Genomic DNA, 121,896 nt, shown 5'->3' on the forward strand with positions numbered 1-121,896 from the left:
ATCGAAGTTGCCTGGTAGCAGAACAATCTGTGTTCCTCAGATATGCAAGTGACTAATTTTCCATCAATCAGAGATGAGACTTAAATAAATAAAGGTACTTCATGGGGCTGCTGTGCCTAATGATAAGCAATTATATAAAGTCAAATTAAGGCAGTTCTTTGTGAAGGTCCTGTGAAATTGGTTAAGCAAAAAGAATAACTGCACCATTTCAGTGATTCATCCTATTGCTCATTTCAGTGGGAGCATTATCTCAGTTAACTGATGCAATTAATATGAAAATGAGGAAATCATTGTTTAAGGAGATGAGGAGAAAGAGGGGGTCTTAATGCAGCAGCAGTGGGAAAAAAGAGTCACAGCGATAGAAATTTGCATAGGTCAATGGTAATGTAATGCATTTAGCACATATTCAAAGCTTAACTTGCATAGTAATACAGATCCATTAAATTCTCATTATGATGACCTGTGTCCAACACAATTCAATTTTTCTGAATCCTAATGATAAAAAGTTAATTATGTAAGGTGAAAACCTTTTGTACTTGGTCTTAAAATAAAGCATCGAAAGGGCATTGAGACTATCTTTTAGACATGGCAGGTAGTTTCACTTCTGCTTAATTCAATATTTTATTAACCATGACAAAATCTGAAGTTTGGCTTCTGTGTGCACCACAATTTTTTTTTATGTAGTCAGTGACAATAAATAAGCTTTCGTCTGTAAAACCACAATTTAGTTCTAGTCAACTTCTACTTACAAGCTCCAGTTACAGATTGCACTTCCAGTTTATCCTAGTTTCCCTATTTTTAGTAACCAAAAAGCCTATCCAAATTTGGGAAAAGAAGGGAGAAAAGACCTTTTCCTCTCAGTCCTGTATACACATTCCACCTTTTGTTTGCTAGACGTGTTTTTGAGCCAGTGACGTGGCAGAGTGTGAGGTCTCCAGCAGCTGTTTCTTCTCATCACCTGATTTTGCTCCCCACCACAGCTACAGGTGGAAGATAAGAGCCTGAGTGCTGCTCAGCCTCACGCCATTTCCTGCCATTTATGCCACATTTGCAGATAATGGTCATCCTTGGACTTACTCATCCAAGGCAGGGAACAAATGTGCCGGTTTCCTGGTGCACTGAATCACACTTTGCATTAAGCGGAAGGTGCGGAGATCTGCTAAAATCAGATCCAGCAAAGCAGGCTGCCTTGTGAACAGGCTGTTCTTCTGCAAAGACAACATGCCAGAGTGGCACCTTCCTTACTCCTTTACATTAAAGCCACCATATATCACTCAGGCTGTGTCAGGTTGTTTTAAATTGTGATTAATTTGTATTTAATAGATGTGTAAGGCACCTTTATTAACATCTGCGCAATGTAAGTCAGGCTAAGTGCAAATGAAAGCCAAGTCCTGTGCATATTATTCTCCCTGTCAGGTTTTTTTGTCCTGAAATTTGCAGTATACTTATAGTACATGACTGGTGTTTGTGGAGGTGATCCAAGTCATGACTTTAGCTGCCTAACACCAAGCCAGAACTCAGGATTCATTTGACAAAATGCAGACACCTGCAGAGCAGATGCCGGTACCTGAGCTGGTCACGCAGAGCTCTCCATGCAGGCAGTGAAGACACCCAGCCTCAACACTTCACAGAGCAGATGGTTGCATGTGGTCCTGGGCATGAGCCTGGCCCCAGAGATGCAAAGCTACATGAAAAAAAAACAATAACTCTAATTCTCTAAAGCCAAGCCAAGATCCAACCTTCATAATTTAAATTCACAGTAGTTTAAATTGTCACAGTCCCCTGAACATGCCTAAGCTCTATTTTTTATCTCCTTTAGTGCTTGTCTGAGTCCTTGTGGAGGTAGTGGACCTTCCAGGGAGCCAGTTAAGCTCCCCCAGATGGTACAAGACTAATTCAGCCCCTGCTCCTGCATATACACATATATGAAAAGGGATTTTCCTTACACACAGAATGGGCATCTGTCAGAGTAGGAGCAGTGCTGGAGCAAGGCAGGGCTCAGGCTCAGCTCTTCCAATATTTGGCCATCATATACCATGAATCAGTTTCTTAGCACCACTCAGGAGCTGCACTTCTAAAGCTGATTCACAGCCTTTAAATACAGATAACAAAGGAAAGTTCTAGATTCTGCACCTGGAACAGAGCAAACCTGGATGTACAGACAGACTGGGCAACGGGATGCTGGAGAACAGCACTGCAGAAAGGGACCTGGGGGTCCTGGTTGATGACAAGCTGAACATCAGTCAGCAGTGCCCTGGCAGCCAGGAGGGCCAGCCCTGTCCTGGGGGGCAGCAGGCACAGCATGGCCAGACAGGCCAGGGAGGGGATTGTCCCACTCTGCTCTGGTCTGGGGCAGCCTCACCTCGAGTGCTGGGGGCAGTGTTGGGTGCCACAATGTAAGAATATGGTGAAGGACCTCGAGGGGAAGCCATAGCAGGAGCAGCTGAGGTCACTTGGTCTGTTCAGCCGGGAGCAGAGACTGAGGGGAGATCTCAACCCAGTCTACAACTTCCTTGTGAGAGGAAAAGGAAGAACAGGCTCTGCTCTCTTCTTCAGTGTCAGGATTCAAGGGAATGGCTTGAAATTGTGTCAGGGGAGGTTTAGGTTGAATACCAGGAAAAGGTTCTTCACCCAGAGGGTGGTTGGGCACTGGCACAGGCTCCCCAGGGCAGTGGTCAGAGCACCAACCTGACAGAGTTCAAGGAGTGTTTGGACAATAATCTCAGGCACATGTGTAACTCTTGGGGATGCTGCTGTGCAGTTCTGGAAGATACACCTGATGATCCTTGTGGGTCTGTTCCAACTCAGGATATTCTGTGATCTAAAAGTAAGCAAGAATTACGTGGCTAAATGTTTTGTTGGGCCAGAATCCTATTGCACAATAATTGATCCCAGGAAAAATTAAATATCTATTGCAGTCCAGTGTTAGGCACTGAAATAGTTTTACATACTTTAAGCATATGTGTTTCAAAGGTCTTTATGGGCATTTTTCAGACTACAGTTTTATATTTTACAAAAGGTAGAAGGTAGGCATGGTACAAAAGCTGAAAGGTTATACAGCCATTCTTCTGGCTGCTCTGACTGTCTTCATAGGCCTCCTTTCTGCCAAGGCAGTCATTTGCTGACCCCCCTTGCTGGTGAACAAACAAAATCTAGTTGAAAAATAACTCAGAAAAAAAAATCACTCATTAATACCTTGGTTGTAATCCTTTCTGGTTTGTCATTTCCCAACATGAGAAAATTAAGAAGTGCTGGGTGAAACCATGTGATCAGCCTAGAAATGTGTGGAGAATAATAAGAAATGGTTATATGTAATTAATTGTGATTAAACCTAGTAGAAAAATAACTTGTAGATCACACTAATCTTGCTTAAGGGCAGCTACTTCACAAGTACCACTCTAATTAATAAGCTTCAGTTAAAGAAGAATCAATAAATACTGCTATTCATAGAAAATGGATATTATGTGAGGAGAAAGATTGGGTTTTAGAATAATTTGTTTTCCTCCAAGCACAAATTAAGATTCTTTTAGGGAAAAGAGAAATACCAGGTAGTGACAAATTGAGGAATAATCCAATTAAAATGTTATTGGTTTCATTGTTTATGAAGGTCTGACAAAAACGTTTTATCTCAAGCACTGATATTTACCAAAAGAGGAGTTCTACTTCTAAAAATAGAGGAAATCTACTTTTCAACACAAACACTAATGTATACTGCTAAAAGAACCTCTAATGGGCTATATGAACAAAGCAACAAGCAAAAACAATGCTAGGAAACCCTGGTGACTACATCTGGATAGCAAGAAATTCACAGAGTAGGAATGTTTAAGACAAAACCTCTCTGATTAAATTAATTCTCTTTATTGTCACTACCTAGCATTAAAAATCCTAGATATTTCCGAATCAAAACAGGCTATAGTAGAGATTACCTTTTTTGCTTGTTTGGTTGGGTTTTTTTGGGTTGGGTTTTTTTTTTGGGGGGGGGGGTTGGGTTTTTTTGTTTGTTTGTTTGTTTTGTTTTGTTTTTGGTTTTGGTTTTTTTTTTTTTTTTTTGCAATAAACACAGCCATATTTTGCCAATGAAAGAAGATACCTGAAACCTGTTCTGGGATTCCCTGCAAAAAGCTGTCCAAAGGAGATTTTTCAAAACCAACAAAATCTTTTTCTTTGTATCATGCTTCTGTGAGCTGCTAGTGTTGTGTGACAACATTGTTACACATTGATGTCCAATTCCACTTACAAACTTGTTGAAGAGGGAGGGTCTGAAGCCAAATGCTTCCTTGGCATAGGTGATCCACTAGACATAAGAAGCTATAAGAACATGGGAAGAGTCTTATAGCCAGAAAGGGAAAGCTCAGCTGTTTCATTATCCTGATTGCAGTCACAGACTCTGGTCAGGGCAGGTAGTTTGAAAAGAAAAATAATTCAATTCGCTTTTTACAGATTTAGAGGTTTCAGGGCCTTTGTGAGCTGGATCTGGGCACTGGCCCTCCAGTACAATTACTGCTGTGCACAGATTGCTTGAATCTCCAGGAATTTGTCTGATCTCTCTCTGAAACACTTTTAGCCCTTGCAACACCTGGTAGCAAGGAGTTCCTCTGCATATGTATTTTAGGGTCTCCGAGGGTTTCTCTTTCCACCACTGTTTTGGAGTTCTTTCCACTTTCTTCTGCATCAAAAAGGCAGCCAGGTTTCTTTTCTCTAACCACCTTATGGTATACAGGTCAGCCAAGGACAATAGACTATTCCAACATGCCAAAGCAGCGAGGAAGCTTTTCACAGCACATTGGTTCTTTAGTACTCCCCAGCTTGCACTGCAATCTCCAGTTGTTCTTTCACAGAATAGCATCCAAGTCCATCTTTATTTTCCACATCTGTTAAATCTCTGTGATCATCAATGACCCCAAATGGATTTGTCTCCCCTAACTTCATGGGTCTGAAATTAATTTGTCTATACTCTTTATCTGTGCTCTGTCTTTTGTCAGATGGATTCCTCTGGAGTGGTACTGAGATCACTTATCTCAGGCTCCCAGTTTAAGATTAGATTAATTGCTGCCTGTGAATGTCTTTTCCTCTTCATTGATGAGGTGACTGGCTTGGACTAGATACACAGGTTTTGATGGTTAAACTCAGGTGACATGATTCACATGCTGAGTGCCTTACAAAAGGCAATAACAACAGCAAAATCCAAACCAACCTTACCTTGTATTTCCACATCACTACAAATATTAGAAAATTAGCATGAGCCCACCTTCCTGTGTTTCCTTAGTTCCTGATTCTGCTGTAATGAAATCTGTAGAGGCTGCATGCAGAATTTTCAAGTGCAAATGAGGTAGCATTATAATTTATATTTCAGGACCAATAGGACAGCCACACTCTTACTGTCTAAGCAAATCCTGTGGAACTGCCCTTCTGCCATTTCCTTCACCAGCTGCTGTCTGTAGCCCTAACCCCAGACAGTTTGCCCTGCCTGTAGACACAAAGAGTTTGATTAAGCTATTAGAACTGGATTTCAGTTCCTCAGAGGTGAGGTGACAGGTCCACAGGCTTAGATGAGACCCATTTCTGTTTCTAATGCCGTCAGTAAAACAGAGCTGAAAGATGTTGTCTCCTATTTCCACCTAACAAAGCCAGTCAGTGCCCCTTGAGCAGCTCAGCGACCTCTCCCTTGCTACCCGCCAATACTCACCCTAGGAAACCAAAGCCCTTGCAAGGCAGCATCTTGTGTGTCATACATAGGGTATCAAGGTTCCTAAAAAAAAAGCCCAGCTTGCCCCACTAGTGAAGTCCTAGAAAATCAGGGAAGACAAAAATGGCATCTTGCCAGGTTGTCAGTTCCGTTCTCTGTTTGTTCCCAAGCTTTTGCTGTTGGCAAGAACACATCCCTCTGCTGCAGTGATCCCTGCATAAAACTTTAGAAATCATCCTGATAGTTTGCTAGACTAAATTTTTGCTGGATATTCATACAAGAATGTGAAAAGCTATTTTTGTGCAATGAACTTGCTCTGTTCTAACCCAACAGAGATGAGGATAAAGAAATGGGGAAAAAGTTGCTGCTGTGGGAGAGGAAGGGGGTCTTAATATTTCCCTTGCACCAGTACAATGCAGCTGCTTCTTTTGATAGCTTTAATGCAGCACCTTCTAATTTACATTGGTGTAAGTGAAATCAAATAAAACCCATTATGCCTCTGAACCCAGTAGACGATCAATGTAATGCAGACTTTTACAACCCCGATTTCTTTCTGTAATAGCAAAGAAACAATATGGGTTTACAGAAGGGCCAGGCTAAAGATAAACCTCCCCTGCCTTCTGTTTCTCAGGCTGCAATCATAAGAATCTAAATAGCCATTTGATTATGAAGACTGAGGTCAAGAAGGACCACAAAAAATCAAGTGAGAGCCTGGGAGCTCAACCTGGAGATCATCTTGAAACTGAAAAATGCTCAGTGCACAGAAGATCATCTACCAATTATGCAAAGATATAGAAAATCTGAACATTAATTAAGATTTTTTATTACTTTATTAATAATGAAGTCAAATTGAGTTATAATAAGTTAGACTGTGAAGATGGTTTCTTTGTATTGTTAAATGGTTTCAATTTTGCTGCGTCAGAATTGTAGTAAAAATGTATTTCAAAAAGAATAGATATATTTATATTAATTATATGATAGGGGCACACTCAAACTGTTAAAATAACGCACCCTAGACTTGCTTCAGACTCTTCTCTCTTGTTTCAGACTCTTCTCCCTGCCTTTTTTTCTCTATTTCTCCTTTCCTAGCACTGTCATCTTCCTTGTGAGTTGGCAAAAACTCCACCATTTCTAGTGCCAAAACATCATCTGCAGCTCTGCAAGTTGAAACAGTCTGTCTATTTCAGCGCTTTTCTGATCTTCTCTGGAAAAAAGTTAAGATGTATTCTTGTCTGGAGAATCTGCAGCAGAACTCAGGATACCCCCACTGGATTCAGTGCAGCTGTCAGTTTACCCCAGATGAAAATTGCCGTTCCCCATTTTCTTTTCTTCTTTACATTCTTTGGTAATTTTTCACTCTGCTGCTCTATTTAACGCAAGAAGCGTTGTAGGGACACTGTATAAAATGTGATGTGAAACGATATGCTAAACAGTCAAGATAGTGATGATCCTTCCTTTGACACATATACCCCTGAGTCAGTGGAAGTGGCTGTGGTAGAGACAGAGAGAAGTCAGCTCTCTGATAAAATAGCTGTTCACTTGTGTTTACAAAGTATGTATACAAGTATGTATACTTGTGTATACAAAAATGTATAGTTTTCTGGGGCTGCCAGTGACTTGTCTTACAGTATGAACTGGCATGAAAGGAAGGCATCTTAAAAGCTGTGACTTTCACAGATGGCTTGGAGTGTCCTTTTTGACTAGGCAGCACAGGAGCATCCTGGATGAAGTGGTTTTCCCTAGCACTACAGCCTGGAAGACAAGTAAGGGAAGAAGGTACCTCAGAGAGAGAGGTAGCATTGTGTATGGTCCCCTCAGTCAACAATTTTATCTGTGAATGTGGAGAGAGAAAAATCCAGCTCCCCAGTGATGAGACCCAAGCACTCTGAGGAAAGAGACTTCCTGATTCCCAGACTTGAATTTCTTCTGAAATGAAATGCTGTCTACACTCACAGACTCCTGCTTCTACCTCTGCATTTCACTGTAGTTGTTGAAATCGCCATTCTGTTTTCACACTCAAAGATGCTCTAATCAATGTCACTGGAAATGTCATTCAGCCTTTCACTTGGGTGAAAGGTGATGCTGACATTCTACTTTTCCTGGGTTTCCCTAGAGAACATTTAATTTCTGTGACCTTGCAGACATTTAAGGAACCCTTCACAAGATAACACTGTATTGTGACAGACAGCAGGGACTTTCTCACAAACAGCATTTTGCCAACAGGGACCACAGAAAACATCTGGATTCAGAGAGGAAATAGTAATTCAAAAGGAACACATTGTTGTTCATCAGTATCACCCAGTGATATACTATTACTTCTGCCCATTGGAAACAATATTATTGTACTTCTCAAGCGAAAAGACCATGACCTATGAATCTGACAGTGGGAAACTGAGGTGGTAAAAGTATCTAAAATTTACATATTGCTGAGTGAAGACCAGACCCTGCCATCCATCATTACTAGGTTCCTCTTCATAGTTCTTGTCCTTCAGGAAGGAATGTGAGTGTACTCTGTGGATGTGCATCAACAGGGATGGCAATCACCGAAGCTGTGTCTAAAGATCTGTGGCACAAATCTCCAAGGAAAACTGCTTTGCAAAGCAATAGGAAGAGATACAGGGGTTAAATAGTAGAGATCATTGAGGCCCTCGTGAAGCTTCTTTGGTCGGTCAGGTGTGGGCACAGCAGAAAGCAAAATAAATTAAACTCCTCCAGCTGGAAAATAAATATGAAACAGCAAGTGAATTTGTGCACTTCATGACTGAGTGAGCAAAGCTTAATTCTCTAATTATTACCTCTATTCTACCCACTGAGATAAAGAGCAAGTTAGGAGAGATAATCAGGTTCTAAAACACTGTGCCCTCTTGAATTCAGCCCAAATGTAACAGTTAGCAATCATTCCAATACTGATGCAGTCTCTTGAAAGATCTATAATAATGCAATATTTGCTACTTTGCAATTTTATATGTCAGTATCAGGTGAAGAGATGCTTCATTCTTACTTATTTTTTAACCCACTTTTCTTTGCTTATTCAAATGGTGCAACTGCAGAACCTTGCATGTATTGCACAAAAGTTTGGTTAAGTATTCTATATTACATTATTTTAAATATTCATATTGTTTTAATTTAATATAAATTCTGCTAATACCACCCAGATGTCATCTTGCATTCACAGTCTTAGTTACGTCAATGGCAGATCACATTAGGATTGATCATAAAATTCTCTAATTTCACAAAAGCACTCTGTACTTGTAGCTACTCTACAACACAAAATAAGGGGGGCAGGGGGGTCCTTTTTGGTTTTTTCAATATGAAAAGAATGAAAAATATCAATACAATAGCTCTAAATGCTACTTGCAGTCAGATTATGTGTTAATTATCCCATGACCCCTAAGAGTGCCTGATAACTAAGTAACATTCTAATCGTTTGTTTCAGCATTTCAAGATTAAATTTTATTCATTCAATACCTGCACTCGATAAAAGCAAAAAAAAAAAAAAAAAAGGAAGATATTTGATTTGGGTTCATACAATTAAGAAGGATATCAAGGAAGCTGATCTATTCCTTCTTCTTATCTTGTGCCTTTCTTCATGAAAAAGAAAAGAACAGCTAAGAAATTAAAGTCTGACTGAATAGCATCTAAACTTAACACAAAGAGGAGGATTGTCAGGTTCACACAGGAGGTTGTCAGCCAGCAGAGTGAGGTACCACAGCAGCCGGGCAGCAAGTCGGCTGGCACAGCTGAATTTTGGAGACGTGAAGCAATTCTGAGCATGAACAAACTTGTTGCCACAGCAGGCACATTTCCAAAACTGGCTGTTACTGTGTGTTGTGTGCAAGGAGAGGGACAAGGGAGGAAAATATCTCACCTCACCTTGGCATAGGTGACTGGAAGAATGATCATCACTTCCAGGAAATGGTCTTATAAAGGGTCAGGGTCCCCAGCTGCCAATTAATGGTGCTCAGAGCAGCTTCTTGGTGAGCAGGCTGTAGGAGGAATGAAGTCTGAAACGGTTTTAGGAGCACACCAGAAGTGGATCTGCAAATAAGTGCAGCACAATGCATGTCCTGACATTTGACTTCAACTCTACTCAACTCTAGGCTGACCCTATAGGTTCAGCCCTAGCATGAGAATGGGCAAGGTGTGTTTTGGGACAGCTCTTTCCAGTTTAGTTTCACTTCAAAGGAACCCATTTTTATATGCCTTGAGTTCACTCTGTGATATTAATCAAAGTGTGTGGAATAAGAACAACTGGGGAAAACAAGGTAAAAGGACTTATACATTTCAGGAGAGACACCTTTTAAATTATTTTAAATATTAATTAATCCAAACCGCCAAATAAATGATTATGAGTTACTTAGTGCAGTGTTTGGTTGGAAATATTTCCCATATGTTGTCCTCAGTATGGTAAGAAAGCTTCTTTTAATTTCTCCTTCTTGTTGATAGACCCTGGTTTTCAGAGTCAGAAAACTCTGAAGTCTCTACTTGTTCTTTTGCTCAGTATGTCCTTTCACAGATTTCTCAGGATTTTCCTGACCAGAGACTGAAGCAGAGTTCCCCAAGCTTTCCCCACTTGTTGCCCAGGGCCTCCAGCTGTGGCAATACAGACTCTTTTTAGAGCAATCCACAACACAGGGAGTCAGGAGTAAAATAGAGCTAAAACCAACACAGTGCTGACCATCAGCTCACCCAGTCATAGGGATTGTGAAGGTTTCTCCTGTTGCCTGGGATTACAACCCACAAGCCTGGAGCTAAATGTTTCTACCCCATTTGCAAAAAGAAAAAAGCAAGGGAGGTTCCACCCCACTGAATCTGATAATCCAATTAGAGTATCCCTGCAATATCAAAGAACCAAGTTCAAACCACTCTTCTGGATGATTTCATTTTTGCTTCTTCTGTGCTGGGGATTCCTCCTGTGGGAGCTATTATTTGTGCACACAGCATTAAACATTTAGCAGGGACTGAGACCTCAGCTTCCTAGATCTGAGCTGAGTACACTTACCAGGGGGGTATAGACTCAGTTGGACCAATTGTTATTTAACTTAGAATTAACCTGAATCAAAGCTAGATGAGCAACTCCAACAGGAGGGATACCCCTGGAGAATGGCTGACAGCCATTTTCCTGGCACGTGAGACATCAAAGCCTGCTTAGAAAATAGAAATTTGAGTTGGGACTTCCTCTTTCCCAGAAAGCATTATGTCATTTTGGGAGGAAAGGACTGCAAGCCACAGGTCACGGGTGATTTTGTATCCCTAATGCCCCAGGAAACATTGTTAAAAAGTGTGTGAGAATGGCTATTCTGAGAAAAGAGCTGTGAGCCTCCATGGACAGAGATGTGTTCCAGGTGAGGAGATGGAGTGTCTGTGCCCAAGTGCACTCTCCCACATTTCGGGTGAATCTAGTCCTGCTGTGCAAACCAGACTAGTCTGCTTCTCAGCAAATCAACAGAGCAAACGAATTGGACAGAAATCAAATTCTTGCCTCAGTAATGATACAATTCCCCGAGGTTTCTGGTGCTGTCAGTCTTTTCAAGATTACAGGTGTTCAGGACAAAGCAGGTGCACAAATATGACATCAGTGTAAAATGTCAGTACCTGCTCCCTGCTGTATTATTGCAGTGACAGATATGCACTTCTGTCATAAGAAGAGCTGCAGAAACAGACAGGTCATGCTGACAGGACAATATGTATATTTTGTGGGAGAAGATAACAGTGCCAAAAACGTGGTTCTGCTATTTCTTTACATTTGAGTGATTACACAGATAATCTCACATATTTTTCAATCACAGTTTACAGGTCCTCACATCATTTGATGATAGCAAGCACTGTGTAGTTCTGGCATCCTGGTGAGCATTTTCTCCCTGGCATATGTTGAAATTCAAAATCAGTCCCTGCACTATGCAAAAAAAAAAAAAAAAAAAAAAAAAAAAAAAACAGAGCTGTTTATTTGTCATTATCAGCTAACATTGGAGGCAAGTTAAGAATTTTAAATGTATGGAATATAACCAATGCACTCACATGTCAGCTCTGCAGTGGAGACAAAACCATTCTGAAAAAATACAAATTCTCCAATGGTTTTCTGTTTAATTCATATTTTTTTAATTTAAATTTTTTATGTATTTCCATTTCTCTTCTAATTTTCAAGAGAAAATTATGAGATCACAGAAGGCTGCCACTTCAGAAATCAGGAAATCTCAGCAGCTGAAAGAAAGAGCTTTGCTGTGTGATGTATTCAGGTTCACTTTCAGACCCCGAAGTCTGAAACAGGATGGCATGTCTTTGGACTTCTTAGTGCTGCTCATTAAAACTCAATAAAGACTTCATCCCATTTTGAGATTCTTCTGTATTAGGGCTGACTGAGCTATTAGGCAGCTATAAAATCTGCCATATAAATTTTTGAGTAATATAAACTACTAGCATATAAAAACTTGCATTCATGTAACCATGGTTACAGCCGATAATACTTAAAAATGAGGAAATAGCAAATTTATAGCAAACTCAGACATTAATTCTCTTCAACTTGCTCATTATATGGATTACAGCCCAGGATTTTTCTGCCTGTTATTTTATTCCATCTTTATTCCCAATGATTGCTATAAATTAAGAGCATTACAGCAAATTATCTGTAATCATAAGACTACCTACTTTTCCCTTGAATAAAATAATATAATCCCATAAATACAGCTGGGCATGCAGACATGCACTTGATTTCTCTTTTACAGAAAACTCTTTTAATTAAAAAAATCCTAATCCAAGATAGAATGAAAACCAAAGTGATAAAAGAAATTAAATTCTGAAAGAAAATCAAATGGCATGAGTCTTTTAGCATTAAAATTAAACCATTTTATCTGGAATTTGACTTCCTGCAGGATGTTGCAGTTGCAAGTTAGTGAAAAACACACTTCAATACACTTAAGAAAGAATCTGTTGAAGTCCAGTCAATATAGAGATACCTGCTCCGTCTGACAAAGTTTCTGAGTGGAAAGCTGTGAGAGGCTGCTAAAATTTTCTGTGAAAGCGTACCAAAGTGTTTCCTAAGTAAAGAGTTAATTTTTCCCCCAGGTTTGTGATGTCACCGTTGCCAGTGGCAAGACACAAAGCTCTAGTGTCCCTGGGTGTCATTGGTGTGCTGTTCTCATGGGACCAGGAATGCTGGTCTACCATAACTTTCTGATACTTGACATTTCATTAAATTAAAGCAATTAGTGGCAAAAAGCAATCAAAACACCGGAGTTGTTCTGTGCTGAGAAGACTGGAACACTCCCTTCTCAATTAGCTTTCCACAGCAGAATGGCAAAGCACTTTCCAAAGTTAAAGTGTTACACCAGGAAGCATCTTCTACCCAATGCTCTCAATCAATCAGCTTTGGTTCATAAACCCAGCAATTAGCAATACAAAAACTCTTGGAGTGAGACAAAAATTAACAACATTTTTGTTTGTATAGGACTGGATTTCCTTTGATCAATGTTTGTAAATGACTGGAAATGACATAAAAAGGTGAACAAGCTGTAATGCTTCACAAATAAATTTTACATGCTGAGGCCAAAATTAAAACTAATCATATGTGTTTTAAAACAAGAATACCCATATTTAAAAATGTGCTTTCATATTCTTTCAAAGACAAGGGCTGGTTTTGCTAAGGGGCTGTAGCTGCCTTTCATCTGCACATCCATTCTGAAAGATGAAACTACAGACTATGGATAGATGGCAATGTACATGCACAAAATTGTGCAGATTTTGCATTTCAACTACACTTACAATGTATTAGGACAAAAATGTGCTTAACACATTTAAAATGTGCTTAACACAAAAAAAATGGAAACAAGACTTAACTTAAACTTCTCAGAGTCTCAAAACTACGATGACCTAAGCATTCTAAATGGAGAAGCAGTTTGGACTGGTTTAATTTAAAAGAGTCCAAAATGTTTAATTCTTATTACTTTTAGTCTTGTGGGCTCTGTGGAAGATGTGAATGTTTAGGGATCTCTAGTATTGTGCTTTGGTTATTATTGATGAGTGTTTACAATTCTCCAGGTGGAAATAAAATGGTAGACAACAGCCAGTGCCACTGTCACATCACTGGATAAGGTACTTTCCATCTCCAGAATTCAAAAGCATACAAATGGATAACAGCCCAACTTTCCACAGGCAAGGATTTAAGAATTTGCAAAACATGTAGGATTCCCTTACTGAAGAACAATAGCATCACAGCTAATAGAGAATCAGAATGTTCTGTTAGAGCCATTGGGAAAATGATTTCAGCTATAAATGTTGAAGGAAAAGAACATAAACTAATGAATATAAAACTCTCTATGCAACTATAGAGTTGTGCCTCATAGCGCTATTGCCCCAGCAAATGCCATCTTCAAGAGAAATTCATACCCAATTGCCCAACTATTTTTCTCCAGCAGATGATGACAATGAAAGAATTAAAATTTATCAAGCTGCACTCCAAACATTACTCAGATGCCCACCTTAAAGGGCTCCTACTGCACAATAAAGAACAAAAGCAAGAAGCAAAATGAAGTGGTTTTTCACTTCAGCCCTAGCTGCCAGACTGATTCTGAGCTTATTCTACCCACTTCTTCAGGTGAAATGTATTTTTAAAAGCCTTTGAAAGAGGAACATGTATACAGGCTTCCTTTAACTTGGAGACCAGTGGCATTCCTCAGGGTTGGTATGGGGACTGGCACAGTTTAACATATTTGATGGTGACATGGACAGTGGGACTGAGTGAACCCTCAGCAAGTTTGCCAATGATAGTTGTGAAGACAATGCTTTTTTAGGCTTAAAATAAAAAAAGTGATACTCTAAAGTGGGGGGGGGGGGGGGGAGGAATCCTTCATTAATGCAGCCAAACCTTACACATCAAGAATAAAATAAATAAGCAGTTGACATTTTACACTTTTGTGGGTGAATCTCCATGTCTAAAGCACCCACAAATAAAATTTTCATATCCATTTTTAACTTCACTTTTTTAGGTGCTGAAACTTACTGAAGCAAAAATAAAGCTATGAACTAAAGTAGAAGGAAGCAGACTGAAGTTGTTAACAGCTAACAGCATGGGCGTTGCCTAAGGCCAGAAATAGCTGATGGATGATAAAACAACAGTCAGCAGACAAATCCTCATTACAATTGTAAATTTTGTGTCCCTAACAATTTACTCTCTTCACTATCATCCCTACACTCACTTTTTGCAGCAGCTGCACTATCACTTTCCAGTGCTGGCATGGCTCTCTTATTCTTATCCCTGGCACAGAGCATAAGCTCAGAGATTGCCACTGTCAAAGTAAAATTATGGGTTTGGATTTGGAGGAGCATTGTGGCAGAGGGACCAAAGGTAATGTACAGGTGTGTACGGGCCAACCTACAACATGCAGACAAGGAAGGCTGCCCAGTGCAGGATTTTCTGGGGAAAATAAATAGGGGAAGGGAGCACCTGCCCATGAGCAGATGCAGCACACATTTCATATCACATGGAAGAGAGAGGGTGCACAGCCATAGAGTATCTGGCTGAACTGTACTCTCTTGTCCTCAGTTCACAGAAAAAAAAGTCTCTAAAAGAATACAATAGTACTTGAGCAGAAAACTGATGGAAATATTAGGTGGTCAGAAAAAATCACTAATAAGTTTGACCCAAAAAACCATCCTCTTGGCTCTCGATGCATATAAATATGTGGTCACATGCTCTTCTACACCCAGCACATTTTTACATTTAGTCACATAATTATAGACTATCTCATAAAGCACACACAAAGGGATAGAAGAAAAGATGCCTGAGCAACCTTTACTTCTCTTTCCCTAAGAATCTGGTGGGTTTATTTGCAACTTAAAAAAAATGGTTTTTATATGTAGATTTGGTGTTGCTCACATTACAAAAAGGTGAAAGAGAACGCAACATGCAGAGCCAACTCCCAGCCTGCTGCAAACTCATTGGAGCCACTAGACTAACAAAAGTTGCAAACGTGGTCTGCATATAAACAAAGAAAGTTTTTTTCTTGACTCATGTATATTCTGGCCAGGCACTGAGACAGAAGCAGCTCTACAGGAGAAACTTAACTCCCCTTCCTTTAAAAGTAAAGTGGTGAGAGTAACTATCTAGCTGCTTGATTAATGAAAATAGTCTTCAGTGTGAAACCTATAACTAACGTGTTCAATAGGTCTCTATTGATAAATTACCATATATCTCCAAGCATGCTATAATTAGGTAATAGGGCAGAGTTGTAAATCTAATTCAATTTTTATTGATGTACCTCAGCTTTGTATCCCATTCTGTGGGACCAAACCAATGGGTTGGTTTTATTCCTTTCTCATTTTAGAGAAATACATCCACTGCACTCAGAAATCTTCTGTCTGCAAGCTATTGCTGAGTGCATTAAATAGGGAACTCATTACTCTTCCACCATCTTTGTTACTTCTTCACCTCTTTCTGTTTGTTCCTGTCTTCTAAACTTACATGAAACAGAAAAAAAATAGGAAGGTTTCTCACTGCTTAGATGTTGCTGTCTGAACTTCTATTTCTCATTTTATTTTAGCTTGGATTCAGCTCAGCTATTCATTCACGGATATGTTGAATCTGTCTGACACACTGAGAACTGCCTCTGAAAGAACGGACCTTCTCAGCTTATTAAAGTTCTAAACAAAAAGGTATCAACCTCACTGCTTATCTGGGAGGATTAAGTCTCCTTTTTTGTTTTGTGTTATTAGCCTTTGATTTAGAAGATGCGCTACCATTTGCTCATGTGCTCAGCAAGGTAATTCAAAAAAAATTAAAATTCACTGGTGGGATCCAATTATCTCATCCTGCATGTTATTTTGCACAGTTCAGGAGGAGCAAAAAATAAAATAAAATAGAATAAAATAGAACTAAATTAAATTAAATTAAATTAAATTAATCAAAATTCACACATCTTTATAGAAAGGTTACTGATCCAGATACCCCACAATTTACTTCATATGGAAGAAGTTGTAACCTGAATAATTTTAAAGGTAAAATTCAATGCTGAAGCAAACTTTTGTCTAATCCTTGTTTTACATATTTCCCCAACCCATAAACCAAAGTGTATTTCTCACTCAGGTTCCCTCTCCCAGTGGTTCAACTAACAAATATTTTCTTTATTACTACCCATGGTTCTTTTGTCTTTTTCTGTGCTTGTCTCTGCCCACAGCGTAATTATCTCCCCAGGTTGCTCTGTGGTTAATTAGGGTCATACACTTTGGCAGTGTAAAGTGATTTATTCAGTGGACTTGAAAGAAGCCAAGGCAATGTCACGCACACCTACCAGCTGAGAACCAGGAACTCCAACTGCCTCTTTTTCTCAAGCACTGGGCTCCCATAGAACACCAGGATTCTTGTGCCTTTCAAGAGAAACATCAAAAAGATAGCTTGACTGAATTAGCCTCTCAAATGCTACAATATATTGATATTTCCTGACAAAGGCAGATTCCAAAATTTAATTTCTGAATGTCTAAATTCCCTCTGAAAATTGGATGGAAATAGTTTTCATCTCTTGCATGAGTACAAAGAGATCATTTTAGCAAAGTTTGCAATACCAAATATTTAATTATTCTATCATACAACAGTGAGCAAGCTGGAGACTACTCAATAAAACTGGATTTCTTCAGAAATCTAGAGACATTCTGATACTATTAAACTTCAAATATTGATTTATCTATTTCTCTGAGTTGCTTGTTGCTTTTCCATTATTCCTTGCTACTAGTCTTTGGGAGTCTTGCACATTTTTTCACAATCAGTTAAGTTTAAGGGTTAATTCACAAACAAGTCAGACTTTTCAAAAGCTGGGGCTATTGGCCATCAAATCGTCTTTGTCAGAGCCACCAAAACTGTTTTCCCTTCTGTTGCTATGTCTAAGTGCTTGTGCACAGAAATGTACACTACTTAAGTTATGAGATGTCGGAAGGCATCAAAGAAAAGGATTATAGGAATTAATAAGAAGCTGCTGACAAGATGGCCATTGGCAGAAAAAAATCACGCTTTCACGTATAAGACATAGGGAGCTGGGATTTTACTTGCCAGATAGAAAGACATATTAAAGATAAGAAATTATTTTTATATGCTATTTTATAATCCAGATTCTATTATTTCAAGACTTGCATACTGATAAACAATAGCAATACGAGAGGACTGAGAATTTTGAATATTACTGCAGGGCTTCTGTGATGACTTTCTTAGTTTTCAGGAATATATGTTATACTTTCATTGTGAGGAATTTATGGAAAGATAAAAAAATCACTGGTTAGAACTAGCAGGCTTTTTCAGAGGGCAACACTATAAATCCACAAAACTGCATACTTTTCAACCGACAATAATAGATCATTTGAAAAAAAATGGCTGTTTCCATCTGGTCAGCATCTGTTAAACCCCATGGTTTACAGGGTGCATAAGATTTTTTTTGTTTTAGCTTTTGCTAAGTTTGACCCAATTTAATTTCAAAACAGGTAGATGTACAAATTAGAGAGATGAGAGCGAAAGAGGACAATCTTCTTTATACTTAACCTCAGAGATACCTGAATATCTCTGGTAGGAAACACAGATTAATTACTTGGCTCTTCTGCATGCTGATCCCAACTCTCTTTATTTCAGTTCTCAAGAATCCTGTCCTTTGATGAAAACCACTATGGAACAGAAGGCATTTTGTAGCCTTTACTTATTATTAGCTGATTTCATTGGCCAATGACTATGAAAAATACTTTATAATTCTTTTAGTCAAGGACAGCTTTCTCAACTTGTGAGACAAACAAGAACTGACATGGGAAAACTGGCACGCCCAGGATCCCATACTAGGTGAGAAGCAGTCCGTATGTCCCAGCTCTGCCCTCTGTCCCCTCACACAGGATTTCTGTTCATGGTGGGGTACAACCAAGTGGCCAGTTTGGAAGCCACTGTTACTAATCTTATAGCTGTCTTAACAACCACAAATTAATCACAGCAATGCCAGTTCTACTTGTTAGCATCATCTGATTTCCATCATTGTTAAACATCCAACTTAAGTTTTGTCACTTCATGTAAAATTTATTCTTTAATAAAATACACGTGTGCCGCGTCTCGTCCCAACTTCGCAAGAGCAGATCTCTTGCCAGCCCTGGCTAGCTCTTTTCGGGGCGAGAAGAGCAGCGAGGGGCACTCCCTGCTGAACCCAGCTGGGCTTTAGAGAGTGCCTTCGTGGGTCCGAGGACACCGCTGATCCCACCGGCCAGGAAGGAGGCAACACTCTTCTGGGGATAGGTCCAAGATTTATTGTGACTCTGAGGAGAGCCCCAGAGCTCAAAGAGGTCCCAGAAGAGAGTGAGCTGTGAGCCTTGAGCAGGCCCTGATATAAGGTGGGCGGGAAACCCGATCAGCCAAAGGGAGAAGAGATGGGCGTGGCCCTCCGGGGGAAGGACAGCCGGGGTATCCACTGAGCAGGGAGGAGGGGAGGGAGCCCAGGCCATTGTCCATCACCCAGCGACCCTGGCAGGAGCCTCCGGATAGAGGGGAAGGATGGACAAGTCACCTGGGAGGGGTCAGGGGCATGAGTCAGGGTTTTTGGGATTGATGGACACACAGGTGCTGATGGGAAAACCTGGGATGAACCAAAAAGTCACAAGGGGGGGGGGGGGGGGGGAACAGAGGGATAAACCATTTTGAACATACATACAGTGGAACCTAAACACGTGACAGAAATACATGTGAAATATGTCTGCTGTATCAGCAAAGGTATCTCTGGGTTCTCATCATGGCAAAGTATTAAATCCTTTGTTCATATGAAATGCATTTTTATACAAAATGCCTCATTATCCTGTTTATTGGGTCACTTTCACCTGTTTCATGCCATTGTTACTCTGTTTTCCCTGGGGAATTACTACTGATTTGAAGCAATATTAGATAAAGATGAGGTCATACCATACCTCAGAATGACTTGAAGTTTCGTTTATTTTGTGAAAGGATGATTTAACATTAGATGAAGCATTTCTTGAAATCTTTTAATAAAATTGAAGTTCTACTGAAATATCATGTTTAGAGATAATCGCATGCCTTAGAAGTCACGGATTATGCGTATCATGTAAGACATTAAACCTGCCAAGATGTTGTTTTTAATACGTCTTTTAGTTAAGACCATGTCTTGTCATGAATTATTCCTAGCATGGTTTCTCATACACTGGTTCAGCAAGCAATCACCCACTACATCCATCATTTCTGTTGCTGTCTCACCATATGTCTCAGAGGGGTGTGGGGGGAAGGGGGAAGTTTCCAGTTAATCTTTTTTTTTTTGCATTTGGTATGCAAATCACTTAAAATTGAATGATGTGACAATTTCAAGAAGTATTGTCTTAAGAAACACTGGTGTTTCAGTACTGAGCTGTTTGATAGGGTAGTGGATGGTTTGTTTTCTTTTTTGCTTGCATCTTAAGAAAATTTTACAGCTAGAAAAAAAATTTATTATAATCTTCAGCCTATTTCCTCCTCAGCGATATGCTTGCAAAAATTGGCTTTATATTATCTTAGCAAAAGGCTTCTGCTTGTAATATTTCAAACCTTCATCTGTCCTTGGCTGCCATGACATTCATCCATTTGACAAAATGGGGGGGGGGGGGGGGGTGGGAAATGCCAGCCTCTGAGTGAGTGCTTCTTTAAGTGAATTTGTTAGCCAGGCATGAAGGCATGAAGGATGCCATGCTCACTGAGACTGGGAGCCACAGCCACACAGGTCCTGCGGGCACGGGGCAGAGCAGGGCAGGGAGGCTCAGGCTGCAATCCATCCACAGGGCTTCTGCTCCAAACAGCAATCTGCTTCCATCAGCTGGGAATTAAAACTCACAACAGTGGCACTGTGTAGGTTGCTCTTGGCTCTCCGAAGATGCATATAATGAGATAAACAATGGTTTGCTAAGTTTCAGATTCACTTCCTAACCTCCCAAAAAGCTCTGTGTACTGCTGCTCGATATTGGGAATTGTCCGGCCGTAAATGCACGTCAGTAAAGCACAGAAGGCTCAAATCTAGGAAATCAAGCAGAGCTTGAATAAAATCTTTGCACAAAATCAGAAAGGTACTGAGACCTGAATTTCTCTGTATAAGCAGTCAGGCCTCAGCTGGACACAGAACAAGATAGAGATGGGGAGAAGGAACATTATTAATTTCTATCTGAGTTTTTTCTGTGCTGTGCTGTGACTTGTGACTTATGCATAGAATACCAGGGAGTCTCTCAGGCTGCCTGCACTTTCTTTCTCTGTAGGTAATAGCAGGGATGCACAGAAGTTATTGCCACCAACAACTGGTTTTGATTTCGTACTTTGCAATTAAGACACATTTTAAAAGCCGCTCTTTGTTTTGTGGGATCAAAGATCAACTTGGAGCTTAGCTTATGAGACACATACAGCAGCTTATTGAGCATGGTTTCATCTTCCCATTCAGCAGGAAAAGCTTCACACTTCTGACAAGGGTTCCTCTTATGCAAAGCACTTATGTACAATCCAATTAAATAAAAAGTGAAAAGAAAAATCATAGGATCAGAATTTTTTTATACACTTTCCAGTAATTTTCTCACATAGGGTCATGCAGAAAGAGCCTGGTGGAGGGGTGGTATGTAGATTTCCTTCTGCCAGGTTGCTGTACAAACTGCTAGATGATACAGTCATATATCTCTCTTGGTGCCTGATTGATCTTTTTACTTGTGAAGGTTTTTCTGCATGGAAAGTGGAACGGCTTCAGTTAGAAAAACAACAGATACTTTCTTCCCCCTCAAACCCAACTCCAGTTCCTGTACCAGCATCATAGCTGTTGGGCCTCTCCTATGGAGGATAGGTGAGAAATTTGGGGTTGAACCTTTCTGGGCAGGAAGCTGAGAGAGAGTCTCTAAGAGTCTTCACAAGTGATCCAACTTTCACTGTAAATTAATTAATTAATTTTTAAAAACCAACCAAACAAACAAATACAATATCAGGCAGCTGTGGAGTTTAGATTCCTCCATATATAAGTGAGAGACAAGGAAACTATTTCAAAATTAATGTTCCCAGCATATGCACTTTAATTTTGCTGATTTTTGGTACCTACTTTTTTTTTTTTTTTTTTTTTTTTTACAGAAGATCCTTACACTGTGTCCTGGAAAGCAGTCCCATTCATTCATTAACAGAAGAGCTACAAATGCTACATTCCCCACTATTCACAGAGAAGTGGCTGTTTCTCAAGCTGCCAGGATACTATCAGTGACCAAATTTCTCAACTGAGAATATTTCTCTTATTCAGAAATAGGAAGTCTTGTGACTGAGTGCCTGTGAGAGCCATTTTGTCCAGCACAAAGTAGCTCTTTGGAGCTAAGCTATGCCACTGCATCCAGCAATTATTAAGGTATTTCCCTTGCACACTGATATTTTGAAGCTAAGCCTGAGTGCTCCTGAGTCACAGCATGGAGCTCCAAACCTCTGCATCTTCACTAAAATACTATCTTCTCTTTCACACAAAAAATATTTGGTTCTTGAACAGCCACTCTTCACAGGTACCTGCTTGGGCCCTTCCTCCCACTGTGGTCACTGAGTCACTTACAGTCCTGTTAGGGAATTGTCACCCAAAAACTGTTGACCCAAACCCCTGTGGGCCATGCTGGTGTTTAGGTCTCTAAGTATTTGCCTTTCAGATGTAAGACAGGTTGGGACAGAGCAGCTTGAGGCAGTGGTGTTCTCTCCCATGGCAACCCATGCCAGATGCAGGAGAAGGTTGTATCACAGAGCCAGAGAATCACAGATTTGTTTAGGCTGGAAAAGGCCTTTAAGACCATCAGGTCCAACCACTAACCTATTACTGCCATGTTCAGCACTAAACCACAGTACCACAGAATCACAGAATTGCTGGGGTTGGAAAAGAGATCATCAAGTCCAACAATTAACCCACCACTGCCAAGTCCATCACTTACCCATGTCCCCGAACACCACAAACATATGTTTTTAGAACACCTTTAGGGATAGTGATTCCATCACTGCCCCTGGCAGCCTGTTTCAGTGCTTGACCACCCTTTAAGTGAAGAAATGTCGGAACCTGACACAGCTCGAGGCCATTTCCTCTTGTCCTATTGCTTGTTATATGGGTGAAAGGACCAACCCCCACCTGTCTGTAAGATTATTTCAGGTATTGTTGAAGAGCAATAAGGTCCCTCCTGAGTCTCCATTGCTCCAGGCTAAACAATCCCCATCTTTGTCTTAGATCAGTTGGAAAATTACTTTCTTCCATAAAAAAATATGGTTCTTTTTATTTTACTGTTAGAATAGGGCCTGCAGATGTGACCCAAACCTTGATTCACCTCTTTCAAAAGGAACAAAGAACCAGATGTGCATGGAAAGGTAGAATAGTCTTTGGCCAGGAATCTAGCTGAGGAAGACCTACAGAGGGCTCCATTTCACACTGCTCCCAAGGGGAAAGGACATTTCTTATTTAGCTGAAAAATAATGACCACTCTCTGAAAACCATATATTTTATTTTCTCTGGGTAACTCATAGACAATTTACAATGGCAATAAAGTTTTAATTTAAAGCATCAATGATGCAATCTTTCAAGGGGTAATGGTTGGTTTAGTCTCTGGCAGCTCTTTGGTCCAAATATCTTGGTCTTCACTTTTCATGGGCCATTAATGAAGAGATGAACTGCAGTAGAGAAACTTGATCCATTAAATCCATGCCATTAATTCTTTTGTCCTCTTTGCCAATTGTATCCAGATCCAGGTAGTGACTGGAATTTTCCACAAACAGAGATTGCTTGTTCCATTTTTCTCTACCCTTTGGATAGTTTTTATTTTGGTCTAAGCATAACTTTTGCCTACAACATCTCTTGCATAGAAAGAAAACTTGCTATGAATACCGATATTTTATTGAATCATTTTATTCCTCAAAAAAAAGCTATGTCTTTGCATAACTCTTGATCTGGAATGTATTGTTTTGCTGCCTAAAGAGACATTAATCATAAATTCAAGAAAGACAAGGGAACAGAAATAACAAAGATAAAACTGAAACAATATATGAATAAAACATTGAGAAGATGTAAATAAATTCACCAAATATGCAAGTTAAATCCTAAGAATATGAATGATTTTATAGAAATAATGGCTTTCATACTGAAGCAAAATGCTTCTGATCATGACTGTTGTAGTCTGTTTTGATAGTTCAAGATATTCCACTGTCTGACACATCTGAAACAATGAAGTAATTTTCCTTTCAAAGTAAAAAGTATCAGATACCTAAATAGAACAAAAAAAAATTTCAACCACAAATTTTGAGTAATTTTTCTTAAATAAAGATAATTAAACCAGATTTTCTTTCATTTAAAAAAATGTGATGAACATATTTAGCATAAATAGATATAATTTTTTTATCGCTTTGCTTGACAAGTTCTTTTCTTTGAAATATGAATGCAGAAAGTTCTTAATCATGTAAGTATCTGAGATCCTAAAAGGCAACAACTTTTGCTTAGTGCCGATTATTCTGTGATAGATATTGTGCCATGTATAATATTGTGTGTGTTTCTTATGCTTACATATCACCTTAGAATTTTGAACTTAATTAAAAAATATTAAGGAAAGATAAACATTGTATTCCAAATACAATAGGAAATACTAAAAGAGACAGACATGATCAAACCAAAGATTCAAAAACATCTACTGTAAGGCAGGGAAGGAAGAACAGCACTCATTTTCTCTTCTGGTGCCTCTTCTTTATTTACACATGGGTGAGAGTTTTGGCATCAGGTCCTTAATCTGTCAGGTTTGTCACTTAAATCTAAGGGACCTAGCACTGTTACCCAGCATGGAGGAGTTCAGAAAATGTCCACCAGAAAAAATATGCTTCCAAAGTTAAGAAAAAGAAAGAGAAGGGAATTACAAAAGCAGTGAAAATGCTATACAAAGGATTTACCTACTCATTACCTGTGTCACTTGTAGAGGATTTGGATGGTTTTTTGCTACAGGCAGTCAACTCTTCTGACCGTGTATACAGTAAGGACTGCACAAACAGGCACAATCTCCATTCAGATAATACACTTATTTTCTTACATTACATGGCAGCACCAGAGGCACAGGATGTCTCAGTTTGCTGCACAGCCTGCTTCCATGCTTCATCCAGCACTCTTCCTCTGCAGGAAGCTGAGCCCACAGTCTTCTTCAGCATATGGCTGTTAACATATCCTCAGTTAAGTCAGGATGACAACCAAAGAAAAACAATACATTTTTTTTAAACTAAAAGGAAAAAAAATCCAGCTTAAATAAATCTTAAACTATGCATTTGTCCTGTCTCTTAAGTGCTAAATTTCATGTAAAGAGCTTCTAGTGTTCATCGCTTTGTGTCTTTTCTTTCTTCTGTACAAAGACATGAGTAACTCACATTCTTTATAAGGTGGCACTGACCTGTAAAAAACACAAAAAGAATGTGTTAAACAGAAAGGAGAGAAACGCTAAATAAATGTATAATTATTTTGTTTGTCTCTCAGAATATGCACATACACAAATAAACACCCACGCAGCTTTCCATTCTGTTTTACTAAAACAAATCTTCAGACCTCCAGCAACAAACAGCCAGTCACTTATTAGTAAGAATCCAAATAGATATTACGGAGTCTGACTACTTGTGCTTTTGAGATGTAAATATCAAAATTGCTTTTTGAAGAAGTAAAATGCAAAAGTTCAGGATTCAATTTTTTCCTCTTCTTTTGATAAATGCATTTACATTTTAATTTTCAGTGTTTTCAATTTTCATCAGTGAAAAGCTGTATCCCTGGATGAAAAGCACAATAATAAAATGTTCTCCACTCCATAATTTTCTTGTAATTCACTGAAATGATCTGAGGGCATATAGCTCACGACAATATATATTATAGCATTCAGTGCAGAGAACTCAATTGTTAGGGCTGCAATTTCAAACATATGTATATTAATGAACTGGCTGTGGCTTAATTTTAAATTCCTAAAGACTTTTTTGCTGACACAGAATCATCACAACTGTAATCTTAGAAACCTGAAAAGATTGTCAGAACTGTGCATGTTATTTCATTTATTCAATCAATACAAGTGTCAATGCCAATTATGCTGCAGAAATCCATACAACAGTCCTATTTTTTTAAGTCCATATGGCACCATAGATCATGAGAGGAACAGAACAATGTGACATGCCACATCTTACATAATTTGGCAGAGCAGTGTGCCTTTATTTGTAAGAAGATGCTATAAATCTTGTTCTGGTTTTATTGCAATCAGTTCCCTTTCTACCCTCAAAATGATTAAGCAGATTTTGCTAATCTAAAACAAAACAAATCAAAAGTCAAAAAAAACCACTGAAAACATTATTGCTCTTCATCTATAGCTTGGGAAAGTTTTTAGTCATGCATCTTAACCACTCTGGCCACTAGAAACTGCAGAAAAAACTGTTGTAACTTGCTGAACAGACAACAGCATCTACAGTTAACAACTGCTCACTGCGGTACCCATTATAAAATGCAAGATTGGTGTGCAGAGCTATAAAAAACATACAGACTCTATTGTCAAAACAACCCTTGGTACATCAATAATAATATTGATAACATCAGTGGAGAAACCCGAGGACAACGCAAAATACGTCGGAGGTCAGCAAAAGCCTGGAAGATAAAGCTCAGAAGCGAGGCTGAAAAGCAGCACAGAACAGAGACTCCATTCAGCACAGTGCCAGAGATTAGAGACAGGCTGGAAGCAATAACTGGGGAGCCTGCCATTCCATCTCTGCATGGAGAGCATGCTGCCACAGGGAAGTGTCCCTCTGCCCAAGCGAAGGGAGCCCAGGGAGCCATCTGAAGGCTTGCTCTTTAGGGAAACTGCACTCTTCTTTACTGCAGATGCTGAAACAGGTTCTCTTCTGCTTGCAGCAGACACCTTGCCCTGCTCTCATTAAATTATTTTTCCCTTCTAAAGCTTTATTTCTCTCTGCCTAGGTTTGTGGAAGCTCCCAGTAGGTCTCCTTGCACCTATTATATTTATGTTTTCTGATGAAGTTTGAATTCTCAGGTTTGGTCAGCATTCTCTCCACATGGCTGTCAGGTTTGTAATCCTCCTTCAGTGCAGAAGGACATGGACCTATAGCACTCCCTCCTTCAGCTCTGGAGCTGCTGAAGGCACTTCCCATAGGCATCCTCCACAGCTCCACGTCATCCCATCTGGGGAGCAGAGTTTCCTTTAGAGTAGGAGGTGAACAAGCCTAGCCTTAGCAAGCCAGTGACTGGGAGCTAGCTGCTCTCTGGAAACACTTCTAAAAATAAGTATCAGTAAGATCTATTTAATCTAAAAGTTAGAATTGGCATAAATTTCATAGTGGTAAGGGAGGCACAAACCACATCATACTGGAAACAAACATGCAATAAAAAGCTGGTTTAGGAGTCTAACTTCTTTTAAAAGAAGTGTCAAGAAACATGAAAATAATATTATGTTGCATAATGCTTGCTTGCTTAAATCTGGAGTATCTCCTGATACAACTGATATAATTTCAAACATGAAAAATATGTAAACAGTAAAGTACTTTAAAAATAGGAGGGGGCAAATTCATTTCCACCATAATTATTCATCATTATATTGACATAAAAGTACATGCATTATTCTAAATATATGTGAGTTTATTGGCACAGTGATGTTGTCAATAATTTTTTCTTGTGAAAGGGTCTATGAACCAGTTGAAATCTGAGTATTTTAGTGCAATTGAATACTTGCACTTGTTCACTCACAAGATCATGTCCTTCACATTTTTAGAAACTTAGTCAAGACTGTTGTGTTCACTCATCCTAAATTTATTTGACCTTAATCCATGCTTGATGATGCAGTGAGAAAGCCGAAAGGGATATAGCAGACATAATAAGAGATGTGCCTCACGGCAGGGAGCAGTTTATTCTAATGATTATTTATAAACCCCTTTAGTTCCCCAAGACATGCTTTAGCAGTTGATTAGTTTTCTTCAGCATTTTAGAAGCTGTTCTTAATAATATGGCAGATTTTTCTAGCTTTCAGAATTGTGTTTCTGATTAATTTTGCGTCACTTGTGATACTAAGAGGGGATATTTGCCCCTAGTCACAGCCTGTATAGCCAAAGAAAGGGAACTTTGCTTCTGAACACCTACCCCTAGAACAAGCAAGCAGTAGAGTGGCTTTCTAAGTTAAAACTCCCTTTGATTTCTCCAGATAACTTTTTTCCAAAGTTAAGGCTGCAGGGCTTGGCTTGAGTTTGCAAGTGCCAAGGAGCTGAACTGAGTTTTACTATTCCATTACTCATGTGTCTCTATTTTTCCCCAAACTCTTTATATAGCTGCCACAGCTCTTCTGCACCTTGCAAGAGATGGATGAGCCAAGAAACACCTTTTTAGCAATGTCTGTAGCACTTGCCAAGTGCCAAGTAATCTATTTTACCTAGGATATAAGCAGTAGCTCTGTGTGCTAGACTGCAGGCCAACTGTCCTGTAAATAAATCCTGGTCTTTCCAAGTTGACCCTCTGCGCACATTTAAACACTTCATCCTTCAAAACTCGAGGCTGCTCTGGGATGCACAGCAGCTACTGAAGGAGTCTGCAGCCACGGAGAGCCCTGCAGTAAGCTACTGAGGATATCAGCAGAGATAGCTTCCCAAAAGAGTTTCTTACCAAAGCCAAGGTCATTTCAGCCTGTGACCTGCTGCTCTCTCCTCCTGCCCAGGTTTGACTCTGGGATTACAGAATTTGAAGTTTCCCTTAGCATCCTTCTCAGCTGGTATCCACAATGGACACGGAGTTCACAGTAAAGAGAATAAGGGAAATAAACAGTGTGATAAACCAAGGCTTGCTGTTACCTGTACATTGCATTCCCCACTACAAGTGTTTGGCAGAAGTGTTTGTTTCTTAGGAACCACTAAAGTTATTTGCAAGCTGCTTCTACCACAAAATGGCTGATTGTTCCTATTCACAGGCAGGGCAAATGTATCTTTCTGCCAAAGCAACTTTCATGGGAAACAGAGTTTTAGACAACGACTGCAAAAAATACCTTCTTTACAGAAAGACACAACTAACTGACTGTAGCTTCTCTAACTCTAGCACAGAATTGTAGATTTTAGGCAGAAGCCTGAAAAAATCTGTGGGTGAGGAGAGGGAAATCACTGCATCCTTTCAGGATTCCTTTTTGCTCTTGCAGCACCTACTTCTCCAATGGGCTGGATCCTGCAGGATGGCAGCAGTAGCTGTGGATTCTGTCCATCCAACAAGGTGACATAAACTGTGTCATGCTGACAGGTGATCCCACACAACTGCTGTAACCATTACACACACAAAGACACTTCAGCTTGAAAAATCCTAAAAAAACAATGAGGCATTTTATAGTATTGTTTCATTGGTGGCCATGCAGTGTTGGGGGCATTAAGCCCACTCCCTCTCCTGCAGCTACCCCTGTATTCCCTCTTTCCATTTCAGCACAGGCAGAGAAGTTCCTCTCTCAGCTGAAGGTGGTCTCCTCAACCCACAGCCTGCACAGGACACCTCAGCACACCCAAGCTGTGAATGCCTGCCCTCCCCATGATTTTCTGCAGCTTGCAGTACCATGCCCTGGCTTATCCCAGGTACAAAGCACAAAAAAAAAAAACTTAGAGTGTGCTTTAGTTTTCTTAGTCTGTAGCTTCTGGCTTTGGTAGGCTTTTCTGCTTGCAGCTGATCTGACTTTCACAGCAAATAGCATAGATTAAGTTCTGTGCTCTGAGCAGGGATTTCTCATTTCATACATCATTTATAACTTTCTGCAGTGATTCCAAAAAGTCAGTATTTCTCCATAACACAAAGATGAGAAGGATGGAAAATATAGCTGAAAAAGTGACAAACCTGCAAATTGCATTTATGTAGAATTCTGTTGCCACAAAGTTTCTACAGCAATTTTATGGAAACCTAGCAAATTCAGTATAACTAAATTTGCAGTTCAAGAAAGTTATGCATTTATAGATTTCAGCACAGTGTCGTAGCAGAGATGCTAAATATCTCTCAGACAAAATGGAAATTAAATCTGCTGTTCTATTTTGTCAGTCAGGTCTTTGCCTATGGTACGTTGCACATAGAATTCACTGCTCCCTCATCACAGAAGTGAAAAATCACACAAACAAAACCCACTTTTGCAAAGATTGCAAATTCTAATTACATCAGGTTGCCCTATAACTGGCAAGTAATGTCTTTTTTCATTTTTTGTTTCCCTGGGATGTCTCATCCATCATTCACTACCAGAATATTAACGGAGGTGACTACAGAACACCATATTTTGGTGACATCCAGATTCCAGTGAAGTAAACAGCAAAAATCCCACAGGTTTTATTAGAGCCACAAACTCTAAGAGTTCTTTTTATAGTCAGAGCTGGTTGCCAAAATGCTGGTCCTGATCCCATTTTCATAGCTGGATAATCAGGATTTACTACGACCTAAATCAGTGAAGCCAGAATGGTGCAAATGAGAGAACTGAGGCCATCTGCTGTGAATTTCCAGACACCAAAAAGTAACTGAAGAAGGGAGAGATTTTCTTACCAGCCTTCAATTCCTAATTGGCAAAGGTTTACAAAGAAAGTCCTATCATGCCTGTCACCCATATTCAACTGTATCTTAAGTCAATAGTAAATAACGTCAGTAGGATACACACACTCACAAACACGTACATATGAAAACATAAAATTGAATTCAGGTTGAAATGCTTTTCATTTCAGTACAGCATATTGCCATCAGATAAAGAAAAAATACATATTATTCTCTGTCTAGTTCTTCCAAAGGAAATAATACCAAAGGTTTAAGAACATGCATTGGCTTTTTTCCTGATAGGATTTAAAATGTTCTTTTCCAATGTAAGTGCAAAACCAAACATTAAGGCTGAAAATCAAGCACACTAGACACGCACATTCAAAAATGAATGAATGAATGTGCTGTGAAAAAACTGGATTTGTTGCAGCCAGTGGCACAACTCCCACTGACTTCCATAGGGCCAAAATTCCACCCAGTTCCTAGGAGAACATTAAATTGGCCACATTATGCATCTCATTTAATGGACTACATTGGCAGGCATGATTTATTAAGATTTGCATTCAAGAAAGAAATCAACTGCATTGTGGAAAGTATTTAAATTAATGTATCTGTTACAGCCTAACTCTAAATTAAGATAGAATTCAAAATCCTACTTTTGGTACTTCTTGCCTGACTTCTTGCTTTCCAAAGAAGTATTGCAGTAAGGGATTTTTGAACTTGATTTCCCACTATTCCCACTGCAGAACAAGGTGTCACCTACCATATGAGTTTTATCAAAACCTCTTAAAAAAAAAAAAAAAAACCTTGAAATCAGACTATATTATGGCACAAAATGTACATGAGTAAATGATTTAGTGGGGTTTTTTTTCAAACTAATTCTCTGCTTATTTTTAACCCAATTACAAGTATGTTGGCTGCCAGTAAAATTTGGATCCAAATATTTCTGCTAACCAAGTGGAATTGTTTGGATAGTAGAGTCAAAAATTCTAACATCTTAATCATGTTGCTTTCTGACTTTTTTAATAACCAAAGTAATTGGGTACATTAAAACTGCAATTCTTGAAAGTCCAAGACAAACATCATAATAAAATACCAATTTCTTTAGGGAAAATTCTACTATAACAAAGAAACCAAGTGATTTTATTGAAATTACTTCCAAAACCTATAAAAGTTAACAGATTAATCTACTTTCCATAAGTTTTGCTGCATCTTGAGTAGCTTTATAGGAGGACTGGAATTACGTATTCTGTAATGCGCCCACTGCACCTTTTAAAATGTTATGAATATCTTGTCACTTCATTGTGGCCAGAACAGCCAAACCTCAGTACCTCAGAAAGGGAGTGGCTGAGTGGCCATGCCCAGCAGGTCAGTGCTCCCCCGTGACGCTTTAAGAGCAGTGCCTGGACTGGCCCATACCAGCACCCTTTGTGCTACAAACAGTAGGAGAACACAGGTGAAGCAGAGCACCAGAGCAACACTTCAGGGGCATTCAGGGGTTCTCACAGGAGGAGATGCACAACACAGGGCTTGGGGCACAAGGGCGCTCTCTCTGTCCCCAGAATGGCAGACCTTGAGCATGTGGAAAGCGTGCACAGACCAACCATAAAGAATGATATTAACTTTCAAGAGCAAACAATTGCCACCCCCAATCAGTCCCAGACTAAATATTTTCAGGCAAATTTGTACTGAAAGTGAATAAAGTCTGACCACTGCAGGCAACTGTCAGAAACTCTAAATAATGAGATTTTGTTATAGGCATTTCTTAATGCAGAACAGCAGTAGCAATGAATATGCTGGGACAATGCAGGGATTTTTATTCTCTTTCTGTGAAAGAAAATAAATGGGGAACTTCATATAGTCTATAGTCATTGGCTCCAAAATGAAAGAAAAATAATCACAACCACACAGCAAAACCCATTGCACAAGGAAGTTGTATAACTTCTTTTGAGTGCTTGATTAAATATTCTCCTAAAAGATGTACTTTACTTTTGCCATAAACACATGAAGGCATGCCAAATTTATCACATTCCTTAATAAATTATTTGTTTTCTCCCTTCTAAAAGACACATCTTTTTTCAGGATTCATTTTATCTAACTTCAGTTAGCAGCCATCTTTTAATGCCTTTCTCAGCTAGACTGGAAAATCTTCAGCAAGAGCCTCGGTGAAGAACCGTGTGGCATCTTTGTTATGCCTTCAGCACCCTTCCTTCAAGCCCATCTCTCAACTTCCCTTTGATAAGAACAGAACATATTTGCAGCCCTTCTTTGCTTCCTAGCCCTTGTGGGCCCCTTTACATCATATCCCGCTCTTGTATATGCTCTCATATTTGTGCTGCAAACTTCATTAACCAGGAGCCTCCCAAACACACCATCAGTATCCTTAGTCCATTAAAACTCTCACAGAAAATCAGCTGTTAACCACTGAAATACGATCTTCTGCTGTGTCTCCCCTGCCCTCCAAAATGGCACGAGAACAAGAAACTTTCACAGCAATTTCAATACTGGGTGTTGTATTGTTTTAAACCTCATTCTGTGAGCTCTTGGTGCCCTGGAACTCCCCTTGAAGTATCTTGGGAGATACAAACCATCACTGTAACTAGCTGGATTCCCTCCTTTCCTTTTCCCAGCCATGCTTCCCACTAGCATGGTGCTGGTGAGCTTTGTCCATGAGGCTGGAGAGGTACTGCCCTTCCCATACCCACCTCCCTCCAATTCCCAATGGCTTCATCTGCCCACAGACATTGTGCCTCACACTGTAACTTCTTTTAAAATCTATGTTGTTTCTTTCTTTTTTCACAGTGAAAGAGAATACGGTTTATTAGTTGGATCCTGTGGGGTTTTCTCAATATTACTGGAAGAAGCCAATATTTTGCTGACTAAAGGAAATTTATAAACAGCCAATTTCTAAATGAAACAGATGGCTTATTAAAAATGAGCAGTCACTTCTCTGGCACACAAAAACGGTTTTAATTATTTTTGTATTATAATATTACTGGTTTTGTTTATGTTAGAAGTAAGAAAAGTGACAGTTATCATAGTCCCACCACGTTAAGCAACAAATAAAAAAATAAATTATGTGGTTTTGTTACAAATTGCAAATATCCTGTTACCTTACCATACATACTTATATGTATGTATGCATTGGGTTTGTGGGGCAAGTTTCTGGTAATGGAAGGGGGGGCATCTCTGTGAAGCTGCTGTAAGATTTCCCCATGTCCAACAGAGCCGATGCCAGCTGGCTCTAAGATGGACCCACCACTGGCCAAGGCCAAACCAGTCTGAGATGGGGATAGCACCTCTGGGATAACATTTCTAAGAAGAAAATTAAGTTATTCTGCAGAAGTAATGGCAGCCAGAGAAGAAAGGAGTGAGAACATGTGAGAGCAACAGCAGACACCAAGGTCAGTGCAACAGGAGAGGCAGGAGGTGCTCCAGGTGCCAGAGCAGAGGTTCCCCTGCAGCCCCTGCTGCAGCCCATGGTGAGGCAGCTGTGCCCCATGGAGGTGATGGTAATTGCTGAATGATCTCTCCCTGTCCTAATCTCTAACTTCTGAACGTTTCACAGTATTTTCTCTCCCCTGTCCACCTGAGGAGGGCAGTGATAGAGTGGCTTTGGTGGCCATCCAGCATCCAGCCTAGGTCAAATCACCACAACGTAACATAAATTAAGTAAAAAAATTTAAGCTGGTATTGAATTTAAGATCAACTGGTTTTATTTATTGTCAAACATCCCCAAACTTGATTCAGGCCTGCTAGACAGAAAATTCACTGTAGCGGACTTTTGAAGTGTCTGTTCATGCAATGGCGCTGCTTCTTCATCTAGTTCAGGGTTAAATCTCTCACACACACTGTGGATAACCTAAGTTAGCTTTTTTTCTTCCTAAAAAGGAAAAAAAACACCAATCAAATATGAGACAGTCCTAACTTTGCAAGTGCAAAACTGAATAAAGACACATTTTCTTGCAGTGCTGGACAAAAATCTGGAGGAATTTCTTGCAGTCTTGCATCAAAACTCTCCAAAAAAAGCTTCACACAAACTTCAGACATATCTGCATGGACATATGTTATCTTATTAGAAGACTGAAAACATCACACTAGTCTGAGTCATATGCCCAAAATTCCCTAAGAGATGAAAACAAATTAAAAGACAAGCTGGCCTATTCTTCATTCAAAGACTGTGGCTGTTCATGTGAACCAAACTTCTCAGCTAAATCCTGAAACCAGTGATATTTCCTTTTCCAATCAGTGTGCTGTGTGAAACAAGCAGCTTTGAATATATTTGTTTGAACCTGAAAAATACTACTCTCTGAGAATACCAATAAACCTAAATATTAACACATTTATATCTCGATGAAATGTATAATAATTCATCATTTGAAATCATTATTTGGATTTTCTTCACAGATACAAAGTAATTTAGCTCTAGAATTACATTCAGCAGAAAAAGAGGGTCACTGCAAAACCTGTGTACACACCAGCAAGCTAGCATTTTTTTATGGCCAAGGATTTGCATGTTTGTTGATTATCTAGTCTGTGCAGCTTCCAAAAACTTTAATCAAGAACTAACCACAGCAAAGGAATGTTATCAGCTTAGTCACAAACACACACCCACAATAGTTAGCCTCTCAACCTTCCCAAGTCAGCCCACAGTGTACTCTGCTAGAACAAAGTTGCTGACGCTATCACGAAATATTGTTATATGTAAGTTAAGTCTGAGGATTTAAAAAGATTTTCAAAGAAAGTAACCTCCTGACTTTCTACAACTGGGTCTTTGTGCCTTGATTCTATGAATAATGAATTTGCAGTAATTTCATTTAGAAAGAATCAGAGGAAAAGGTCACTTCAAACACGGGAAATTAGGCAATGTGATTCTATCAGAAATCATACTGAAAGGATTCGTTTCTTAAAAAAGAGAAAAACTGAAGAGCAGCTAAATATATTAATCTTGTTCCACAGATGTTTGATAGAAAAGGATGCATGAAAGAAGTCCCCAGGCCTTACCAGAAACACTGCCACATCCAGGCTGTGACTCAACTGGACAAAGGAAACACACAAACATAGGCTGCACTCTTCCTGAGTCGTTGACTCCCTTCAGTAGGATATTACATGTTGGAAACACTGCAGCTGCTCAGTGCCACACTGAGGGAAGCAGCACCAGCTCTCACTGCTGCAGGATTTGGTCCAGAATAGCTGAAGACACCATGGCTTTTTCTTGCCACCTTTCCCAAGCACTAGCAGAATAGTACAGCAAAACAGAGTACCAGAAGTCCTGACACACCACAAGTACAGTGACTAGATTTTTGAAATGCCTTTACCCAGCACGACAGCAACTGAAGGCATTTTTAATATCCATGGTTTATCAGATCATCCTCTGTAACCAACAGTAGTTTTAGACACTGACGTGTGTCTGCACAGCCTTTAGTAGCTGGCCTCTCCTGTGATAAAACATACTATTTTCTATCTTGTAGCTTCTCTCCACCCTAAAACATTGTCATTTGTGCATTGGTCATACTGGGTAACATTTATCTGCAATAACAGTGATGATATTTTTAAGTCTTAAATTATTAGCAGTGTGGCAAGCATCTAATTGCTGTACTTGGTCTAAAACCAGAAATAATATCCAGTCTGAGTTGAATTAAAAGCCAGACAGTGACAAAACCAAGAGGATTTGTGTGTGTGACAGTGCACTTGATTTATTGCTTCAGATTGCAAGCAGTGAAAGGCAGTGTCAGTACTCATTTTCAGGTGACAAAAAGATATAAAGAGGTTATTATAAGGACTCCGACAAGTTTCTGCAGGTCTGATCTGGGAGAAGATAATAATGCCAGGTACTACACAGGGATGGAGCAGAAACACAAGAGACTGGGAATATCTGCACTTGTAAGAGCTTCCCAGAAAGCACCTGAGGGTTTCAGCCCCTGAGAACTGTACACATCCAAAATACAGATTTTCAAAGCTTTTATCTAGTCCTGAGGCATTTCAGCTGCAAACAAATAGTAAAGTCCCTAGGGCATGCTATATTTTGCTTCTAGGTGAAAAGCTATGCTCAGAAATGAAGGGCTCAGCACTGAGCTCATGCCTAATTCCCAGCAGGACTGGCACAGTAAGGTCCCTTGTCTGTCTCCATGGTTCAGCTCCACAAGGCCACACATCCTGGCAATATGTATCCCAAACACAGCAGACAGCACACCCTCTGGCTCATTCACAGGGGCTGTCAAGAGAAATGCACTCAAATCCCTGACGCTTACACAGCCCATTTCTCAGAGCAGGACCATCCAGCCCCTGGATACCCAGAGGTGAGTCACTGGCAGTAAAAATGAAACCTTAGCAGAGTCACATATTTCACACTTGTTTCTTTCATGCTTTCAGTGGGCCACTGAACAAACACAGTCAGTCAGGGTGGGCTTCACCTCCTCTAATTTCAACTGCCTGAAAGTTAAATGCCTATTCAAGGAGATGTTGCTAACACAAGGAAAGACACTTGCAAGGAACAATTTATCCCATGCTTCTTGGACACACACCGTAGATCAGACAGTTCACTGTCTGGAGGAGTCTCTCCTAGGGATTTGGGATATGTCTGTTCAGCAGCACAGTGCAATCCATGGTGTCATGTAGTTCAGGTCACTCTGCTGTCAGCCCAGAGAAATCCTGGGGCTCTCCCTTCCTGAACACGGGCTGAGGTTTTCCTGCAGAAACAGTCAGGACATGCAGAGGGGCAGGAAGAACTCTGGGTTTACCCTCAGATGTAGATGGACTGCAGCTGGAGTAGACATCTGAGGATGAGCAACATGGAGTATATTGCAGTACTATATATATACTAATATAAACACAGCCTGTATTCATATCTTAGGTGAGGACCCTTTTAGCCAGACAATTAGGAGGCAAAAATCCAGAATTTAATGATACGTACCTTAATGATACTTTTAATGGCCCTTATGAAACAAACAACACCAGAGTGAAACGTGAAGATGTTCTTTCTCACTATCTTTCAGACTGGATACCGATGTCAAATACATTTTAATGCTGATTACATTTTTTTCTTTACTTTAATCTAGTACAGTAGATTTTGTACACATCTGGGGCTGGATTTGAAATAACTGTGTCAAAAATAAATATTCATTGAAATTTCAATTAAATGAGAGAAATAAGCTTTAAAAATCTGGTCACATGTGGTCAAACTTTTCTCTTCAACTAGAATTGGCCAGGTCAACAATTAAAATAAGCTTTTTTCCCATTCTGTTTTACTCTCTTCTAAAGATAAGGTCTTAACTGGGGTTACTTTTCAGAACAATGAGATTAAATTATGCTCAAACTAGAAGTAATCACAAGTTGCCTTCATATCAAGGTATGCAGTCTGTTTGCCATGATTAAGTCTTCAACACTGGGCTACCCTGATGCTTTGGGGACCCTGCACAAAAGGAATAGTATTTAGCAAATTATATTTTTACTGAGCATATAGGTGGACTAGAGGAAGACTAGGTTATTAACCAAGTGTACTTATTCCCTGGTTGTCACAGGTCTCTTTTGAATAGTCTCAAGTTTCTGCAGGATTTATGAGTTTAGGCATAGAGCTACCTGCATAACACAGAGTAGAGGAGAGAGGAGATGTGCACCATCAAAAAGCATTATTTTCACTAATAAATACTTGCTAAAGAAAATGCTACTGGAATAGCTATATTGTTGCAAAACAGGTATTTAAATAACCTGCTTTGCTTTATAAGCATGTATGATAAAACTAATGGATGTCTGACACAAAAGGAACATTAAAATATAGGCTGAAAAACAGTCTATTGCAAGCAAATTAAAAAAAACTTCTCCTGGAACTGTCTTCTGTGATCCAAATTTGTTGTCCTGATATTTAAAAGTGTTAAGTTTTTTTTATAGTTCTTTTGAAAGTCTTAAAGTTCTTATAAAACTGCTTCAGCTTTCTGATGTGTTTACATATTTCTACTGGAGTTCTCACACACTGTTCATGTAAATAATAATTGTTTTGCATTCTTCTTTGTGGGAGGAGAGAATTGATGGACTGTTGGTTTGACCAGTGTGCCTGGAGAGGTGGTAATTCCATCCTCCAATCTACGGTCACCTCTGGAATTCTATAAATATCAGATGCTCAAATAAAACGCTCCTTTTTTTGGCCTTTGAACTTACCAAGCATTTGTGTACTTACTTCGTGTCCAATAGCCACACAAATTTACCTTAGTAAAACAAGTTAGGACTTTCATGGCATCTTAGAGAGCTGAAGTATTTGTGGAACTCTGTAATCCAACCAGTTTCATAGGTACAGTGAGTTCTTGATCTCACATAACCTCCACGTCAGTGTCAACCAAAATACTTTCCTAACAGAATCTATAGGAATTTCATACCAGGTTAGTCAACAGAATGAGTTTTTCATTTACTACCAATGTTTCCCTTTTGAGGAAAATTGGGCAGCAGTGGGAGATTTTCTCCCTTATTTCTGCCCTTTTCTTGATTATTTGGGGTGGCTGGTGACACCCTGGGAGAGCTATATAGAGATGCCTAGCCATTAATGAATAGAAGTGCCACTTGCCTTGGGGAAAAAAAAAGAAAGGGAATAATAATTTTGACAAAGTACCTAGGAAATTCAGTCAGAAGTGGTATTTGTAGCTAAGTGGAAATCTTGGATAAATGCAAATTTCTGCTGCATGGATTTTTGCTACAGTGTCTGCACATCTGCACACAGAGCTCAACACTTTTTGGCTTTGTTGCTTATACCCACTGTCTTTGCTGAACATTCTGCACACATAGCTGGATCACAGTGTTACTGCACTCGACACATAGGTGTAAAATATCTCCTATTAGCAATAATCATCATGTGCATGCTACATGGCACATACATCCTTGCCCAGGAGAAAATAGAGAAGCCCAGCTGCTATGGAAGTCAGCCCCTTAGAAAATACTGACTTTGAAACAATCAGATAGGAATATAATTGGTTCTAGAGCTTAAGAAAATAAACAAAATAGTTTTACCTGCTGCCATTGCAGTTTTAAGATAACATTTTCTCTTCTAGGGATGCAACCAGGAAACAATGCTGTAGGCCAGCACCTGGACTGGCCCCAATATCAGTTCATCTCTTGGAACTTTTATCTGGCAGATGCTGCATGAAAAAAATATAGTTTTGTACCATCTACCTGCAGCACATGCTGCTGTGGGTTCAGTGGAGTGGTTCTGATTTACTGCGTGTGACCAGTGAACAGTACACTGAGCCGGGCAAGTCTCTGCAGCCAGGCGAGGAGCAGGACAGACAGGAACCTGGTGAGGCAGATCATTCTCAACAATAGTCTCTAATGCAGAATGAAGTGGCAGAAACAGTACATTATGGACATTATCATCATTATCTCTTGCTACCTCTAATAGGTTCTTATATCATTTTGCTCATTTTTATAGCTTGCTGGCTCAGAACCGACATTCTTCGTAATTCACGGGAAGAAATGCTGGATTTCAGCTCCTCTTGTTCTAACCATACACAGAATGGATGAAATAGGGATGTGTCTGCTGAAGTAGATCAACCCTTTCTTGCATAATTCTAACTAAGAAATTTCTAAAGCGTGGTATTGTTTACACAAAGGGGGATAAAGGAATATTCCTTTTACATTTCTTTTGGGCTAGCCTTTTTTTTTAAATTTCTTTCTGTTGATTAAAAAACAACAGAAAGGAGAAAACTAGGCAAAGCATGGTCCTCATGAAGCTGCAAAGAGGGATTCAGCAGAAAAAATCTCAGAAGACTATGTAAAATGGTTACACAAATTCCTGAACTACTATCTGTAGGATTTTCCCAGAAGATAACTGATAGTCTGCCTCTTTCAAACAGCCTTAGGACATGAAAGAGAATGATACCTCATTACAGAAATGTCATAAATTGTCCCAGTATTTTTATTACCTGAAGATGAAAGCTCTTCTCTGAGATGGCTAACAACAGGTTAGTCATCTGTGTTATGACAGAAACTCCTCTGGAAATACAAAATAATTTAAAATCACCACTATCCTGCGGTGGTGCCAAGAGCCTGCATGGGGGCAGCTCTAGAAAACAGGTAATAAGTGCTACTTTCTACCTCCTTCTTCAGCAGTTTATTGTTTTTCCCATGTATCTGCTGACACAAGCAGTGTCCTGGGTTTCTGCACAATCTGCAGGGGTTCACACCCCAAGGAGGAGGCTCAGGGAAAGCAGGAAGATCCCAGCTTGGGGATAGAGGGAATGGGAGGTGGGGAAAGGGGTATTGTAGAGCATGGGTGAGGGAAAGCAGAAGCACTGGGGTTGCAGAGTGGGAGCCAGGCTGGAAGAAACATAAGAGCCAAAAGGCATGGGTGTGCAGTCTTGAGGGAGGAAAGCAAAGTCTGGACACCTGGAGCAAACATGGGAACTCAGTGGGAAAACAAGACTCTGCATGAAGTATCTGAGAGGTAGGAGGTTTGAGAAGAAAGAAAAGGAACCTGCTATTCATACAGGAGAAAGCAGGGATACTGCCACCAGCAATTCTGCTATGCAAAATAAACAAAATTTACTTAGTGAGTGTCTTTACTGAAAGAGGCAATTTTGGGTGTCACATCCACTGATGTCTCACACTGTTCAGTCTTTATTAACCTACCCACACTTATTTCTTTTTATACCCCAGTCATACTGGTATTTCTGAGTGTTCTGTTGGGCCTGTCCTTATTATACTCAATAAGTATTCTTTAAAAGTATTGTCTGCTCTGTTGTGGGAAAAGAAACAACTCACTGAGGAGTGGAGCTGAATTTTCTGCCTTGTTTGCTCTATATTCTTCTCCAGACTGCATCACTCTCTTATTTTCCTTTTTTTTTTTAAGTACAGCCAATTCTTTACAGTCTCTCTTCCTTAGCAATTTTTCTTATGCTGTTTATCACTGACAATGTTCTTTGCTACGTCCCTCTAGTCTTATTTACAGCTGGGCTGGGCCAGTGTTGTTCCAACTGTTCTAGATGAGGTCCTGGGTGACATGACAGACAGTAGTCACACACCCCCTGAAATACCACACACACATACATGTATATGTGTTCTGTGTTCGGTTTTGGTAGGAGTTTGTACATCATCTGTACATGTGATTATGCCTCTTAGACAAGTACAAAGACTTGCACTTGAGGAGGAAGAGAGTAGGTTTGAGATTATCCTCATCTGCTGTGGGTGCTTGGTCTGATCTTAGACAGGCTGCCAAGAAACTTTTATTCTCAACACAGACAACATAACTTTTATTTGTAGGAAGTTCTGTTTTGCTGGCGACATAGAAACCTTGCCTGTAGTCCTTATCACAAGGCACTTGTAGCTGTGGGTAAACTGAATCCCAGCCATCAGAGATCAGAAGCATGAGGTCCAAAGCCTTGAATTTTATTTGGACTTCTGCAGGTTGGTTTGGGGAAGAGTAAAGATATTATGTTGTGTGGGTTCATGTTGTTTTCTGCAATGTGCTGGAATGGTCAGAGTGCCAACCCTCTCCACGCTTCCTATATATTTATCAGAGATAACATCCTGCTACACAGTGCTTCTTTTATTCTGGGGTTCCTGTATGCAATGAAACAAACAGCAGCAAGGAAGCACAGGTATATCTGCCAAATACTGTTTTCTTCTTCAAGTTCTGGAAAAGACGTATTTGATGAACAAATATTGATGTGATTATTACTTTAAGAACTTTTATTTCATTTTAGAGCTGGAAGTTTATGTAAGAATGCATTTAAGATCTGTAGTGGACTCTTTTTTTCCTGCATGTTTTGTGAAAAGAGGCAGTCAAAACTTCATTTTTTCCCTTTCAATTCTCCCTATTAAAGTGGATGTTGAAAATTTGGTTTTATGTCTTGTAATTGACAATACATTAAGCCACACACCATTGGTAGTTTGCTCATGAATACCACATAACCAGTAGAAGCACATTTTTAAACTGGTGGCTTCTCACACCACTGGAATTATCTTCCAACACTGGAACAAACTTCTGATGAAAGGGAGGCACTTATGCAGTTGCTAGACAAGAGCTCATACCTGTACAAAGCAATGGACCTGTGTCCATAGATTTCTTCCAGATGCCAGTAAATGCACCAGTCCATGTGTATTTTTCTTGGAGTTACTGATATACTATTTTTCACAAATGAAAATATCTATGAATCCTGTCTGTAAATCAATCAGCTATAATTTTCAGCCTCAACAGCGGTACAATGTGATAGATAAAATACCTTGCCAATCCAATTTCTCGATCACAGCTGACTGTCTTGGACAATGCTGTGAGGAGTAAGAAAACAAAGCATTCCTATTTCATAGTAATGCCATGGCTTTTTAATGATAGTGAAGATTGTTGCTGAGAATTGTCTCTATAACACTGACTTCATACACCTCTATCTTAGGATATGTTTTTCAAGTCATGATTATCTAATCATGCATTCATTCAACAAGAACTTTGTCTTCACATCAAAAGATATAATATTATACAGTTTTAAATAAAAAGTGGAACTGCAACCATGTATTTTACTTTTGCTTGCAATGCCAAAATACACAGTCATGCTAGCTTTTCAGAGGAAGCACAAATGTCAAAATGGCACACAGTTTCACCACTTGACTAAGCTAAAGAATTAATTTAATATATTAAAATGAAACTACATAAATTACAACAGAGAAAATATTGGCAGAGTAGCAAATTCAGATTATTATTACCTGCTGTTCTACAGAGATTGCCTAAAAATGAAGGATTATATATTCTTGTTTTTCCTACTTCAACTAACCATCCCCCCCACTGATGGTTAGAACTCATGTTTAGTTTAAGAAAGATATAGTGGGGTGGCAGATATAGTTCACACAAGCCTATGGGTGAGCTGTAATGCAGAGTTGTTAAATCTTAGGAGCAACACTGCGCATTACAACCTCTGCATCACACAGCCCAGTGCCGAGACTGCGGGGATGCTGCAGGGTGAGAGTGCACCAAAAGCACAGCCCTCTTTAAAAGCCCTTCACTGTACCTCACTAATACAAATTACAGTGAGACACAAAGGAAGATAGCATAGATTACCCTGTGCCACATTAACAAAATTTCCTACAGCCGTGGTTTTTTTAAACGGTAAGCAGAATCTGAAATCTGTCATGCTTTTAAAAGATGAGAAAGGGCTAAAGCATCTGCACACATACAGCAGGTAGCTAATTTCAGTCCTTTTCCCTACATATATTTGGGAGAAACTAACATAATTATTAAAAGCGGAATCCCCATTTTGGGAGCTTTTTCCACCACGACAAAGTGTGTAATAACACTATCTCATGGACACTAAATGCACATAGGACATGTGAAGAAGCTAGAGAAAACAGTTCAAGTAGGAAAGCACACTGAGTTTAGCAGCTGTTTTCCTCAGCCTGGATCCCATTCAATCCATTAAATAAGGGCATAAATAGTTAACTAATAGCACCTTCTGAAGGTGCTCAGCTTGCTCCGGGGTGACCCAGAACAGGCTATCTAGCCAATGGCCATTTACACCTCCCTCCTGATCCACTTACTGAAATATTTTTCCCCACTGATAAAGGCAGTTAAGCACGATTTTCCTTGCACCTGCTTTGGGGACTTGCACAGCTCTGTAACCAGTTCAGCTGCACAGGAGAAAGGCTATAAGAAACTTGGGTTTCATAGTTTAAATTTTTTAAGCATTCATTGGGGTCAGGTGAGATCAGACCTTATCCTAAGAACAAGAGTGTAAGAGAGAACAAGATATGAGTATTTAGGAAGAACAGATTTCATCCTTACAAAGAGGAAATTATAGAGACAGAAACTGCTTTCTGCTTGAAAAAAAAATGCACTGCATATGCAAAGCTGGAAGATGCCTAGGGGAAAAGACAAAGTTGATATCAGTGTGAGTGGCATCTTGGGGAAAACCCCAGCTGACAGAAGGAGGCTGCATAGAGGGAAGAGTGCTGGGAACTACTAGACGACTGACTGGCACATATGTGCTTTCTGGTGATTAAAATAAGCCATTTAAAAACAGACCTGCCTGAAAAGCAAAAAAGTAAATTACATTATACTGGATGGAACAGCTACCAGATGGTCCAGTTACCAGCAGCTACTAGATTTTGGTTTTGTATTTTTAAATGCACACATGCACTCACACAAGCAAACGCTCATGGGCCAAACTGGACTGTAAAAGCCATCTGGCACTGCCTGTGTAACTTTACTACACTGTGAAACCTCATTCTCTCTGACATTATTTGTGGTTAGAAGACTAATTCCAGTTTCAGCCAGGCAACTAGACTGCAATCTGGAGCATAAGAATCAGAGGGCAACAGAAACAAAGAGGGAACCATAGGGTGGATTTTCAGCTGTGAAGAAGCAACTTCCAAAAAGAAAATGAACTTTATTCTCTCAGTTCCTAAAATGAGTAATGGATGGTAAAAAGAAAATTTCTTTGCTAAATCAAATACTATAAAGCACACATATACCCCTTTACATATGGCAGAGTTCCACAATCCTTTTCTAAATAGGATTTGTATTTTTTACAGTCACCTACTGCTTTCTTCTGTCTTCTCCAACTCCTGTCCATTAGGTCATCACAGTATCAGATGAGTTTCTATTCTCTATTCACTCATCTATGTTTCCAGTTCAATTCCATTTCCCTGCTCTGGTATATTAAGGGGTCTGTGATCAAATCCAAGTATATCCTAAAAAAACAGAAGTATCTGCCACCATGTCCAAATGACATTTTATATGTCATCACAAAACATTTATAAAATATGCTTATAGCACTCATCATATTAACATCTCCTATGCACCTTTTCCCTAACTTTTAAGGAAGGTGTTTAACAATGAGTATTCCTAAAGAATTTCATTCTGGTATTAACTAGGAATTATTTTATTAAACGATCAAGGCAATAAGGAAAAGTTGAACACATACCTATCATTGCACTAGAGACAATATCCTTGCCCTGAGATCTAATCTGGCAAATAACTCAGTACAGTCAGAATTCAGCTTAGTTTCATTAAATACTCTCCTTGGCTATAATTGTTTTTTGTCGTAAAGAAGGAAAAAGGAACAAAATGCAAACAAAAATTTCAGATCTACAAATATGCACCAACAATCAGTACAGATCTATTTTTCTACCATATTAAAATCTACATCTGCATCATATGGGTTATGGGTACCTGTTCCTTTCCACCTGAGGATGTAATACCAGTGCTTCAATACTGGTGCTAGACCAATGCCCAGAGCCCAAGCTGAGGTTCAACACACAGTACAAACAAAGCCCAAAGGAAATGCCTGGCCCATGTTTACCTTCCAGTCCCCAAAATTCACTCACAAAGCTGTGAATTGTGTGAACAGGAACTATCTCTGATCTTCAGAGCATCCTGACAAAGCTTAAAGCACTGCAACCAATGGACAAGCGACTAACATTGCACCGTGGCCCATCTGTGAGGGCAGAGAGGCTCAGGCTTGCTGAATTCATCTATGTAGACTTGCCCTTGCTGTACTTCACAAAGAAAATTCTAATAACCTAAATTGTGGCTGAGCACATTTACACAGGCACTGGAGATAGTTCAGTTTGTTTCCAATATTCTGAGATGGCAGTTTAGAATTCTGAATTAGGAGATTATAAAATTTATGAGTCTTCAAATATAAGAAGAAAAATGCTTGTGAAGGAGATAATGGAAACTTCAAGCTCCCCCCTGTAAGTCTACTAACTCTTTGCAACCAATTCAACCCAAAATGTTCCTAGGAGAGCAGCAAGTCATATAAAATGTTATAAAAGGCGAATTATCACTCATTCTTAAATTAGTTCAAATTACAGATAATGTTCTGGTCATAAAAGATGACACCTGCTTCTTAGCTATTTTCTCCTCAGAAACACTCTAGAAAAGTAAAGCAAATAACTAATGTGAAAGCTAGGATAGCTCACTGGGATTTCCATAATCCCCTTTCCTCGCCTTCCCATCTTAAAAGCATTGTTTTCATGCTTGAAAACATCTGCTGAGGAGGCTGATCCACAGAGCTTCAATCCAATTCTCTCCAGTGGTCAGGGTGGGCTCAGTCCCACATATGATTATTGTCTATATTTTAGAACTGATATATCAGCTATAACTAACTTTAAAAAGCAGAAATATCAATATTTTGATTACAGCAATTTGATTATAATTAGGCTGTAGGTATTTCATTTTCCAACAGTGGAAATATTAAGCTTTCATTATTATAATTCTGTGGAATTTAGACAGAAAGATCCATTCCCCAAGGACCTGTGAATTTCTTCACCAAATGTTAGAGCAGGCCTTTGAACTCTAAAACCTGAAACCCACTAAGTCTTCACATGTACTTATGATGTCTTTAATGGAATTTCACTAATGGAGGATAGCTCTTCAAAACTTCTTGTTGTAGGACCAGAAGATGACAAAGGTATTTCTTTGTTTGAACTCCTGAGAAGCTGTATACAAAAATGTTCATGAGTCAGACCAGAATTTCTCAGCCCTCTCCCAGTCCCACCACAAACAAAAAGTGGGCTGGAGGTCTCACTTCTTCAACTTGTAATAACCCCTCTCATGTAGAAAAAATACAGTTTGCAGCAGATTTGGTGTATTTTAATGATTTCTGGTTCACTTGTGCTCATTTTCTGATCACACAAACTAAGAGACATTCCTTTGGATTTTTAAGTTTTTGACAAAACTAATCCTTGGGGTGCACTGATAATCTTTTAGATAAGTCCCAAAAGATGAAACCTGAGCACATTTTCCCAAGGAGGACACAATCAGATGTGCCATAGCACCAAATGCTCTGTTCTGGTGGTCCTGGAATCCCGGTTACTCAATACACAGCCTTCTGTTCAAATGCTCCCACTAAAAGAAAATACATATATCCACAGTTAACCTACCCTTCTGCAGGCACCTGCCTCATCTTTTCTACTTGCAACTACATGCATTTTCTGGAGGGAAAAGAAAGAGTTAAAAGAAAAGCAGACTAATCTCCACTCACACATTTGTCAACTTCCTCAAAATAGCTGTAGAATTTAAGCATAGTATGCCATTTTCCTCCCTGACAGGTTAATCCGTTTATTATTCATCCATTTAATGAAAATACCATGTCTCCATGCTAAGAACAAAACAAAACCTCCAACACTGGTTTTCTTTAAATCATATTAATAATCTTGCACAATTTGATTTGTGTTTGAATTCAGCTTCATTTTTAACTCCAGTTTAGAAGCAGGAAACCTATTTCTTCAGATTTCATATTGCTGCCTCTAGCCACATTTATGGAATATTTTCTGCAAAATTATCAGCATTTCATTACCTGCTTCTGCAACAGCCATGTATCTGCTGTGAAAAGGTCACCCAAAAGTTAATGAACCTCATGCTTATCCAAGCTGCTCTTCTCCGGTGGGACAGAAATTTTCATGAAACTCTGCAAGGCTCATCTTGCAAAGTTTCCTGAATATGCTCTAAAAAAAAGAATAGTTAGTAAGTCATGGAGCAAATCTGTCTCCTTTTCACAGGCAACTGGCTCCATTAAGCTTTCTGCAAAAACATGGGGCTTGAGTTCTCAATGGCATTACTTCTAAAGGGAAGCTACAGCAGTGTTTTGAACCAGTCACAAAACTATTATGACCCTGTAGCTACACAGAACAATCATACTCCTTTTCAGGATTTAATTCTTCTGCAGGATTCCCTGTCTTAACTGGAAACACCACCTCTAATAGAAAAATGTGAGAGTTTTTACAGATTAAACATATGAGAAAACTGGATTAATGATCCATTCAGGTAGTATGCCTAGATCTTTCTAGCCGAGCTCCAGCCAACCAGCATGGTTCCCTATGTTTCAAAGAAAGCATTAATGAAGGGAAGAAACAGGAATGGCCCCATGAAAAATATTTTATTATCTCTCTGGTACTTCTTTCTCCAGTACTGATGACTGCTGCCGTGGTCTCTACCTTCCAGTTCCTTCAGGTAGCCTCTACTCCAGCAGCTTTCACTTCAAGAGCATACCAAAAGTTTGCTTTTATCAAGGGGTGACATAAGAGAAGTCCAGCGCAATCTCGTCTTTGTGAGCCTCTTTTTTTATACCTCACTTGTCTTTCTGAAGTCCCAATACCAGAGAAAAACCTGTGGCCATTTATTGCATGTTTAGTTGGGGCTTACAACGCTCTGAAACAACTTTGTGGAGCCTGACACTGTCTCAAAAGTGAAACACTGCTGTGACTTAGATTTTGAATCTCATCTACTGCTTAGACAGAATATGTGTCTGCACAAATTGCTGGGGAAAAAAGACAATGACATGATGATAGGGATGATGATTATTCAATTTTTGAAGACAATTTCTTGTACCGAGGATGACATTTAAAAGGAAAATACAAAATTAAGAAGAAAAAAAAAACATAAAAGTCAAAGGCAGTTGTTTTGGGATAGTTCTGCTTTGCATTATAGGCAAATTTCTCCAATAAGAAGAGGGACATTTTGTCTTTTACTCTCAGAGGAAATGACTACAGCACTAAATGTCTGTAAGCAACTACAAATAGAACAGGACTTGAGTTTTAGGATTGTTAACGCAACTGAATGCAAATTCTGCTAGACTCTGTGGAGTCTGGATTTCATTCACTGATAACCAGAGTTCCTAGTTCAAGTGAACTGTGATTTCTACCTGCATCAGCCACTCAGTTGAAACAATGTCCTTTGCCAAAGAGACTATGTTGTCTAATGCTTTCAGCTCGCAATTAGGAGCTGGTGTTTCCCTGCTAGATGAGGTTATGGAATTGAACAAAAGGTATGTTCTGATAAAAAGCCAGATTAGCAGCAAGGGGAAAATGTAATAGGACTAGATAAATAGATAGATAATTTTTTTAAGGGGGGAGGATGGAGAAAGCCGAGTAAGTTTGTAGAAGCTATAAAAGCTTCTGCGTAGCCACTAGAAAAAGACTAGGCAAATCCAGAATATCTATAGGTCAAAAAATCCATGGTGTTTCTCATCAGCCCAGAGATGGTAACCTTGTCTATCATATGTCCTGTTAGTGCACCTCTCAGTTACTGGTTATTCTTGGATCTGAATAAAAAAAAAAAAAAAAAAAAAAAAAAAAAAGCCTTTCTCTAACTTGTCTTTGAAATTTCAGCCTAATACAAAACAAAAAATTAATTTGGAGTGAAAAGATGGTTCCTTCTCCAGCTGCATTACCGAATCCCAATCTCAGCCCTCGTGGAGGTCTCCCTGGGGCTTCAGCCAGGGTCACCCTCTTTCATGGTTTTCCCAACAGTAATATGGCAAAACAGCTCACAGAACAACTGAAGTTTAAATGTTGACTGAAGCACAACTTGGAAATGACTGGCACTTGCAGACATCTTAGGGCCAGGACTCAGAGGCACAGCAGGGCTTGGCCAGGTTTAAGGCTTGAGGCATTGCAGTGGTCTATGTGCATGACCATAACAACTCAGGCTGGAAGGGAACTCCAGCAGGCTCCAGACCAACCTCCTTATCAAAGCTGGGTCAGCTCTGAGATCAGACCAGGGATTTAGCTACTTGGGCCTTGGAAACCTCTGAGGACAGAGACTGTAGAACCACTCTAGCCAAAATGTGTATTTAAAATATCTGTTGCTCAAGTGCTGCCTCAGAACAGCAGTTATGGCAGGGCTGAATATCCCACTGGTTTTAAGTCAGCAACCCTTCCTACTTATCTGTCTTGACAGGAGTTGTCACCATGGCATCCTAGCACCTGAAACAACTACCTAAGGAACAATACCGAAATTGCAAGGCAGCTCCCAGCACAGCTATGAGAACTCAAGGACAACACAATACCCAGTGCATTTGCAGGCTGCCAAGGGCTAACAGGATGTTCTTATTTCTCCCTAAATATGGGTGACCCCGCTCCTGCAGGAAACCTCCAGCTGCCTGCCTGTGGTGAAAGCCAGCAGTACTTCCCAGGCTGCCAGCAGATGCTCATTGCTCATCACAAGCAGCACAACTGTAGGTGGAGCAGTGAGACAGGTCATAAACAAAGCAAGTGAGGCTCTTAAAAAAAGCAACTCTCTGAGAAGTTACAGAAACTGTTAAAAGTCAGAAAATGTAATGAACTGTACCTTTTCCTTATCTGCTGCTGTAAGTACAAACTGCATAAAGCTCTCACCTCAGTCATTAACTGAACAAAAATAATGTTTCATACTTTGCTTTTGACCACTAGACAGAACGAATCTGTACAGGTTCATTTGTTCAGGTGGACTGCATGCCTTCAGCATAATTATTTAACTTAACTGTAATATAATTTCCTAATAATCCTCATCAAATTTCCTCAAGCTGCCAAAATACAGACTATATTTAAATAGTAAATTCTAGATATTAATAGTCCAGAGCAAATGACAGTTAAACAACAAAAAACCTATTTTCCTGACACTACCAACAGACAAGCAATCACAGTATTTTAGCTTGCTTATGTATCTCAGACAGAAAGGCTAAGATCAAAATACCTGTTGAAAAGATATATACATATGTCTCTCCCAATTTCAAAGAGAAATTCAAATATTCCACAAAGCTGAGGCAAAAAAAAATCAGTATTCACTCATTTCCATATGAAACTATGACTGCCGTAATATTTTGGTATGCAAAAGAGGTCTCAGAATGGAGCAGGGAGAGGGAATGTCAATACTGAAAGAACCTTAGAGCTGCTTTGCAACACTGCACTTACACAGCAGAGAGCTCAAGGACTTGCTGACCTTGGGTACAGTTACTGGCCCATTGTTCCTCAAGGAAAGGTCATTACATTGCTTGCACCTAATAAGTGAGGCAAACACTTAACAACAGGCATGGAAAATACCTGCTTCTTTTTTTCTCATTCCATTACCTGTTTACAAGATTAATTTAAAATATTAATAAGTAACATTAAGTGTGGATGTTTGAACATGAAGTTGATGAAGTCTGAGTACTGGCATATTAATTAATGTCTGTGGTTCACAGTAAAAGATATGATACACAGAATTCGATTTATATGGCTGAGTTTTGAATTGTGGGAGTTTCTGTCTGTAACTGAGAGCTAGGAATGGGAAAGGAACAACTATGACTTATAAAGCAACAGCCTTTCTAAGTTCTGCTTTTAGAAATACTTTGATGACTAAGTAAGCGTTCAAATGTTAAGAGAGATTTGGAATGAGATCTGGCCCCGCTGCCAGTCAGAACACGCGACGCAGAGCAGAGGCAGCTCTTTGAACAGAGCTGGAGTGGGGGCACAACTTTCCCAAAGTTCGCACTGAAAGTAGAGATTGCCACCTCCTGGCCGAACCCAGGGCAGCGCCGGTGACTCGCAGAGACATCCAGGCTCGGTCGAAATTATGTATGGGGACGTTATAAATGCCTCAACCACAGAGAAAAGCTTCAAACCAGAGCTCTTAAATACCAAAGCTAATCACTGATGGATAATCCGGAGGAAATCAAGCTACATTACAGCAATGTACTCCTACTTCAACAGGGAGACTAGGCAGCATTATGTTGTGCTAATTCCTTTCCATACTGTCAATAGAGAACAAATAGTCAAGGAAATACTTCCTTGTTTTCTTGCTGAAACAAAACAGTCTATTCCAACAAGACATGCATTGTACACACTACTAGAAACATATAAAAATATAAACCCTCAAATATAAATTTTGGTATTCTCTTTTCTTTTTTATTTTCCCTTCCCCCCTGCCCCAATTTTGGATTCTTTTCATTCAGGGCTGAATTGAAAGCAAAATGTCACATTTTTCCAACCTGAAAATGCAGCCTGATGTGCTCAGGGATTCGGCAAGAGGCCACTGGACCTGGCCTCATTTGGCTCTGAGAACAGAGTCAAACCACACAAAGAAAGTTAAAGCACATCTGGAGAGAGATTACTTTCATATTGCCCCAAAAGACCTTGTGTGGACTAGCACCATGTCATCAGCACCCAAGCTCTGCATTAAACCGCAGTGCAGGAACCATGCTGGACTCCAGCTGTGCTAAGGAGTCTCTCTCTTTCTCCCACAGTTCAGGCGTCGGAGTCCAGAATATCCCTTTGGCTGCTCTGGATGCCTCGAGACCCTGGCAGGGGGCTCAGGGATCTTAGCAACAAGTCAAAAACACCTGTGGCTTCGATTTTAGCCCATGAGAGAGGCTGCCAACCTTATATGAAGAATTACAAGCCAAAAAGGATCGAGTAGTGTAATAAGGGAATTGGCACAAGGTAAAAAAGTAGAATTTTGAAGTTTTTTAAAATGTAATTCAGAAATACAATATGGAGGAACCTGGGCGTGTCCTAGCCTTTTCTTCCTTCTTCTTATCCTCCATGTCTTGGTGTGATAGTGACACTTTTCTATTAGTCTAGGATAGGGACACACTGTCCAACATAGATTTTAAGTATTAGTACAAGAACTATAAACATAGTACACATAATTTTGATTATATAACGTAAAAGATTCCCAAGGCTCAGAGCAGACTACCATAATTTCTGTACTAACCAGATCTCAGCAAGTCAAAAAAAAAAAAAAAAATTAAGATAAAAAGAAATAAACAACCCTGAAAACTCAGCTTCACACCTTCCAAACCTTTTCTTTAGCTACCAGACTAAAGAAAAAGGACTTTTACACTGTTAAAGTCTTACCAACCCGACCCCGACACTCAGGAGCAGCTGGAGAGCAGCCTTGCAGGAAGGGTCTGGGGGTGCTGCTGGCCAACAGCATCTCATTGTAGCCAGCAGTGGCCCTGTCCTAGGGTGCATCAAACACAGCACAGCTGGGCAAAACAGGTCACTGTCCTGCTGTGCTCAGCGCTGGGCTGGCCTCACCTGGAGCGCTGTGTGCTGTGCTGGGCCCCACAATTCAAGAAGGATTCAGGTCTCTGAATGCATCCAGAGGAGGGTAACAAAGCTGGTGAAAGGGCTGGAAGGAATGTCCTGGGAGGAGTGGCTGAGGACTCAGAGCTTGTCTAGTTTGGAGAAAATGAGGGCGACCTCAGCTTCCTGAGGAGGGGAGATGGAGAGGGAGATGCCAATCTCTTCTCCCTGGTATTCAGTGACAGGACATGTGGGAATGGCTCAAAGCTGGGCCAAGGGAGGTTCAGAATGGACATCAGCCAGCATTTCTTTTCCAAGAGGCTTCCCAGAGTGGTGGTCAATGCCAAAAGCTTGTCAGGGTTTAAACGGCCTTTGGACAGTGCCCTAAATAACATGTTTAAAAACTTTTGTTCAACCCTGAACTGGTAAGACAGTTGGAGAACAGGGTTTTTGTTGGTCCCTTCCAACTGTAGCATTCTATTCCAGTCTAGTCTATTCTATTCAAAACTGTATGTTAAGCAAAACCAGGAGATCCCAAATTGTCAGAAAATAATTTATTATTGTGAAAAAAATGTTGCTGCAATAATGCTCAAATTGAAAAGATTTTCTGTGCTGCAGGAACCTGCTGGTCTCTCACTGCTAACTTGCATTCATGACTTCTAAACAAATTATTTACTTTGCAAGTACATTATTTCATACACGTATGTATTGGCCATTCAGTCAAACTCTCTTGCACCCTCCTGCCCTCCATCCTAGCCAACAGATTATCTGTTCAACTCACTAAAGAAGCTGTTGAAGTTTGTCTCAGAGATGCCATTTTGCAGCAAGTGGCACACAAATCCCAAACTGGCTATTATATGTGTTGTTGATGAGGGCATAAGAATTCTGCCTTCTTCAGACTCTTGCCAAAATGGGTAAGTCACACACCAACGCACAAAGTGGTTTGTTGTAACAGTGAATTTAGGGCTGAGGAAAGTTGGAAGAGCTCAGTGGATTACTGCCTATCTCTTCTTACAGAGAATGTGGGAACACTTCCCTCAACAACAAATTTGAGTTTTCTGGATATTGGAGGGAACGTGCCCCTTTGTATAAACATTGGAGAGTTTCTTTCACTAAAGACGAGGTTCAAATATATGTTGCTATTGAGTTACAGTTGTCCTCAATGGAAGACTTTGACACAGCATCTTGGAGAAGACACAAGGAGAAAAACCTAAGAGAACTGTCATCTGCCAAAAAAAAATGTGGAGACCATTGCTACAGACTGGAAGAAATGGAATTATATGGTGCTTGTTTGGGAAATAAAGACACTAGATTGAAAAAAAAATCAACAGTACTAAGCCTGTACATCAGCAGAAGAAATCAATATTGGCAATAAATAGACCTGCAAATACTTTTGGAAGAGACAGTAGTATGCCTGAACTGTTTAAAGTTTGTTATTCTAAGTCAAACTGCAGGCACTGTGAAAAGAGAGTCAAATGAGAAAGCACAAGGAAATAAACAATTGGAAAGTTTTAATGAGTTTTGCAGTCCTTTAAAAAACATGAAAGACCACTGGAGATTTACAAATGAACAAAGGCAAGATAGAAAAGGAAATCAGGTGCATGTTAGTGGAGATAAGAACAGCATGCAGCCAAATAGCAAATACTAAAGGAAAATTTTCACCTCATTATGTTTAAACCTCCAAGAGAAACTTTGCTCTTTTACACTGTCATAATATGAAGGCTAAAAGTAAAATTGTGCTTTGAGACTTTAAATAGATCATGACTCCCTAGCAATTTTAATTAGGGTGCTTCTGTTTATACAAGTGTGTCTTTGAGGAGCTCATATGAAGAATAGAATAAGCCTAGATGAATACATGGAGTAATTTTGGTACCGTAACTTAAGTTTCCTCTGTCTGCCCAGGAGCAAAAGGACCTAAAAATGCATTAAATTAATATTTTTAAATTAGCAAAATCCCTGTTCATTTAATACACTATTTGCATTTTCCTGTCTTGCTCATATGCTAGTGCAAATAGACATCTTAAATAGCATTGCAAGTAGACAGAGTAGTACCTCAACAGAATGTAATTGTGACAAGCAAATTCTAGCTGCAGTTAAACAGGAGTTTAAAAAGAGGGTGTGGGGGCACAAGGGAAGGGAAGGGAAGGGAAGGGAAGGGAAGGGAAGGGAAGGGAAGGGAAGGGAAGGGAAGGGAAGGGAAGGGAAGGGAAGGGAAGGGAAGGGAAGGGAAGGGAAGGGAAGGGAAGGGAAGGGAAGGGAAGGGAAGGGAAGGGAAGGGAAGGGAAGGGAAGGGAAGGGAAGGGAAGGGAAGGGAAGGGAAGGGAAGGGAAGGGAAGGGAAGGGAAGGGAAGGGAAGGGAAGGGAAGGGAAGGGAAGGGAAGGGAAGGGAAGGGAAGGGAAGGGAAGGGAAGGGAAGGGAAGGGAAGGGAAGGGAAGGGAAGGGAAGGGAAGGGAAGGGAAGGGAAGGGAAGGGAAGGGAAGGGAAGGGAAGGGAAGGGAAGGGAAGGGAAGGGAAGGGAAGGGAAGGGAAGGGAAGGGAAGGGAAGGTTGGTTAAATGAAACTCTTAGACAGCAGGCTCTCTTTGCTATTTTGTGACAGGATGAGAATCTTGAGATTAGCGTTATAGAGGAAACAGATACTGGTGGCCCTCCCTTCCCTATTCACTCTGCCTGGTTTAATAGCAGAGGAGTAATCTATAATATACTATCCCAGGAGAATCTAGAAATACTTTCACCTGTCCCAGAGTTTTGGATTACTTGTCTAATAAGTTATTTTAATCCTTCCCTCAGGCAAAGTGAGAAATTTGGCATATGGCAAATCTGTCCTTCCCTCCTCTGCTACATAAAGGTAAAATCCCGCTCTGATTTACATGCAGTACTCTCCACCACAAGTAATGAAATCATGTCAGGAAAAGTCAAGGCATAATCTACTGCTACAGATGTTTTTCAGGAATGGTAGATTTCACAAACTTTCACTATTACCAGCTTTTATTGAGCTCTGAAAGTTCATGTATCTTTCTCCTGACTCCCTTTCTCTTTTGAGATGCTTTATTGCAGGCTTGTAAAGAAAGTTCTGTTATGCTGCATAGGATTTTAGTTTATGGGGAGTGATCGTACTTTTTATAATCTTGTCTCTTCAGACTCTTCAACAAGAGGTAAATCACAATTTTGGCTAAAACAAGCATGTACAGAAGGACATTTTAATTTAAAATAAAATAAAATAAAATAAAATAAAATAAAATAAAATAAAATAATCCAAATTTTGCCAGGGAGATCTTTGTATCAGTTCTTAAATAAAACTGATATTAACAATCACTTAGTAATCAAAGTTGAAAAAAATACCTTCCAAGCTTATACCAGGAGAGGCACAAAACCACGATATAGAGAGCTGTTCTATTTATATGAATAGGCAAATTTTGGGACAATCTAACAGACTAATTTGGAGGCAGCAAAGAAGCACCTTTCCTCTTTAGCTTTCTCAATGGCTACACAGCTTCATGTTCTTGCTCCTTTTTACTTTAGAAATCAAGAAAGGAAGACTAAAGTATTCTTGTCTAATGTGGGCAATTGCTCATTCTGTCTCCGTGAAGGAAGAGTTGGAAGCTACTGCTTTTTTCATTAATGTACAGAAATAAATACAATCAAAACTCTGGAAAATTTCAGACTGTTTTCTCACAAGAGAAATCAAATAGTCCTGGGAAAGGAATTCAGACTTATGGAGAGTCAAAGGAACAAATTTTCATCTATTCTCAACACCCAGAATGAGAAAACTGTTACCCCTTTAGATAGTTTCCTTTGATGCCAGCTGCCCTGGCAGGACTAGAATATATTGTTGTCAGTGATAAACACTGCAAAACATCCCACTACATGTATCACCTGAGGGTAACACAGCAGTCTGAGGTCCAGTGAGAGTTGTCCTCCTTTCTCAGGTTAGACACGTCAGCTACCAGCCTCTGAACCTGACACGCAAGTTTTCAGCAAGCCAAAACCCACCTTGTCCCCCTACAGCATGTAGAAGCATTCCCTTCCCCCTATCAAAGCACCTACATTTCGAAATCCAAAATAAATCCACTCAAGTGCAACGCTGCTCTCTTAAGAATTCCTTTTACTAAACAAGCTCTATGACATTAACAAAGGCAGTCAGGTGATGATCACTAACACATGGCAATAAAGACAACAGGACAAAATATATAAAGGACCTGTACCCAAGGCACAGAAAAGGCTGCACACAGAGCAGTCCTGCCCTCTTCTCTCAGAAGGGGCTACAGCCAAGCTGGCTGGGTCCAGCAGAACTGTGACAGCAGAGCTGTTTCAGCCACCCATCCTCCTTCCAGCCAGCATATCCATAAAACAGGGAAAAAAGGCTCTTGCAAAGTTGTCTTCTTCCTTTACAGCCTCACCAGCTCCTTTTTACTGAGCAAAAATGTATTTTTACTAACCCCATTGCTGAAGCGAACATGACACTTCTCCATTTCAGGAAGGTTTAAAACCTTGCTAAGAGCAAATAAAAGCTAAAATCCCAAGACATTCAGGAGAATAAATTTTAAAAATGCTCTCTTCCTACTGTACAATCAAAATTGGGTTGCGTGAATGTTGGGGCTTAGCATTGGTAATACTGTTAATACTTTTTCTTGACTTTCCATTCTCCTCTGGTTAAACAAATTAAATAGGAAACCTTGCATTTCTCACACTCCCCAGCGTGAGTCTGGGATTGTTTCCCCTTGTCTGACTCCTATATCAGTTCCTATTCAGAAAGCAGCTGGTCTCTGAATAGATTCTGAGCTGGTTATCTCCACACACAATATATCACAGTCGATCCAGGCTTCAATTATTTTTTTTCCCCAGGAAACAATTATTTCACTATTTGTCAGTCTTTCTCCAACCCTGCCCCATAACTTTTGAAACGGTTGGCCAATTTTAATGAAACTTGGCAAAAAAGCACAAATCTTAAAGACATTAAATTCATATCATCTTTGTGCAAATCAATAGGTGAGGGAAGATTTTGAGCAAGCATTATTATTTCTGCTGTTTCACTGAAGATTTTTTTCCTCACGTTTTCCATATTCTTTAAAACAAGTCCCAAGGGCTGTCCTTGCGGTGCAATAGCTTGGGGGTACTCCTCTGGGTAGGCAGTAAATCTCAACTCCCATTCAGACACTCCACCTGGATTTACAGTGGTGTCAGCCTCAGGTGGGCAATGCACTCCTTCCTCTCTGCCCCCATGACAGAGAGACAAGCAAGGATGCCAGGCATGTGCTGGGGTATCCAGCAGGACCAGCAGCAGACTGGCAACGGGTGCGCCTTGACTGCACTTGAGCCGCTGCCTCAATTTGCAGGCAGACCCAGCAGGGTGGGGTTTCACCTATGACACCTTCACACCGGCCCCTTCTACACACCCCACCTTACCAGTGACTTCAGACAGCATCCTCTTAATGCTCAGCAGCACCAGGAACCAAGCATGGGAGGTAGGTCAATGGCAACAAAATGTCCCACCTCCTTCCCTGCCTCCACCCCTCTCTCCTAAAGGAACGCTGTTGATACATGACTCACCATTCCTATTCCTCCAGACCTTTGGCACCCCCAACACAAGAGGACAAGACAAAAGCCCAAATTATTTTTTAAAATTTTTGTTATTTTCCTAAATACTACTTTAGAAATTTTCCACTGAAAATACTATTTTTACACTAGATACAATAACTCTCATTTTTACTTGAGGATTACAACCAAGGCTGCAGAAATGATGGCATGAGCAATTTTGAGCACCCTATTATTTAGTAGCAAAGTCCTGCTTTGATCCATCTCCCTGCTGACTTCAATGGAAATACACCAGGTATAAATTAAAGCAAAATTCAGTCCATCAGCTCTACTTTAAGCTTCATGCATTCCATTTAAGCAATGCCTCCACCTTGATTTCACCTTGCTGTAGTCAGCAAAGAATGCTGATACAAAATGTGTCACGCTTTTGTGTATCCATTCACTCTGCTTTCATGTTTAAGCTGTACCATTTTACCTTACCATTAAAATTACATTTAGGCAAAAGTGAAAGAGTCTAGAAAGAATGTATAAACTCTTGTGCTCTCTCTGGAGAACAAGTTTCCATTAAGTTTTCTCTGTCTCCCTGTACACAAATAGCAAAAACATGTATTTTCCAGTCAAAAACAAACACCAAAGTAAAAACTCTATTAAAAGGAGCACAATAATTCCTTCTAACATTTTTCACCAGAATGGAGAAATAAAGTGGTAATTCTCCAGCATGCAGGAACCTACATTTCAAAAAAGAAAAAAAAAAAAAAAAGGCAAGGAAAAAAAAAAAGGAAAAAAAAAAAGATATGCTGAGATCATCAATCACATTAGCAGGAATTAGATGTCCAACTCCCTAGATGCCAACAACAATCCAAACAATATTACATCCATTAGTCATTGTTTGCTTGTGAAGAGGTAAGAGGTAAGAAAGCTGTAGTGTGCCTGTCCCTTCTCTCATTGCCATGAAAGTGAACAGCACAAACATTGCATCACCAGTCACAGCCACGGCCACACAGATGGGCTTTCCTCTCACAGGCAGGTCAAGGCTCCATCTGCCCTTGAAGATTCCTTTCTTGGTTACTACAACAACAACAACAACAAAAAAAAAAAAAAAAAAAAAAAAAAAAAAAAAAAAATCAAGTAATGCTGTGTATTAAAGTTATTTGTGACAGTAATCTTTTTTTGCTCTCAAATGTCACCCTCTAAACAGGCTCTATTCATCTCACAAAACTTGGGCATCCAGAAACTCAATTTCTTGGCATTGACAGAGACATAAAATAAGAAAAATGGAGAAGAGGCATAGCTGTACCCTCAAAACAATGTACTTTAAAAAGCATTATGTGCAAGTTTGGTGTCACACTGAAGTTCTGAAATTGGAAAAAATAATCCTGACTTTTCAGATAAATTATACTCAGATCTGTAACTTTAAATGATTCTACCATGTTAAGCTACATAAAATAAAATGAGTTAATGTCTCTGCATATCAATAAAAAGTATTAAAAAATTCAGGTTGATGAAATGTGACTTAGAAGACTTCACTTTTTATCAAACTTCAATCAGACAATCTTCCCAGCAAATACAAGAAGTTATATTAGCTACTGAACATGAAAATTTCAGTATTTTTACAAAGCACTTCAGTCTATCTATTTAACTTGCCAATTTGAGGAGCCACCAAATGTCCATCTCTGCTGAACTTAAGCATCAGTAACAATTATCCTGGTCAGTTCCAGTGGGAGAACCAGGGTCACAGGGTAGTTTTAGTTTTGCTCTCTTTAGAAGTGACCAAAGAGTTTTAGATGTGTCAGTGCAAGGTCATGACACCCTACTCCAAATAAAAGCTTTCCTTTCATCACTTAAAAACATGTTGTCTAGTCTAGTCACTGTTTTCATTTCTGCATTTGCCAAAGGCTTGCCTGTAGAAAACACTTAGGACAGGCAGTCTCATATTGAAGCAAAATACATTTGCTGTTCTACAGATAATTCACTTAAGCCACATGCTTCACATTTTACACAGGGCCTACTTGCCATTCAAATAAAAAATGTAAATACATGTATATACATATTCAAACAGATAAAAACATGACTGACACCTGGAAGGAAACATGGTTACAAAGCCAGAAAGAGCACTTCAAGCATACACTACTAAGCAACAGTTTATCCAAATGTTCTTATTTACATACCTAAAAAATGTATGACAGAATCATATCCTCCATTTATGGCAGTCCAATAACATTTTATCTACTGCAACTATTCCCATGTAAGGATATGGACATCATTCCAGTCACATCACAGCTGAAGGTACAGTCCGTGCCTTGGCTACATTTCGGTCTTACAACTACAGCATTTCATGCTGCAGCTTAGCTGAAGCCACATATGCTGTTATTGATGAAGCATAAAACCTCAGCAATGCTGGCACCATTTCTCATTTTTCTTCCAAAAAACAGCAGACTAGATGGTGATTACTAGCGCTGCTCCTAGGCATAATTTTGCCTTTTTTTAGAAAAATCCCGTAACAGTAAGCACCAGAAAATCTGAGGCTTTCTCTAACTATAGACAATCATAAAAGTAAACTGTTTATGCACAGGGAGAAACAAAAATTAAATATGCATCAGGCTATGCACATCCATACAACAAATCAATTCAGCATCCTGTTCTGGGGTTTATTGTGCCATAATAAACAACATACCAATAAGCTACACACTAAAAGATAATAAACCTCAGAGAATGGATGGTAACACAGATGGTGCAAGGCACAAACATGTTACCACATATGTAGAGGAAGAAGTGAGCAATTAATCCAGGACAGATCTCTTGTTGGTGTTGGGCAGCTTTAGAGCTTTTACTATCCAAGAATCTGCTCAGGCATTTCAGTTATTCCTGTTGAAAAGTCTTTATTTTTACTACAAAACTCAAAATGTTACTAAAGATCTCCCCTTTCTGTGTACCTTTGTCTGTAAAAGACTACAGTGGTTAAAAAGGAACAGCACCTTTGCATGCTCAGTACTGACAGCAGTACTTTATCTTTGCACAGCACAGAATTTTGCAACAGAGTTCATCACAAAGGAAGGGCATCTCCTATCACTACCAAATTTGTTCAGATTAATCCTTGACTCCCATGCAAAGTGAAGGACTTTTACCTTCTTTTTTTACTTTCTTAACCCAGCTGGCACCTGGATTTCAGATACTTCATAAATTTAGATTCGTTATCAGCATACACAGCATGAACAAAGTTTTTGAGGAAAAAACTACAAAAAGTGTTTCACTCACAAACAAAAACCTCATCTAACAAAAACATCAACTAACCTGTCAAGTTCAGTTATCACTTTTATCAATTATGGTATGAACTGACCTCAAGAGAGCTTAAGTCTATGAACACTCATAGAATCAGTTGGGCACGTTGGCCACTCTGAATTTGATGCTTGTGGTAGGCATCCATAGAATAAGATTTCTGCAACATTGACTAAAAAAGAGTGAGCTATTGCTAGTGCTTTATTTTTACTTATGCTACTACAAGTAACAGTATTTCCAAATTCATCATAGTATTTTATTCCTATTTCTGCTTCAGGTGAAAATCCTGTCATTTGTGCCCCTAGTCAGACAAAAATGAGACAAAATCTGAGATAAAAATATGTTAATCTGAAATCACAAATTGAGCAGCTTGCTGACGTGACAGCAATGGCCGAAATGGGTCTGCCCAGCCTTAGAGTCGTTCTCATATTCAGGGACAAAAAGCAAGCCTAGAGCTAGAAAGAGAAAAAACCACCTTCCCAGTCCCCAGTAGCCCACAGAGCAGGCATTCTGAGCCACAAGCACCTTCCCTAAATTTTGTAACTTGTACTTTCATGTACTTGTCCAGCCTGCAGCCATATAACAATTTGTTCCCACAATATTATATACATCTCATTTCTGTCTGTCTCATACCTTAGTATTTCCTCAGCAATTTAAATACTGCTTGAAGTTTAGGAACTGCATCTGGAACTACATCTGCTGTCTATTTTATTTAGAAGACATTAGGAAACTTGCTGAGACTTCTTGTATTAAATATATGTCAAAAATATTTAAAAGTTAGACTGCCCTAAAAGAGAATGCAAAAGCAACTTTAGTCATAACCAGTTTGTAAACATATATAGCAAGGGCTACAGGTTAAATTGTATCACACAGTACCAGGTCCAGATGCCTCAAACAATCCCAGGGACAGTGGCTCCATCACTTTGCTGGGCAACCCATTGCAATGCCTGACCATCCAAACACTGGAAAATATGTTTTCTAATATCTAATCTGAATCTTGCTTGCCTCAGCACATTGGACAGTTGTGACCGTAACACTGACATATGAAAAACAATGGCTAAGAAGGTAACCAGGAAACAAGAAATGGGTTGAAGACATTTCTTTTACAAGAGCACATGAGAACGCACTGATATGTAAAGGTCCCAAGCTTAAATTCAAGTATTTTAAGTATCATCTTCCAGCCGCTTCCTCCAGGTGTGCGGCGACAGCGGCCCCTGAGGCCGCACGGGGTGGGAGGGCAGGCATTGCCCGTTGTCAGGCAGGAGCAGCCCCCAGATGTCCCGAGCGGCGCGATCGCGATCCCGATACCAATTCCCATCCCCATTCCCATCCCCATCCCCATCCACTTCCGCCGCCGGTGACCCCGCGCGGCCCCGCCCCGCCCCTGGGGGAGGAAGCGCGCGGCGCCGCCCGCACCGTGATGGCGGCGGGCGCAGGAAGGGGCGGGCCGCGGGGCGGGGCCGCGCGTCGCCGCCGGGAGTGCGGCAGCGGCGCGGGGCGGCCGGGGAGCGGGGCGCGCCCGCGGTGCCCGCAGCGCCCAGCGGCGGCCGCGCCGCGCGGGGGGCCGTGTGCGCGGCGGGCGGAGGCCGAGCGGCGCCACGGCCGCTCCTCTCCCCCCTCAGCCCGGCGGATCGGGGTCGCACCGGCCCGGGGGCCGTGAGCGGCTCCGCCCCCTCCGCCCCTGTGCAGGACCCGCGGCGGCTGCGCGCGGCCCCGCCAGTGCTCGTCCCGCGCCGATGGCGCCGCTCTCGGCGGCGGCGCCTCCGCCTTCCCCCGCGCCGCTTCCTCCCGCCGTCCCCTTCCGCTTCCGGGGTCAGCGCCGCCGCTGCTCGCTGAGCAGCCCCGTCCCGGGGCCCGGCCGGCACCGCCGGCAGCAGCCGCCGCCCCGCCGCCCCCATGGCCACCAACCCCCAGCCCCCGCCGCCCCCGCCGCCGCCCCCTCAGCAGCCGCCGCCGCTGCCGGGGGCCGGGGCCGGCGCGGGGGGCGGCGCGGCCGAGCCCGAGCTGGTCTCCATGATCGTTAACCACCTCAAGAGCCAGGGGCTCTTCGACCAGTTCCGCCGCGACTGCTTGGCCGACGTGGACACCAAGGTGCGGGCGGGCGGGAGCGGAGGCTCGGGGGTTCCCAGCGTCCCGGGCTCTGCCAGATCGGGGACGGGCCCGGCCCGGGGCAGCGCGCTCGGTGCGGAGCGGCCGCTGGGCCCGCGCGGGGCTCCGGCTCCGCTCGCGGCCGGGGGAGTGAAGCCGGAGCCCCGTGTTCGGCGGGGAGCGCGGGCTGGCCGGCCGTGCACGCACGGTCATGCACACCTGGTTCGCGCAGGGTCCGGCGGGGCAGCGTTTAACGCGCTGCCACCGCCGCAGGGCAGCGGCTGCGCCTGCAGAGCACCGGGGGTTCCGACGGGGCTCCTTGCTGTACCAGCCTGGCCTCCGAGAGGATAACCAGCCACTTATATGATCCTTCCAGTCCAACCTCTCTGCTGTTGCCTTCTAGCCTGCCTACCAGAATTTGAGACAGCGCGTTGACAACTTTGTTTCCAACCATTTGGCAACTCATACCTGGAGTCCTCATCTCAACAAGAACCAGCTGAGAAATAACATTAGACAGCAGGTTCTCAAGTAAGTGACAGCTCTGGGGTTTCTCTGAACATGCTCCTGTACTGTGATAGGTGACAAAGGGTCTGGGTCAGTGTAAAATGGGTTGTTTTCTTCAGAGAAACCTCTGAAGAAGTTGGGTTGTTTTCCCCCCTCAGTGTTTAAAATGTAATACTACTGGAGGTAGTAACTCGCCCTCAGTGTTAGTCAGAACTAGACTGCAGATGTTCTTTGATCTGGTCCAAGTTTATGCAGGGGTGGAAACCTCGATTTTGACTTGAGACGTAGCCCCCTAGCTAAAGGCTACCTTTACTTTTTCTTTTAAGAGAGGTGTTAATAAAGTCGCAATTATTATTTTTAGAGCTAAGGAGAAACATTTCACAGACTAAACTCTGCAAAGTATAAAGCTAGTTACAAAATAGAAAAATGGATTTAAATCTATCTGGACAGAGAAGGGATTTTAAATGTTATGTTAAAATTATGTCAGACACTTTAACTTGATGTTACATTATTTCATGAAGGTTCCTTCAGTCTTCCCAAAATCTTAGACTCATAAGAAACATTAGGAAATTTCTTCAAAGTACCATGGCTATTAAATTGGGTCAAACCATGGATTTGGGAACAAACTTAATCATTTGTGCTGTGGTGGTATCATATACTATCATGGTGATAACTTATACTGAGGACTGTTTGGTTTGTAAGGAGTGGGAGCAACTGTTGTTTCTTGTTAAAGAAGCAATAATGACAAGAGGTAGCATATGTCCCACAAAAGACTACAGGGGTCTAAAAAAATAAGCTTTATAGCTGTGTGTTTTCTTTTTTATTTTATTTTACTGAGGGCTAAATGTGTTCTATAAAGCTGCAGAACTTGCCACCTAATGCTGGGCAGAAAGTAACTTAGTGTAGTGATGAGTGGTATAGTAGTTATTTATGCCTCACGCTGTCTGTAATTCATCTCTTTTTTTGCTGTGGTAATTCCTAATACAAAGTTTCTTCTAAATTTTTTTCCAAAATACTGTTTTTGCAGTTTGATGACACTTGTAACCACTAATGATATTACAACAGGCTGCTTGTTGTATTAATTCCATGTGTTGCTTGGATTGTTTTGTTTCTCTAGCACATTTTTTCTTACGGGTAAGGCACAGACTAAGTGCATAGCTGTGGGAATGCGCAGAAAACATTGGAGCACATCTAAATGATCATATTTTATTAATATGTTCTTAAAAACTAATTCTTCATACTAATTTATGTAACTTTGTTCCAGGTCTGGAATGTTGGAATCGGGAATTGACAGAATTATTTCTCAGGTTGTGGACCCAAAGATCAACCACACATTCAGACCTCAGGTGGAAAAAGCTGTCCATGAATTTTTAGCCACGTGGAATCACAAAGAGGAGGGAGGCCCCAGTACGTCTCCAAGTGAGGAGAAAGCAGATGCTTCTGTTACAGTACAAGGTATTCTACCATTTCTCTGAGCAGTCTATTAACAAAAGAATGGGGTTTAAGAGAGCAGAATCATTGACTAGGTTTTCTGCTACCATAACACTGTTAGTGTCAGTATTAGCAAGCTGAACTCCAGGCAGCATGCCAGAACACTTGTCTCTTACTCTATGTTTAAATGTAGAAAGCAAAAAGAAAGCAAAACAGATGTCAAGCTATTATGACCATGTCACTCTCTCACTTCTGCATGAGATTGAGGGATCAGTTCATTGTGGGAAGAAAAGTTGGTCTCAGTATTATAGGATCAGATAAGCCATAGAGGTATAAGAGAAGAATGATGCAACTTTTTTGTCCGTCAGTAGAGACGAAAGAATTATTTAAGAGACAATTACCTGTGCAGTTGCTCTGTGTGATAAAATTTGGATGGCTACGGTCCTAATATTACCTGTATCAACTTCTAAACACTCCTGCAGGTAATTGTCCATTCTTTCCTGTTCTAAGAGACTCCACAGCCATCCATCTATTTGTAACCTTTGTTTAAATCCAAGCCTTTATCCTGTGAAGCTCACTTCCTTTGAAATGGGTTAACAAGCCACCTGCAGTTCTCAGTGCTAGTCTACTTAATGCTTAGTCGTCCATCTTCAGAGCTGGTTCTAAAATGACAGGAAAGTGATAAGGTATTTCTGGTAGTCTTGTTATATAGTCAATATGCTGAGTCAATTTTCCATGACATTTATGAAGATATTAGAGGTGTGAGCTACCATCTTTCTCTTGCAGTGTATATACATATATATACATAGAATATATATTATACACGTAGTATTTTAGCCAGAGTCGTCATCCTACTTAGGATGTTGGTAATGTTGAACAAAGCTGTGTTCAGATGTCCCTCCCATTGACAATCCTCACTTTCTCTAGGCAGAGCTCAGGAACAGTGGTGTGTCACAGAGCAAAATGGATCTAGTAATCGTACGGTGCTTGCTGCAGGAACACAATGACTTGGAGATTTTTGTTCAGTTCTTTTTTTTTTAGCCAAAATCTCTCTAGGCAAAGTTAGTCAAATATTTTAGTTAGGTATATGTATTTTGTAGAGAGTGCTTATTCTCTTCACATGTTTAACCTTCTATCAGAACAGAATTATGGAAACTAGGGTGAAGTAAAACTGTTCTTTCTTACTATTCAAGGTGTCTCTGCTACAACTCCAAGTGCTAATGTAGCTAGTGATGCAATGTCCATTTTGGAAACAATAACTTCTCTTAATCAAGAAGCAAGTGCTGCCAGGGCTTCAACAGAGACCTCAAATCCCAAGAACAATGACAAAGTTGCAAAAAAACTCTCATCTCAGCAGAGTGTGGATGGTAGTAGTGATAAAGAGAGAAATGCAGAGGACTTGCCAGACAAAGAGAAAGCAATTTGTGACCTTTCTGGAGAAGGGGCTGAAACACTTGCAAAGTGTGAAGATTTAAATGAGCTTCCCTGCCAAAGTGAAGAAATAAAAAATTCAGCAAAGGAAACTAATACGTTTACAAGTAAAGATATTCCACAGGAAAGTGAAGATGTAAAGAGTAAATTATTGGATAAATCTGACAAGAAACCAGAGAGCAGTGAAAAAAGTGAAAGAAGAAAAGAAAAGAAGGAAAAGCTTGACAAGAAATCTGATCATTCAAAGAAAAGTGATGATACTACAAAGTCAAAAGAAGAAAAACAAGCAAAAGAGTCGGAACCAGTGAAACACTTAGTTCCAGAAAAAAATAGCAATAAACATAAAACAGCTGAAAGCACTAAAGAAGGTATGGTGTGGGCAATGTTCTTCCTCAAAATATGAATAAGGAGTGAGGTTTTTAAGTTAATTTAGGAGTTGAATCAATATGTTTAGAATGTAAGTTTTCTGCTAGGTCTGGCAAACTGGTCTGCTAATGACAATTGGATTTAGTCCATCTCTCTTAACTGAGGTACCTGAATTAGGAGTCAGATGACCTTTGATTTCTCAGGTGTGTGATTGGTCATCTTAATCTGGCAAGTTCTCTCAACAGTTTCAGTCCTCATTTAAAGTTTATAGTTCTACCTCAGGGTGATTTTTGTTTTGAATAAACCAGAGTTAGCTTGGTTATTTCATTAGTGTTATAATTTTGTTTTCTTATTTCTAATTCTTAACATAGTTTTGTATTCAGTGACAAAATTGATGTTTTGTTAGGAGAAGTTTAACAAACTCAAGTGTGCTGCCTTACAGCTCTTTGTTTTTACTTTTTCCTTTGCAAGAAAATATGTTAATAGATTCAGATATGGATGTACTCAGTGACATCACAGTCAGCTCTGTCCATACCAGTGACCTTTCTTCCTTTGAAGAGGAGAGCGAAGATGAGCCTGTAATTTCTGACAGTACTGAAGAGGGGGAGATCACATCAGGTGGTAAAATAATTACATTGTTAACTGGCAATAAAGAGTATGTAATGCTTTTGTTGAATGTACCATGTCGTATATATGAGAGTTTGCAATATTGTACCTACCTATGAGAGAGGTTTTGGATGTCAACTGAATAATATTTGTGCACTTGCAAAAGATGAGTAGTGGATTTATTTTTGAATATTTTTATTCATATAATATAGTATGCGCTAAACATTGTAAATTTTTTTTATGCTACAGTATTACATAGGTGACAAAAGCACATAAAGTTGAATGTCGCTGTTCTGCAGGGTTTCTTCACCTCCCATCTGCCATGAACTTGGAATAGCACTGGAGTGCTTTGTGATCCCAGGGTAGTGGTTGTAGCTGACTTTGTAGATCAGACTGGGTTTCGAGCCTTAGGATTCAGAAGCGTGGCCACAGTAGAAAGAACAGGAATGGATCTAGCTTTAAAAGTTCAGAAACACCAAGTAATTTCACTGACTGTGTTGCCTATTTGTGTTCTGCCTGTGTAGTACAGACTTCAGACTCTGATTTCTGCAGTAAATGAAACTTTCCACTTTATAATGCAGAATTCCTTAATACCTGAATGAGTTCTTTCTAGTATGCTCACAGCTTACCTTTTCTGCTCTAAAAATGTAATTTAGAAGCACTGAATCACTTGTGTATTCTCTGGCTTTGGTCTGACTTTGAAACATGACAGATTGTGTTCAGTTATGACTAAATATTTATGAAATGAAAGCAAGCCTTAAGTATGTTTCATGAATATAAATAATTTATACAGTGTCGCACTATTTCTAGTAATCCTGATAAAACTGGAATAGATTTATTCATTTTTACTTGATTAATACTTAGATGTGTGTAACCAACAGTGTGTTTTGTGTATGTATTTCATTAATCCAACTAGTTTTTATGTACTCAAATACTGTACTGATACTTTTGGTGTGGGGAGAACTAGAATTTAATACATAGAAAAAATTATATTGGCTTCTCATGCATAGCTAGCTACTAAATACTAAGTGTAAAGGGATAGTGGGATTAGAGGCAAGCAGGGTAAGCACAGTTGTTGTGTCCTGGTTTATTACTGGGCTTCTGTCATGCAATTTTTTGGCTGAATGATGTACACAAACGCATCAATGCACTTTTGATTTTTTCATAATCTAGTGATATTTTGATACTAAAAGGTTTTCGTTTTATTAACTGTTTATGGTTTTAAAGTAAATAATGGTTGATATATTTTGAGTAGCTTTGCCTTCTCAAAAGTTATGTTGAAAGCACTGTCCTAATTTATCAGTATATCTCTACACTCACCAACCTTTCCTTAGATGAAGAGGAGAAAAACAGTCAAAGTAAGACGAAGCCCCATGCGAACGAGCTGAGTGATGGGAAAGCCAAGCCTGTTCGCCACGCTTATGTTCGCAAGCCTTTCCTGTACTCCAAATACTTCAGTGATTCTGATGATGAACGAACCGTAGAACAGCGCCGTCAGTCCATTGTGAGTGCGGGTTTTGCCACTGCTCACATTCTGGCCCCAAAACTTTTTAGAGCAGAAACTCCACTTCTGGTTGGTGATGGTTTGTGCGAGGAGGAGTCTTCAGTTTCTTCTTCCTTCAGGTTTTTTTTTCCTCCTTGTACTACAGCTCTCCTTTCTTCAGGTTTCCATCAGTATGGCATGATCTGCTTTCCAGCACAGCACTTTGCTCTGCTTGTTATAGTAAAACAATGACGGAATTTTCTAACTCCTTCCCCTCCTGCCAAAATACCATGACAATTTGGATGACAAAAGTAGCCCATATCTACCTGCAGCTTGCCTTCAGTGGAGCTTTTTAGTAGATCAGGCTTGTATTGAGTACTGCAGGGTACTGCATTACCTCAGCTCTTTACAAATGTAGTCCTTGCTGACCATGAAATCAGTAGTTTGTAGCAAGTCTACAGCCAATGAGAACGGAAACAGATTTAAGCATGTGCACTCTGTTCTGTGGCAGAAGGGCCAGCACAGAGAAGAGGGAGCAGCAGTTCTTTTAGACTTTCTCTGTTGGCCAGATACATATATTTATACTTATAATAAATATGTATCTATTGTATATACATAGAGATAAAACATACTTTCTTTGAGAGGTTGCATAGCTTCAGTCTGCAGTGTTGAGCAGCAAGGAAATTCTGCAACTCAGCTAATTTAACTTCACAAAAATATTAGAGGATTCCATTAACTTTTATATTATTTCTAAGGTGTATTTATGTTTTAGTTTGCCTTATTCTACAGTTTTCTACAGGGTTTAGACTTATATTTGTAGTCAAAGAATACTCTTTGGTCTAATTCCTTGGTTTTGTGTCTCCAGGCCAAAGAAAAAGAAGAGAGACTCCTTAGAAGACGAATTAACAGAGAGAGACTTGAAGAAAAACGTAAACAGAAGGCTGCAGAAAAGACGAAATCCCTAAAAACTGGAAATCAGAATGCTAAAGGTATGAGAAGAAAGGCTGTGAGTAGCCCACATCACCCTGCTCTTGCTTACCCTCTGTAGAATAAAACATTCAGCTTTGAATAATGGTCATATAGGGCTATAGTAATTTCCTTCCTTTAATAACCCAACATTACAACAGTGGTGTAACAGAAAAAAATATAATGCAAAATATTGATACAGCATTTCTTCTTCACTTTTTCATATATCCATTACACTGCTTAAGCTTAATTAACACCTGTCTAACTGCTATTCTCCGCTACACCTTAATACTCTCTGTACTGCTTTCTGTCATGTTTATAGCTGAAGCATTAATATAATGATATGTATGTATTTCATAATTTGTGTATTATTTTAGGAAAAAGTGGCTTACAATTAGAAGAACCTTCATCAAAAAGTCTAGAGTCAAAAACAACTAGTACCAGCATTAAGGATGTGCTTAAAGAACAGAAATTTTTGGAAAAAAAAGTGGCACTGAGCAGAAAAAGAAAAAGAGATTCAAGGTATTTATGTGTTTGCTCAAAAGCACTTAATGTTTTGAATATGAATTTTTGCAGATTGGAAAGGTTCTTTTCAACTTTGTACTTAGCCTTATCCATTTAAACCGTTTTTTTCTTAAAATATTTGCATAATATTGTTACTAATGAACATGAAATTCTTGCAGAAAAATTACAGCTGATTCAGTATGTTGTAGCTCAGACTGCAACAGCAGTCTTTGTGGTTTTTCACAGAATGGTAATAAAGGCATGAGAATAGAGAGCTTTTACATGTTCGTGCATCTAATAGGCAAGTCAAGTTGGCTGCTTCTTTAGATAGATGTTTCATGTAGCTACATACCTTTGTGAATAACTGTCTATATATAGGTAAATATGGGGCAAGGACAACTTTTACCCATTTTACAGGGACAGCAACAGTACTAATGTCATACTAACACTGCTTAAAAGCACTGGTATTCAGGGTATTTTTGAAGCTGATATATATAATTTTGCAAGAGAAAAAAGCCTGGGTGAATTAGTTAGTCAAAAGTTTGGTCATCATGCTCAGTTTCTGTATTTTTAGTGGGCATTTCTCTCTCGTGTTCAGCTTTGAAAGTAGAAAGTTTGTGAAGTAGTGATAGGCTGGTACCAATTGTTCTTTGTTAAATTGTCCAAATACCTGTTTCAGGCATGCTGAAGATAGCTGCAGAAAGAAAAATGAGCCATCTGAAGAAGATTCTAAAGAAATGCAAAAGACAAATGAGGTAGGTGTCTCTTAAGGATAAATCTTACAATCTTCCTTTTAATTCTGATAGTACTCTTTCATATGTTCACACCAAGCTGCATATAAGTGCATTTGTTCTCACTCCAAAGTTTTTCCCTGCCTGTTCCTTCAGTTGTATTAGTGATCTGACATCACTGTAGTAATGTTTTCTGAATTCCAGTAGCCACTGAAATGTGGTCTGTGTATTCAGTGCTGATGCATGTTGTAGTAGAACCTGAGATGCAGTTTGAGCCCTAATCTGTGAAGCATGCTGAGTTTTTAAAAAGAGCAGTGTCTTTTATATGCAAAGACTTGAGCTTGATCTGTTTTAACTTCTCACTGGAAAGTTAAAGGAAAACTGACTGTGCTCCAAACACAAAAGGAAAGAAAAAATTTATGGTGAGAATTTTATGAATAACATTATTTAAATTAAAAAAGGTGGGAGTAGAAGTTCAAGTAGAAATCTAGATGTATCTTTTTTAGGTTTTGGTGTGTTGTTTAATTTCAGATTTTTAGTTACAGTTTTGTTTTACCAGATGGCATAATAGCTATTTAAAGTAGCTTACAGAGTACTTGAAATTGTGATTGTCTATTCAAAAAACTTTTATAGTAATTTTAGAAAAATTATCATATGAAGAAAAAATAATGAAGTTCAGACAGCTTAAGGCTAACTTCTTCTGCTTTCAATTTTTCCACTATAGCAGATAGCTGAAAGGAAAATGGCAATTTTCATTTTCTGGCTAAAATGAATTTTTATTACATTGTTAAGTGTATTCCCTAGTGTGTTACGGTTTTTTTCAAGATTTTGTGCTTGCCAGTTCTGTTCAGGCACATAAGTATACTGTGGCACATAAATATACATATACAGGCACATAAATATACTGTGTAATGTATATTTATATATATTTTAAAAATCTCTTTTGTAGACCTGTGAAAAAAATTCTTCCAAAGAATTGAAGCACAATCATGGAAAAAATGAAATCTGTAAACAACTTAGAAGACTTTCGGAATGGGGACATTCAGCTGAGGAAAGCAAAAGTGATTCTAAAGCAGAAAAAGAACATAAAAGAAAAACCTCCACTTCTCTTCAGGCTGAAGGAGCTCAGCAGGACAGCGAAACACGGGATGCAAAAAAACAACTGGATAAAGCAGAAGTCAATACTGATGAACCACAGAAGCAGAAATCTATATCTAAGAATGAAAAACACCCCAAAAAAGATAGTGACGCAGAAATTCAACATATGAGAAATTCTGCCAAAAAAGAAGCCAAGTCTTACAGAGATAAAAATGAAAAGGAAAGAACTGCTTTAGAAGATAAACTTCCTTTAAAACACAAATATAAAGGAGATGGTATTCACAAGTCAGGTGAAGATGTTGAACTTCATTCATTTGAGCGAAGTTTGAAAGGAGAGGATGGTGGACAAAAACATAATCAACAAATAAAGGTTTCCTCAGATGACAAATGTGAAAGAAAAAGTAAACACCGAAGTGAACGGAGAGTATCAGTAACAGGAAAAGATGGTAAAAACTCTTCTGATTCAACCTTAAAAGCTGAAGAATTGCTGCGGAAAGAAAACAAAAAGGACAGACGTCTCTCAACAGACAAACCAAGAGTGGAATACAAGACCAAAAGGTCCTTGAGTGATTCTAAGCCACAGAAGGATTCCCTAAGTGCCTCAAAGCAACCTGGTTCAATATCACACAGAAGGAGCGAAAGCTACTCAGAAGATAAACATGAAATAGAATCAACTAACTCTGATAGTAATGTAAAACTTGAAGATGGTGTTCATAAAGATAGGCGAAGATCTAAGAGCCTTGCAGAAGACAAGGTTTTGTTTAAGTCCAAGTCAAAGAGTCATAGTAAACAGTTCAAAGCATCTGAAGCAGAATTACAGGAATTAACAAAACAAGACACTGGACAGAAACTAGACAAAGATAAGAGCATGGAAGACAGTGATTCAGATAAACAGCACAAATCCAGGAACGAAGATAAAGGTTTGGAGGAGAGTGGTGCCGAGTTTCAGCTTGCAAGTGGCCCACAGTCAACTCAGGGATCACAAAAAGACTTTAGTCACAGAGTTAAGTTACATTCTGGAGAAAAGGGGGCTGTAAAAGAGAAATACAGAAGTGATAAAGATTTAAGTAATTCCAAACTAGAAAGAAGGTTCTCTGCTGAAGGTCATAAAAGCAGAAACTTAAAGCACAGCAACAAGGAAATAAAGAAGAAGGAAGAGAACATCAAATTGGAAGATAAAGATACTAAAGAAATAGAGAGTGGGCATGAAAGATTATCTAATGTCACAATGGCAGTGGATAAAAAACAAAGCAAGAAGGTATCCTGTGAAAATAGGAAAGGCAATATATCAAACCAAGATTTACTTAAGGAGGAAAAGCAATCAGCTAGCACAACTGAAAGCAACCAGGTTCCAGCCCTCCAAAAGGCGACAATGAATAATGATGACTTGCATGCTGGTCATGAGGAAGAGCTGATTGAACTTGATTTGAAAAAAACAAAAGCACAGGATGCATCTAACATTGATGGAAAAAACATTCAAAACTCTCTTCAAGCCACAGATGCCAAGTGTGCAGTAAAACAAAAAGGATCTCGTTCTATCTCAAATAAGGAGTTAAAACACAGCTTGTCAGATCCTGAAGCCTGTGAATCACAGTTTCTGCCCGCAGCTGAAAAAACTGGTGAACAAGGAGATACTTCAAATAAACAAGTTGGTGCCTTAGACCCTTTGTCCAAAAAAGCTTCCATGGCTCAAGGTCCCAGTAAACAAGGGGCTTATAAAACAAGTATTGTGTATGAAACAAGTGGTAGAACCTTAAAGAATGCATCTAGTAAGGATCAGGCTTCAAAAGATAGCAGAAGACCAAAGAATTTAAGAACTGTGATAAATTCTAATTCAGATGATATTCCTTTAGCAATTAATTCTTCAAGAGAAGATGCTGCTGATGCAAAGTCCATGGATATGGATTTCTCAGATTCTACAGACTCTTTAGGTACCATGTCTAAAGAATGCCACAATTCAGATGGGACTTCCTTATTGGAAGATGCTTTCCTTTTGAAGAATGATACAGCACAGGTTGTATACATGGAGCAAGATCGTGCAGTGCCAAGTTCTGTCATGAAAGATGATGGTGACAACACCGTCATGGCAAACAGTGTGGAAAAATTTAATGAGGTGTCCCGGCCTGATGAACAGGCAGTGGAAGACAGTACAGCTGGGTTATGTAGGCGGAAAGATTACAATGAAGCAGCAAAGTCAGAAGGCTCTCAATATAGGAAGTTAAAAAGAAAAGAGGAAAACTTGATGTCTGGCATAACTGAATATCGTGGAAATGTAACAACAAAAGAACTTACCCCAAGAAGAAAAGGAAGAGAATGCTTGAATATAGATGCTTCCACAAAGGGAGAAAGAAGCACAGTGATGGATAGTGTGGAAAAGAACAAGGTGCATGACACTGATGATATGATCCAGTCTTCCTCTGTTTTAGTGCCTGAAGGAGTTCCTGATGAAAGCTTCAAAGGCTCTGTTATAGCTAATGGGCAAGAAGGGACTAATGTGGTTAGCATGGAAGACAAAAATGAAAGTAATGCTGTAGGTACCAGTGCAGGAAGTAGTAAACTTAGTTTGTTGTATAGCAGCCCACAAAAAAATCCTGCTAGTGTAATAGGAACTAGCACTGAAAAGATCATTGAGAGCACTGCAATGGCAACTAGTACAGGAGGAGAAGGAGCTGAGGGTACATCACATTCTGGAAAGGACAGTGATGCTACAACCACTTGCTCAGAAGAAAGTGAAGTGACGGTAATCTGCACAAGCATAGAAGCTGATGAAGGTTTCACAACAGGCATGTGGGTAAAACGTAGTGAGGGCTGCAGTTTCGTCACAGGAGCAGATACTGGTGACTGTACTGTTGCAGCAGCTGAAGAAGGTGGTGGCAGTGTTGTCACTGAAGGATTAGCGGAAAGTGAAAGCTTCCTAACAAGTACAGAAGGAGAAGAAAATGGTGACAGTACCATGGTTGATGCAGAAGAAGGTGGTAAGGATTCAGTGAACCCAAGTGGAGTAGAAATTGAAGACAGTGTGAATAGTGCTGGGACAGAAGAAAAAGATGATGCTGTGACTAGTGCAGGCTCCGAAGAAAAGCAAAAGACCTCAACTTGTGTAGATGCAGGCAAATTTGAAAGTTCTGTGTCCTGCTTAGGTGAAATGGAGAGCGATGGAGCTGTAACTAGTGCAGGGACAGAAACAGGTGAAGGGTCAACCAGTGTTATTAACTCAGGTGAATTTAGGGGCAATGTGACAGCTGGCCAAGTAAAAGAACACGAAGGTACTGTGACTTGCACAGGTGCAGAAGAAAGAAGTCATAACTTCATCATCTGCTCTGTGACTGGTACAGATACCCAAGGAGAAAACACTGTAACTGGTGCGTGTGTTGCAGTGGTCACAAACAACAGTGCCACAGCTGGAACTAGTGGTGACAAATCTGAGGATACTGTAAATGGTGAAAGTGCAGTGACCAGCACAGGCATAACCCCAGAAGATGATGCTGAAATTTCAGCAGTCTGCACAGGGCTAGAAGACAGCAACGAGGGATTTGTAGTTTGTTTAGAAACTGAAAAATGTGAAAGTCTAATGAACAGTACAAGGGCAAAGGAAGAAGCCGCTATCACTACAGTCAGTGTAGGTCTGTGTGATGATGAAGGTTTTGTGACTAGTACAGGCTCAAAAGAAGAGGATGAAGAAGGTGAGGACATTGTGTCCAGTACAGGAAGAGGAAATGAAGAAAATGAGCATGCTTCTACTTGTACAGGGGTGGAAAGTGAAAGTGCACTAATTTGTATAGGTGCAGAAGAAGGTGAAAGTTCCATTATCTGCATAGTTGCTGAACAAATGGAAGCTGAGTCAGGAGTGGCTGGCACAGATATAAATAAGCTTACTGTCGACAGCATGACAAGTGCAGAGAAAGAAGCTAATTGTGGCACAGACTGCAGAAATGATAAAGGCATTGTTGAAAGCAGTGTGACCAGTGCAAGTGCTGCAGATGAGGGTGCCTTAGCTGCGCAGACACGAAAGTGTGAAGGTACCTTGCTTCCCTCAGATGCTGAGGAATGTGAGGGTCCCATGACTAGTGCTATGGCAGTGCAAGATAAGACACAGTTTGGTGCTGAAGACAAACATGAGAAAGCCACGACTTTCTTTGACAGCAGAGGACTTGATGCCTCTATAAGTAGTGCAGCTCCAAAGAAGGATGATACTTCTCATATTCCTGCTGACAGAGAAGTAAAGGTAAAAGGTGATGTCATCTCTACCAGCACAGTGGAAGATGCTCCTTTACATTCAGCCACAGATGCTGAAGAAGGTCCACTTGCTGTTGCAAGAGTAAACGAAAGTGAGGAAAACTCTATGACCTTAATAGACACTGAAGACACAATGCCTATGCCCAGCACAGCTACAGAGTTTAAAGAGTGTGTGAATACTTATAGCAGTAAGCAGGAGAAAGATGAGTGCACTATGATTTCCACCAGTATTGTGGAGGAATTTGAGGCTCCTATGTCAAGTGCAGCTATTGAATATGATGGTCAGCTCCCCTCTGGGAAAACGGAAGAAATAAATGAGAATACTATGGTTTCCGTAGATATGGAGGTATATGAGGTTCCTATGCCTAGTGAATCCAGCACAGGAGGAGATGATAATGGTGATGATGGAAGTCACCCAGCTGCTAGTGGGAAGGAAGAAAAGGATGAGTGTGCTATGATTTCCACAAGTGTTGTGGAAGAGCAAGTAATCCTAATGTCAAGTGAAGTCACAGAAGAGGTAATTCAGCATATCTCAGACGCAGAGTCAAAGAATGAAACACTAGTGATCTCTACAAGTACAGCAGAATGTTTTGAAGCTCCTATGTCTAGTGTAGCTGTGCAAGATGAAAACAATCTCACTGCTTCAGAAACAGAAGGAAGATGTGAAGCTGCTATGATCACTACAAGCATGACAGAAGAATGTGAGATAGTCCTGATCAGTGCAGCACCACAAGCTGAAAGTCAGCTCATTGTAGCAGGAGATGAAGGTGCCATTCTCTCTGCAAATGCATCAGAGGAATGTAGGGTGGTGGAGACCACTGAAACTGTAGATGAACAATTTGGACTAACTGCTTTCAATGGAGATGGGAAAAGCAAAGGTTCTGTGATTTTTGTGGGAGAATGTGGAGCTCCTGTGCTAAGAGTTGCAACTGACAGCGAAGATCAACACACTGCTTCAAATATAGAAGATAAGGAGGAGGGGGCAGTGATCACTCTGAGCACAATGGAAGAATGTGATAGTCTCTTCACCTTCACAGTCATAGAAGAAAGTCAACTTGCTACTGAGAGTACAGAAGTAAAAGACAAAAGTGAAGAAATTTTTAATACTGCTAACCAGATTGAATGCATTCTTTCAACTACAGGCCCAGAAAAAAGCGGGAATTCTATGCTTGTTATTGGTAGAGAGAACGAGACACATGAGAGTGGGGTGAGGACAGAATCAGCAGCATCTCAGGCCACAGTACACAGTGAAATCACAGAAACAGATGAAAATGCAGTGAACCTCCTGAGTGTAGATGAGGCCCTTTGCGTGGAGATTAGTACAGAGACTGCTGAGAGTCCTTCCCCAGAGGCAGGTGAGCACAATGAGCAAGCAGAAGATGTTTTGTGTGAGAACATTACATCAGAACTCTCTAGTACGATTTCAGAAGCAGCGAAAGAGAGTGAAGCTGTAAAGAATTTAAACTATAAATTAAATTCAAACGTACTTCTAAAAAATGACTTATCTGAAATTAGGACTCCCCTGCCTAAGACACAGGCTCTCTCCTTAGTTTCTGCAAATGAAGTGACTGTAAACACCAACCATGGTGAAGTAACGATAGAAGCAGAGCTAGGGAAAAAAAGGGACCTCACGTCATTGCATGTAGAAAAGCTATATGACAGTGATGACAAAACCAACTTGGTCAAAACAGGTGATATTGGCATTGAAGTTACTTTTCAGAAAAATAATGCAACTTTTAATTCAGGTGAGGATTTGTTTTTTTTTTTAATTGTTCAGTTCATAGGTTGTCATAAACAGATGCATTTTACCATTATAGTTAGGAATAACTTGTACTGTTCAGATATACCTCACTTCTTCATTAGTTGCAAAGTGGCTATTAATACACTTAAGAATTGGTGACAAATAAATAAGCATGTGATTCTGGGTGAACAAGACCAACTGAGCATAATTACCTGAGTTGTGTTGGAAAACAAATATTAGAGTGCAAGAAATTACTAAAATACATTGACTTAAAGTTGTCAGCCAATATGTAAAGTTATTTGCAAGGGGTAATTATTGTGGAGGTACACATGGCTTTTATTATTAATGTGTTACAAAATTCAAAAAGTTCTTTAGGAAAGAGGATGCATTTCATTTTGACATATGTTCATCATTTTAGAAAGATATGTTCATACTAATTTTTAAGGTTAAGATTGGCCATGCTTAATCATAACTGCAGATTTTCTCTGGGTTACTATTTAGTGGTCATGTTCAGATTCACTATATTACACTTAATTTTGTCTTAAGAATACACTTGAAATGGTTCTGCTTTGTATTACAAAGGAATCAGCCAGTTATCCTAAATAAGTATTTTAAGTGAACAGTAGATGTCTATTTTAAAAAGAAAATGATAGTATATGGCATTAAAGATACCATACTCTATATCCAGATCTATTTTTATACGCTAACATTTGAAATGAATCTGCATGGTTGCTGGTTCCTAAAATGCAGTGTACTGAACATCCTACTATTTTTGACCTTACATTTCTTTGACCCTCTGAAGTAGCTGAAGCACCAGGTTTTTTGAACATTAATGAATTGTGTAGATTCTGTAATGAAGTCAAGGTTGTGACTTCATTATAAATTTTGGGGAAATTAAACTGTAGAAAAATCTATTTATGCCCCACAAAGTGGAATTATGCTGGTCAAGTACTATTTTTTAAAATCTTTTCCTTCTCATGCCTGTCTTTGCTATAATTAAAAAAAAATATAATGTGGATTTAGGTCCAGTTTCTTAAAGGCTGGCTTTATTCTCTAGTTTTATTGACATTTGTGTTGAGAAAGCTGTCTCTGCAGATTTTGGAATTTTAGGAATTTTTCTAGGAGAGGTGCTGGTTTAGTAAGCTTGAAAAATGTTATTTGCTGTTTATACAAGAGGCAAATGAGCCATGAAAGTGTAAAATACTACACAGTAAAGTATTCCTGACTCGTTGCTTGCCTCAATACTTGTTGTCCATTGATGTAGCTTTTATAAATGGTAATGGTACTTATTCTGTGAACTGCAACCATCATGTAATCACTTTGCAAGCATCATTGGTGAATTATCATGTTGTAAGTATTTCTTTTTTTTTAGGAAAAGCTTTCTAAACAGGGTTCTGAAATAGGTTTCTAAAAACACTATAAAACTCATGTGATTATGCTGTTGCCTGGCCTGTTTTTAAGATGTTACAAGCATACAGTTGTTCCCCTGGGGAATGAAATGGGAAGGGGTTTTATGATTTTCTGAAACTGTGTTGATGCTAACAGGAACTACTGAGTTTTCAGTCTCTGTAGAAATTGAACGTTTTCAGTGGTTACGGTTCTAGAGCTGATAAATTTAGACCTAATTGTCACTTAAAGCAAAATATATCCTTAGTATTAACTCTTAGTTCTGCATTTATTAATACAGAGGTAGTTTGCTGTTTGGAATTTGATCTAAAAAAATCTGTTGATGGTTTCTTTTTGAAGGAAAAGCAAGAAGAAAAAAACAAAGTTAGAATTCATAAATAAGCAAGGAAGAAAAGCCAAAGTCAGAATTCATAAGTAAGGTGTGGTAAATCCTGATACCCCATGTTTTCCAAGCCTTTTGTATTTAAGGAAAACATAGCAGTACTTGTGTTCTTGCAGATGCCAGGTTTGGATTTTATTGAGCTGGTTTGCTGTAAACAGATTGGCTTTTGTTTCTGTTGTTCACAGGAAGGATTTGTGTGCCATATTATGAGGTAGTACTCAGAAATAACATTCTACTGTAGCATGAGATAAATGTATAATGTATTCTGATAATTTTAACATATTTTGTATTTCATTAGGCAATAATGCAGCCTTACCAAAGTTGACAGAAGAACTAGAAAGTACCTTGAGAACTGACAAGGTATTTATGTTATTTTGAAAATTTTTACTGCACTGTTTCTTGCTTATTCATACATCTTGCTAGGGTTTCTTCCTGTATGTTTTGATTTTTTTGTGCAGCAAAAATGGAGATTTAAAAAATTAAACTGGAGAACTTCAAAAGAGTAGTTTTTCAGATTATTCAGCTGTAGTTTTTTAAGCAGCTGGCTTTTAAATTGTGGGCTGTCCATGTTATTCTGTGTTAGGAATAATTCCCTCCTTCAGCCATACTCCTTCTGTGACTGAGGCATTGAAGTTTGTTTTTTTTAAAAATATGTCATACTGTGTGCATGTTGCCTGCAAAATAGTCACCCACACTCCAGCTCTTAGAGCTGGCAAACATTGGTTTAGTCCTTTGAACCAGTAAACAAACCTACACTGCTGTTCATTGTGTTGCATCACTTCCTAGCCAGTCTTCAGACTCACACATCCGTGTGTATGTGAGCAACACTTGCTGCTGCTGTGTTCTGGTAACTACAGCCCCTTATCTGCCGTCACAGAAGAATGGGACGCCCTGGGTAATCCAGGGTGTCTGGGCTCATGGTCACCTATAGCTTGTGTAAGACCAAAGCTGAGTGTGTGTGTCTGGGCTGTGTTCCGCAGTAGGCAGGATTGCACATGGTTTAATTCTTCATTCAGATGCAGGAGTGCATTCATGTATCTTGCCAAGCTCTGAGAAAGTTTTTGAGGGATAGCATGGTTCAGAGATTCAAGCATCTATGAAAGGGTGGATTTCAGGAAAGTGGAAGTCAGCTTCAGTCTGGTGGGGATTATTGATACTCCACCTGCAAACAGCTGCACTGTTTACCAGCATAACATGGTTCTGGTGTCAGTATAGCCATCATGTGGAACTGTAGCTGAGTTTATAATGTTCAGATCAGACTTAATACACTTAGCTCCATATAGCATTATTTATGCAATGGTAACTTTGAGTTCATCTGCAACTTCATTTAAAAAAAAAATCAAACAAACCTAAATAATCCACCCAAAACACAAGTTGAAGGGAGATCACTGTACTTTGTTATACATAGCAGATCCTTTTTTCCTTGTATAGGTGAACATTTCTAGGCTATTTGGAACTCAGAGTAGGTGTTGCACCTTGAATTCCTGAAATCTGCTTTTTTAAGCTAATCTCTGGTACTAATGTTAACTCTAAGGTCAAATCTAAATGCTGTACTGTTGAACATAGCTCTGATTGTTCTTCCTAATATATGTACTGATGTCTTAATAAGAAAGCTTTTGAAGACTTTTATAGTTCATGATAAGACAATGTTCATCATGACACGCAGGAATGGAGTGAGACATACTTGTTCTGAATATCTGCAATATTTCTTTCTTTTGATTTTGTGCTTAGTCACAGAAGCCTGAAAGTGCAAGAAGTGAAGAAGGATGTATGGATCTTCAGACTAAAGAATTGCAAAAAGGTGATTTTTATGCTTGATAGCAACTTAGTTTCATGCTGAAGGGACTATTATTTATGATGAGAGGGTTGCAGATCTGTTATATATATCATATAAAGGAGTTGAAGAAAGCCTTCAGAAATCTTTTACTGTATCAAGGAGTTCAGGGAGCCTTGAATTTGGTTTGTGGGAAAGGAGGGTCAGACTTTTCCTCCAACATGATATGATGAAAGTAGGAAAGGATTTTAAAATTTGAGATTAAAAAAAAAAGTCAACAGCTAATATTCTACTTAAAATCAATAAATAAAGAAAAACATTTGTCCAGGAAAGATACAGAAACTTCCCCAAGGAATGGCTTTCTTCCTTATAGATTTAGAACATCCTGGTTTTAGGGTGCTGTGACAGGCCTTTGAGGATATGAAAATAAGTACTATAGGACAAGTCACAGAGACTTTACAGAAAATTTCTGTTGTTTTTTTTTCCTTCTTACTCTCCAAAAGATTAAAATAATTGTGGCCATTCACTCAAATTTGAAGAGCAGTTATAAGTAGGTAATCTTCAGTAGGACCAAAACTGAAAAAGAATCCATTCTTCCCAAACCCAAATTATGCATTGCAATTGTTTGGATTTCCTGTTAAAGCAGAAACAAATGCCTGCTTTGTGCCCATCTTGATGGATTTTGTGCTCCAGATGCATTACAAAGATGTTTACAACACTACCAGATGAGAGCTAATCCTCAGTTATTGGAATAGCAAGCAGAACTAAAATGAATCCCAAGAGGTACCAGTGTTACTGCTGCTTATATTGTCCAGGGAGGTTAAAGATGCATTTCCTCTAACAGAAGGTTGCAGCTGAAGGCCTACATGCTATGAAGGGACACACTGTTAAACTCGCTTCTAAATTTTTAGACATACCAAATAGAAAACAAAAACAGCTGTAAGGTGAGATATAAGCATTGGTATAAAACTTTGGAATTCTTTATTTACTCTCCAGGTAGGTCAGATTCATATACCTGGTTATAGGGTGGTGTATATTCAGCTGAGTGATAAGAGACATGCTCTGCTCACAAGAAAGCAAATGTAAACCCTGAGAATTGGTTAGAAGAATGTAGACTTCAGAACGACAGATCTCAAATTTGAACAGGTTTTTCTGTGAGGTTTCTTTGAAGTGCCTTTAAAACTCTGCCACTTCCCATCACTTAGTCACCCAGACAGACTGTACTTAAAATTTTAAATGTGCATATTGAACATGCTGAGATAATCTTGTTTCTTATAAAATGTTTAACAAAAGTCCATTTGTTGTGTAAATCATGTTGGATATGACGTACTGTAGACTAAAGCTGTGTAGATCTTGGTAGAGAGGTTTTTTCTCCCCCACAATAATCTCTCTTATATGTATATATGCATGCATATATACATACAGCTCAACGTACGTAAAAGGAAGTTGTTTAAAAGACAAATGTGTGTCCTGTCATGAGTATGAACAGCAGACACAGTAGTTTAGTAGTCCAAGATTCTTTGGAATGTAAACAAATCATTGCTGTTTGAGTGGGTAGGAGCTAGCTCTTAATTTGACACTGCTTTAAAAATTGAAAGATGTGCAACTCAGCAATATAGCTGTGAAAGAATTGTTGCTAAAACATGGAGATTTAAGAAACAAGATACAAAAAACTCTATGTAAATAAAAAAGTGGGTTTATTTGATTTTAGGTTTGTTTTTGTGGTAGCTGAAGGGAAAGTTGCTTGGAATGTTTTAGCAGCTTTTTTTAATCAAGGTATTAATTTGGTGCTTTTATGAATCAGATTTTAAGAACACTTGATAGAGCAGCTTCTTTATAATTCTCTTTGTGTATTGAAAGTTATGGAATTCTTTCAAAACTGCAGACCATTCATCAACTCTTACAATTATTTTCCCTGTTTTTGTGATATGGAAGGCTGAGGCTCTACTGCAGCAGAGTATAGTGGAGTTTAGCAACTGGACAATTTCCTTATGTCCATTCTGTCAGCTACATGTTTTAGTAGTACAATTATGCAAACTTTAGTTCTCTGGAATTATAATGTAGCTTAATCATGTTCTACTTCATCTCATGATCCAGAATCTAAGATTGTGATGGATGAAATTCTGATTCAGTTAGTAGAACTATATTTGAAATTGAAAGATGACAGCCCTTTCATTGGCTGTATTTCAGCCATGAAGTGAGTCTCAGTTATCCTGTGCTGAGGAATTCATATCTTGTTTTATTTTGTAGGTAGATTGTTAAAGAGAAGATTGGTTGTCTCTTACTTCTGACATTGAAAGTAACTTTTATATAGTTTCAGGTTGTCTGGAATCCTTTCAGGGAGATGAAGTACAGGATGGTGTTATATTTCACGTTTGCTTAGCATTTCTGATTGTGTTAAAATTATTTTTAATAGATATGCTGCAGAGGAATACTCCTTTAGAAAAAGAAACATCTTATGTAAGTACTTGTTTTTTAAATTTATTCTCTACATCTGTGCTTCTTTTCTCATACTTGAATTTACTTCTATTTACATTAAATATTCTGTAAAGGAAAATACTATTTTTGTGTATATGTATATGTATAAATATTATTTTTGTGTATATTGTGCCTATGTTTATTGAAATTCTGCAGCTGTGTAGGTTGATGTCTAATTATTCTTTCAAATCTGCCAGTAAATAAATCTTGTATTGTTGTCCCGTGGTCTATGATTATTTCAATATTGCTAACTGGCAGAAGAGAGAAGCTTGACTGATGTCCATGAGACTAGAGAAAAAAAACAGGGATTATTTTTGGAGGTTTTGATCACAATTAGAAAGCTGTTTAATGCAGTCTGCTGTCTTTCACAAGAACTTACAAGAGGGATAACTTGGAAACTTGCAAATGTAAAGTATGTCTTATGGAGCAAAAACAAGACATTTAATACGGGTAACAGGCTGAAATTGTGTTTGTGATTAATTAAACTTGGGTAGTAAATATATTTATTACTATATTAAAATGCTGGTTGGCCACATTTCTGATGTTAATGAGATAATTCTATTCCTGTGTGTAGGAGAATGTTAAATCCAGAAATACTCTGTGTGGTTTACTGTGATGAAGTACTTCTAAAACATGTATTAGGGTGCTTAATTCTTAGACTTTTTTCAATAAAAATATCAATCATAAATTCTGAAAATACTGCAAGTTTGAAATTTTTTGATCATGCTGTTTTGTAGTAGGAATGTTACTTGAGTTCTAGGAATAAATTCCTTTGTAACAGCTGCTTTCCATTTTAATGTATGTTGTGCTTGGAAATAGCAAGTAGGGAAAAGTTTCTCCCTTCTGTGTTTATAAATTGCATGGAAAAAAAGAAGTTATCTTTCTTTTTGTTTTGTGTGTAGGTGGACAACTTGGCTACCCAGATAACTGAAGAACATAGATCTAGAGGAATTCAATGTAAATCTTCAGAAACAATGGATAAAGAAAAATGTAAGTGATACAGAAGTACAGGAATTTGTGCAAAGCTTTTCTGTGGCAAAACCATGTTCCACTCTGTCTAGACCATAAAATGGTATTTTTGAGAAAAGTGTAGAATAGGGGAAATTCCAAACTCCAAAGCAATTTGTATTCCCAAAACAATTTCTAATATCTCAGTTAATATATTTGATAAAAATATTAAAACAAATTTAATTACTGCACAGAAGAGCATTATAGTAATTTTTTCAATCATAGGTGAAGAAGCATTTTTTGTTTAGACTGTAAAGTAATTACTAATTTTATCCTTTTAAAATAAAAGATAAGGAAGCTGATCATCAGGAAAATCTAAATTTTGTGGGGATGGATGCTTCCTTTTCTTAGGTGGAAAGAAATAAATTTTAGTGTAGCCTTTTATTTGTCTGGAAGCAAAAAGTGGTAAGGAATTCAATCCATTGAATGGCATAAACATTTCTAAATTAAATTTAGATGCAGTTAGCATCAAAATAAGTTGGCCATTTTGTTGATACAGTAATTACAAGACCAACAATGTAATCTCTCTTCAAGCTCTGGATTCAACTTCTTACGTCTTTTCAGCATCAGAACAATTTAGAAAAAAGTTAATATCATTAATAATAGCATTTTTTCATAAGAGCTTTTATTGTTCTTCTAAGAATTGTGAACTGATGAAGTGAGTGATTAAAAGTCATGTATTCATTAGTGTCCCACATAGCCATAACTGCTTTCCCTGCCTCTGGGTGAGTTGAAGTTGAGGTTAGTGTTCTCTTTCTTGGTGTGTTACCTACCAAATATCAATTTTGAGCTTATCTTTAAAAACAAACAAGCAAACAAAACAAACCACGCCTATAACATACAAGAAACATGTAATTCTCTTCTGTTATTGTATTGTCTTCCCTTTTCAGAGAGTGGTTAGAATAACTTCCTGTTCGTATTTTTGTAAGTAAGCGGCTGCTTTTCAGACTTTTGAATCTCAGTAATAATGAGCTGTATAAAAGTGGCACAAAAATATGACAAACGCAGAAGACACTTTCTTAACACTTCAATTGTCACTTGCTTTTGCAGGCAAACAGCAGATTGCTCAGGATGTGCTAAAAGATGATGAACGAAGTCAGTGTTCCAAAATGAAAGCTGGTAGCGTCAAGGTATTTTCAAGAACTGTTATGTTCTGCAATTGTAAATAAGATGAAAATCTTAATCATTATTTCTTCAGTAGTTTATTTTGGGAGTTGTTTCCATAATTAAGCTACTTTTGCATTGTCTTGAATACGAAAGAACTGACTAGCAGATGATACTTTTTAGTGGGGGAGACAATTTAAAAAAAAAGTCAGGGGTCTGTGTTGAGTCTCTTTGAGGTGTGGAAGACTGAGAGGACTGAGTTGCACAAGAGTTGGGAGCTTGGGATCTCATGGAGCATTGTTGGATGCCAGCTCTCCAGTCAGTTCAGCGTCTACATTGTTGTACTGACCTGAGCTCTTCAAGAGGGTATATTGCACTTTACCTGAGTTCTGCTAAATCAAAACAGGAACTAGAACAAGATAGATGTTCTTTTTAGGCATACAGGCACTATATTTGGGGCTGTCTCACCCATTGATTTGTGATGAAGCTTCTCAGTGTCAAAGTTTTTAAGAGACAGTACAAAATCTTAATGAGTAAAATAACTACTCACGTATTGGGGTGGGGTGTTTTTTTAGTGTAACTGGCAATGATTTTTAATGTGTAGTAAAACATCTTTCCTCTCTTGTTTCAAAACAATGTAGGAAGTTATTTCTGGTGATGCAGCAGAAGTGTCCAAAGAAATTGATGTAACACAAACACCTCCTAGAAGTACTGCAGAAGAAAAAGGTGATTAAACTGCCAATTCGGCAGATTTTCTGAACCCATATTGAATGTTCATTTCATTTTAATGATTTTTGAGAGAAAGTGGGAACTTGATCCCAGCAAATATACTTGCATGTATTCTAGTTGATTTCTGCTCTATTACTGCTGGCAAATAATGCTTTAATCTTAGTTTCTTTAATGGTGAGAAAAGCTTTGATGTTTTTGCTGTTACCACCGGTTGGCTCCATTATTGCTTCAGTATGTATCTTGGGTAGGAAAGCTAATGGTAGGGAAAATAGAACAATCAGCATTATGTGATAAAAACATCTTCTACCTCTGACTACCAGCAAGAGCTGTCCTACATGAAAATCCATGACATAACCATTAAATCAGTTTTGTTTGCATCTGTAAACAACCAGAAAAATGCAAGTTACACTGTTATAATTGACTTAATTGCACTAAATAAATAATAAAAGATGGTGTGTCCACATAATTAATGTGGCTTTGATGTTACTTCAGTCTGTCTTTGTGGGAACAGTCTGAGAATGTTCCCTGATGTTAGTTTGACATATTAATATTTTTGTTTCTCATGCGAGCAAGTTGACAAGTCTGAATCTGTTCTGCAATGTGCTTGTATCCTCAGCTTCCTGTTTCATGGAACATGTGAGAAAATGGAATAGGGGCTTGTATTTGTCCTACCATTTTATAGTATGTCACAATTGTGAGCTTTTGTTCTTACCTTAAAATAGAAGACCTCCCTAACTCATCTGGCATTAGTGGGAAGCATTTTGGAAGACCAATACCTTGTAGCTACAAGGCAAACAGTGTTGATTTCTGCTGGGTGTTTTTAGGGAATTTTGGGCTAAAGAATTAAATAACATTTTCAGTGTGGAGGTTGTGGCTTTTGTTATTTCTTTTGCCTAATAAAACAAAGGTATACAATTTCTTTTTTTTTTTTTTCTTTTGTATGTGTGAAGATGACTTTAACTTTGAACAGGAAATGTCTGAAAAGAAAAAACACAGTCCAGAATCAAATGAAAATTCTCCAGAGGTGAGTTGTCTTACTCATGTTAACTCACTGAGATAGTGAAGGTTCACAGTACTCTCTGTCTTTGCAGTACATAAGTACTTTGTGTTTTGTTGACAGCAATTTTAATATTGTCTTCAAAAAGTACCAGGTACCAAGGATTTACATAGCTCTGTCACAAAGTATAAACTCACAGACTGTAAGACATCAATGTCTCATTATGGAAGCAGGACTAACTCCCTTCCTAGGTTTAATAGTGCTTACAAAATGTCTAGAAAGCAATTATATAGAATTATATTGTATAGAAATCATGTTTTCTGAAAACTTTGTAATTGATGGGGACAGTTATTAACAAATACAACTTGCCTTTAGAAAATACTGTCTGTCAACAGTTTTTATGTTATCTCCTAGGCACGTACTTGAGATATTCTACAGTATGGGTTATAAACAAATGTCTGATCCCTCGAGATTAAAATTGATGCTGGCCTCTAGAAAAAGACACTGATCTCAGAAAGGTGTTCAATTTCCTCATTTGGGGTTTTTTGCCTCAAATCTAGAAGTAGGAGAAAATTTAAAGAATACGTTTTTATATTTGTTCACTCAAGGCTTGAGTCTCTAAGAACCATTCTGGGGGAGATACTGCTAAACTTCAGTAAACGCTGAATGTGGCATTTAAGCTTTCCTTGTATATAAGAGAAAATCTTATTGGGGATTTCACAGTCTGAGCATCTGACTTTGTTACTTAAAAGTTCTCTTTCAAAGCTTAATTCAAAGGAAGGGGCTCTTTTTGCTAAAGATCCTGTTTATATAAAGAATATCAGCAATCTGTGTATTGGGATAATTATAATATTAACTGTTTGAAGCACTTGCTCAACATACAGGATGTAGCCTGTGCTATATGGCACTAGGAAAAGGGGCTCGTGGGATGTAAAGTCTGGAGTTATTGTATAGGGTAAGCCAGCAGCATTTTTAAGCCCAGGTGATTGAGATTCTGGGGCTAGGGAAGCAGAAGGCACTGCATTCTCAGACATGCTTTGTGCCTGAGTCAACCTGCTGATAATTTTGTATAACTGGGAGTTGTCTTGTTTCTTTTCACCTATATTGGTTGATTTCATAACAGGCAGCCTCTCTTGCTATTAAACTTGCCTCACCTATTTTTTAACTGAAAAGTACTACTACTCTTGCCATTGTCACATTATTAATTCAGCTATCAGGCTTTGTATTGTATTGCTCAAATGCCAGATGTCAGTTACAGTAAGTAAAATATTTTTGTCCTTTATTTTTAATAGGAAAATCAGCCTGTAGTGGTGAAACGCAAAAGGGGACGGCCTCGTAAATACCCTCTTGAAGCAGTACAGCCTGGTGGTAAGTAGTTCATAATACCTGTGGTGGAAAAACAACGATAATAGTGACATTCAAGTTCTGAACTCATATTTCTTCCCTCAGGTGGGGAGTCAAAAGCTGATATGAGCACTGGGAATGTAAGTGCCTTTATTTTGTTTGGGTGCATTTAAACACACTATTTCAAGAGCCATTGATCTGCTTAGCAGTTAACAGCATTTCAGAAACCTCTTACAGTAAACTTGATAATTGAGTTCAGTCTAAGCAAACAAAAGTAATAGTATCTCTTAATATAGCTGAACTTTTTAAGCAAACTATAGTGTTAATTCAGAACATAGCAAAGTACCTATCACCTTCACACTTAGTTCACTTAATACAAATCTAATTGTTATTCTAGCTAGCAAGGTATACCTGTGTGCAGGGTGAATTTTTGGTGGTGTGCATATGTGTCTTTTAGTTCATGCTGAGATTAATTTTGGCCTGAAGAGCAAGGGTGACTTTATTTCAAAAACAATTTTTTCCCTCTTCTGAATATATGATAATAATAGCACATAGAATGTTTCCATAGCTGTAAAGTAAAATATAATATAAAGCAGTTGTATTACATATATATTGCAACATCTCATGCAAGAGATAGGGACATACTGGTGAGTAACCTAGAAGCTCATGAAACATGTCTGTCTTCTAAAGCTCAGTGGTAGTTTTACTTCCTAGCCCCTGTGGAGGATATTCACAGCTAAGAAAGTGGTCTGTTGGTATTGTTGCTGCAATCCACTTGGATTACAGCACAGGGCAGTGATGGGTCAGGCATGTTTGTGGAGTACAGCCAGTTGGATTTATTCTGGTTAAAGGCTTCTCTTTAGGGAATTCCTCTATTTCAGAATCAACATTATTGCATAGAAAAGGGTGGATTTTGAAAATGAAGTTGTGTTAAAACACAGGTTTTCTTCCTGCTTGCCTGGTGAGGCACCAGCTGGAATGGTTGTTGGAAGTCTTGGGAATTTACCTAGGTTATGGATAAAAGGAATTACTGTCTCTGTTCTGTCCTCATATTTCAGGCAGCCCTTCGAATCCTGTCCATTCTTACAGGTTGACTGGAATTCCGTTTCAGAATTCCTAGTCTTTCCTGATTTGATTTTCTTTCAATGTTAATTCAGTGAAATGTAATTTGAACTGGTGTGGATTTTGGTATTTGGTTTTTCTGTTTTGCTGTTGTGGGTTGATTTTTGTTTGGTTGTTCTTTGGGGTGTTTTTTTTTGTCCAATTAAGGATTAAAATTAATTTTTTAATCATCCTCAGAAATAGGTGTACCTTGGCACCCTCAGTACTGGAACAGAATCATCTTGTTCTGGTTCAAGTGTTTAAAGGTCTTGTGCTTCCTAGTGATGAGTGAGGGGTTGGTGTGAGCTGCAGGCTGGCTCAGGAGGAGTGGTACTTGCTCTCCATCTGAGACAGGAGGGTATGACATTTCCCCAGGGCTGCTTGGGAACATGTTGCTACTTCAGAGAAACCGTAGGCATCCTGGTGTGGTCATTCAGTGGTGAAAGCACTGAAGTTTTTGGACAGTCATCATAGGACATTGTGTAATTATATATAGCTTTTTCTGCGTTCTGAGTAAATAAACAATTTCTAGTGACTTGTAGTTCTGTAAATCTGTATGTGAGATTACATAACATGACTGTACTAACTTCTTTGTTGATAGTTAAATACTTGGAAATGCGTTTGACTGAAACTGCTTTTGTCTTTTGTGTCTTTTATTGCAATGATTTTAGTGTCAGGTTGCTGAAAGTGCTGTGATTTGTTTATGGGCTGATTTGACTTATTTCAGTTATTTAGCAAAATGGAAAAATGCATCCTACTCTTAAACTACAGTACAAACTTTGTGTGCTCATTAGTGTTCACATCTTCTAGATTTATGGATTCATTCTACATTGAATGTGAGCAAGTTTCTGTGATAATGTAACACAATGCTGAATTTTTCTGAATTTCTTTAAATTAAAAAACCCACTTTTTTTAATTTCAGCTGCAGTCTCCTACCTTTGCAAGTAGAGGGAAAACACCTCAAACAGGTAAGCAAATTATACCTGCCTCAACATATAAAATGAAAGATGGAAGAAATAGAAGAGGGTTTTCACAAAAATCACATGGGTCCTTTGTCCTGACATCATCTCTGGCAGTCAGTGTTATTCATGAATTAAAGCATCTGAAGAAGGAGATGAAGTGAAGACTTGTCTCCAATTTCTACCAAGCTATTCTTTTCAAAAAAGAGCAGCTTGATAAGAACTTAGTTCAAATATGTCACAGCATTGCTCAGTGCTGAATAATGCATTGCAGAATGTACCAAATGACTGAGTAGGCTAAGTACATGGCAGAGCTTCAGAGGAAGGCAGGTGCTCTGTCAGACTGGCTCTTAGGGACTGTTTTCCATTTCTGCGTGTTTTCTTTCATACGGCGACTGTCAATCACACTTACTACTTTACATTTCAAATTTTATTCAGTTAATTGTTTTATCTGTGGATATGTATCTAAAGATCTTAGGGGTATCTTGAGGGGATATTTATTTCCCTTTTCACAACTGCTGTAAGATCTTTGGAACATGGTTGCTTAGCTTGCTTAGCTTTGTATTTCTCTTTCTTAATTTTTCTTGTGTAGAGTCTGAATTGCACTGGTTGTTTAAATGTGTCTTTTTAATTATGGCCATTCATTAAAAAAAAACTTTTTAAAACCATTTTAGGAAGCAGGTGGACTGAAAAGTAGGTTCAAAAAGGTTTGTAAACGAATGCAAACAAACATGCAAAAAATCTGAGAAACCAAATCTTCAAAACAAATCTTCTGGAGTTTCCAAAAGCTTAGGCTTCTACAGATACACTAATCTGGCTGCGCTGAACATATGGGCTGTTTCCTATTTTCCCCACATTTGTTAAAATGTCAGCTTTAATCCATATGCTTCTGAATTGTCTCTGGAGGGTTAGCTCGTTGTGTGATACTTGACTTCTGTGAATGGCAAAGAGAACAGACAAGAATGTGAGAATGAAATAAAAGTGCATTCTGCTTTGCTTTTTATTCAAAAGCACACCTGACTGTGTACTTAAAGTTTGGGTGTGTTATGTAACATTTCTGTTTTCCAGGTAACAGGCTGTTAATATCACAGCAATGTTCAGAGGAGTATATAAAGAGGAATGTACTGTTACATTTTTCATCCTGTATTAGCATTCATGGGCATAAAGGGGTTGAGAGCCCCTGGTAATGAAAAGGAAGCCAAGTTGAATCCCTCTGTGCAGTTCACTTACTCTGGTACTTTCTGGATGTTCTGCATAAGGAGTTGCAATAGGGACAGACCCACACGTGGAGTGGGATGCAGAGTTTTATTTTTGGTCACTACAGCGCATACAGTTAAGACACACATGTTTTCTGAAAGTATCATCCTCTGATAACACTAACACTGAACTTAAAACTAACTACTTAGCACTAATCAACAGTTGCTGCTCTAAATTTAGTACGATTTTTAGATACTATGTCTTACTATTTTTATACTTACCTTTAAGCATAAGTGGTACATTTTCCTATCATACAGAGGATTATGTTAAAGGCATGTCATGGACCTAGGTGGAATTATTCTTCAGTCAAAAACCCCTTTGCTAGAGATTTGCCAACATGAACCAGAATTATGAAGTATCTCTTTTGAACACAATACAGGCTGACTGTATTATGTATGTGCTTATACTGTGTGTAGAGCTTAATACAGTGGATAGTCCTATGTTTTATTTCACTTATTTTTTGAACAATTAAATATATTTGTTTTATTTCATTTGCTTTTGTATAAAAGTTTTTCCCCCACAACCTTACAAAGGAGTGCCAAAAAGATTGTGTGTGAGTTTTAGAATATGTTTCTGCTCTTTGAGATCTGTTTTAGATTCTTTGCATTGTCATTCTTCTGTTTGTTTTCTCAGTCTTAATTGGTGAGGGGTTTAGAGTTTGTGTCCTCTGTTATTTAGCTTTCAGAAATTAGACAGCAATTTTATGGCAGGGGAAAAATATATAAAGATTTGCTTTTATTTAGGTTTCTCTTTTCTGCTGCTAAGGATTTTTATCTTTGCAGTGTTGGAGATAAATCCATTTGACAGAGTTCAAAAGCTTTGTAAAATAATCTCTCATCACAGAGTTAGGGTAGAAGTAACCATGGAGAGAAGCCAAGTTGAGACATGGGCTGTAGAGTTAAAAATCTGTTTTAACATGCATAGGCTAGCCTGTAAAAATTACTGAGTTGGAAGTAAGAAGTATTTCAGCAGAGGAAGTCATGTAATTCTCATACTAGGAAGTTTTTAAATAGTGTCTTTTTGAGCTTCATCTCAGTCGTCTTAGTATGAGCACAGTTAAGCGCTAGAACAGATCACCTGAAGGAACCATGTTCTTGGAGACTTTCAAAATTGGACTGAACAAGATCTTGTGCAAGATTAGGTCAATTAATTTAGCCATGCTTTGAACAGGAGATTGGATTTAGGTGACCTCTAGAGGCCTCTTCTAAGCTAAATTTTTCTGTGATTCTGTAATTGGTTGACAGTAGCTAAAGGGGGTAAGTATCTTCTGCTTTTCCATTAAAACAGAACAGCATATACAAAGCAGTAAATACTGTCAGTCATATAAAGCCTTAGTACGTAAAAAAAATTTTAATCATTGTCCCAGTCTCTGTATACTCTGTATATAATAAAGTACAACAAAGCTATTTTGTAAATTAGAAAGAGACTTGAAATGTTTTTAGAGCTACTGTGATGCTTAGACAAATTTGAGAGAGTATGAAAGGATTCCCTTTTAAATTGATTGGTGAAAGATTTGAAGTTCAGGATCAAGTTTTGTTCTTTCCTTTCTTTTTAGGTACAGAGCTATCTAATAAGAAAGAAACAACAAATGTAAGTGTGAATTGTAACTTTACAAGCAGTATGTAATGAAAAATGTCTGTCTTCTGTGTAAAGTAAATAGTTCTTGACTTACATGATTCCATTTCGTTTTTTTCAGGAAGATGAAGCTGAGAAAGCAGAAATGGTTGTGCGTAAAAGGGGAAGAAAGCCCAGGCGTTCTCTGGTTCAATCAGAGGAAATGGGTAAAAGCATGAGAAGCTGTGCTACTCCTAACAGAATAAGAAAATACTGCTGTGCTTTTCTGTTTACTAATAGCAACAAGATAAGCTTTATTCAATTTTCCTTTCTTGAGGAAAAATCATTGAGTTACAGCTAGTGTAAATATTATGTAAATATGTGTAAATTGCTGTAATCTCATGTCAGAATTGCTACATCCCAGATGCTTCCATAAAGGCTCATGAATTTTCTATGAATTCTGGCTAGGAGCTGTGTAAGTAAACTGTGGTGAATATGTTAGCAAGATTAAGTCAAACAAGTGTGAATTAAAAATGTTGAAATATGAAGGAAATGGAAAATTACTTACTGAAAACGGGACTTGTGACTAGAATACCTGTTCTAAATTAAGTGTTCATGTCCTTCTGGAGGCCTTTTGGAAAATTATAGCATATGTGTAAAATTTTAAATGGACAGAAACACTGGAGCCAGAGAAGAAACGTCGGAAATTAACGTCTTCTGAAGATGAGCTAAAAGAGCAAGAGGAAGGTGAGGAAGAGGATGGTGAGGAAGATGATGACGCACATTCTGGGGCCACAACTAGATCAGCCACAAGATTAGAGGCTCAAAGGTAACTGTGTAGACACTCCAAGAACAAGCTTTTTTCTACCTTGTTCTCGGTTGTTGTGGGGTTTGTTGCAGGGAAGAGCTTCTGTCTTCCTCTTTTTGCTTTTTTCTGTTTGTTTTAAATTGATAAGAGCCTCCCAAATAATTTTGATTCTAATTCTAGTACCACTCCTCTAGGAATGAAGAGGCAAAAGGTGAGGCTGAGGGAAATTGTTAGGGTCAAAAGGCATATTTGAATATTTTGCAATTCTTGCAAGATAAGAATTGATCCTGTTGGCACTCTTCGTCTTAAAATTTAAGTCTAAGGACACTTGGTTCTGATGGGTAAAACAGGAAATCAGAGTTGACTGTACAATTCACCATTTGGTATTTGGTGTTGGAACAAGGTGAAAATATAATTATCCCTGTTTGTTTCTTTAAGTACTGTCCAAGTTAAATACATGAATCTGCAGTACTGGAGGATTTTATTTCTAGTATGGTGTGGCAAGCACATTTCTCTCTCAGGATTTTTCATAAAGGTGCACAGAGAGAAAGAAAGAGAAAACAATTTCTATTTCTGCTCCTTGTTTTTCCTATGTGGAATGTGCTTGGAGAATTGTTTACCTGGGGTGATTGCTTGATTGGATTCTGGTGAGAATTGTTTGAGTCTGGTGGCCAATTGGATCCACCTGTGTCTGGACTCTGGCAAACAGGCTCACAAGTTGTGAGTTAGTTAGATATGATTGTTAGAGAAAGTAGCATGTAGTTTTTAGTATCCTCCTTTAAATAGTATATTAATGTATTATAGCATAGTTATAATAAATAAGTCATTCAGCCTTCTGAACTGGAGTCAGACATCATCATTCTTCCCATTGGGTTCACCTGCATTTTACAACAGTATGGTGATCTGCAAGCCTGGAAAGCAGTCTTGCTGCAAAAGACAAGTGTGGGTAACAAGAGTTCTGTTTTCAGGAACCTGTTCTTCTAGTCTGCCTTTTTGTAGACATCATAAATTCTAGCAGAGCTCATCCTCTTGATGTTGTTGTGGAAACAATGAAACATAGCAGCTTTGGGAAGTTTTTGTGTGTTGCTGTCTTTCAGAAGAGAATTGGAGTCCAGGCTTTTTTTTTTATGTTGGTGATGGGATTACTTTCAAATGACCACATCTACTTCCCTCTTAAGGATATTATGTTGTATTGTATATATGATATGTTAGCCTTTGGGCAGTACTTGAAGCACAGTTACCACAGTGCTCTTGAACTGATAATTTCAGAACTGAATCTGAAAGTAGTTACATGATTGTTCATTTATGTAAAAACTGTGAAGGTTTACCACTACCACGTAGTAAACAAGTTTTGTTTTAGTAAAGGCAAAGGGACTTCCTTTAGTCTCAGATAATTGTTAACTCTACAATTGTAATAAAGGTTTTTGTGGTTTATTCTGCTTGCTTGTGGAAACATCTACTTTATAAATTTGGGTTTTATAAATTTTATGAATTTGGTGTTGTGTCTCAGATTTCCAATGCTACCTTTCTGGCTCTGATTGTAACAAAGCATCTCTACCTTAAGGTGCTGCGTACAGTCTGCATTGTATAACTAGCATTTGGGAATAAGTCTGTGGAAGAGGATGCTTCTTCATATTCAGCATTGCTGGATTTCTCTGACTTAAGTCATCTGTTTTCTAAACTATGAAATTAATCACCAATAACCAGTTTTTCAGGTTTCTGAACTTGTGGGTACCAAAGCTTTATATGAGTGAATTCAGACTACAGGATATTCTTTTAAATGTAGACACTTACGTACAAAAATTATTGCAAGATTTGGAATGGATTGGTTTGATTTTGGTTTTTCTTGCAAATACCAAATATTATCAGTAAAGCAATCTTTTGATTTTACATTTGATACAAAATACCCAGCTTGGCCTCACAGTTTGTCTTGAAGCAGGCAAATACGTTTTTTTCACTGTTTCTTTTGGCAACTTTGATTTACTTGTTGCAAATACTGTGCAGTCTTAGTTATCTACACTTGGAATGCAAGAAGAAATTGACTTGGTAAAAGTATTTTGTTATATATAAATTCATCATTCTTTTGTATTACAGAAAACAGCCTAGCAAGCCAACCACACGTGCAGCTTCTAAAGGCAGCAGTCCAAGTTCAGTTTCTCCTAGGAAACGACAGAAACTAGCAGCTAAAAAAAGATCTCCAAATGATACAAGAATCAATAAATCTCCTCCATTGACACAGTAAGTATTAAAGTTGAATCTACTTTGAGTATTTGTTTTGGAAGCCACTACAGAGATACATATAAGGAAAGTAACACACTGCTTCAAAATCTGAACAGCAGACTAGTTTTGTTCTGTTCTCATGTGAATTATAAAAGCTTTTAAAGGATTTTCTTCTGTTTACATTTTTTTCTTTTTCTTCCTTTATTTGACATTTGAAAGATGAGATTTTTTTCTTATATCCTTGGAAACCTCATGGGAGAATCTGAAAATGCTGTCTATGTAGCATTTTAACTTCAGCAGTGATTCTTTCCTGGGTGGGGGTTAAGAGCATCAGTAGTTCAGGTTAAAGCTAAGCATGATGACATGATTCTAATGCTTCAAAGATCTAAGATTAGCTGATAAAAGGAGAAGAAACTCTGAGAGCCCATATACCAAGTTTTGAATATATTTCCGTTTCCCTCTTTTCCTGATATATTTTTTAATTTGTAAAGCTGAGATCATGGTGCAGAGTCCCAAGGGAATAAGTAACAAGTGTGATGCACAGCTGCTCTGCATCTTGTACTTTACCTGTAAAATGTGTTGTATGCCAAACACGTGTAGCTGTCATCCTTTCTGAAATGTGTCAGTGTCTTCAGGCTGAACCTGGAGAACATGTGCATTGTGCACTGATGGCTGTCACAGTACACCTCAGCTCCATTATTTTGTATGGCTATGAATGGCCAAGAGTTCAAGCCCATTTAGAGTTAGTTGCAGCTGAAATACGGTGAGCACGTAGATGGGTGTGTGAATGCATAGGGTAAGGTATGTGATCTCTGCCCTTTACTCCCTCATGTGTATGCAGGGCTTGAGACACTATTGCTGCTATTCTGTCTTTGTGGTGAAGAGTAATGAAGTCCATTATAAATCTGTTATAAATCCACAAATCTTTCCAGAGAATGAGAAGGAAGAAGGATAATTCTAGCCCCGAATTGTGCATATGGAGCACTCTCCAACATACAGAATTAGTACCCCATATTTTATTAAGAAGTGGGTTTCAGTAATAAGCTTTTATATAATACATCAGAGATGGACAATTTAGTTCAGCCCTCTGAATAGAATTGTGCCTGGCCACTCTTCATTGTGAAAATAATTATTAATATGCTTTTCAGGTTAAAGGTGAAGTCTGCCAAGCGTAAAAGGGAGGACAGCCCAACAGTGGTACGGAGAAAAGGCCAGCAGAAAGCAGAGGAGACACCATTAAAGAAAGCAAAACGATAATCTCTACCAGCCAGTACTGTTCTTGGAAGAGTCAAAAGGAAAACAAACATCTGTGCTTCTATTTTTTTTAAAGCAAAGGGATTTGCACGTGCTTGTTTCAGAGCTCTAAGTTAAACAATGCAGTACTTTTAAGTTACATTTTAAACAGCTTTATAAACTATTGTTTATACAGAATATTATGTACATTTATTTCAGATGAAAAATAAGTTTACTTTGTATCTGAATGAAAAACAAAGTAGTTATATATTTTATCACTGACTTGGAAAGTTGGAGTTTCCCAATGTGACATGCTAATGCAGATGCTTCCAGCCCATAAGGCACCCATGTGCCTACTAATACACTTTGTACATAAACTTGTAAAAATAGGTTGTATTTTACTCTGTGTATGAATCTGATCAATGATGGACATTTTATTTATTATATGGAAAGCATTGGTCTGTAAACTTTAGTATATACCTTAGGGTTTTTTAATTATATATTTTACATTCTATGCAGATGTCAGTAGGAAGCTTCCCCTCTGCTCCCCCAGGGCTGTCTAAAATCTGAAGTTCTCTAAAATATGCTCAGACAGTTGGTAAGATATTTTCCTCGCATGCATTGAAGTAGTTTAGCATAGTGAAAGGGACTTGGCTCCTTTCTGTTCACATTTGTGGCAAAGTACAGCATTTAAAATGTAATCTTCCTAGATTATATTTTCACTTGGAAATTTACTACCAACTTCAAGAAATAAATAGTACTAGGTTAGATTTATTCACAGTGAACCAATACCACCCTAAAATGAAAGTTTTATTTTGCAACTAAACACATGTTCTTTCAGTATTTATCTTTTTCAACAAAGAGGGACCCATTGAAATCAAATGTCACTTCTCCTAACTATAGAGCTTCAGCATTGTATGTTACATTTTATACACAGGTATTAAAAATAGAAGCTGGTATTATTGCCAGAATCTTTTTTTAATGTATATTAACTCTGGTAAGAGCAAATGTTCAAGTGAAGTTGTATATAAAGTTAAACTTTTCTTATGATCAAATGTGTCTCTTGTTATGATGTGATGAATTGCCAAACAATCTGAGATTATTTTAAGTGTTTTGTTGATATTCTGGTTTATAATTAAAAAATATTTTGGGGGTTGGAATTTCACTCTTTTTTTCTTTATTTCTCTTTTTTTTTTTGTGAGTTTGTTTTTGTTTTTTTGGTTTTTTTGTTTTGTTTTGTTTTTTGTTTGTTTTTTTTGAACTTGTTGTAAGGCAGATGTTTCGGTCAGATATTCTGCTAGGTTTCTTACTGAAATTTTTGTATAAAAATATAAAATGTTTGCCAAAAATCTGAGTTGCCATATTTTATTTTTCTTTAATTGTTTTGCTGGGGAACTTGTCTTTACAAATGTGTCTGGTTGGAGTCATGTCTATAAACTTTACCTGGTTAGTGTGTTTAAAAAATGTTCACAGGTGCTTATATTTTAGATATGTAAACAGTAGGGAAAGTTTGCAACTGTTTGCCTGCCTTAGGACACTATAAAAGTGCTCACATAATACTTTTCTAAGTAAATTAGTCTGAAAGAAGAAAATACCTTAGCTCTGAAAATTAATTCCTTTTACTTTCTATCTTAATTCTGCTGCCATATTTATACATGCCTTGCTAGCATACTGATATATTCCTGTATGTTACTAAAACTGATGTTTATGCACAGCTGTAGGATAAGTTGAATCTTTCCTTTTTTCCATTTTTTTTCCCTTTGCCCCCTCCAGTAGGCATGGACCAAAGTTGTATATTTTGTCTCAGCCTTTGTTCTGTAAGGCTAAACAGGCTGAACTCTTTGTTTTTCCATGGGTGCTTTCCAGACTTTAGGTGGGATTTGGAGTCCTTCCCTGCACCTTTTCCATTTGTTTCCTTACACCTGAATTCAGTAGTGAGTTTGGCTCAGGAGGTTCCTAAGGAAGCCTCACCACTGCACTATACAGATAATTAATTAAATTATTCTGTGATATGAAAGCATCAAAGGAATTATCTTTCTGCCGGACAGCCAGTTTTACTTAAAGAGAAGGTAAAACCTGCCAATTTCACAGACTTTCAGCTTATGCAAATGTCACTTACTGCCACCTTTCTTGTCAATAAAATAGACATTTATGCTAGACCACATCACTCTCTATCCATATTGGGAATTCTTTCCCAATATTTTTTTGCTTAGTAGTTTCAAAGTGTTATCTAAATTACTATTGCCCTTTACAGGAACAGTACTAGCCTGCTGTAGTTAGCAAAACATGAGAAGCTCTTCCTTGATAAGGAAGAGTACTTCACTGAAAGGGTAGCATTGGAACAGGCTGCCCAGGGGGCATCCCTGGAATTGTTCAGGAGTGACCAGATATGGCACTGTGCTATGACTGAGTTCACGTGGTGGCATTTGATCAAGGGTTGGACTCGATGATCTTGGAGATCTTTCCGACATTTGTAATTCTATGATTGAATGTTCACATCTTCCAATTCTTTTGTACCTTCTGTCTCCCAGAGCCTTTCTGAGCACGAGACAGGGAGTGGAAGAAGAATCAGTTTTCCCTCAGTGTATGCAGCAGGAGTCACATTTAGGCAGAGCCGTAGAGAGAAGACTCAGGCACACGAGGTCTGACACTGGTTATGTGGATGATTATGACTGGATTTATTGCTGATACAGTACCTAAGTATTGTCAATATAAGACAAGCAGTTCTAAAGGGTTTATATATAAGCAGGAAGAGCTAGAAGTGTTTACACTCTTTGGCTTTGCAGAATCCATAATTATAATACAAGCACTCTGGAACTACTTTAAGATTTTTATCTCACTATGTGACAGTTTCTCCTGCAATTCTCATCTGATTTTCATACTGGGACAAATCCTATTGCCCATCAAAGACAGTTGCAAAGTGGGAGATGGAGGAAGTGAGGAAGACTATCTTTTGCCACAGTCACACACACCCATCTTCATCAGAAGTGAGGTTTGTACTCCAGCTTGAATCTTGACATATGAATAAAGCAATGATACTTTCCTAGCCCATGCAAATTTAGAGAGGTCAGGAGAGAAATACTGTCCTGCACTGTGATGAAACAGAATGTCCTGAAACTGTTTTGTGGAGAGATTTGCTCAGGGCCATTTGGTGCAATAACATGGCTAGGCTTCAATCCCAGTAAATTTCTAAACCACTTGGCTGGTTTTTATGTTTTAGTGGCTGTTTGTTCTTCCAGTTCCTTCTCTTGGGACAACTTCATTTCTCTGAATATTAAAATACTGAGTGTGCAGAGATGTGCTGGTGGAAGACTGAGTTCAACTCCTCCCAGAGTTTTACAGAACAGGAACTTGGGTCCTGCTTGCCCATACCTCATCTGCCTGTGTTACCAGCTGGCTTGTTCTCAGGTTTTCTTCATATTTCTGATGCACTCTACTTAAAGGCTATTTACACCTCTTAACTCTCTTCAACTTGAAATACTACGGTGTTATGTACTATATAGATTTTAAATCACATTAATGGATTTTTTTTGGTGGTTTTTTTTTTTGTTTGATTTTCGTTTTGGTTTTGTTTGGGTTTTTTTGGTTTTGGGTTTTTTGGGGTTTTTTTTTTTGTTTTTTGGGTTTGTTGTGCTTTTTTTTTTGTGGTGGGTTTTTAAACCAGCTAGAGGGTCACCAAGTTACAAGTTTGCAATTTTCATTTTTAGGTGGGATCTGGCAAGCTTTTAAGTCTTGCAACTGGTGAAATTTCCCTCTAGAGCCTGATCCAAAGTCAGTAGATGCATTCAGCAGTTGGGGCAAGGTTTTTGCTGATGTTGGCAGATCTCTGAGTGCCTCAGTTTTCTATTCCAACACCTTCTCTAGTAACACATCTGCTTCTCTCTTGAGGGAGGTGGGGGTTAATCTGTGACATTCATCCCACATACACATCTACTGTTTCTTCTCTCCCAACCAATGTTCCAAAACTATCCCATACAGAACAATCTCTGGCCCCGATCCCTCAGAGGCTGCATAAGGTCCTGAGCTGCTTTAATCTCTCCAGAAACTCAGTAAAAATTTGTCACATAACACTTGGCAACCAAGAGCAGCAGGTGCTCCTGGTCATAGTGACAATCAGCAGATGTCCACTGTGAAGCAAGCCCAACACCAGCTCAGGTGTCTACACCTAAAAGTGGTCTGATACCTATATCAGGTTCTACATTAGGAAAAGATCATTTGCCACCACAGATTTTTCGGTACTCCCTTGCTTTTGGCAGAGGTAATGGCACCTCTGCAATACTGAGCATCACTGGGCTGAAGAGAGAGAGCTGCTGCCCTGAATCTGGGATGCACTGAGTGCCTTTACAGATCCTTCCAAAGCAGCATTTGATTTCCTTGAAGCTGTACCTGTTCATATTGTAAAGAGTGAAAATAACTGGTATACTTTTATTCTCTTCCCAGTAAAATTTGCAGTTTTAAGGTTTAATGGACCATCTTGACAAAGGTGACTGCACATTCATACAGCATAGACCTAGTCCAAACTCTTGATAGCTCAGGTATCCTCATAATTGCCTGCTCATTCATTTTGTATAGAGTTCAGAAGACTCATACCTTCAGTTTCAAGAACCTTCCATCTATTTTATTTGCTTGTAGCTTCAGTTTGGAGGAAATTGTCCATGTCAGCCTTCTGCAGGTCTTGGCAACTTCTTAAAGATACTGTGCTCGCTTCTTCCAGTATATTCCTTGTCCCAGCTATGTACGTCGCACTCCATTACTTCCATCAGCTCTTCAAAAATCTGGGGCCTGTTTCAAACAGGGTGGGTTTTTTTCTACTAAAACATGAAAGTTTAAACACCAAGGAAATTCTATCTCCATTCTAATCTCTGTTTCAAGATGTTTCACCAAAATTCCTTGAAAGGGTATTTCTCATTTAAACCCGCTTCCTCTTTCAAATCTCAGCTTTTTAGTTATCCTTACTGGTTTTGTGAATAAAGTCCAAAAGAAAAACATAATAAAAATAAATGTCTTGCTGGGAGTCCCTGGATAGCTGTATTTAAAGCTAGGAACATAACACTCTTGCCAAACAACCGGGGAATGAAAATATGATTTGAAATGGCCGTAACTTAGTAGGGTACAAATAGATTTTTGGCACTGACTGTCAAAGGGGTAGGGTTGCATGGTCAGGCTGTGACTGCAAGACACTTTTCACCTTCCCTTTTCTGCCCCTTTGCCAGTGCCTTTCTCCATGCCAGTGTTGAGTTGTACAGTCACAGACTGCTGGATCAGGGAGCTTGAAATTACCTCAACAAAACTGCAGATTAGTTTTTAATGGGATCATTTTATTAAACCAGCTGCTGAGGAAACTGGGCAAATACTGCTGTCTGCATAAAGATGTCCATGTGGCAGAGAGGGACTGTGAAATCACCTTCCCATTGTACCATGGGTTTGAGTGCCCTTACGTTGATTATCCATGTGCACCATTAGCTCTCCCATTTATGGTACCCTCTCTATCAATAATTGGTGTATAAGTGAACAGTCAGGTAATTTGTGGGCTTTATCCTTCCTAGTGACAAAACAAAGAGGCTTCTTGAAAGAAGGATAGATTATGCATCACCAAGGATGAGATTTTTTATTTTGTGTATTTGTTTAGGGTTGACAACAAATTATAGTGACAATTGAAAGGCGTGTATCTCTACCCTCACCGTCAACACCTTGTATCAGCAAGCTCAGGTCCCCTGAAATGTAGGAAAGCTGTCTCAGAGCCCTGGTCCCTGGTGCCACCAAATACACTGAAAATATCTATGCTTTCCACTGGGGAAACATAACCCTTTCTGTCAGTTCAGTCTGGAGATCAAGTACCTGCTGCAGTCCTGGTGAGCTCCATTTGGGGTTTTTCCTTGTGGAAGGACAATGCTTACATGTGGCTCCAGCTGAGCCATACACAAAGTGCAGCTCTTATCCAGCTTAACTAGCTGGTGGGAATATAACTAAAGTAGAAAAAGCTCTATAATATATTTCAGAATAATTTGGACCCTCACAAACCACATGAATAGACCAAAACTGAGCCACATTTTTAAGCGCAGCTTCTTTGCTGATCACACAGCTGGACAGCACAGGCACTGGCTATACCTCTGCACATGTACTGAGGATGTAACTGAGAATGAATAACAGAGCAGTATCAAAGCTATCAGTCCTACTGTCAACTGGAGAACTCAGCCCTCCAGTGATGTCTTTTTCTTTTCTAGATTTCATTGTAACATGTCACACATGCTGTGCAATGATTTATATAAGTCAACATACATTAAAATGAATGAATAAAGAGGAATACATGAAAGAAAAATGCTCTGTGGTCACATTCATTATACTCCAGCATCAGTTCCAGTATATAAACTTGAAAATGTTAAAATTAAATAGTCATTCCCGCTTTGGTGCCCAAAGCAAGCAGAGATTTGGAATGTGACTTTCCTTTCAGACAATGATAGGTTCACTCTATTCTTTTTACATAAACAAGAGCTAAGGATTGCTCAGTAATATAGTGCTTATTTAACTCTATTTATTCAGGATTTTTCATGCTAAGTAAATAGGCAATATAAGGCCTCTTTAAAAAGAAAAATAAAATTTATGATAAAACTTCTTTCAACTAATTTTGAACTTAGAACTCTATGTGGCCCTCAATGACAGGAAATATCCTCTTGGGGAAGCCCTAATCAAAGTAAAACGGTAGTTATCCATTCCCAGCAAGATGCCACTTCCTTTTCTGGATCAGAGGAGGGCCTGGGGACAGAGACTGGCATGAAATTGGAGAAGAGGAGCCACCAGATATGAGCATGAAGGGTCACTGAACCCAGGGCCGCCCTGGAGGTTGTGTCCTTTCCACACCCTCCTGCCAACAGCGCTGGGTGGAACTGGACCAACAGAGAAGGGGCTGGAGGCTCTGAGAAGTTGGTCCATTTCTTTATGAAGGTTTGGCACCAACACCTCTGGAAGTCAGCCACAGGACAGCCACTCTCATGGGGGGAGGAAAAGACTGGCTGGTCCACTGGGCAGGTTGCTCCAGGTTGTTCCAAGTATGTGATGTCTAACCAGATCCCACAGATACCCAGTGATGGCAAAACACACACCACCTCCAGGTCACTCAACCCTTGCTGATGATTAGATTTAAAGAATTTTTTTCTAGCCTAAAATTCTCTGTTGCTATTTTTGCCTTTTATTCCCTGTATGACCATATCTCTTTACAGTGGGGTCTCACCCCATTAAGACCTGCATTTTGCTTGATCTAGTTTTGTTACTTTTCTGTTTTCAAAAGTCAAAGCTGTATTTGTTCTCAGCTTTCAGTGGCTCATGTATTTTCCTTCCCACTTTTCCACTGGAAAAAAAAAAAAGGCAGAACAGCATGAAACCCTCAATTTAGGCAGAAGCATAAAGCAAAAGTTTCTTCTGTTTTGAAATAAACATATAAAAAGGACAGAGTTCTGCATTTAAAAATAAATAATTAAAAGTTTGGGAGTTTTATCATTATAAAACATCTGTGGTGGGGAGTTTTTCATACAACAGCTTCAGATTTTTGCCCTGGAGCCATGCTTTGCAGGAATACCTGGGTTTGCCTTAGCCTGGAGCTAGTAGACAGAAGGATCCTCTTCAAGTGCATCCAAGAAAGCAGAAAGGCAACTGTGCCATGTAACACATGCACAAAACTTTGCTGTTACACACATATTGTGAGCTTCATTTTTCCTGCATGAACAAAATACTGTCCAGTTACCGCTATCACCTCGTGATGAATGTTCACACAGTTCTGTTGCATTTCCAGAATTGGGGAAGTTTTTCTTCTGAAAAAGGCAATAGGCTCAGTGTGTAAGTGATAAGTACTTAAAATCATTGGTTATGATTTGCTATGATGATTATACACCACAGTGACAATAACCCAAAACTGAATAATCCATCACAAGTGAACACAAAGCCAAGTAGATGCTACCACAGTAAAGGATGTGGGGATGTTCTGTATTGAGGCACTCTATGAGACAGAGAAGGAAAATTCTTCCATTCCTTCATAGTGGTCTCCCTTTCAAGGAAGTAGTATAATGGGCAAGGGAGGTACTCCACTTTTCCAAGTTCTCCTAATTCTTTTCTTGATTTTTCTACTTGATCTCTTGAGATAATGGGATTGTTCAAAGACACCAGTGAATAGAGGGCATGCTTCACAGATCTCATTCCTTTACTCCTCTCCCTCTTTTGCCACCTTTCTCAAATTTTCTCAGCTTTTATCATCTCTTTCCTTCAGGGAAAAAAAATGGAAAGAGACTGGCAACTTTAAAAGGAAAAATTACTTTTGTTTTCAGCTCAAGGCCATCAGTCTTAAACTGTCTATCTGCACAATGTCTTCAATTCTCAGCGACCAGGGGAGAGGAATGATCTGGAGCCAGTTCAACATACCCATTGGACCAATACTTGCTCTGTGCTGGTCCAACAGCTGTAGTATTTTGTCTTGATCCAGTTGGGATCCAGCAAGGGTGAAAGTACTAAAATATACTGACAAAAAATTTCCAGCCTCAATAATCTGGCCAGAATCATCAAAAGTGAGAGGTGAAGATCCTGGTGCTGCTGAGCTCCCATTTGCCAGTAAGGGAGCCAGCCCAGCAGGGCTAAGGCCTCATTCGGCTGCTTTTGAGATTTTCCCAGCCTTCTCCTTCCATAAAATGCCCACCTAGAAGGCAGGTGAATAACCTAATTGCAAAGCAAGGCCAAACTCTGGGTGCTACAGAAAGGGACACCCACTCTCCACGCCAAGCATCAGAACCTGTTCTTCTGAGCAAGTGACTCTGGACAATTTTGTGGGGACAAATCTTTTCTAGAAAAGCAATTGCTGGGTTGCAATTTGGTTGGGAAAAAAAAATGTTTTCCAGGCACAGAGAATCCTACAATAGCCACTAGATGGCAACAGGTGCCTGCCAGGTAAACGGCGGGCAGGGTGCACACAGGCAGGATCCCTCTCCTGCCTCTGGAGCGCTCAGAGCCCGGGGCACGTTAGACAAGAACCACAAGGGCTCGAGAGAGGAGCAAGGCAGGGCTGGCGTGCTATGGTCCTGGGGCCACCACTCCTGAATATCCTGCCACCCACCCATTAGCTCCTCCTGAGCTGCTGCTCTGCACAGCACAGGCAGGATTGAGCAGAAACACCTTTCTTCAACTCTACATCCATGAGAAGGCTGTGTAGCATACCGTGCATAAATCCAAATCCACCAAGTGTTTTATTTCCAGATGCAATATTAAATTCCATGTAATATCGCTCTATCTTTATAGGCACATCAAACTTCTTTAGGAACAGCGCATTTAACTATTTTTTTCCCTCAGGTGCAATGAGATAGACTTGGTGGCTTAATAGAAGCCATCCATTCCATTCCATTCCATTCCATTCCATTCCATTCCATTCCATTCTTTTTCCTTGTTTAGGTCCTTCTCATTTTTCTCATTTTCCAGCCCCCTCTTCCTAGCACTTTTCCAGTCTAATTCCCACCATCCTCACTTCTCATTTGACCTGTCTTTCACTGAACGACCATTTGTTCCCATCCAAGCACTTCAATTCTCCCACAGGATCCCTCCCAGACCTCAGTTCTCCCTTGCTTTCTGCTTGTTCTTTTCCTTTCCCTTTCCCTTTCCCTCATCAGTTTCTTGCACACCCTTGAATCACATATAATGTAACCTCTCCTTTTGCCCTTGTCCTCCATTTATTTCTTAAAAAATCCTTTCCTCAGCTCCATTCTTCCCTCATCTCAGTCTTCTTGGCATGACCAAGAACTTTTGTGGATGAAAAAAGTACATGGAGGTACTGACATTGAACCAAGTTAGCCTTTACCTAGGGAGCCTTTACCTTATTTGCACTAGCTTCTGTGAGTCAATATGATGAGAGAAGTTGTGTAAATATCAAGTAAAGCAATCATAATCCCCTTTTCCTTAGCCAACCTTATTCCTCATTTCTTTCAGTCTGATGTGACTGGAATCACCTTTTGGGCTTCCAGGATGCAGAAAACAAGAACTGGGACAGATTCAATATCAAAAAGCAGCTGACCCAGAAGTTGAGAAAATAAAACCTGTTCTTCAAGGAAATTATTGAACACTCTCTGGCTCTTGGAGAAAATGCACAGGGTATTCTTCTGCCAGCTGGGGCCCAGATGCCAGGGCACATGACAAGGGATAGGTATCAAAGCAAGCTACAGCCTGTAACAACCCATTATACTCATAAGTTGGTCTTATCATGAGTCTCAGAATCAACACTTTCTGAAAAGCAGTTTATTAAATGCAAGAGCGTACTGCAATGCTCTACCATTAGTACCACTACCACATACCTTGTCCAAAAGGCTGGGGCTATTGGAACAAAACAATGCACAGATCCCTGCCATGACATTGATTTGTCTTTTCAGCTCCACAACTGCTAGATTTGCCTCTTCCTCACTGAAAGGATCTCACTATCTCATTATCCAGGTGTTCTGGCATTTAATATATCCTCTGTAAAAGCAGCTGTTACCTTATACCAAAGTAAGTACCTGAGCTGCCCAGGCCTGCTTCTGAAGTCACTATGAAGAAAGCAGCCCCAGGAGCTGTAGGGGTGCACCTGGTTTTATGCAGGCCAAGGAGCAAGGCATTTGGGGTTGGAAGGTGCAAGTTCTTCCAACTCAGACTGCAGGATGTCCACTCTTCCCTCCAGCACACTCTGGCTCTTCCAGAGCCTGCCAACAGCTCACAGGGATTCAGGGTCAATATTCAGATCTTATGCTTGCATAGGTTAGATGTCAAGGACACACTAAAATAGATAAATTAAACCCTGTGAAAGAAATATGATTGTACGTGAAGGGAGGTTTTGCCTGTGGGAGATTTTTGTTCCCTGCACGATAACTATGGATAAAGTCAGAGGTATGGATATCCATGAGTGATCCTTAGACACATATTCCATCTGTGTTTGGAATGTTCAATCAGCCAGACCAAATAATCACAGCAGTACAAAGATCTTGGACTACAACAGTTTTGATGCTTATATTGTTGCAGAAGACTATACTGCAGACATCTTTTTGGAGCTATAAAGCATAACAACTCATTTTATTGACTTGTATTTTCTGATGAGGGAGCATATCTGATGCAGAGCAGTTTCTGAGAGGTGTTGCACAAAGTGTACAGTGTGTGAAGGAAATACAGACACATCTGAAGTCCTCCAGATATATGAAAGGAGAGTTGATAGCAACATTTTTGACCAAAGCTTGTGTTTTAATGCTTCCTACAGGCAGAAGTTTACTTTGGACCTATACAGGGTTGGAAACCTATAGGTTTTCAACCTATAGTTGAAAAGAGTACATGGATAAAAGCATGGGGTTGTTAATCAGCTCTCGTAAAATACAGATGATACTATAAAGCACCAGAAGGTCACACCACAGACTACCCTCCTTCCAAAGCAGGGAGAACAGAAAGCTCACATTTGTCCTGCCAAAAATAACCTCATTCATAGTGCAGGATATCACAGTTGGCCATCTTGGAAATATTCCTTCCAGACAGCACTCCTCTACTCTGTTTCACTTGCAGGCATATTTCTGCATCCTTTACTTGTGAAAAATCTGGAGAAATAAAAGTATTATCTTGGTTTTCCAAGGAATCCATAACTGATGTTTTGTCCACCTACATTTCTGTCCATCTCCCACCACAAGAGTTTTCCACTAAGTCACAGGAATCTTTTAGTACTGGGTGCTTTTCCAACCATCTCATTTACACTTGGTCATGTATGAGGTAGCGTACAAACTGCTTTTCTCATATTACACTTTTTTATTTGTTATCTGTTCCCTGCCTTAATATGTTTTTATGTTAGGTAAATCCCAAAACATGTCTAGAATAAATTCTAGAAATGGCTACTTCTATGACAAGAATACCCTGAGAAGCTACTCAGGAGACAACTTAAAATTCAGAATATCTAAAATTAGGCAAAAAAAAAAAAAATACTAATGAAGAAGGAAATTGTGAGAGGACAGAATTTAGCATCATAAGGAGAAGACAGGGTGCTTATTTGCAGTCATCCACAATTGATATGCTCAAAGTCTCTTTCCTTTAAGAAATATTTAGAAAATAAAAACAATACCTGTATTGTCTGCAGACAACTTGTGTCATGTTTGATTTTTTTGGTCAGTAATTTTCAGGCAGCCAATTAAATCTGCAGGTGTACTGAACAAAAGAGAGTCACTAATTTATTTGTGAAGTTTATGTAAGTATTTGTATTCTCACTGAGCAAGCCAAAAGAATTAGTGATTTAATGTAAAAGCTGGGTTCAGATGAAATGTACAGTCACTGCACATACAGAATCATTGCCAGTGAAAACAACTCACACAATGAACCTGCTAATTGCCCTAACTTCATAAACTCAACCCTGGATCCGAGCTCTCCATGCTCAAACTGCTTGGCTTGGCTGCTCCACCGCAGGTCATTGGGCAAGGCCAGCACTGTGAGCTTGCGAGGCAGCTGCAGGCATGGACCCCCGTCACACAGCAGGTGGAGTTGGGGTCTTACCTCCCAGAGGGGTCACAGTGCTCTCAAAGAGACAGGGGTGCCTCCCTCACATGGAGTGAGACTCTTGGTCTAAACTGCCTGGCTTCCTTCTCTGCTGGGCAGCACAATGGGCACTCCTGGGACCAGACCCATCACTGGGTGAGCTGCTGGTGCTCTGACACCTCTGATTGCCCTTCCAGCGCAGGAAGGCAGTCACATCGGCCTGGATCCAAAATAGGATGGGTATTCCACAACTCTCATCTCCACAACAGACCATGTTTGAGACACTTGAGTCAGTACAGGAGCTCCTGAGTCAGGTCTGCTCTCAAAGCAGCATCCCAACGGCCAGCATTGATTGCAGGAGACTGCCCAAAACACACACAGAAATGCCACATCCTATCACCACAGTTCAGGCTTCCTATACAGTGTGAGAAGGATGTGAAACAAGCAAGTCCTTGATCTCAAATTCTGAAATTTTTGAGCAATCAATGATCTGTGTAAATTTATAAGTCCCAAACGCTCCCTGATTTTACCTTTGATGGGTGTCTACTCCTGATATGAATAATAAAGAGAAAATTACTATTGACTTGCTATCAATAAAGAGGTGACTCTTAGACAAAGAGGTAAAACCACTTCAGAAATGTAAACAGTGTCAGTATCCTGAGAGGCTCAGTTGATTTACCTAAGCATCAAAAGCAATAAAAATATTTAAATGTTACTGCAATGCAGCCATTGATTTAGTTACCAAGTTGGTCTATCATATGTGAAAAGTGAGCTCAACTCCTTCAAAAACTTCAAAAAGTAGGAAAGGTTATTATTTCTATATAGGTGGAAGAGCAGTGGTAAAGGAAACCTGGACTTCATATGATGTTGTATGAAGTCCAACATCATAGAAGAGCTAAGTAAATTAGCAAATAAACATCAAATGATTAATCTGTGCTAGGAGTGTTCTTAAAAGCCTACAGACTTGCACACAGGAAATGCATCTACTATAATATGGTGGATAGTCATTAAAATGTTCTACTAAATAATAGGGAAAAATTCAGAACAAGTAAATACACTGTATGGGTGACTCACACATACATGACATTTCTACCGCAATTTTTCTATCAGAGACTGCAAATAAAACAGATTAAAAGCTAAATACAGGGTCTGCAAAAGCTTTACTTAATGACTGTGAGAAGCATCTGGCCATTTGCATATGCTGATTTGTTTTTTTTTAGTAAAACAAGCTAATCTTATCCAGGTTGTATTTCCATCCTACAGGTAACTACATCAGAAAATAAGGAATATATAGCCATTTATGTCTTTAGTAGGAAACCTAGCATAGAAATAAGGAGACAGTCAAAGAGAAGATTTATTTCAAAAGCAGGTGGTGCCTGAAGGCAGCTGTGGGACAGGGCTCGTGTGTACAGTGTGTACAGAACTCGTTGCCTCCTGGCACTAAGCATCAGACACAATCATGCAGCTCCACTCCTTCCTGAGAGCATGATGTGGTTAGACAGCCTGCATGTCTTTTCCTTTTCAAGGTCTTGCAAGGAGGAATAATTCAGGAGAAACTGCCATGCAACGAAATGAAATGTTGGTAGGTTTATTTTCGTGCTTGGTACTTGGCATGCCAAGCCTTCACTTGTTAGTGTAAAGATGAAGTAACAAGAGGGCAATTTGGGTTGGTTTTCCCAGAAACAGCATCTCTGAGAAATAAAACTGGGTGAAGTTGTGTCACTGTATGTATGCAACCAGCAAAATTCAAGCATTCTTTTCAGTTTGGTTGTAAACTCCTGTAGAAGTGTTTTTGTTTGAGCCTCCCAGCCCTAAAGGACATGGGCTTTTCCCCATATAAGGAATGAAAGAGATTGTAAAGCAGCTATTAAAACCTAGTGAGTTAATTTGCTAAAAAGTTGTCACATTAGTGAGAATAAAGTTTTCGTTGTCAGCATTAGATTTGCACATATTCAGTTGAATTCTAAAAATCATTCAAATTTTTCTCTTAATTGTGGAAGGTACATCCTTCTCTCACTCAAGTCTGGAAGCATGTTACAGTTCACATCTCAGCAACACAGGATCCTGATGTCAACTGCAAAAAGCAATTTGAAGACTGAGTGTGTTGCAGCAGTTGCTTATATGAGATCCCTCATGAAATACATGGAGAAATCTTGACAGGAAAGTGGTTTAGAGATGTACAGCTGTCACCTACTGTGTAGTTACAGCTACATTTGTTGGAAATAAATTGCTATTATTCAAGAAATAGAGTCAAAACCTGTTCAAAAGCAGATGACATAAGATTTTCCTGCAAAACCAGCAAGTTGTCCAGGATATGTTTGTGTGCCTTTGTTGCACAGTCAGAGAACAGCACAGCTGAGGTAAAAGCTATAAAAGAAATCTTTCCTATTACCAACAAGGGATTCAAATTCCTTATAGAAGGAAGCACTGTTTGTACCACTGCCAACTTCCACCTAAGTCCTTGAAAGACCCAGCAGGAGACTCAGCAAGGATTTGCATTGCTCTAAATATATCGGGAGGCAAACTAGTTTGGGGAGACAGCTTGTGTCTAGAAAAAAAACACCTCTAAAAAGATATGGCAAAAGTAATACCTACCACCATGCAGGCTCTGGGAGGTGCTGCCAAGAGGGCTGCAGTGTGTGGTAGCCCCTAGCCATGAAACTCCTTGGCCTGCCTCAGAGCTGAGAAGATCTTGGAAGGCAGAAGTGGTACTGTACTGGCTTGGCTCTGCCCCAAAATTGGCACATGGAGATTACACCACTAATTATTTTCCCATACTGGGCAAATCCTACCCTGAAGGAAAAGCTATAACATTTTCTTTTCCCAGTGCAGTGTACTCCCACCCAGGAGATCATCTGGGTCTTTTTATACAACATTATATAACATGGAGAAAGTCTGTGCTCTTTACAAAGGCTTTTTTAGGGTTTTACAGACACCTTTCCTTGTGCTTTCACATGTGATAAAAAGGCTTTTATAAGCAGAACATACCTTTCCCCACTTCATCACCCCACATGTCATATGCAGTGCTTCTGTGAGAGGGCTGCCTCTCACCTGGCAAGCAGAACGGCTCAGGTGGCTGAGAGAAGCCACCTCCCACTGCAGCCAGGCAGGCTCCCTTCCCGCTGTCCCGCTCACGCCGTGGTTTGTCACTGGATACCGGGCAGCGGGGCTGCGCCTTGGCACCCGTGTGTCCGCACGGCCTTGCCCTGACCGCCCCAGCCCCGCTGGCACCAGGGCCGCGCGCAGCCCCGAGGGCAGCCCCGGGCCGGGCAGTGCGGCCAGGCCGCCTCTAGGTGGGGCAGCCCGGCCACCGGCGGCACCGGGACGGCTCCGCCGCTGCCAGCGGAGCGAGAGCGGAGCGAGCCGGGCCCGGGACAGCGAGCCGGGGGTCTCCGGTGGACGCGGGAGGAGGCAGCTCTGGGCACGGCGGGTTTGGTCTTTCCCTGCTGAAATGTAATACACGACCGAGAGACGGCGGGCCCGTGTGTTATAGTATATCACGGTGTATTAAGGCTCGTGGCTCCTTCCAGACGGCGAGGAATGGGAGGTGCGGAGCTCTGTCAAGGGTGGAGGCACGGTGGGAATCGTGCCCCCCTCAGACATCCCCGTTTCAGGCGCTGCCCTGCCTCTCCACTGCGTCCATCATGTCCACTCCGAGCCTTTTCCAGCGAGGACAGTTTGCGCCCGGTTTCTCCGTCGCACACCCGGAGGCGGCCCTGTGCGCCCCGCACGCCGTGGCCGGGCAGCCCGTGCCCTCCGGTGCTGCCCCGGCGGAGCGCGGCCGGGAGCGGCTGCCAGCCCTACGCCCGGGTGGCCAGCGCGGTGCACAGCCGGGCCACCGCTCTCCCCCCATCCATCCATCCATCCATCCATCCATCCATCCATCCATCCATCCATCCATCCCTCCGTCTCTCCCTCCCTCCCGCTGCCCGTCTCCTCCGCGGGATTGGGGGCCGCGCGGGCCGGGACCACCCAGCTGGCCCCCGGCCGCCACGGCCCCGGCACGTCGGCCCTGCCCGGCCTCCCTCCGCCGCTCCTCTGCGCCTCAACGCCGCTGCCGCTCGCTCTCCTCCCGGCCTCTTCCCCAGGCATTTCCTCCCCCAAAGAGAGGTTTACTGATCAGAAAGAGGGTGCAGAGATCGCCCGAGTAGGCGAAAGAAGAAAAAAATATTGAGAAAGAAAAAGAGAAAAAGAGATGGGGGGAGTGGGGGGAAGAGCTGAGTAAATTAGCAAAGAATTACAGCCACTGTAAACAATACGCAGGTATTTTCAACAGCTTGGGCACGAAACTCTGTAAATCAGGGTCTTCCTAGGCTGGAACTCCGTGTCCCGGAGCACGGCGTGAGGCTGCACCGGGAAAGGCTCGCCTTTCTCCCCGCCGCTCGCCTGCCCCGGCAGCGCCCGCTTTGCCTCGCTCTGGGTGCTCTGCCGCACCTGAGCGGACCCCGACAAAAGAGACGCCCTGTCCGGGGCTCCACCGGAGCCGGCCGTCAACCCAAACCACGACTCCCACGACCCGCACCTCCAGCCCTTCCCCTTGGAAAAGCGGAGCCCTTCCTCTGTCCCCGCGTCTGAGGCCACTCATCTCTTCTGACATCCCATCCCTCTTGGCTGTTAAGGAGCCTTTAAAACACTCGTGCAGGACACCCTTCCTAGTCCCCTAAGTATATTCTTGTAAGTGGATTTCTCGCAGCTTCCCTAGATGCTTCTTGTTTACCTCCAGCTCTTAAAATTTCCCCTTTTTTAGTGTATCGTGACACCGAAGTCTTTGGTGGCAAAGCGATGGCTTTCCTGGGAAAAAAATTAGGTAAAAGGTGAGTCCAAGCAGGGTTATTAAAATGGTCTGAGTTTGTTCAGAAAGAGAAAGACAGCTCCCGCTTAGTCATGCAGAGGTGCTCTGCAGCTTTGCGCTGTGTATGCAAGTGGGATTATTTATTTTGTTGATTTCTTTTTGATGTAAAAATTATGACTGAAAACATTTAATTCGTACCGGAGTCGTTGATAATCAATTATTGTCACTTCGTAGTCTACTGCAAACCGACGTTCAGCTCTGTGAGATCAAGTAGGGAGGTGTTGGCTGTGGCCACACGCCTGCGGAGAAGCCCGGTGACACCCTGGGAATTTAGCTCATGGAGCAAAGCGGGTTTGCGGGCATCTTTTTTCTGTGCTTTATGTCCTTATGTTGCCGCGTTCACCCAGCACCAAACACCCATGTTCGTGAGGCACGGGCGTTTCATTTCTCGTGTACCCACTTGATACCCTTGCCGGTATTTTTATTAGCTCCAAGAATGCCAAAAAATATTTTAAAAAGAGAAAAGCATGATGCTTGGGGGCATATTGGTTTTTTGGCAACGAGTCGCAGATATACAATTCACGTGCGTGTTATACTTTCCAAAGTCTTCCTGTGTAGGGCCGTTTTCTGTTAGGAAAAGCATGGTTTAAGGAAAAGAGTTTAATCTCCGAGAAATTGCTTTCCTAATACGGGCTTTATAAGCCCCATGGACAGAAGACCGTACTTAATATAAACCCGACCATGTTTTTAAGCAAACGCAATAGTCAAAAGCGCATTTTTCAAAACCAGCCGAGGCTGATTTGCGTTTACCCCGGCAGCGCGGGCGGCCGGGGGCTTGGCCGCTCATGCCGCCGCATTTACAGCCCCGCACGGGCGCGGCGTCTCGGCCCCCGACAGACTCAAAACAGGCGAGTTCCGATGCCCTTCCCCAGCGGCACGCAGCAATGCACGCCAAACCGCGGCGTTGGTCCCGTCCCCGTCGGGACCGAACCTTTCCCCGGCGCCAGGTTGCAGCGCTCTGCAGAGGCGCGGCGAGGGGGGAAGCACCTCTGAACTACGATCCCACACTCTCCATGTGGAAGCCGCCGCTTTCCGCCATGCAGTGGGACCGTCCCTTCGAGCGTCTCGTCGGCCGCGGGCGCCGGGGGAGGCGGGGGCGCCCCGCGGGCCGCAAGGGGTTAAGAGACGGCGCGCCCCGGCGCGCGCCCCGCGGAGCCGCATCGGCCCGCGGCGGGAGCCAATGGGCGGGCGGGCCGCGCGGGGGCTGCCCAATGGGAAGGCGCGGGGCCGGCGCTGTCGGGCGGCCGTGAGGGATGGCAGCGCCGCCGGCAGAAAAAGCGGAGGGCGGGCGGGGGCGGGACAGAGCGGGGCGGAGGCAGCGCCCGTGCCGCCAGGGACCCGCGGCGGCGCCCGGCGCAGCGCGGTGGCCCCGGTGGCCCCGGCCCTATGGGCGGGCGGGCCGGCAGTGGCGCAGAGAGGCTGCTCCCGCTGGCGCCCGCCCTCCCGGCGGCAGAACAGGGCCCGGCACCGGCGCGGCGGCGGTCGGCGATGCGGTCGCCCAGCTGAAGGCGCGGCACGGTCCGCTGCTCCTCCGCGGGACTTGCCCGTCGCCGGGCCATGTCCGTCCGCGGCGGCAACGCCCTGACGCCTTTTTCCATCCAAGCCATCCTCAACAAGAAGGAGGAGCGCGCCCGCTACGCGGCGGGGCGGCCGCCGCTCCCGGGGGCGGCCGGCGGCTGGCGGCTGTGCGGCGCCGCCGAGGACCCGCCGCTCCCCGCGCCCGCCGTCCGCGCCCCGGCCCCGCGGACGCCGGCGGGCTGGGACTCGGACTCCGCGCTCAGCGAGGACCCCGAGGGCGAGCGGCGCTCCGAGGAGGAGGGCGCCGGTGGCAGCGCCCGCCCCGCAGAAGCCACGGGCGGGGGGCGGCCGGCGGAGGAGGAGGCGCAGCCCCCGGAGGCGGCGGAGCGGGACACCACCGGCCTCAGCGACAGCGAGATGTCGGCCGCCGTCTCAGGTAGGGGCGGCCCCGATGGCGGCTCCTCCGCACCCGCGCGAGGAGGGCGGGAGGGTCCCGGAGGGCTGGGAACGGGAGATGACCGTGGCTCTCCGCCGGCTCCCCGGAGTTGTGCGACAGGCTCGGTTGTGCCGGGGGGGGAATGAAAACCCGAAACGCGTCCCGCGGGGCGAGGGAGGGCGGATCGGGGAGGGCCTTTGGCCCGGCTGAGCCCGCAGCTCGCCAGGGCGCCCGGCGCTTAAAGGAGAGCGAGAAGCCGCGGCCGCCGGCGACGGGGCGGGCAGCGGCTTGGCGGGCTCTCCGCTCGCCCCGTCGCTGCGGGCTGGCCGCAGGGAGCGCGCCTGGCCGCCTGTGCGCGAGTGAGGGCCCCGCGAGGAGCGCGGATGCCGCTGTCCCGGTGCCTGCCTGCCCTGACCGCCGTGCTCTCGCCCTGCCCGCAGATCGCAGCCCTCCGGAGGAAGAGGACGGAGCGGGCAAGTGCGGGAATCTGCTGCCGGGGGAGGAGGAGGCGGCGGCGGCTCCGAAACCGCGGAAGAAGCGCTCTCGCGCAGCCTTTTCCCACGCGCAGGTCTTCGAGCTGGAGCGGCGCTTCAACCACCAGCGCTATTTGTCGGGGCCCGAGCGGGCCGACCTGGCCGCCTCGCTGAAGCTCACCGAGACGCAGGTGAAGATCTGGTTTCAGAACCGGCGCTACAAGACCAAGCGACGGCAGATGGCCGCCGACCTCCTGGCCGCCGCCCCCGCCGCCAAGAAGGTGGCCGTCAAGGTGCTGGTGCGCGACGACCAGAGACAGTACCACCCTGGCGAGGTGCTGCGGCCGCCCTCGCTGCTCTCCCTCCAGCCATCCTACTATTACCCCTACTACTGCCTTCCCGGGTGGGCTTTGTCCACCTGTGCCGCAGCTGCCGGCACCCAGTGAGAGGCACACATACACATCCCCCCGGCCCCGACACCCCCACCATACACACTGGCCGCCAGGAAACCCATCTTCCCTCTGCTACCCCCCCGCCCATCAATCCATCCATTCAGCTTCTCAAGTCCAGAACCCCAGCTGCAGCTCTCAGTGCCTCGGACAGTATTTATTATTATTTTATTGTTATTTTTATTATTAATATTTTTGGATGGTTCCTCACCCTCTCCTCTTTCAATGTAGGACTTCTTGGCCATCCCCACCCTGACCCTCACTCTGTCCCCATCCCGCCAGCCAAGGACACTTGCAATTCGGCACAACTTGTTCATGGTATCCATGTTGTCAGTGTATTTGGTGTAGACTTTTTGTTTGTTTGTTTTATTTTGCTTCGGATGGGTAGAGACTCGATCTTGTGTGGAGAAAAAGAGAGAGAAAACAAAGGAGAGGAAAAAAAAAGTACAACCCGCAAAACCAAATGCAACTCAAAAGAGGAGATCAAGGACTCCCTCAGTGGATTGTAAGGAAGATTATTTTTGTCGTCTGAGTCCTTGGTCTTCCAACTTGTTGCAAACTGAGTGTGCCTTGTATGGTGCTGAATGTATGGAAGCCTCTTTCAGGTCTCCCTGCTCTTGTTGCCCATGTTATTCCTGTCCTCCATGATCCCTGGCAAAGGATAAATATGTCACAAAAGGGTGAGACTTATATCGAATCTCTGACTTCTTGTTTTCCTTTTTTTCCTGAGATCTTTCCGTGTTTGGGGAGGGAGGAGTTATGGATTTTTCGCACTTTCCAGATGTATTAAAGTTGTTGTTATTTTTATATTCAATGTGAATATTTCTAGTCAGGCTTTTTAAGAAATCGATGTAACAGGAAACTTTAATACCATCAGTGCCTTTTACAATTCTTCTGCAGAGCTCTCCTCCAGGGATGGGGGTTTCTGATCTGCTAAGCAATGTAATTACAGTCTCTTTCTTCCAAGGTAACTCGTTGCTTTTTTTCCCCTTCTTTCCCCCCCCGCCCCCAATTTCTCTTTTAATGGCACTGTGCACTCAACTAGATTATTTACTTCAAATGAATTGTGAATGTTTGTAAGCTACCCGCTGTACTTGTTTTGTTGGGGTTTTTTGTTGTTGTTTTTTTTTTTTTTTTTAATTTATAAACTTTAGTTTAACACTTACCTCCGCTGCTTGTGTCATTCCTGAGAGCAGACATGGATTTCCCGAGTGATATTTTTTCCCCGCAGCAGACCTCAGGCCGTAGCTCAGACCACATCCCTCCTTTTCCCACTTGCACAGTGAGGATCGTAGGGCCTGGCGGAGATCTGGTCAGCGCCGATGCCCATTCCCTCTATGGGAGGCGGAGGGGACCCAGGAGCTCTGGCCGGGTGCCTTAATCACTTCTTTGGCAATGCCTGTCCCAGTTGGAGCGATCCCACATCTGCCGGAGAGCCGGGATCACTGGCTGAATTTACAGGCGCAGGTAGCGGTGAGGACGCGGTGCAGTCGAAGGAGCCACTGGGACCTCGAACTGCTTTTCCCGGTCGGTGGCAGCCTCACCGTGCAGGTTGTGGCCCCTCTACCGCGGGCCGTGCCCGTTTAAAACCTTTGCGATCCTAGGCAAGTGCGCGGGTCGGTGGATTGTTTTCTCTCTGCTGGAGCCTGGCAGAGAGATCGAGGGCGCGGGCTCAGGATTGGGCAGCAAGAGGGGGCTTCGACGACCTCGACGAAACTGCCCAGACCGTCTGTATCCCGACACTGCCGCGGTAGCCACTTGGGGCAGCCTCCCGCCTTGGACTGAATCTCCTCCAAGCCTCTGTTGAGAGCCCGGGCCCTCGGCGCGGTGCTGGCGGTTCTCCCCCGCCGTCGGCTGCTGTCCTCGGGCGTCTCCGCCAAGGCTAGCGCTGGCCGAAGGGAAGGGCAGGCAGATCTGGGGTAGGCAGCTTCCCCCGGGGGCCGGGGCCGGGCCGGGCAGTGGCGCTCGGAGGGACCGGACCCGGTGATGGCTGCAGTTGTTTCTTAGCGCCGATGGAGCCCTGCCCGGACCACGCTCACAGGCGGCCGTGTTGCCTGGGCGCCGCTGATTCTTCATCACCGCCGGGTTCTTTCCTTTCCCGCTGGTTCGCATGGGCTTTCGCTGCGGCTCCCGGGCACGGAGTGGCTTGCAGGAAGGCCTGGCTGCCCCTTCGCTTCCCGACCGCTGTGCCTGCAAGCCTCCTCCAGATGCAGCCGGGCTCTTTCCCTGTCAGCCCCTCTCTATGGCCCTCCTTTGCTGTCATTTCGCTTTGCCCAGGCTCGGGCACCCCGCAGGTTAGCTATCCCCACGCTGGCACCTCCAGCAGCAGTGGCTGCCCGTGGGCTGCCCCAGCCCCAGCACGGGCTGGGGACGAGCTCTTTGTTCTCAAAGCCGACAGC

The 121,896-nt window shown here is 40.5% G+C and overlaps 2 protein-coding genes across 4 annotated transcripts; both read left to right on the plus strand.

The window, feature by feature from the left end:
- Window positions 1-63,627: 63,627 nt before the first annotated feature.
- BOD1L1 (biorientation of chromosomes in cell division 1 like 1) lies at window positions 63,628-100,621 on the plus strand. 3 transcript variants are annotated; one of them, XM_053939919.1, is made up of 25 exons: window positions 63,628-63,822; window positions 64,223-64,347; window positions 65,588-65,778; window positions 66,948-67,553; window positions 68,023-68,169; window positions 69,492-69,661; window positions 70,506-70,629; window positions 70,984-71,128; window positions 71,790-71,865; window positions 72,791-78,920; window positions 81,004-81,065; window positions 82,437-82,506; window positions 84,896-84,939; window positions 85,860-85,947; window positions 87,016-87,095; window positions 87,711-87,795; window positions 88,749-88,822; window positions 90,088-90,163; window positions 90,245-90,279; window positions 92,163-92,208; window positions 95,012-95,046; window positions 95,153-95,237; window positions 95,686-95,839; window positions 97,913-98,056; window positions 99,187-100,621. In XM_053939919.1, exons 1-25 carry the CDS (start codon window positions 63,628-63,630, stop codon window positions 99,293-99,295), a joined length of 9,096 nt encoding a protein of 3,031 aa, XP_053795894.1. In that variant the 3' UTR covers window positions 99,296-100,621. The 3 variants fall into 3 exon arrangements, with proteins under 3 accessions (XP_053795894.1, XP_053795896.1, XP_053795895.1); XM_053939921.1 differs by having other exon boundaries at window positions 72,791-78,530; XM_053939920.1 differs by lacking the exons at window positions 95,012-95,046; window positions 95,153-95,237.
- Window positions 100,622-118,178: 17,557 nt separating this feature from the next.
- Window positions 118,179-120,599, plus strand: NKX3-2 (NK3 homeobox 2). The gene is made up of 2 exons (XM_053941020.1): window positions 118,179-118,575; window positions 119,016-120,599. Exons 1-2 carry the CDS (start codon window positions 118,179-118,181, stop codon window positions 119,492-119,494), a joined length of 876 nt encoding a protein of 291 aa, XP_053796995.1. The 3' UTR covers window positions 119,495-120,599.
- Window positions 120,600-121,896: the final 1,297 nt, after the last annotated feature.

This window comes from Vidua chalybeata, chromosome 4 (genome assembly GCF_026979565.1).
Source record: "Vidua chalybeata isolate OUT-0048 chromosome 4, bVidCha1 merged haplotype, whole genome shotgun sequence".
Lineage (NCBI taxonomy): Eukaryota > Metazoa > Chordata > Aves > Passeriformes > Viduidae > Vidua > Vidua chalybeata.

Bases quoted from the DNA above. Each gene is read 5' to 3' on its own strand.
- NKX3-2 (XM_053941020.1), top strand. From the start codon at position 118,179: ATGTCCGTCCGCGGCGGCAACGCCCTGACGCCTTTTTCCATCCAAGCC. The intron at 118,576-119,015 runs GTAGGGGCGGCC...CCCTGCCCGCAG, and splicing joins GATGTCGGCCGCCGTCTCAG to ATCGCAGCCCTCCGGAGGAA.
- BOD1L1 (XM_053939919.1), top strand. From the start codon at position 63,628: ATGGCCACCAACCCCCAGCCCCCGCCGCCCCCGCCGCCGCCCCCTCAG. The intron at 84,940-85,859 runs GTAAGTACTTGT...TTTTGTGTGTAG, and splicing joins TAGAAAAAGAAACATCTTAT to GTGGACAACTTGGCTACCCA. The intron at 90,164-90,244 runs GTAAGTAGTTCA...TTCTTCCCTCAG, and splicing joins TGAAGCAGTACAGCCTGGTG to GTGGGGAGTCAAAAGCTGAT.